Consider the following 144,179-nt stretch of genomic DNA (forward strand, 5'->3'; position numbering starts at 1 on the left):
CTGTAAAAAACTGTAGGTAATTCAGCTTGTAAGAGAATGAAGGAGAAAAATGCAGACATTGTTGATCCAGCCAGGAACTCACACTTCTTTCACTTTCATTGACGGTTCTGTATCTCTCACGTTGTCCAGAAACGGGGGTCCTTTAGTGGTGGCTTAAAGCATGAATTACACTCTCTGACTCTAGGGGTCCAGGAGCAAAAATATTTGCCAGTTTTCCATGGTGTTGCTTTAATAAGTTAATATGTTAGAAATCATGACTTATAGCATTCACTGAGCCACACCTGCTATTGCATAATTTTCTATTGTTTTCTCTCAGTTTATGTGAGATATTCTCAGAATTCTCAGCCTAATTAAAGAATATAAAGTGTAGAGAGTAACTGTACTTAGTGTACTGTAGTGTGTATACTTTGTTAAAATCCTACTCAGTAAGTGCAAGTATGGAACCCAAAATGTTTAAAGGAATAAACTGAACGTGTCTGCATTTTAATATAGTGAAGTATATTAATGTTAAAATAAACATTTAATTCATATAAATAAATAACATAAAATAAATGTAAAATATTCTGTGTCTGTCTCACACAAAGGCAAAAGGGATGTAGTTATATTTTACAGTGATGCAAATTTGGGTGAATGTTTAAAAATACAGTGGATAGGAACTAAAAAGATTGTTTTGTTTTTTTTGAGTCGACAACATAATTTTGTCCTTAATCCAAGTTATATGTTGGAAAAGTACTTTTAAGTCTTTTATGAAACGAGACCTAGTTACAGTACCAAGGTTCAATTACAAATACCTTAATAAAGGCATTTTCCTCCCCGGCCAATGTATCATGCCTTTAATTCTGTAGGTGAATGTAAATAAACATTTGCATAAGCAGCCAAACCTCTTATAAAAGATCCAGAGCCATTGTTGTGCTATGTAAGTTATGTAAGAGTAAAGTAAGGAAGTAAGAAAAGAGAGAGCCACACTGGAAACCTTGGTGTTGGACGATTTTGGAAGTTAGGACACACCCCCTCTTAACTCCGTAGCTTTCCAGAGCAGACATCTGCCTAAAACCACTCCTCTGTTCCCACCCCCTTGTCCCACCCATCGATCCTGGAGCCAGAGCAAGATCCCAAAGGAGACAACAGCCACTTCCTCAGAACACTGAGTCCACATTCCTCACATTCTGTCTGACCTCCATAAACAACATTCCAGTTTGGGAAAAGGCAGTCTATCGCTAGTTCTCCGTGATACCTCTCATTGCTCTGTTTTTCTTTCACTCTCTCTCTCTCTTTAATCTCTCTCCTGCTCTCTCTCCATCTTTCTTTAATCTATCTCTCTCTCTGGTTTTCTCTCTTTCTCTTTCTCCTCTCCCTCGCAGATTCTGATTCAGCATCCACCAGAGAGGTCACTAGTTTACAGCACAGTGGAGACTCAGCTGAGAAACATCCATATTGTAGACTTGTCTGACCACTATACAAACTCTGAGGAGAAAGAGAGCCCTTGAATGGACCAACAAACGGAACAGGGTGCCGTGATTCACAGACTAGTCAACTGTAAGGAATGGAAAACAAAAACCCAAAGCTAAAAGAAAAAAAAACTATTTTAGGACAGTTGCGTGAGAGCAGGTTGCCCAGACAAGAAAGGAAGAGCTAAGCAATGGGCTGAAACGCAGGGGTATATTAGTGGCTGCTGTATCTCGCCTGTTTGCAATCAGCTCTGTTATTCTAGTTATTTCGTGCCCACATGACTTGGCACACAGGCTGTGCAAGTGGTTTGCATGCATATGCACAAACATTGCCATAAACATGTGGCTAGTTTCGGTTTGACAAACCCTACTGGCTACTGCACGGTTCTCAGATTGCGACAACCATAATACAGCCAGATGACCACTTCATTCGAGGCCATTTCTACTAGCAGAAGAATCGGTTTGCAGCAAGGTTATCAGCTCCGCATTTAGAGGTTACAGCCACTCTCTCAGAGTCTGTACATACAGTCATTAGTGGTACTGCTGATAAGATTCAGCTTTTGTAATACACCCATAATACACAGGGTGTGTTAGTGCTTGTGATGGAGCTAGCCTAGAGAGAGAGATACTGAGATGGAAAGAGAGGGAGAAAGAATAATGTGTGTTGTAACTTTGAGCATACATGCCAACTCCTCCCCTTAGTGTGTTATGTGGTAAATTTATCTGTCCCTCTGTGGTTCTAAGTGTTCCAGGTTGAGTAACAGAGAGAGAGAGAGAGAGAGAGAGAGAGAGAGAGGCAGAGAGAGTTGAAATTACCTGCAATTAGAAATCTTCTCTCTCTCTCACACACACACATACAGAATTCACATGGAACTTTTTTCTGAAAAGGTTAGATAGCTCATGAACTTGTGCAGTGCTATATCATCATACAGCTCGTGGTTCAGGTAATGAACCAACAAATCAGTACCTACTATGAAACTACATTGTTCAAATGAAAACTACTAAATGAAAAATTACGTAGCATTTTTACAAATAATGCCTCTACTGTTGCTACTCAGAGCTTGGCACGCTGCTAACTGAACTGCTATATTCCTTCGGGATCAATAAAGTATCTATCTATTTATATATCTATCTATGTTGCTTGCGAGAACTGTTTAACCCTGCGTAACCAGAGTCATATTCGTGTATAATCCTGTAATACTAATCTACCCTGTTAGTCCACATGCTGTTTTCACTTTCAGTGATGGTTCTGAGTCTCCCAGCCTGTCCAGAAATGCATGTGTAAATGAATCTCCTAACTAAAAGGGGGGAAATTCTGGCATAACATTGAATTGTATATAGAATTTTAGAGTATCATAGTATCTGAACAAGGACACACAGTGTCATTAATGCGATGCACCAAAAGCTTTGCATCTAACAGTTAACCGAAAAGTGTGGCATACACAAAGACTGTCATATTTGATGCAGTAGTGTTTCTCTCTAGAAAATGTGTAGTGACTTTCACTAAGAAAATCTACAAAAACTAGTTGGTCCAGGGCTGCCATGCGGTCTCTCGTATTGTGTGAGTGAAATGCAGCAGTGTGGTTTTGTGCAGAGACTGGCTGAGCTAGCTTCTGGGGACAGTGTAAGTGCATTTCCAGACCTGTTCTCCTAAAATAACAGCCCAGGCCTCCGCACTCTCTTATCCCTGAGTTCATCAGGCCTATGTGTGCGTTCTTTTAGGTGGAAAACAGTCGGCATCGTCCAGCGAGGGTGACGACAGGCCCCAGATCAAAAGCTCGCTCTCGGGCTCTCCTCAGGCGTCTGCCCTGACTATTTCCTGCCAGTCTGGTGTTTTACCGCAGCACTCGCCATGCGGGAATAGCCTGTGTTTAATTTGGAATGCTTACCCTCCATTGCCCTGCTGATGGTCCAGCCTATTGTAAACATGCATCGCCATGACAATAGTGCTCCAACCAATCAGGGCAACGATTTCGAAAAAAGTTATAGGGTTGAGTTGCTCATGTGGAAGTATCAGTGCTGTGACTAAAAATGTGGAACATGCAGGCTTGATTTTCTGCAGGGGGTGGGGGGTGGGGGTGTGCAGGGCAGGATGTGTAAAAAAGTGCTGTAAGGTACAAATTAGGTCCTATTTGACAAACACGTGCCACGAGAAGCCCCTGTCCAGCCCTGTAGTTATGCTTGTGAGAGCAGCGGCACAGCTAATTGTAGGATTATATATAGTTATACTTAATGAGAATGGTCAGATCGGAATATGTGGCTATTTCCACAACTATGCCCTGGCCAGCTTTTGTAATCTACCATCTTGTGCTGGTGTCAGAAAGCGTGCTTAAGAAACAGTCCATTCTTACAATTCCAGAATGCACAGCAATAGGGAGTGTACCAACAAGGTAATCCAGTCTGACCATTAATGCACAGCTACTTACACTGCTCAGGACGAGTATCTTATCCACCTTTAGTCTGAGGTTTATATTTCTTCTAAAAAGGTGAAGACAATGACACTGGTAAAAGACAAGGTTCTGGGGAGGTGATTCACTGATTTTATTCACTGCTTTTGTGTAAGTGCAAGTGCTGGTATGATAGAACGTGACTACTGCCATAGAGCGATGATGTGTAATGTTTGCACACTTATCTGTTTGCCTGCATCATGTGATCTTTTCCTTTAGGGGTAGGAAAAACTACAGTAAAACTTTACACAATATAATATTATAAGTATAATAAAATATACTTGACTAAATCTTCATTTAAATTATCTTAAAAGAGCATTAGTCAATTCCCTCTCCTTTTTATTAATATTTTAAAACAGTGAAATATGTAGAACATTAAAACAGTATAATTATATAATAATTACACATTACTTACTTCCAAGTGCTTTGTTGTTGGAGTGACATGAAAAATGGCGGCTAATGTAACCCTAATAACCTGCACGGCGCTAGCGGAGAAGTCAGAAGTCAGTAAAATAAAATAGTAGACAAAATAAAACTAATAAAATATTGCAGATAATAAAAACAGATCAAATACAAATCAAAGTATATAAGTATGGATATTAAGACTAAGAGAAAGTTCATACATTTTATAAGTATGTTTATAAAATCATTTGGTGGTCAATGCTATCAAAGGCAGCACTAAAGTCAAGTAGCACCAGAACTGAAGGCTTGTTGTGGCCAAGATTTGTTCTGATATCATTTACTTCTTTTAACAGGGTCGTCTCTGTGCTGTGGTGTGTCATAAAACCTGATTGGAACATTCCCAATTTGATATTTGAGTTTAGAAAGGTAGTTGATTAAAAACAATGGGAGATTTGAAATTAGTGTAAAATTGCTGGGTGTTAAAATATCCTGGTTTCCTTTACAGTTTTATTACAGCTTGTTTAAAATCAGTACAAAGTTTGCTTTGGATAGAAAGATAAATAATGCTGTTCTATATCAATTTAAATGAGTGTAGATTACAGATTAAAATAGTGTGCACAAACAACCAATAACAGCCAACAGTTCTGAATGTTCCACTAGAAATGACTTGTATTTACCATAAATCCAATAGTAAGTAAATGCAGGATAAGACCAATATCCAATGCTGTGTTAAAGCTCTCATCAGAAGGTTATGTATACCAGTAGGTTAAGTAGTAAATACAACTTCACTTAGTATGCTCAGGGATCTGAAGTCTTTCTGAACAGTACTTATAAATAGTAAAACAAAAGTATATTTACTTAGGTATTTCACATCCCTGCCAATAATAGTAACCTTTTTTTTAAAGCCCTTAATTTTCAAATGTAGAACATTGTCATGCCTGCCCCTGTTCTGTAATGTCTGTCTGTTTGTGCCTTGTCAGTTCAAGCCCCTCCTGTTCATTAGTGTTCCCACCTGTACCTCCTCTGTAGCCACGCCCCCTTGTTAGTCCAGGTGTTTCTTGTGTGTCCCTTGTTAGTCTACAAGTACCCCTTTGTTTTAGCCTTCCTTTGTCTGGTCTTGCGCATGATCATGTGGATGTATGTTCATGGCAGTTTATGGTGTTTTATCTTTGTTTTGTTTTATTGTTGTTTTTGTGTTCTGTTTGATTGTTTTTTTTTTACTATATTATGATTATGAATATGTTGCGCACCAGAGCAGTTCAACAGTATAGATGGTTTGGTAACTTTTAGCAATAACTTATAAATAGTTCTGACCAGAGGGGGATGGGTCCCCCTAGTGAGTCTTGGTTCCTCCCAAGGTTTCTTCCTCCAGCTCTGAGGGAGTTTTTCCTTGACACTGTCACCATCGGCATGCTCACTGGGGGTCTTAGATTTTCTGTCTTTTTATGTTATTTATTTTTCTTTTTTTTCTGACTTTTCCTTGTTTTAATAAAGACCTGCGTTTTCATTCACCTCCACTTCCAAGCTCTACACACCATAACAAAAATAGTACATTTTGACTATATATTGTGTTGATCTAATTTGTTATGTAAACATATGTGTTAACAGAAGTCTGCATTATAAATTCTATGTACTTTGGACGTGCTATGATGCTTCATGGCATTTAAGATAGTGTTCACCCAAGTTTGGCTAAAGCTTGCCTAGCATTCGATGTCAAACCATTAATTTTGACTATGTTTAACAACAAACATTTACTTGAATATTTACATTTTCATAAATTATAGTTACATATAATGGTATTTTTATATAACAGCAAATATTTATATTAATCATTCCGTTGGTGCCCCCACAATGCCTTTCTGAAACACCCCAGCACCTGCCAAAGCCTGTTGGTGTGTCCAGTGTAGAACACTTTTACTCGCAGTGGTTTGTCCACACAACTGGTCATAAGACAGCTGATGTTGCCACTCCAAGCATAACACTGCTGGCTGTATCTGAGTGATCTCTGAGTGTGATCTATGCCTGTTGTGCCTGCAGGGTATCTGCTGTTCACTTCCGTTAGGGACAGAATGGAGCTTTATTCAACTTTGACTGAACACTGGCACAGAGTTTGACCACAATGCACCGTCTAGACTTTAGCAAATTTACCACAAGATGTGCACCATGGTTAGACTCAACAAATATAGGCTCATATCTAGGCTCTACAGTTCTTAGCAGCTGTATTGAAGTTCAGGGTCATGTGTTCCACAGGCCAGATTTAACAGCTGCTGTTCCTGGCAGCTGTGTGCAGAACTGTTCAATACACTCCTTAAGCATATGTAGCTCATCTGTGCCGCATACATATAAAGACATCTAAAGTCTATGGTTTGTATGGAATGGTTAATGTCCAAATTACATGTTTGCTTGAACTGTGAATTACTGACATTGTGCCTAATAATATGGTTATCAAAGCATATGTAGTGCAGCCACACATTATATAAATTACACTCCTCACAGTAACCTATACCAATCTATCATAGAGAGAACATGGAGTAAATGCAGTTTCTTTTGTGTAAATGCAATTACTAGGGTCAGTGCTGTCAGCAACTTTCAAAGCTCTGCTAAACGAGCACATCTCTGATGGTAAAGCTGTCCGAAGCAGTAAATCCTTCCACAAACACACTGGGGCTTCTGCTCTGATGAGCAGGTAAGACCCCATGATCCTATGCTCTACTGAAGGGGCATCTCTGTTTCTAATCCTCCAGCTAGACAAAATTCTCCAACAAAACATGGTATATTCAAGATTTTACATTTCACACTGTTGAAATCACAACTTTTCAATGTTCACCATGATTAAAGAAAGAATCTGTGTTAGTTAAGTTTTATGTTCAATTCCATAATATATTGAGTGAAATTCTTCAGTTGTGTTCAGTATTGCATTACTATGTACTCTGTAACCTATTTTTACAGCTCAGTCAGTGTGGGGCTGTAATATAATATAAACTGGGAATATGTTATCAGTCCACGTTACATTTTGGAAAGCCAATATTCAGAATATTATATTAAAGTTATATTAAAGCATGAGTAGACTGATACATTACTGTGTGTTCAGTTATTTATCTCAGTGTTACTGAGCTCTACTAAAGCCTGAGTAGACTGATAAATCACTCTGCTGATCAGTTCTTTATCTTAGTGTTACTGAGCTCTACTAAAGCATGAGTAGACTGATAAATCACTGTGCTGATCAGTTATTTATCTCAGTGTTACTGAGCTCTACTAAAGCCTGAGTAGACTGATAAATCACTGTGCTGATCAGTTATTTATCTCAATGTTACTGAACTCTACTAAAGCCTGAGTAGACTGATAAATCACTGTGCTGATCAGTTCTTTATCTCAGTGTTACTGAGCTCTACTAAACCATGAGTAGACTGATAAATCACTGTGCTGATCAGTTATTTATCTCAATGTTACTGAACTCTACTAAAGCCTGAGTAGACTGATAAATCACTGTGTGATCAGTTATTTATCTCAGTGTTACTGAGCTCTACTAAAGCATGAGTAGACTGATAAATCACTGTGCTGATCAGTTATTTATCTCAGTGTTACTGAACTCTGCTAAAGCATGAGTAGACTGATAAATCACTGTGCTGATCAGTTATTTATCTCAGTGTTACTGAACTCTACTAAAGCATGAGTAGACTGATAAACCACTGTGCCGATCAGTTATTTATCTCAGTGTTACTGAGCTCTGCTAAAGCCTGAGTAGACTGATAAATCACTGTGCTGATCAGTTATTTATCTCAGTGTTACTAAGCTCTGCTAAAGCCTGAGTAGACTGATAAATCACTGTGTGATCAGTTATTCATCTCAGTGTTACTGAACTCTACTAAAGCCTGAGTAGACTGATAAATCACTGTGCTGATCAGTTATTAATCTCAGTGTTACTGAGCTCTACTAAAGCATGAGTAGACTGATGAATCACTGTGCTGATCAGTTATTTATCTCAGTGTTACTGAGCTCTACTAAAGCCTGAGTAGACTGATAAATCACTGTGCTGATCAGTTATTTATCTCAGTGTTATTGAGCTTTGTTAAAGCATGAGTAGACTGATAAATCACTGTGCTGATCAGTTATTTATCTCAGTGTTACTGAGCTCTACTAAAGCATGAGTAGACTGATAAATCACTGTGCTGATCAGTTATTTATCTCAGTGTTACTGAACTCTACTAAAGCATGAGTAGACTGATAAATCACTGCACTGATCAGTTATTTATCTCAGTGTTACTGAGCTCTACTAAAGCATGAGTAGACTGATAAATCACTGTGCTGATCAGTTATTTATCTCAGTGTTATTGAGCTTTGTTAAAGCATTAGTAGACTGATAAATCACTGTGCTGATCAGTTATTTATCTGTGTTACTGAGCTCTACTAAAGCCTGAGTAGACTGATAAATCAATGTGTGTCTCCTGAGTCATGAGCTTACCATCAGAACTTTACAGGATCTGTGTGTGCTTCTCATGATGTTATGTTACATACATGATTAACTAAAAATCACAAAGCTACTTACTTTATATTATATTTATATTTGAGGTTGAGCTATAGTGAACTTTGCTGAGTTCATAAGATAGATTGCAGTCTTGATCCTGAGAGCGTGGGAGTAACAGTGACTGAACCTGGTCATTCCGTCAAAAAGACTTACTCCCCGACTCAGAAAGTAGTCCTTATGCCAGACCTCTACATCTGCTATGTCTTTATCCACACGTGACACCTTCTTGTTCAGCACCTATTGTCTTGTCTTGCACTTTGTTTACATTTTTGTTTAATTATTATCATGGGTGTTTAAACACAGACCCACCTTCATCAGTCCATCTTGCAGTTATGCTGTGTCCAAACCTTCTCAAACCTTCTTATATTTTCAAACCAGGATGAAGGAGCTGTATGAGAAACTGCAGTTTCACTTATCGACTGTGTGCAAATCTGCTGTGTGGATCTTCTTTCACCTATGTCATGCTTTCCCTTTTCTTCTCAGAGGCGTGTCAGTGTCGGTTCAGTTGACAATGAAACTGAAGGGCACTGTCTGATAAGTCGCTGGTCAGCTGTTTCCCCTTATCGTCTGAGCTTTACAGCTCCTTCTACGTACAAATAAGTATGTGTCTTGGCCTGGTCATGATAGCCTTCAAGGCAGTGCTATTTAAAAAAGTGTAAAGATGGAATGTGTGACACATGGTGCTGTTTTTTAGTTCACAAGACGTTAACTCTTAAGTACCTTGACCTGAACTTAAACAATGACAGTTTTGACCTGTTCTGAAGAGGAGATTATTCATAAAATCTCAACCAATCATTTTAATTAAATTAAAGTAAAGTGAGTTATTTGAGGAATTAGGTGGAAAGGTAGAAAGCCAAGCTACAAAGAAAAGTAGCAGTTTCCTGGTAGGCAAATGGCAGCGCCTGCATGAAGACTTAAGTTCAACAGAAAAAAAAACAGAAGAAGGCTGAAATGTGCAGCGAGAAAATAATGCCGTCTCTAGGAAAGAATGACTGAATCCGGGGCTTGTTAAATGCTGACGAATGACTACTTGTTTCATGACTGAAAAATTTCATGTGCACCCTTGTACCATCTGCAGGTTACTTAGTGTATAGCAGACAAGAGCGTTCATTCTGTCAGATTCTGGAGGTCCCAGTTTATTTATATAATCATTTTTATATACTAAATATATTCACATATAAAAACAGTGTAATAATGTTCTTATTTTCTTGTTTCCATTAAGCTTAACTCAAGTTGAAGGACTGTATATGATTCTGACCTTTTTTTGTAGGTAATGGTAAGAGTCACCATAAAACTTCAGCAAAATACATTGTTTTCATTTATTTATTTATTTGACTTGTTGAGTCTTCATTGACAATTTTCTTTCTTTTGCACAGAGTGGGTTACATTTCCAGAAACCTTTTTTTCAGAAAGCATATTGGCTGTAAAGGTATGTAATGCCTAGCTGGAGAAAAATAAATAGGCAGAACTGCTGAAAGGCAGAAAGTACCATACTAGAGTCTAAATGCTGAAAGCAAGCAGTAACAGCACGACACAGAACTTGTGCACACGTAGCCAGCTTGAACAAATTATTCGATGCTCAAAAACAGTTTTCAAAAGTAATCCGACAGATAAAGATTTTTTTAACAAAATATGTACAAACAAGATGAGCATAACAGATGCAAAATAAGGCCTAGATACTGCATTTGGGAATAGAGATTCATCAATGATTGACATATTACTACTGGGTAAACACTGTAACGTACACACACTTTAAACCTGAGTTATATTCTCTAATTAAATTATCACTAACTTTCTATTACAGGGAAATTAGCTATCTCATTTAGAGTAACTGCTCTTGCCCTGGGATAAATACAATATTTGATTAAAATGAGGTACAGAAACACATGCCGGAAACACTTTAGATCCTTCATGGACGACACAGTAAATTTGGGCAGATGTAAAATAGAAAAGAAAAGAATAATAACATTTTACTCTACATCTCTACAAGAACAGAACGCCCTAACACTGTTTAATAAGTCACTTAAAGCCAATTGAAATACATACCCATTTCATGTAACTCTACTAATTAACATTACTTTCTGTGAGAATATTCATGTAAATACACTTAAAATATCACTGTTTAAAAACAGGAAAGCCAACTCCTAATAGGCCTCATACATAATAAAATAAACAAGAAATGGTCTTCTGAATAAACTGTTTTTCTTTTCTTAACTTTAATTTCACACGGAAGACCTAAAATGTGACAATGGCAATTATTGTTTTTCATATAGAAAACTTAATAAAACATAATTAAATGCAGAAAAATTGCATTTGATGCTGAACTAGAGAACTAATTAAACTGATAATGGAATGTATAGTTTGGACAGGTTGACTTACAGACAGTTTGCCTGCTGGACAATCTGTAAGTCCATAGTCAATTATAGAACTAAGCATCTACATGTATGGCTGACAAACACTCTAAAAATAGTATACATGTATATATATATATAGAGAGAGAGAGAGAAGTGGTATATGCTAGATAATACAACATCAGGAAAGTGAATCTCTTCAAGCAAAGTGTAAAAACAGACAAAGTCACTTTGCAGAAGTTGAATGAGAACTTTCAGACACAACTTCAGGGGCCAGGAACGTATCATGATTGGTAATTTAAAAATAATAAAAACACACATTTGAAATTTTTTCCACCCTCTTGAAATACACTACAAGAGATTTCTGAGCAATTTCAGTGGCATATAGGTTTCGGTGACTAATGATATAATTGCATTTTGTCTGGAAGTGAGATGGGAACACTACTTTTCCAAGGAGCTCCATTTCACTTCTGGAAAATTGAACCGTACAGTTCGGAATAATGACCTCAACCTCAACTTTCTATCAGCCAATAGGGATGTAGTTAACACAGCCACTGCTGAGTCACATCCTGTCTGTGGTTTCGGTAAGGTGAACTTTACAAAATACTTCTTCAGTGCCTTAAGTCAGTCCAGTGGATGTATGTATAAAATATCAGTTGTGTTAGCCACACCACCAAAGCACTGAGGGAATTATGGTACAACGTGCTGCAGACAGATAAAACAAAACAAACAAACAAACAAACAAACAAACAAAGAACAAGTAACAACAACAAAAAAAAACATTACACATTGTACAAAAATAACTAAACCAACCCCTATTTTTTCATACAAATCATTTGAAAATGTATATACCCACTAAAACATATTTTTACTTTTTTTGATTACAGGACAATATTGAATAGGAACTAATTAATTGAGATCATTAAAATCAAATAACTTTTTTGAACTACTCAATTTATTACAAAAAAATAAAATGGGCATTGTGTAGAAAGTACATGATTCATGTCATAAACCCCCAAAATGTTTAATTATTTTCCAATTTAATATAAACAAAATCACAAATATTTACTTTAAAAACATATAAAATCTTTTTTTTTCAAACATTAACTTATGTTCTTGTCCAAAAGTTTTATTTAACGATATGAAATTGAATATCAGTCTAGCTTGGATTGTATGTATTGATCAGTCAATTACTGTCTGAAAATCAACAGACTGACCTTTTTGAAGCTTAAAGAATGTGCATTGCTCTGAAGGACAACCTCAGCATTTTGGCAAATAATAGACAATTCACTTCAACCGTGATTATGCAATAAATTCTGTATGTTCATCCTTTAAGGTGACTGCAGCTTTCAATACGTATCAAAGCTTAAACAAAAGCTAACAGGAACAATGAAAAGATGCATAACCTAGTCTTTGCCGAAGATGGGTAGTTGGGTTGTATAAGGTAAAATATTTTTCTCATATTCCATTCTCATATACTTTTCCAAGTCTCTACTGATGTCTCCTTTTTTTGGGTAAACTGTTTAGACTTGAATTTTGTTTGCCCCACTGGCATTATGGCATGACAATATCTGCATGTATGGAGTGCATCACAAGCAAGTGAGGTAAAGTGCAATTATTTGCCAAAATGATGATGTTTTCTAAAAAACTAGTAGGATGTCTTAGGAGTGACTCAAGGAAGCTCCCATACATGTTCTCTCAACAAGTCCCGGGTGCGAGTCTGCCACTGATAGAATGACAGAACAGGGTCCTCATTTATTTTTCTCATACCCAGTACTGGTTCTTTTTCAGAGCTGGGTTTGTTGTCCGACAGTGCTGCAGTAATTCAGGATCTGCCTCTTTGGGCTCTATGGTGGTCATGGAGATGTTGTTCGCTGGATCCGTTTTCCTGAAGGTTTCCTGGCCCATCTCTCCATTCTTCGGCTTGGCTGCAGCTGTTTGGACATTGTGCTTCCCTGTCTTGTTACGTCTCACCAGGTAGTAAGCTAGCAGACCAGCCAGAAGCAGCAGAATCAGGCTGACGAGGATGGGAATGAGAATAGCCCATAATGTGTTTCGTCTTGAAACAGGGGCTTTGTGGGAGCCAGTGGAGGCTGTGGTGGGGTCCACTCCATGTGGCCAGTCACTGTCCCCTCGTCCTCTGAAGTCTGGATGGCCGGACATACCGGTGTCAGAGCTGGGCGTCAAGGGAGGGGCTTTGAGGACTGTGGCACCATAGACTCCTGCTGGGTCATAGGGAGCTGTCTTGAAGGAGAGAATGCACTCTGCAGGGGGAACTCCATGTGCTTTGAGGAGAAAGCGAGCCTCATCCTGACCCTGACTCTGGCCATGACCTTTGCCTTTTGGAACCCCTGTGGTGTTCAAAACCTCTAGAGCCACACGGCCCTCGTCCAGGTCTCTCTGGGTGAAAGATTCGACAGGCTGGCCTTCTGCAGAGCCTCCTCTCCTCACAAACCTTGCTCCCTTCGGCTGTTGGACCACACTAAAGGTTGGGGATGTTCTGGTTTTGTTGGCGAGTGGTGTCGCATCTAGCAGCTTCCGATCCACCAGTACTGTGGCACCTTGAGGAAGCACTGGATCCTTGGCCACATTTGCTAAAGGCCTTACTGTGATGTTGAGGGCAGAGGACACATTAGCTGCTCTGCTTCGGGCCACGAAAGCAAAACTGTCACTTGGAGAAGTGGACTTGATGAAGCGGACGCTAACCCTCCCTTCCTTGATCTGTTTCTGGGTGAAAGCAGAAGTAGGCTGCCTGTCCACCATCACTGCTGCATACTTGGGGACATTTGTGATCTTGTAAAGTACCTCTTCCTCTCTGTCCCCACCTGTGGACACTTTCAACATGGCCTCTGTTATGGGAGTCTCGTCATCTCCCTGCTTCACCTGGATCTCCTGAACTTTCCTAAGCGTGAGTTTCTTAGCTAGGACGCCAATGTGCAGCGTGTGTGGTTCTGTCTGATGCTTCCCGTCAGAGACCGTGAACTCTATGAAGCCATCTGACAAGCTTCCGTCACTCACAAATGCCACACGACCCATGTTGACCTCCTCTTGCGTAAACCGACTGATCCTGTCTCTGGTGTCCTTGTAGATGACGTGCCCGTTAACAGGGCTCTTTGAGATGGAGAATCTGATCTCATCTGGTGTGCTGTCTTGGTCAATGGTGTTGAGGAACTGCTGGGACAGCACAGTGGTGGAGCCTTGCAGGACCTCTAGCAGCAGGTCCAAACGTTCCAGCTTTGGAGGATTTGAGTCTCTTCTTCTGATGGAGATGAGGAAAATCTCCTCCAGCACTATGGCTCCTGGAGCAGCCTGAGGGGAGCGGCCATGAGGGTTCAGCCGCACACGGAAAGAGAAGCTGTCCGAGGAGGCGCCTGAGTCACTGTGGGAGTATTCCAACTCCCCTTTACTGATATCCTCTTGCAGGAAGTAGGGTGCATCTCGAGCAAGGTCGCCACCACCAAGAGTGAGCCGGCCTTGTACGGGGAATTGCCGTACCTCAAAAACTATGTCCTGCCCTGCTCGCTTCTCTGCTGGCAGACTGGCTAGCAGGTTGGATGCATCCAGAATAGAACTATCGATCACCTTAGACTGCCCCTGAATCACTGACATACCTGAAATACAACCAGAAAGTAACCAGTTAGAAACATCTCATCACCACTCAATAGGTAAGATATAATTTTTACTCAAATCATCTGAATGTAAAACTATATACTGCTGAATGACTCCACAACATCATGTGCGTTGCATCAGTATACAGAACATGAGGTAGTAGATTACAGCAGATGTTTGACAGACTCAGCATGATACCTTTGTTCTTCCACAGCTGCGAAGACACATTGCGGTTGGCGGCGTAGTACGACACGGTGACAGGGAGAGTGTGGTTGAGTCGTGCCGCTGGTGGTGATGAGAGCTCAAGCTCAACAGAGTCTTTCACTACCCAGAAGGGCTCTGAGGGCATCTGGTGCTCATAATACACAGCACCAGCATCCAGCTGATGATACAAATGAGAAAAAACAAACACATAAACAAAAAGATTAAAAGACAAAATGCTCTCATTAACACAGTTGGGTTACAACCGATAACATGCCAAATCAAAAGCCTCTCTTTCATGTTCTGAAAAGATCCAAAATCTACTGTTTGTTTAGTATTTGTCCTGTAAATCAGGCAGCTTATTTTACAGTATCTCTACAGAGCAGGCAGAGACACAGTGAATACAATCATCAGCTGTTTTTATTTATTTATCTATAATTTTTGACCCAATTTGGAATACCAATTACCCAATCCCCATTAATGTCAACTCTCCCTATCAGTAGCAATGCCATCACTAGCACCCCAACACTAGGAGAGTGAGGACTAACGCAGCATGACCTCGGATTCGAACCAAAGATTCTCAGATTGTAAAGGCAGTGCCATAGTCCACTGAGCCATTTTTCACTCCACAGTCCATTTTGACACTCAGAGCAGTGTCTCTATGCCATATGAGCCAGTATAAGGTTTTGGATTGTGACCGTTTCTGATTATTGATTCAAAAATAATAAACAATAACTTTTTTTAAGGTCAGTTTAATAATCAGTTTATGAGTAAGTTAAATATAACTAATGCAATGTTTCATTAGTTTGGACTTTCTTTTTATAGCCAAGTATATGGTGGAACTTCTGTGAGTAGTTTCTAAAGGACAGGACAAAGTCCCAGTGTACATTACTGTTGCAATGGGCTAAGGGACTGTTCTCTGGAATGGGCCTTCACTCTGAGATCATTCTGTCCTAAACTGAACTCCTGCTGCTAAGCTGCTAAGGCGTTTTAGCACAGAGTGGAATCCCAGACATCACACACTGAATCACACTCCAGATATTTTACTGACATCAACCTGAGAGATACATTTTTTAAAACCTCCAGCTACAGTTAAAGTGAATTACTTCACCACTGAGGCAATCCAAAGACCACTCCAAATATTATTAGTTGGAGCACTGCAGACCAGAGGACAAAATAAATGCCCTCCAGAAAAGGCTTGATTTTGAAAGATTTAGTGCTTGGTTCTGCCCACTATGGGACACTGCATGCCATGAAACGTGCAGTGGTGCCCTCTGGTGGCTGTAGGAGGTTTAATAAGTACACTGGTGTTGAGTGTCCTGGAGCTGTAGTGGTTCTGACACATAGAAAAAACCCTGGTGAGGAAAGTCTGTCAGCATCTCTGCCACCTCAGACACCTAGGGGACTTTGCTCCAAGGTGCTGCAGAACTTCTATACCTGCACTATCGAAAGCATCCTCATGGGGAACATCACAGCCTTGTCTGGCAACAGCACGAAGGCACAGAAAAGGCAATGTCTCCAGAAGGTGGTGTGATCAGCTAAGTGGATCATCTGGACCAAGCTCCCTGACCTACAGACTATTTAAAGCAAGCAGTGCTGGACCAAGTCCAGTGAAGGACCTATTCTCTCTGCTTTGACTCTTCCTACAGGTTATTTGGGTTCTTAACCAGGACAATGTGTGTATATGTATGTATATATATATATATATATATGAATTCTGCATTCAATACAATTCTACATACAATATATCATACATCATGATATATTTATAAAGTTTACTAATTATACATTTTAGATTTATTGTATGAATTATTTTTTTAGCTCCTCACTACCACCTGTTTAAATTGCACAGCATTGTGTTGCACACAAAGCTGCCACACTTTGAACCTTCTATATCTTTACCTCTACATATTTTTTTTGTATCCAACATGTCTTGTCTTTCTACCTTGTTTTTCATGTCACCAGACAGTCATCAAATCATTTTCTGCCATATGTGACAAATAAACGATAAATAAATGATTTGGTTTGATTTTGACAAGGGGAATATTTCATTCATAATATTTAAGACTTGAAAATCTTAATCTTAAAATAAAAGCATAGTAATTTTAAATACAGTAAAACAGTGGTAAAGTCACCTCAGTTTGTGTGAATTTGGTGATTTCCTCAAACTGTCCACTCTGGTTGGGCTTGATCAGGCGTCCTAGGCGTGGAGGCCTTAGCAGAGAGTAACTGATTTCGTCTCCATCCTCACTGGTCACTGCTCGGAGGATATCCCGACTGATCACTTGCCTGGAGCCTGCAAGAAGAACGAGTTAGATAACCTTATTCTTTTCTTTATTCATTCTCTATATGTTCTGTGAAACAGATTAAGGCATATTTAGTTTGCTTTAGTAAAGCCATAGTCTCCTTTCCTGCATTAGGGGATAGTCTGTTTGGTTTGACTGTATGAGATAATTAAGCTGTTGCCTGCAGTATCTCTCAAATATCAATTAACTCTCATGCCACAAAGTGAGTGTACTTGCATGGCCAGGGCACAGTGTTGGGTTTATATGTGAGAAAGTAAGTTAGCCACTGAAAAACCCACCTGGGAAGACCAAGAGCTCGCCATGTGCCTCCACAGAGATTGTTAGCTGTCTGGCAATGATGGCAAAGTGGTAGAGAGGAGAGGTGTGGTCTCCATCTGTCACTGTGAAGCTGAAACCACCCGATTCAGATCCTATTGGGAGAAACAGCTTTCATTAGTCAGATACATATGCTTAATAATGCTCTAATGAGTTTCCCTGGAGTTCCCACGTTTTTCTCTGGATGAAATCGTTTGCTGTCAGGTAAGTTCTTTTCACTGTGGTTCAATTAAGAACCAGCAAGAAACTGAGGGTTTGACTAAACCCTAAAATAAAAGTAATACATTAGAAATCATATCACACCAGCCTAGAACTTCCAGTCCAGGTCTCTGGTGTTTCATAGATGTTCCTGAGCATTGTTCACCTTGATATACAGAGAACTACTCAGTGCAAAAGGTTTTATCCACAGGCTTATAATCTCACCATAAACTATTTTAACACCATCTAAGAAAATCTGGGTAAAACCCACAATGCAAATTCCATATTGATCAGTTCAGTAAGTCTAAGAGAACTAGACTTTGCAATAACATATCATAACATGCCATTATAATCCCTGATTTATGAACAGATACAGGCAAGATCAGGATCAAGCAGGGCATGGTTAAAGACCACCTAAGACATTACTGTAGAAGAGCATGCTCAACAGAAGATTCTTGAACTGAGCCGAATCCAAGCTCATGAAGATTTTACAGTCTCAGAGATCTCAGTTTAATATAAAATTGTGTAAATGGCACAACAATTATGTTAATAAAATGTATAAAAAAGTAACTGGCCGTGGTCCTAATACTCTATTGAGTATGTTGCACTATTAACACTCTGAACAAGACCCGTAGCATTCACTCACTCACTATAAACCAGCCTTTATGTGTCCATGCCTTTAAAGATAGTAAGCTGCATCCAAGATATACACATACATAATGCTGGCATGGCTGGCGGGTTAATGGAAGGAACAAACATGCAGACCAAAGTAAGATCAGGTCAGATTATATTGGTAGCTTGGTTAGTTTAGTAGGTTGGATTAGCTTTAGCTCTCTAGCTCATTGTCTTTATTCTAGTTTTCAAAGCAGCTTAAATTGCCTATCTGTATGAAATGTGCTGTAAATAAACTTGCTTTGCCTAGTGCTAGGTAAGTTTGATGTTTTGGCCCCTGTGCTCAACCTATATCTTGCTTGCTGCTAGTGAACAATTCACGTGAATGCTTCTCTAAATCCTATATTACCTTTGACATAGCACAGCTTCAACTTCTACAAGGCTGTTGCCAGAAGTGGCTGTTTATTGCTCGAGGTGTGACCATGTACGTCAGAAAACCAGAGGTCAGAAAATCAAAAGGGAAACCATACAGAGTAAGCTTGAAATGTCCAGTGTCACAGCAGCTTCTCTGAGGAAAGTAATATATTCCTCTTAACCGTTTCAGTACCAACTTTGGTATGTTTACCATGTATGGACTATGTAATAATCGTCAAATAAGGGATGTTTTGGTGTAAAAAACCCTCTCCTTTGTTCTCTACTTTGAGAGTGAGGCTTCTGCCAGCGGTGTCTCCCAAGCTCATGAGTGCAAAGCTTTATAAAAGCAAGAAGGAGATGAGAGGAAAATCTAAAAGGAAATTCACCACAGGAACAAACCACACCAGCCTTGTGATTGGTGAGGGCAACACTTGTGATTAGGAGCGAAAAGGAGAGAAGGTGTGGTGGTGGTCATAAGATCAAGATGAGCCTAATTAGAAAGAAACCACAGATTTAGGTTTCCTGCGGCTTTAAAAGACTTATAAGACATAAAAAATAGAAAAAAATAGATAGATTTCAGTGGCTGTTGTTTGGTTGTGGCTTTATATAAAGATAATATGCTGGTGTGACACATCAGTTACGTTGGAATCTGAACATAAGTGCATTGTGTTTTAGTAACCTAAATAAATGAGCTGTTCCAAATAAACTGCTGCACATGAGGGGCCTTTTGGCATGGTCACGCCCATAACTAATTTCATTGGCCACTGAGGACACTATTTTAGCGATCTTTAGCCGAGCCGTCACGCGCGCACCGGACAGCTTACACAGGCAGAAGGTGTGAAAATAGACGGGGTATAAGATAGCAATGAGCATCGTGACGTGACGCATCTTGTGCAGGGTGTAAGATAGGGCCCTGACAATTTGGAGCTTGAGAGTGCATTTCCAGGATTGGTGATGATGTTAAATGCATTATGTTTTGGCAGTGCAACCTTGATTAGTAAAACTAACACCTTTCCCATTGGCTCCTGGCACCATCTATTTGCATACTGGGCATCTCTGTTGATGACAGGGTGGCTTTATGTTGGCTAAATGCTACAGTGAGCCTTCATGCACTAATACAGGGTTGTGCCATCAACATTTGTGAAGATGGTAATTGTTACAATGTCAATTATTATTATATTTTTGATGTTAACTGGCCTGGTTACTTTGTAATTTAGTGTAATTTAATTGATTTAGGCAAACATACTTTCAGACCAAATTTAGTTGTGTTTTAGTCAAATAGAAGATATTTTTTGAGTGTATGAGGCTATTTCTAAAGCTGTGTCTCTTTATTTTATGAAGGCCATTGACATTTGCAATATGGTACCTTCATGGATGAAAATGACCTCGCCGTTGTTGATCTGAGCTTGGGTGAAAGTTTTAATACTGTCGTCAGGTGACTCTTTCAGAGCAATTATTCCATTAGTTGGCGTCTCTATTGTGTAAACCAGCTCGTCTGGAGGGGTGTCCAGATCTTCTGTGTTCAACAGTCTGCTTGTGATTTCCGATTCTTCGCCAACCAGAACCTATAGGAGAGGGGGGGAAGGGTGCAAACAAGATTAGAAAACAAAACAAAGCAGTGGAAAAGAGATCCCTGAAAGGGTTTGATTGTTTGCTGTGGAGTGTAGCAGCTTGGCGTGTTATCTGAAGATAAAGAGCATTGCAAAGGGAGATTGGTCTCTCAGGCCTTGGCGGGCTCTAATGGACCCGTAATGGCTGCAGAGCTGAATGGAACATTAATTGAAAGAGCCAGAGCAGATCTCCTGAAAGACTTTCTTAAATAGCAGGAGTCAGTAGGGAGAACGGAGAGGCGTGCAGTGAAAGAGTCATATCGATTTATTCGGCCTTACTCCCCTCTGCTGCCTCCATCTACCACTCTCTAGACAAAACCAGAGAGGGCAAGAGAGAGGGGTGGGGGAGAGTTGGGCAGAGAAATTCAGTTCACGAAGCAGTGGCCCAGATAAGCAAGGTCTACAATTCCATTAACTTTTAGGGAAGCTATTTCCAAACGGCGCATGTTTGAGAGCAGAGAGGGTACTTATTTAAACCCCATACCCAAAGTGCAATACCGCATTAAACTACAAAGTATTCACCTTGTCAGTGGCAATGCAAGTTACGTGTAATTCATAGGGGCAGTGTGCATGTGCATTTATATCAGTAATGCCCTCTAGTGCCTATGGGGAGACTTGCATCTCATAACACAGCATATCGCATGTGGAGTTTAAAGCATCCACCACTTGGTGGCAGCATCAGTACATTATTCCCTGCAACTCCAGTCAGCACAATTTCATACCACAATTATCCTCCAAATTGTGTAGGAAATTGATATTTCTTCATAATCAATGTGTAATGCATATAACATTGATCGGATGCTGTGCGGCAAATTTAATTTCGACTCGCAGAGGGAGCAGAGCTGTGTTTGAGAGAGACTTAACAGGCCGTTATTACGGAGAGTCACAATCACTCTCTGATTGGGCTGCTGTGTACCCCGGAGTCTCTCCATTGCACAGCGCAGAGACTCTACATGCTGCTGAGCGTGCCTTGTGTGTGGGTGTGTGTGTGTGCTGTGTGGGCTGTAGTCTGTGGGAGCATATCCTTGAGACCTGGTATCCAGTGAATGTATAAGTGATGGGCTGAGCATTGTAAGGCAGAAGGAGAGGCTGCTGAGTGTTTGGAGGGGAGAGCTGTAATGTATGCCAGCTGGAGCTGGACTGGGCAGGATCTGTGTCACCACCATGTTATTCATCATGTCTGATCATCTGCTGCAGGTCATACAACACTGCAGCTTCCTGCCTTAAATCAACACAGCGTAGAGAGAGGAAGAGAGATAGGGAGAGAGAGAGAGATAGATAGAAAAAGAGAGATAGAGAGGGGGCAGTAAACAAAAAATAGGCTTTAAGACAGAAAGAGAGAGAGTGTGAAGGAGAGCGGCAGAGAGAAAGGTGGAGAGGGGTAGGAAAAGAGAAGATAAAGAAAGAGTGGAAGAAAGAGACAAAAAGGGAAAGAGAGAGAGGGGTAGGGGGCCGGGGGAAAAAAAAGCCGGAGACAGAGTGACAGAGACAGATAGAGACAGAGGTCGGAACACAGAGGGAGCAAGAGGTAAGCAGAGGGAGAGAGAGAGAGAGAGCATACAGTCTGTACGTGTGGAAAAAGACGTATCATTATTTCACATTTTGCGGGATAGTAATGGTGACTCGGATTGGCCAGGCTGCTCTCAGATCCCAGAAGCCGAATTCCTGCTACAGTCATGGTTTTCCAAAAATATGAGTTACCAAGGCGATGCGAGACCACAGGCAACGTCAAAAAAACATGACACACTCGTTTCCAGTTGTGGCAGAAGAGCCGGTCGGTATTTTCCGACCTTGTGTCTGTTCCAGGACCTTTAAGGTCTCTCTAAGACACTCTTTAATTCTACAGAGGCCCTTCTGGCCATGGGGGTCCGTGAGAGCGAACCTAAAGGAGAGATGGAATAGCTTTAAAGCTGTACCTCCAGGCCAGTGTTGCGCTGTAGCTGGGGTGGCTCGTCATTAACTGGCATGACTGTGATGCTGATGGTGATGGGTTGGCTGCGGCGGCTGATCTCGAAAGCTGAGGCGGAGAGAGTGAGGCTGTCCTCTGTGGTCTCTGTGCTGTCGTGATAGTAGTAGATCAGACCTTTCTGCACCTGAGCATGAAAAGAGAGAGCATATACAACTGTTAAGGTGATAATAAGATGTCAGTGTATGATATTGTATCATCACAGTTGGCTTTCCTGAAGTTTGAGAAGTTGTGAGGTTAATAATTCACATTTTATGTAGTTAAAGTTAAGGGTGGCTTAGAATGTAAGACACGGTATTTACTTTCTACTGTGTGTAGAAACTCGTCATATGTAGGCCCTCAAAATGGACATGCGGCTACTTTGGGAAAATATGGAAGTCTATGAAAAGCTAAAAGCTATTGCTGGGCCCACTGGGGAAGGGAGAAGGGCCGGTAAGCTGCCCAACAAGGAAGCTGGGGGACTTCCATGGACCGTGGGGAAGCAAGCGGGTGCTAGGCTCAAAGCTACAGCAACACTATACAGAAACACACAGTATTTTGAATAATTACAAAATAAATGTTCTTGTTAAAGTTCTAAGCTATGCTAGGCTATCCAATGCTATGTGGCTGTAGGCCATATTGGTTACATAAACCAATCTCAAAAAGCAGTGCTTTTTTTTTACAAGCCCACCATAAAAGAAAAAATAATTGTGTTTCATTCTAAGGCAAAACAACAGGGTTGTAAACATGCCACTGAGCATTTTCAGCCCAAAGTCACACACTTATTATTCATACACCAACCTTAGCTTAACTTAAAACACTCAATAAATGCATCCTCTGGCACCTTCAACCAGTGTTCTTTCTCTCGTAAGCAAAGCTTACTGTGATATAATTTGCCATGGTAGTGATATATTATGGTCAAATTACCCCACCTCTAAATCAACACTGTAAAGTTAATGTACAATACAAGAACACTCAAACAAACAGAAAATTTAATCCTGACAAATCTTGTACCCTTGGACAAATTACATATTGACATTGTTATATTTCTAATGAAAAAGTAATGAACACAGTCTGTGTATATAATCAAACATAAGGTGATACTTTTTGTGTAAACAATTACTCTGTCTTTTCTAATAAAGTCAGCACTTAGTAACATACCCTTTGGGAGAAATCTCAGCAGGAAAACAACATGTTTGGTAGCAGCGAAATGTCCTTCAGTTCTTTTAGGTGAATTATTTTGTAGGTTTTAATTCTTCTGAGATGTTCCTGGGTGGCTGTCCTGCATGCACAGATTGTTTAACCCCTTTAAAAGCCTATGGCCTGCCATAGAATAGCTAAAGAATAGCCCCACCAGTTAGTACAGAAGTCCTTGTATTTACTGAATAATACACTTCAGTGTGCAACAAGCCTTGGAGTGTTTTATTAAGGGATTAATGCTTCTATCCACATTTTCTTTGGTATTTAGGTAAGGAGACTGTTAGTGCCATTTTGAAAACGGGTTAGTTTGTGTCTCTTCAGGTACTCCATGGTGGATTTTGAGGTCTCCTGTTTTTATCCTGTTGTAGAAGACATCTTTTTTTCAGCTTTAGCATTTTTTGCAGATGGCTGGTCATTTATATCTAGACTTTACTTGTATTTTGCGGGATTCATTCTTCCCTACACTCAAACAATACTGCCAATGCCACTGATAGCAGTGCAACCCCAAAACATGTTAGATTCGCCCCCATGCTTCACAGTTGGCACAGCATTCTTTTAATTAACTGTAGCTCTCACTTTAGCTTATTGTGGCCAGTTTCTACTTACAGTTGGTGGAATTCTAAGGCCTTCCCAGTCAAGGTCTGAGACAAAGCCGAGCATGTGCCTTTTGCACAGGCCTCATTGATGACTGTGATTTTTTTCTTCTGATCCTGGCTTTTTATTTAAAATCTCTCTTTTAATAAAAGTTACACTACTAAAAGGTACTTTTCTCGTAGGAGAGTAAATCTAGTGTACCTTTAAAATCATTGAACGTTCACAGTTGAGCCTCACAGACTGCTTTATACACTGCTCTATACACCAAAATGAGCTACAACCAATACTTAACAATCACACACACACACATTCACAGTAAATGACTATTTGTGCTACCACATGGCATAAGTGACACGCGTAAGTACTTACACAATTCGTACTGACAAGTACACAGTGCTGTAATTGTGTGTGTGTGTATATATATGTGCTTGCATGTGTATCGTTATTTCTGTGCAACACTCTTCCACAGATGTAAACCCTGAGACAAAGTCCTTGTATACATATGTTCATTGCACTCATTAACTGCTGGTGTGATGGCGTGCTTTCGCCCCAGGCTGCTGTAGAGCGTGAGCCGCACCAGCAGGCTCTAGTACACACTGCTATGTGCAGATTGTAATGGCCTCCAGATGATCACCACCTCATGAATGGAGCGGCTCTGTGTTTTCACTGATTGCAAGGGCTTATCTGGCAAATCGGTGTTACCCAGAAAAAGCAACCTTTTATACATTTACATATTCGATCATTATGTATTTTGAACTCACTGGACAGTTACTTGTGTGTTCTCCAGAGTTTGGAGCACCAGCATTAATTGAGCCCCATAATGCTGGGAGCCTATTTGGTTTTCCACTTTTCAACTCGTGTGTGCCTCTTCTACCGTTCATAAACGCCAAACAACAGCATGAAAAGAACCACGGGTCCCACATAAGTGAGTGGAGAAATTCCCAATGATGTCTGATAATGAGCATGATGCATGCCTCTTTCATTTAGAGGCCATTATACTCTGGTTTCGCTTCTTTCCAAGTGCTAGTCTGCAGCTTTCTCCCTCAATATGGTACTCATTTAGAGTCCTGCTGAAGTACTCTTGTGCTGCATTGCATAATAAAACAAAAAACTCTATAAAGACATAGCAGGAAGGATGCTATGGAGAGTGAAATCGTACCCACAGCTTTGTCTGACGAATACTCTGTCTAGAAATGTTGTAAACTGACTATTGGGTTTTCCACTCGCCTGTTGGTGTGGATTTGTTCGGGCACCTACATGAAAACCAAAGTGGGGGCGTCATCCTAAGCCTAAAAAACTATCCTAACCCTAGAAGTAACCTAAGCAATTACTTGCACCTCAGCATTAAAACACCATAAACTCCTGTTTGTTCAGGATAAACATGGAGAAGCATTTGTTCCATGACAACTCATCTTCTTTTATAGACCAGTCCAGCAGAGCCACCCATCCAATTTAGCAAAGCAGTAACATTCAGTAAGCTTCAGTTCCAGAATTGTCTGATCTGGGTTCAGTTCTCCAGGCTGCATTGATCTTTCTTCACAGTGGGGTCTTTGACAGACTGGTGGTTCTCAGTAAGAACCGTGTGTGTGGATGCTTTATTATAGGAATATATGGGCCAGTTTATTTTGGCTTGGGGCAGCAGGGCAGCTCCGTCAGACTTTCCACCCGTGCTTGAACAAGGAATGAACCGAGGCCAAGCCCCACACTGCAGCCATAAGAACAGCGTCTAACCACCTCCATGAGACTCAGCACCGCTACACTCACATGACACATAGCACTTTTCCACCAGAACCCAGTCATTTCACCCTCACTCTTTCCACAAGCAGACCTTCGGACGCACAGCTAGCGGCTATAGCAAAAGCCTGCTCTGAGAGGACTCAAAGACAGTCGAGATCACGTTGAACAAAGACAAAAAACATGAGAAAAAAAGAAAGAAAGAAAGAAAGAAAGAGGAGAAGAGAAAGCCAGACAGGAGACATTGATTCCTTCTGTCACTTGAACACAGAGAACATCAGTGTTCTGCGGTACAAACAACCAAGTTGATCAAAGTCTGGCTCAATGGCTATTATTCTGTGAATGGTTTGTAATTAAGATGCAGAAAATGCTATTTTATGCCTGGCTGTGCTTAAATGATACAGCTAATACTGGGGAGAGAATGTATTTGTCTCAGAATAACCAAAGTGCCAGGCTGTCTCCTTCTTCTCGTCCTTTTAATTACGCAAACAAAAACCTCCTTGGTCGCTCCCAGTCTCTTTTGTGGTGTGATAGGATTTAGGCTTTTCTTTTTTTTTAGCAGAACAAAACGGTGGCGACACTCGAAAGACAACAGAATAGCAAAGGTGTAATCCACCATTTCCGCTGCTTTCACAGCAGCTCCAGTAGCTAGTAGTCAGTCCCCAAGTGCACATCCACATGGTGACATACAGTTCCAATCAAAATTATTTTAGCTTCGAATTAGGTTTATTAGCAAAATTGACTAAATTAACTTTCAGACAAGCGTCTTCAGTACTTAGTAGAGCAGCCTTTTGCTGTCATGACCTGCTGCAAACGTGATGCATAGCCAGACACCAGCTTCTTGTCACTGTACTGCACTGTAGATAGATGATAACCCTTTGACTTCTGTACAAACTAGTGGGGCTATTCTTTGGTAATAGAAGGTTGGAATAACACTTTAGGCCCACCAGCGGTCTGTGGTCTTTTTTAAGGGAATAAGGCATGAAATGTTAATGATAAATTGCAGATTCAGTTGTCTGACCTTAACCCAATTGAGCATGCTTTTCACAGACTGAAGACAAAACTGAAGGCAAAAAAACCCACAAACAAAGAACAATTGAAGGCAGCTGCTGTAAAGGCCTTGCAAAGCATCCTAAGGAAAGAAACTCAGCATTTGGTGATGTCTATGGGTTCCAGACTTCAGGCACTCACTGACTGAAAGGATCTGCCTCCAAATATTAAACATAGTCAATTATAGTAGATTATAAGTAATAATCCTAGAGTTTAAAACAAAGAAATAGTAAAGTAGTATAATAATAATTAGTTACTTTTGAGTCTGTGAAAATGAAATGACTGTGAAAAATGGATGTAATTTCTATAGATATATTACTACCATTATTTTTGCAACTCCTTCAAGTAAAGCTGAAAGTCAGCACTTTAATAATTGCTTCATTTCAAATCCATTGAGGAGGTATACTAAGGCAAAATTACAAGTAATAACAATATCTATTTGTATTGGTATCTGATTCGCTGTCCAATGAAAAGCATGTATCTCCAAAACTGTAACTTTACAGGAAAAGGTAAAATGTTCTTTTTCCAAAGAATTTATGGCATTTTTATTAATCTATTCATCCATTATTTGCACATTCATTCATTGTTTGCACAGTGTATAGAGCAGCACAGGGTTCAAATGATGGAGAAAATTAAATGTATGTAATCATAAGGTCACTGAAAGCTAATTATTTTCCCCAACAGGAAAATCCTGTTGTATTTATTTGGTTCTTTGTTATTATGATGTAGTGCTGTTTTGTCATTTTGTTTCCTGTAATACATGACAACAAGGTTACCTCTGTACATGCAGTGTTCCTGAGAGTCTGGAAGCTGAAAGAGACACTAAATTAGCCTAATTAGTTAGTGTAGCTTTATAGTGGTTTATAATGCTAAATAAAACCAACATGCATTTAGTCCAGCCACAGCACAGTTGCACAGTTCCTATGCTAGGTTACCAATATTGTGTGCACCGCTTAATCAGGCAATGGTCTGACCAGAGAGAGACCAGAGATAGGACTGTACTCACATCTTCCCAGGTGAAGGAGACAAGTCCGTCCTCTTCCCGGTCCAAGTACCTGAGGTCCCCATGCTGAGGTGCCTCTTCCACGATGAAGTCGATGTTGACAGATCTGTAGAAGGGATGTGTGATGTTGAGCACTTCCTCAGAGAGTGACACGGCTCCGCCTTCCCTCACTGTGAAGTTCATCACCTGGATGGGGATTAGCCTGGGTACAATGTCTACCTGAACCTCGAGGTCCTCCACCGTAGTGAAGCCATTACTGACGTCCAGGACGAACCGGTCTCTACCTTGCCGCGAGGCAGACACGTACAAAACTGTGCCCATGTTTACATCCTCTTGGGTGAAGGAGTGGATGTAGTCCAGCACCGGGGAAGCTGTGCTCTCAGAGTTGTTGGTCATTTTGACCACATGACCGAGACGTGGAGGTTCTTTGATGCTAAAGACCATCTCTGTAGGCACAATATCTGCCTGCTCCACCTGAGGAGGCAATAAGATAGGTTTTAGTGAATGTTAAATCAGCCTGAATTTGTCAGGCTATAAAAATGACCACTGGACAGTGCTGGGAAGTAATAAATGGCATGTACTACTTTCATTTAAGCATATGTATTTCATTACAGTATTTCCATTTTTCCCCACAGAGTTACTTCCACTCTACTGTATTAAATTAAAATATCCTAGGTTGTACTGCTTTCCGAATAAATGTGACATTACTTGTTACTCTGAAGTGCCAAATATACAGACCAGAGGTCACACAGGTTGTTAGGTGGAACTCATATAACACTATAATCATTTAATAATTTCAAAAAAGAATAGAGGATGTCTGCTATTGCTAAAGCAATATTTCACAAAGGATAAAAAAGAGTTGATCCTGCTTTTGTTGGAGTAACTCTACTGTCCAGGGAAGAAGGCTTTCTACTAGATTTTGGAGCATTGCTGTGACAATTGATTGCACTTGGTGACAAGAGCCTTAGTGAGGTCAGGATGTTGGATGAACATCACCCCACCTGATCCCCAACTATTGGGTGGAGCATTGGATCATTTCAGAGAACACAGTTTCACTGCCCCCAGTGTGGGACCTTATGCCCCTCTGCTTCAGAAAGTCCTATTCTATTGGCAGTACTTTTCTACAGAGACTAGACAAGCTGTGTGTATGCATTTGCATGCCTGTGTCAGCAATGGGTGCAATAAAATAGCTAAATGCTAGAAGGACTGTCCACAAACATTTGGACATATAGTGTATATGCCTGACAAGCACATTTTGCATGAACACATGCTTAGTATATCTTGCTGGAATGACTCAGCTTTAACTCACAGTCATAAATTTCAGAGAAAAATTACACAGACATTGTAAATGTGATATTCGATATTCTAAGTTAAACATGTGATGAACTTACGAAATTTTAAGGAAAAAGAAACTTAGATATGGAAGTAAATCTGCCATAGAGAACCCTTTCATTCGCTCAGTAAGCTTGAGAGTAGTTACACTGTGGTTTTGGAAACGTTTATGGCTCAAATGTGAGACAGCCATACAAAATGTTGATTGTTGGAGAGTGTTTCTATGGTTATACTGAAAGATATTGTGACCAAAACACTGTTGAAATGGTGTTTATACACAATCTGTCCAAATGTTTATGGACACCCCTTCTAATGAATGCATTCAGCTACTTTAGGTTGCACCCATTGCTGACACAGGTTGTCTAGCCTGTGTAGAGATGTATTGCCAATCGTATAGAACTCTCTAGAGTAGATAAACATAAACCATTGAGCTGTGGAGCAGTGGAACTGTGTTCTCTGAAATGATGGCTTTGGGATGAGTTGGGGAGTTGGAGATGGGGAGGTGGAAAGGTGATCATCCAACATCCTATCCTCACTAAGGCTCTTGTCACTGAATGCAATGAAATCCTCACAGCAGTGCTCCAAAATCTAGTTGAAAGTCTTCCCTGGACGGTAAAGACAGTTATTCCAACAAAAGCAGGATCAAATATATATTTTTTAATGGTTGATATCAGACAAAAGAATTAATGAGCAGGTATTTTTCCATATAGTGTAGAAGCAGATCACAAACAGTTCACAAAAATTAAACATTAGTACATTTCAGTAACCCCAACACTTTAGTTGGCATGTGCTAGCGTGATGTCTCCTCTGGTAAATTTACCACAATTTATCACCTTATCAGATTAAAAGCAGACACTCCAGCTACTGCTTTCATGTGTGAAACTAATTAACACTGAAAAAGGAAGCTGCATAACATATCAACCACATATTTATGTCAAAATTCTTGCTCTTTTGAAATTTCTGAATTTTGTAAGTCAGTGACATCAAAGGGTGGTGCACTCCATCTCATACCCCACTTTTCCAGTAATGAGCATTTTATACCCAACTGAGTCAAGGGCCATTAAAATAGTTAACACAAGTGGCATTGAAAACGTTAACACTCTTACCCTCAGATGATCTCGGTCGATGACGGAATGCTCCCCTTCATATGCGATGATCTGTTGATTGGAGGCGACCTGAGGTTCAGACAGATATCCTTGCTTGAAGATCTTAATTCTGAAAGTTCCTTCCTCCGACAGGCCTTTTGTGCGCACAGTGAAGGTGAACGAATCTTTGGATCTGAGGCTCTGATCGCTGTGCTCATAAGACACCACTCCTTTCCTTAGATCCTCCTGCGTGAATCGACTGGCCTCAATACCACTGACTATAATCCTGCCATCGCTGGGAGGGGAGGTTACATCATACACAATTTCTGCAGCATTTCTAATGTCCACATTGGATTCTGTGCCCAAAAGACTGGTGTTCAGAGTCTTGGTGCTGCCGTGGTCCATGACAACCATAGTATTATTGACTACATTCAGGTATGGCTCACCTGCCTGCACCTGGAGCAGGGCTGTTGTCTTGTGCACACCGTCAGACACTTGAAGCTGGAAGCGTTCACGATCGGCACCATTATGGACAAAGAGAACTTTCCCATCTCTCAGGTCAGCTTGTGTGAAGCGGTAGAGGGGTTGCGATGGGTCTGAAGATAAGACAATGCTACCTGAGAGAATTCCCATTCGAACATAGACCAGCTGGGTGTCATTAAAGTCAGAGTCGTCATCCCGGAACAGAATATCATCAGTGGTCAGCAAACGCTGCCCATTTCTTACCACGTTAAAGGGTTTATTGATGACCCTCTGAGGTACGTGATCATTTCTGTATTGAATAGCTATGTTAAATATTCCTCTGAGCACCTCCTGTCCTTCTGTGCTGCCCTCAGCTTCTTCAAATACCAGAAAGCTAAACTGGTCGTGGCTGATCTCTGAGCCATCATGTTGGTAGATAAGCCTGTTCAAGAGTAGGTCTTCATTACTGAAAACCCGGATTGCACCCTCAAACCTTGGCACGCCGGGAGGGGAGTCTCTGATGAGATGTCCATGCTTAGGGTCTTCAACAACTCTGTATACAAAGTCTGTAGATGTGGGAGTCTGCACCCAGAGGTATTCTTTATTTAGGATGTTTTCATTACCTTCCAATACCACCAGTTTCTCGTTGGTCAGGGAAGGAGCATTGGAGTCAGCTTTAACTTGGACTGGATAGGTGTACACTCTAGAGTACTGATCTTCTGCAAATACTTTAAACTGAAAATTGTCCTCAGCATCAACAGCCCTGCGGATTGCGGGTCTGTAACTGACATGTCCATTCTCAATATCCTGTTGAGTGAAGTTCTCTCCAACTGACAGAGCCTTATCTTGCAGCATCAAAGCACCAAGTGCTGGATGCTTCCAAATGATGTATTTTATTGATGCTAACTGAATATCCTTTCCCTTCACCACAGCCTCCAACTCTGCTTGCTTGATGACTTTTGGCTCACCTTCTGTAATTACAAGAGGAAGAATCTTGGCTATTCCTACCTGAGCAGGCATGATCTTAATTATAAACACATTGTCCGGAAGCGTAAACTGCCCAAGGTGGGCATTAAAATGAACAGACTCAGTTTCGGTGTCTACCAAATCAGTTGAGACTGTAGTGATATACCTCAGTTTATTCTGCTCCAGATCAGACTGATGGAATACAGACACTCTCTGTGGCACACCGTTATCTCCAATGATTTGCAGTTCTCCAAATCTCAAAGGCTGTGTCACATTGAATATGATATCTCCATTCCTAGGAGTGGCAGACACGGCCAGGTTTTGTATCCCAATGGATGAATTGCCTCCCTGAGTGAGGAGAAGTCCAGTGTTGGTCACGAGGTTCATCTGTGGTTGTGTAACCGCTAGTTTAAAAGTCGTCGACTGGCTGATCTGATCCCCGTCTGAAACCTTCAGGGTGAGTCCAGCGACTGAGCCTCCACTGTGGACATAGTTAATGAGTCCATCCTTAAGCTGTCTGCAGGTGAACTGTCTCAGGCTCCTGCCAGGATGCTGTGCGTTCTCTAGGTAACCGTTAGGATTTGGTTCTGAGGTGACGGTTACAATCAGCTCATCACAGCGGTTATCTGAATCGACTATTTTGATCAGATTAGGGTTCAAGCGGGTGCGTCCGTTTGCTGTGACTGCAATGTCTCCTCCACTAAGCTGTGGGATGTCATTGACAGGGATTATTTCCACTGGAAGCACATACTTCTGAGGAGTGCTCAAACACTCTGGCAGCATGTAACCGTGTGTAACTACCTCTAGCTGAATTTGATCGTTATACCTTTCATTGCCATCATGGAAATACTTAATCTTCTTATTCACCACGTCTAGGAGTGTGAACTTTTTGGTGCGCCTAGTGTTGATGTTCAAATCCACAAGCCCGTACCAAGGATCACTCTGAAGGGTGAAGATGATCTGTGATTGTCGGATCCCTGCAACATTCAAATTAAATGTTGGGTTGAGGTTGGTGATGTCAATAGAAGCTTCTCCACCCTCAGGAACCAGCAGAGGGGTGACATCCAAAAGTTTCGAGACGTTTCGGAAGACCTCTGGCGTGTCCTGAGTTGGGTAACAGTGTCTTTCATTACTGCCACTTACGTACGTGATCCGCAGTGGAGCTGTAGTTGTGATTGGCTCAACATCATAATAGCTGGAATAATCATAATCTTCTCCCTCACATTTCACATTAACATCTTTAGTTATCAAAGCATCCTGTAGGCTTCTGTCTTTTTGGTTCACCTTGATTTCTCCTAAACAGCCGATAAAAGACTCAGATGTGATCTCCTCCTCCATACGATTGAGGTAGCTGTCACGGAACACGTCTTTCATTTTCCCCTGGATGCCTCCTAAGTACAGGTTGCCCAAAAGGTCTAGTTTTTCTGATCCATTCAGAGGGAGAGCGACAGACTCACTGTCCACAGTGACCTCAAAGGTGTTTGGCTCAATCTGCATCTTTATCCTGTGCCACTGATCATCGTCCAACTGTACTTTCAGGTTGTTGAGGACCACCATGCCGCCGCCCAGGTCTACCACACCTTTTAGGTGACCTCCTGTCATGCCCAGAGCAATGAAATCAGACTGGTGACCAGGGTGAAAGAGAAGCAGTGCATCCTCAATCGTAGTTTTCATCAGCAACTCCATGTAGCGTGAGCCAGTGTTGGCCCTGGTCCAGGTTGGGAACGACACAAAAGATTCTGGACTGACAAAGCTAGTGGCCTCCCCGTCTCCTGCTTCAAACTCATTACTGCAGCTTTCTTTGGTGTCATGGCAGACGGTCGCCTCTGAGGACAAAATATCAAACTGCTGGGACTCAAACTTGATGTTGCTCATGCAGCCACGGAGGAAAGGGACAGCAGTGCTGAGGTATTCAACGTCCAGATCTCTCACACCTCCAAGGAAGACGCCCATATCGATATTGAGGTCCTCCCCTCCTTGCACTTCGATGGAGGTTGTGAAAAGGTTGTCCACAGTCATGCTGAGTTTGGTTCCCTTAAGTGTAAGAGAAACCTGGTGTTCCAGAAGATTATTTAGTTGCACACCTGTAGAGGAGGACAAGACTACTTCACCTGATCCCATATCTATCCTTGCCTGTGGAAACAGAAACAATAAAAATTGTAGCATTAAATATTTATGGCTTTAATATTAAAGTCAATGTTTCATTGAATTACATAATGGACAGTTAACCCTCCTGTCATATTGACCTACAGGAAATATATAAAGAGGTAGCCTGAGATGCATTTGAGCCACATGTTATAGCAGTGTAAACACATCCGTCACTCCAAGACACATTCCACAACCAAAACCCCTCCTAGTACAATCAAAACACCAGTAATAATTGCAGCACAACGAGCAAATTTGTATATATTATCCATCACAGCAATCAGACTTTCAGTGTGACTAACTAGAGACTACCAGGCGTAAAGTGCAGACCATGCTCGTTTGGCAAAGGAAGGGGAACTCAAGAAACTGATGATTCCCGACAAGAGCTGATGATTCCAGAAGTCAGACCCCTGCTTTTGCCAGTCAGAGATTGAGCATAAGACCAACTAGACAAGAAGGAGGAGATGGGATGGTGATCATGGGAAGGAGAAGGGAGAGAAGAGGTTTTATGGTGTGTGTAGTAATGGAGAGGAGGCTCAAACTTTTAGTTTTTACATAACTCCATTGCATGTGGGCTAAAATTGTCCAGATACTAGTCACATGAAGTGACCAGGTGTGAATGGGCTCAGAGGTTGAAAAGATAAGCAATATGAGCAGAAGATTAACAGCCCAGGAGGTTCTGGAACACATCTTTGATCAGGATAGTGAAGGAGAGGAGGAAGTGTCTTAAAGTATGAAATCGATTCTAATCATGATGATAAATTGGCAAATGATGAGGGTGAGGGTAGTTGGACCTACAGCCATCAACTTCAAGAGACACAAAAAATGGGGGTAAAAAGAGGAAAAGGTATGCAAAAAAAAGATGAACAAAATAATAAAAATATTTAAATAAAAATAAAGTATGATCTGTAAGTGGAGAATTTTACACAGAATTACACATAATATGGACTAAATTAATATTAAATGAGCTTAAGACAATATCTATGGGAAAACAAATATATGCCCCTCCCCCCTTCTCACTGTTAAACATTTATTTATGAGCTTAAAATGACTGCCTCTGCAGATGATATAAAGAGGAATTCAATGTAAAGAAAAGTGTAGAGGAAATGCCTTTTTAATGGAGAATCTCACAGTACGATGAACAATGAAATTGTTTTGAGAAGCTCCATATTGCAACATAATTCATGCATTTCATCCATGGCAGTATATCTATACAGTCTATACACACTGTGAGACCAACCATTTTCCCTCAGGGCCTGAAAAAAAGAACTCAGGTCAGTAATTCGTTCCAGCTCCAGAAAAGATGTTTTCCATATGTGATGAGCAGAGTAATGAAGCATAGCCTGATTAAATATAAAGCAGCTGAAAATACGTCTGACTCATAAGAACACCATTCAGGTTGACCACAAACCATGGTACTGTGCATCTGAAAAGGGACATGAATATTTGTCGCTTGGAAAGAATTGGTGGCTCAATTTTTTATTAAACCTCCATAAATTTAGCAGTGGTTTGAATTTTTTTATTACTGTGGTTGTCGATATAAAGATATATTTATACAATCCTATGGATAGACAAATATTAGACTTCATGGAATTCAGTGGGTTGAATATTTTATGTACAATTACTGTTAAAGTAATTACATTGACTTTTTGAGTGACTTACATGTTACACATGTAGGTCAATGTTGTGTTAGGAGTCTTGCAACAGATAACACCACTACCTGCCACTGAGTTACAACACCATGTGGGAGACCAGGGTTCGATTCCCAGTCTGGGTGACTATGCTGCGCAACACCAATAAGAGTCCTTGGGCCAGACTCCTAACACTACATTGGCCCACCTCTGTGATATGAATAACCTTGTATGTCGCTCTGGATAAGAGCGTCTGCTAAATGCCATAAATGTAAATGTAAATGTAATGTCTTGCCCAAGTACTTATTGGTTTAGCATGGTGGACTTGCCTGACCAAGGAGTTGAACCTTAGCACTCTACACCAACCACAAATTGTGGTCTTGATAAACAGAGATTTGAGCTTCTTACCTGCAATCTGCCATTGTACAGCTCCAAGGACAGGTAGTCTTCATTACCAGCCGCAAGGAGGAGGAGCCCACTGCGTCTACTCGTCTTGAACTGGAGCGACAGTTGAAAGCTCAACAGGTCCTGCACTGCATCTATCTGACAGTAACTGTCTCCGAAGTATGAAACTGCAAGGAAAAAAAAGAGAGAGAGCAAGCATGAGGCAATGAAGCACTTTTCACTTTCATGGAATTCTGTAATAGAGTCTGACAAACAATTAGCTGTTAATGCATTAGGAAACTGAAGGGGTTCGCCGCAGATGCAGTCGTTGGGTAGACTTCCATGCTGATTCGATCTTACACAGCTGCCGCAAACAAAAGGAAAATTGGAAAGGTTGTACAAACTGCTTCGAGGATTCTCTCTCTAAGCTATTAGTCAGAGCCCCATGGGAGCGCTTGGCCGGCAGCACTGCTGCAGGATTTCCCAGGCTTGGGTTGTGAGATTTCAGACTCAGTGCTAATTCAGCCACCTGCTTAGCACAGAACCCCTCTCTTCTCCCTCCGCCAGTACAACATTCTCAGGAAGTGAATTGTTTCCCATCGCTTCCACAGCTAAACTGGGCAACAGAGCAAACTCTTATAGACAAGGCTTGTTTCCAGGGCCTGAGCCAAGCCATATAGACTAGACGGACATTTCACAACTTCCTGCAAACGGTAGGGACTTGAAGACGCTGCTGTGTAACTTTCTGGAAAGCCCCTACATGTGCCTTCAGCAAGGACCAAAGGGTAAGGGCACAAATGCTTAGGAATAGACTTTTTTTATCAAAGAGAATGGAAAGCTTCACAGTCTCTATTTTTTCTTTTTGTTTTTTAAACTTTCTAAGAATAAACCTCACCAACTAATCAGTAAAACTGGCCGTTTAAGCGTGTATTTCAAGGGATGTTTTAGATGAATATAACCTTATTATAATATTAGCCTTTCTGCATCTACTAGATGGATTCACACACTTATTTCAATGTGAATTACGCTTTATTTTAAACCTACTAGACATCTGGACTGGTTTCACCTTGAGCAACACCTACAATGTTAACCACAAGAGCATTAAGAGTTATTTCTTTTCTTATTGTTTTCATTATTTTTTCATTATTGTCATCTGCTGAACTCTGAAAACTGTGCGCAGCGCTCTTGGTAGTGGGAACAATAAAACTGACTCGAGAGCACAGTACTTAAATAGCGCACATAAATAATGTTAAAGGCAGCATAATACGAACTGAAGCCGACTTTTATCAGCATGCTCAGACTATTGTGATCAAAGCCAACCCATGCACTCTCTTCCTCTGTTTCGCTCGCTCTCGTTCTCTCTCCCATGAACAAAGCCATGAGATAAAATGTTTAAAGTATTACCCAGTCACTGCAAGCAGTTAGCCTGCTTCCTATAGTCAGTCACACAGTTAGAGCTCATGGCTAAGCAGAGAACACTGGATCCCTCTGAAGAATATTCAAATAGATCACGTGCAACAGCGTTCGCTTTGAAGATCATGCCAATGGGCCAGTGCTGTACCATGGTCCCTTTTCAAGCTTGAAAGGCTTATACTGGGTTTTCTTCATGCCTCAACCTTGAACTTATGCTCCCTTTGCAACCCATGTGGTACATCTCTATTTGACATGTCGTTCATTCCTCGCTTCATATGCTTGTTCTTCTCATTGGAATTCTTTGTTGGTGTGAGGTTTCCCTTTCTTTTTTTTGGTGGGGTGGGGGTGGGGGGTTGTGGGAACACTCATTATCCCGTCAGTCTCAGTTATGACTGACCAACCCAACTGCAGTACCAGTCAAAAGTCTGGACATGCTTACGTATAGCACAGCTTTTTTATTTCTGACATTTTCTACAGTTCCGTATAAAAGTGAAGACCTTAAAGAAGCAGTATGTGAGAACTGACTGATTACTTGGGCTCTGTACAATCCACACTTTACACATACATTTCTGGACAAGCTACAGAATCATCTCTGAAAATGGAAGAAGCATGTGGATTGTAGCGGTATAGTGATATTACAGGATAACCAGAGGTCTTGTTCACACTCCACCAGCTGTTAGCAGCATTCTGAGCCTCGGGTAGCAATGATCACAACGCTATTCTCCCTATTACAAGTCAGTGGAGCATGACAATGATTGTGAAGCTGTTATTGTAAAGGTTGAAATACATAATGTATATGCATAATAATAACGTAATGCATAATGTTGCTTTAACTCTATGAAATAATGCATTTAACATTGTGCAGTGACTGAAATGTAAGAGAATATTTTAGATGAAGAAACACTTGCATTCAATCACATATGTTAAAAGAAGTAATGGATTACATTCACTTGAATTGTTGCCATATGACTACACTATATTATATCAACATCATTTCTATTTATGTAGATATGTCATCAGAATTGAATGAAATAATTCAATGCCACCTTTGTTCCAGTCTACAGCCAATGCAACTGTTTCAAATACAAACATTCAGCAACAGAATAACACAGTTGTTTACTGTCACTTTAAAAGGTTGAGATTTATTGTTTAAACGCTACCCAGCCAGCACAGCATTTCTTATTCTGGCCTTGCTAAAAACACAATACAAAAACGGGCACCTATAACAGCAATGCAAACAGGTACAGGGAACACCAGTGTTTAAACAAGCGTAAAGTCTGCTGACATGATTCTGGACACGAAACAGCTCTGAGAATTAGCATTTAAAGTGGAAAAGTCAAGTGAGGAGAGAGGATTCTCCTCAAACATGAAGTCAAGCATCTAATGACATTTTGGTCATCACATTTTGACTACTTCATGCCTGATATTTTATTGGCCATGATTATAGTGGTGGGAATACACAGAGTACTTTCTACTGGCATATTCTGTCCTGTAGCAGTGGTCAGAAGGAGGCCCACCTTACATTAGGGATTGGCCAAAAAGAGTAAGAGAGAGAGAGAGAGAGAGAGAGAGAGAGAGAGATTCCTAAGTTAACTAAAAGAATCACAGTCAGTTTCATTATCCTCATGGCTCTGCTTTTGTTGGGCTAACCACAGTGGAGAGACTAGGGGATAAAATATGAGAGTGACTGAAGCCAAATAATTCTGCCTGCTGTTCTGAGCTTTATACAGCCTCAGCGGCAGAAGCAGCCTGCTGAACTGAGCATGCCCCGAGTGTGAAAGACACAATGGTTACTCTCAGCAGAGCTAGTGTGTGTCAAGCTGGAACACATTAAACCTCTGAGATTATAAATAGGACATGTGGTTAAGGACCTTGGACCTTTGCTGGAGTTCACCGTGTGCCACTCCACATTTTTGTTCGCTGTGTTGAGGTAAGACAATATGGGGAATAAAAATATGATAAACTATGTAAGATGGAACAGCCAAACAATTGTTAGACAATAGATAAACTAAGATCAAACAAAATCGTCTGATTTGCAATCTGCAGTTTGTCACTATGCAGTTACTATACACAGACTTGTTGTTTACAGGCACCCTGTATATTTGATCTGTCTTTGCTCCACCCACACGCCAAGTGGCAACTGTTGAGGGCTGCAACAACTGTACGGAATATTAAATAAAGATTTTATTCAACTTAATGAGAAACTGTTGTGCAGAACATCCATTTTGTATGGGCCTGAATGCAATGGTCCAGCGGAACAAGGCGTTGTCATTATGACCAGAGGATTGCTAGTTCGAATCCCAGTCATACTGCAAGCCATCAGCAGCCAGGGAGAGCATAATTGGCCATGCTCTCTCCAGGTGGGTAGATGGCACTTCCTCCCTACATCACATCACACCAGTGCAATGCTGCTCGACACTGGCGTCAGCTGACCAATGTCTGCTGGGCATCAGCAAAACCTGGAACACTGCACTCTCCTACAAATGCATTGGTTGCTTCAGCGTTAGTTTGGAAAAAGAGGCGGTTTGGAAAAAGACCCTGCATTGGACCCCCCATCCCTCCCCACATAGGCTTCAGACAAGAAAGGTGGATGTGTGGATTGACACTAGCAGGATAACACTACTAGGATATACTGAAGACAATCATGAAAACATTAGATACAACACAGTCCAGCGTGGTAGCTTGGTTAATTAGAGCCTGGTCTAAATTCACTGTGTTGAATTAACTTCACAACAGTTTCTCTAAAACTTCCTTTTGTTTTCTTTTGTGGGCGGAGCATGCATAGGTTGGTCTTGTGATGATGCAGTTGTTTAGTCTTATAATATGTTACAAGTGTATCACGTTCATATCGCCTCCCTTAAAAGAGAAGTATCATTCATCAGCAGTATGGACAGCTTTTCTAAATGTTGTATGCTGTGCTATGCAAAATTAAACAGAAGAAATCAGTGTGAGGTTGCATTGTGTACACATAAATCATAACAGAGTCATAAACATGGGGTCTGTTATTTGCCTGCTGCCTGCAGCTGGCATCAGGTCTGTCCAGGTTTGGTAAGGAAAGCCCGATAGGTTTTGAAGCCAGGCTATTTTAGTCAACTTGTGTTGGCTAACATGTTGGAAAAGAGAGATTATGTAAGACAAATATAATAGCTAACCCAAATAAAAAGCCAGACTTTGTGACTTAACTTAAAATATATATAATTATCATTCATATTATATTATATATATAGGGATTTACCCACTCCCACTCATCTTTGTTGTCTTCTGTTTTCTGTTTGTGTCTTCCTCCAGACACAATATTGGGATCTGTAGTAGGAAGCACTGAGTCTCGAGTGTATGACAATATGTGTCTTTCTGATGGATCAGATGGCACACCACTGAACACTATTATCTTGCTGACCACATCCAGGGAAGCATTGACTAATTGTGTGTCCTTTGGCTCCAGCCAGGCCAGATGGCTATGATCTGATGCTTGGTCCAGCTTGTATTTATAGCATTCAAAGGAAACGGAGTGTCTTTCAGTCTCCTCTATGAACGAATCTTCCCCATTTTACAGCCCAACCCAAACCCGCCTTGCTGCTTTCAGTGGCAGAACACATGTACGGAAGGCGAACAACCACTGATTCAGGAAGCAGACAGACATTTGGAGCTCTTTCAGTTCGCGTGATCTGGCTAAGAGAGTGAGTCAGAGCCCATGAAGAGTCAGGATTGTTTCTAAAGCTTGGGCTTTTCAGCCAGGCTGAAACAATCAACTAACAGCTTGAGTGGAGTCCAGACATTCCCATCCCAATAGCTGAGAGTTCTTCAATGGTTTGAAAAGCATTCAAGATGAATGTAGATTTGTGAAGTATGTTTTGAGAGCACAGTACTGTCTTACTTTTCTTGCATGAACTCATCCAGCTAACTCATACAGAAATGTCATCTTTTGAAAATATATTCTGAATGACTCCACAATTTGGGCCCCATTTGTGTCCCAGTGACATTTACAAATATGTATGTGAAGCATGTTTTAGGTGACTTACAATATTAATACAGTCATTTTTTTCTGTCACAGCCCCTAGAACTATCTTTACCTTTACACTGGCCTTGAAATATAAGTATTAAAGCTTTTCAAATTTTTTTTTTTGCATCAATATATAAGGTCAACACCTTTTTTCATGAGGCATCCATTATAGGTCATGAATACTCTACATTATTGTTGACCCATTCACTCAATCCTATTACCCACACACATATTCCCGTCTATGGAATATTCCACCTATGTCACAAGACACATGTTCAATGTGAAGTTGCGTCATCTGTATCATGGAAAGTAAGAAAAGTAATGGATCTATTCATTCGCCTCCCTGGAATCACTGGCCTCAAGGCCGGAATGCCCCCTGGATAGGGCGCCAGTCCATTGCTGGGTACCATACACACCCCTATTCACTCACACCTAAGGGGCAATTTTGTCCAAGCCAATTCACCTACTGTGTGTTTTGGGAGGTGGGAGGAAACCAGACTACCCGGAGGAAACCCTTGTAGAAGCAGGAAAAAAGCAGCAAACACCTTACAGAGCAAAGATCGAACCTACAACCACAGGCCTCTGTGTGGCACACACTGTCTGTGCTATCATGCTGCCCTCATTGTTTTTGCTTTACTTTCTTTTTTCCAATCCCTGTTCATGTAAACTCCCCCTATCACTACCAATGCCCCACCCCTAAGAGGCTCTAGACTAGCACAAGTCTCCTCTGACACATGTGAAACCACCCACCCCCCGTCTCCGATACAACAGCTAACAGACGGCTGTGCTGACCAACATCTCATTGGGAGTGATGTGAAGAGGAAGTTTCGTCAACCCACCGCTGAGAGAGCATAGCAAACTGTGCTTCTGGACTCCAGCTGCTGATGGCAAGCAACATGACCCAGGATTCAAACCAGCGGATCATGGTGGCAGCACCTTAGTTTGCTGGACCACATTGACCCGATGATGTTGATAAGTCTTCCCTTTCAGTGTTGAGTCTGATTTTGCTGTGAGGACATTATTTTAAAGGCCAGATGAGTAAAGATGAAATTCATGTAGTTTTCAAAAAATACTTTGATGTTATGTTGAAGTTATATTACTTTGACTTTAATGATTAATTAAAAATGTAATCTTTTTGAAACTAAAAAATACTGCATCACTTTTTTACAAACCGGCTATTAACATCTGGCATATGTGCCTACATCTGGCAATCATATGGCAAGTTCTGTTATTTCCAATTAGAACCAATGAAATCTCTCTACAATGTAATAAACTTACCACACTAAGCTCATTAATCCCATCCTTCCAGAGAGCATCATTTGCCAGCGTTTGAGACAGTGTGTGTCTACAGTATCGCCTAAATGCAGTTGGTTCACGTGTCTTTTCATGCAAAGATCACAAGACATGAAGGATTATGACATTTTCACTGAAGAAAACTACGGAAACATGTTTCATTGAGAGTCCTCCATAGCAACAGCCACTGACCACTAAGTTTTCTGAGCAAACCACTTTCTTGTGCAACTGCAGATGCAAAATTATGGACCAATGTCTATAAATAGTGGTTCTGTTGGTGATTTGTTCCCCTGGTTATGTAGTGATGCCATGGCAGAGAGAGAAAGAGACAGAGGCAAGGAGAGAAGGAGCTGGTCATAATTATATGACACATAAGACACTACCACTTAACTGGAGCCACTCTATGTATGGACATGACAGCAGTTGGTGTGCGTGTGTTGCTAAGATGAGATTAGAAGTGTTCCTACGGTCTCAGCTATGAAAGGCATTTGTGTACTGAATGAAGTCCCTTCGCAAAGCTGACTAACAAAAATAACTGCATTTCAGTCACTATGTAATGGTCTAAAGGACACCTACACCTAGAGTTATTAGGCAGTAACTACTGGGAATCGGGGTCTAATATGAGGCTAATATGTAATGTGGGTTTGAGAGTGAGGAACTGAAGTGTGGGCCACCCGCAGGTTCTTACAAGTTATCACCATCATTTTGTTATAGTTTGTCACTGTTAGTGTGCAATTACATTCTTGATTACACAGTGACTCAGTACACAGTACAACTTTAGTTTATTGTCACAAGACAGCTGTGGCCTAAAGGGTAGAGAGGTGAGGTTGGGACCGGAAGGTTGCTGATTCAGCCCCCTGGATGGAAAGAACAGTGCTTTCTCAACAATCATGGCTGAGGTTCCCTTGAGCAAGGCACCTAACCTCAATTGCTCCCTCTGCGCCTAGGTGGTTTCCTACTGCTCTGGGTGTGTGTTCTCATTGCCCTATTCACTAGTGTGAGTGTATGTTCACTGCCACAGATGAATTTCCTTGTACTGCTGTGTGTTTCTAGGTCTAACACATAAAGGCCTATTTTTAACAGAATTTTCCCATTGATTCAAATGATATGATTATATGAAATAACAATGTGTTGTTGTGACTGCCATAGTAATAACTGCAGATTCTAAGTGCTAATGTCAGTCAGCTCAATCAGAAATGCCATGGTGACATATGCTTTAATAAATGTGGGCAGATTCAGATCGCTCGTTTTTGGGGGTGGGGAAGATGCTCAATCTGTGGCTGTTCTCACCCGTAAACCATTAACAGGCTTGAGTAATGGGGCACCCTTTATTAAGAGCAATTAAGAGGTTTTAAAAGCATACAGGGACCGAGCCAGGTTGTGCTCGAGCAGTGAAGTTATTTAAGGCAGCTGGTTGCTTTAGTGTGCACTTTCTGCATGAAGAGGACACAGTAAAGCTCAGTGGAGCTCCGCGCTGGTGTTTTATAGAGCCCTGAGCTCTCTTTTGCTCCCTTCTATGGGACTTGCTTTACTGCTGACCTGGAGTCTCGGCCAGCCAGCATCAAATCAAACTGAAAACCAGCTCAGCATCCCTTAACACTCCTATTCACCAAGATCCTCAGAGGAGCCCGAGCACCAGCAGATGCAGAGCTGAGGAAAAAAAAATATTAATATGAGTCTCACTATAAACCACACAGCATGCCAGACCCCTGCTATCGTTGAGGACAAAAGTACATACACACACACACACACACAAATCTGGGGCACATCTGATACATATCTGTTCCACAATCCCTGTAGACCGTTTCTCCTGGAAAATCCCTTATTTAACATGAGGTCATTTGCTGCATTTGTTGCAGTAATAGCTGATTAGGCAGACTAAGTCATATTTTTTGTGTTGTAACCTAATCTAGTTATAAAAATAAAGGTGCTTCAAAACTCCCTGAATAATTTCCTAGCCTGAACCCAACATTAGAGAATGTGAGACATCTCTTTTGTTCACACTTCCATTAAAAGCTGTATCCTTAAAACTTTAGGACAAGTTTAGTATACAGACTGTTAACACAACACAAGGGTTAAAAATGTATAGTGGAGTTTCAATCTCCAGCCATGCTGCTTTGCCATCAGTAGCCGGAATCAGAAAATGCACAACTGGCCATGCTCTCTCTGAATGGGACCTGGCGTTTTCCTCCAAGCACTTTGGATGCCCGGCAATGCTATATTGGTGAAAGTTCGAAAAGAGGCTGTGGCTGGCTTTGCATGCATCAGAGGAGGCGTGCTAAGTATCCCCCCCCCCCCCTTCTAGTGTCGGAAGCATTGCTAGTGCTTGGGGGAGCTATGAACGGGTGGGTTAATTAGCAGTGTATAGTGCAATTCAAATGGGTACCCAGCATCTACACTAATGATGTATGCTACATTTCTATGCTCACTATATGCCCAGCTGGGAAAAGCATTGACATCATGCCTGGCATATAGTTGCTCTAAAATTGCATTGGTGTTATGGGTTATGGGATTTAAAATTTTTACAGTACTCAAATAATTTCAGCAAGTCATTATGGTATTTAAAGAGTATGCATGCACGCGCACACACAGGAGCACCAACATGCACAACACAGCAAAGCAAAGCAAATTGCCAAAATGTTGTACTGATGAGAGAAACATGGGTGTGCATTTTAACAGGAGCTTAATGATCGCTCCACTTAAAAGAACCCTCTGTTGTCTGCGTTTGGCTCTCATGGAGGACTAGGAATATTACCTCAAAATGAAAAAAGAAAACACCTTTATTCCATAAATGTACCAAATAGTTGGGCTTCATCTTCCACTTAGCGCAGGAATGTATTTGCGCGAGTCGAGCAGTGAATGTGGCCGAGAGTGTCTGCATGGCTGTTTCATCATTAGATTAAACTGAGGGACTCAGGAAGTGGGAGGGGGGTTGAGAGGTGAGAGGTGAGGGGAGCAGGAGACCTCCATCTGGAGAGAAAATCACCTAAAACCTCTCCAGTTTAGCTTCTTTAACCCATTTTCTCCCCCCCCTGCTCTCCATGTGAAACAGCCCAAACCTCACAGGCCTTAATCGAATGCTCAGATGTCATCTAGTTGCTCACGCTCGCCAGCTTCACATTCAGCTCTTGGCAGGCTGCTGAGTTCCATGTTTGCTTTGCAGTAGCTCATGGGCAGAGAATGGGGGAACATGGGGATTGAGGGAAGGTTGTGCACAAGAGAAGGTACAAGGCGGCAGTAGTAGAAGAGGCCGGAGGACAGCTGTAACACTTTTCGGGGTTGTAACTCAGTGGCTTCTTTGCATGATACATTTCAAATTCATATATACGACACACCAGTGTTTGCCATGTTTGCGCTAAGCTAACAGCAATGCTCTGGAACATATTTCTGCCCATTCTAGATTAAACACAAGTCTGTAACTGACATTTGCCTAAACTAAACTCACTACCTTGAATGTGGCAGGTTTTCAGGGCCTGTTCCCAATTGCCTAGTGAGACCTCCACTTATAAATAGGCACTTCTCATACATCTTTTAGTCATGAAATTGGCCCCACCCATTGGAAATCAGAACAGGTTTGGTTGATTCAACTGCAACTTCCTTGTTATGCTGGTGATAAATCTGACATGACTAAACTGGCCTTCAGCTCTAGATGAATTACATTTGTGAAATAATCCAAAAAGTATTGGGACACACCTCTTAATCTTAATGAATGAATTCATGTGTTTCATTCAGTCTCGTTGCCACAGGTGTATAGAATCAAGCACCTAGTCATGCAGTCTGTCTTTACAGAGCTCACTGCCTGCCTTAGCCTGGTACTGTACTAGTATGTCACCATTCCAATAAATGGGTTGGGAAACTTTCTTCCCTCCTAGATATCCTAGAGTGGAAGCGTTTAGAAACCATAGCAACTAAGCTACGAAATGGCAGACCATGTAAGGTAACAGAGCATAACTTGACTGGCCCTCACAGGGCCCTGACCTCAACCCCACCAAAGACTTGCTTATATATATATATATATATATATATATATATATATATATATATATATATATATATATATATATTTAAGTTAACTTAAAGCTATCTATTAAGGCCTACACTGTCTTCCTACATTACAGTATGTGTATGGCATAACTAGCAAACATTTTACTAATTTAATTTAACTAGATTATAACTAGATCCTCACTACCCACAACATATTCCGTGATTTAACATGTCTGTTGATGAGCTGGATCAGGTGTGTTGCTTCAAGAAATTCTTGAAAACCTGGAAAGCTGCTGGTTTGCCAGGAGCAGGGCTTGAAGCGACGATTAAAACCCAATTATTTAGAGCATCCTATCACCTCCATACATATGAGGTCTAACCAATTATATCACATCAGATATAATTATACAATTATACTCTCAAATTTGTGTCTTTGAGTCATGTGAAGCAGATGGACACTGAAGACATCACTCCTGTAGCTCATTTCTGCTTAGCAAAACTGGAGGATTACCATCAGCACTCTACAGTCCTCTACACGCCTTGAAAAAAGGCTTCTTTGATAAAGACAGAGGTTGTATAGAAGCATGACAACATTTGGATTGAAATGTGTGCATGGATAAAAGGTTCTTCTCACTGGTGGAAACCTTATGTTGGTGGTACCAAATAGAAACTTCAGAATGGTTCTTTGTAGCACCAAAAAGGGTTCCACTAATGTTATGAGACAAAGAACCCTTTCTTCTTCAGTACTGCATATACTGAAGTCTACTGTTTATACTGAACTCTCTCCATTCTCTAAACGTCAGGGCCAGTGAGCCTGAAGTATCAGTTCACCTTCATCACACCACTACGGGACACTTGTGAAGTGCAGGCATTATGACCTCACTCTCCGATCAGCATTGTAAGAAGAATCGTACAAGCTGAAGGTTGAACGGCGGTATTGTGGTAAGAGAGAGAGCAAGAGAGAGTGAGCGAGACAGCAAGCAAGTGAGTGCACACGCGTGAGAGCTTTTTATGGACGTCCAGCACAAAGAGCCACTCTGTTGGCCACTCAGAGCTGCGGAAACGTTCAGCCTCCCACATCCGCAAGGCGCGGCCGCTGACCTCACCTTCGTTTTCATTTTTTTGTAACAGGCAGACTGGAGTAACAAGTGTGTGTTTATCCTGGATTGATCTGAGACTAATGGGGTAGAACTGTCACACTTCAGCACAGTATCACTCTTAGAATCTCTCGGTGAAAGTTGCCGATGGCAGATGGTTGAGCTGAGTAGGACTGAGGTCTGTGTGTGCGTGGAGTCTACACTACGTAGAAACGCCAGAGAAAATGAAGGACTGATTTAACTGATTTTTTTTTTAACTAAATCAAATCCCTTATATTTGATATTGGTGTCAGGGTTTAGGGTTAGACAGCAAAAGGTTTGAACACACCTGGTCCAATACTTCCACTATTTTCCAGTGGATATGGAAAATGGGATCTTAAATAGCTGAAAGAATTTGATGCAAACCAAGCACAGTGCAGCCTTCCCTTAACCCTGCTCCTAAATATTGACTGTCCAGTTGTAGATCTGTAAAGGCAACAAGGCCTGGATATCTCTGACAAGCTCGAGGAAGTAAATATTAAACCATGACATTAAATTTTGCATTTGAACTAGAATAGAGTAGAAATGTGGGGCCATGTATTACACTGATCTGATCTCAGTTATGGAGTAACAAAGTGGAGGACAATACTATATCAACTGATGTCTGCAGTAAAATGAGTATTTTCAGTAAACTTGGCTCAGCCAATCAGATTTAAGAACAGAATCTGTTTCACAAGTCTAGTTTCATATAGCTGTAACCCAGATGGAACATATGCATGACCCCATGTCCTGACAAAGCACATAAACAATCATTTGAGTGTGTGTGTGTGTGTTCAGCATGGAGCCAACCTGTGTTTATTCTACCCTAGTCCCCTGCTTAGAATCTGACCCCAATGACCTCTGACCCCTGAGACATACTCCTGCAAATTTGTCCTTTTTTTCCGGATTTTGACAGGATCCTGGAGCTCAGAGGATAGCTATGGTAGGAAGCACTGAATCCTGGATTATTCAGGCAAGGTGAGGAATTCTAGAATTGATTCAACTCAAAGTTCAGGAGCTTTGGAGATTTTGATTACTTGCAGATGTCCTCCTACTTTGTGTGCTCGGTTTCTTCTGCAGCTCTCGAGAACACCAGCTGTGTTGAATACAGTAAATGCAGCTTGTCGGTGTGCAGCTGCATTACATAATCATTCCGTAAACATTCAAGGCCGAGCTTAACGCTGGACAATAGTGACCTTGTGCTGAGCTGTTAGTTCCACTGATGATTATCAGCTATTGTGTTGAAAGACTTCGGTGAGTAACAGATCACACTCATAAATCAGCTAGTGAAAGTCAGAGGTTTAGCCTCTGGCCTGCTGCTGTTTGATAAAACGACCTTCTTTGTGTGCAGGAGGCGGGCTGGTGGCCCCTTTCAGAAGACTTCGCGTGTCGCATGCGTTGTGCGCATGCATGTAACTTAAGCTGTAGCAGGAGCCGGAGTGGCTTTCGAGCACCGTGCACTTCGGTGTGTTTTAACTGAGAGGGACGTTCATTTCTAATTCTTTGCAGCTGAAAGCACAGAACACTAGACTGACCCTGTCTAGCTCTGGTGGCCCCCTTTTTCCTTCATTTTCCATTTTTTGGGGGCTCATAAACGCTTTTCCAGTAGCACTCCTGGCTTTACCAGAAGCCCTCAATCAGTGTTCTGGTCCTACAGAGGCAACTCCACCCTCATGAGCAGCTGCTTACGCCACTGTTTCCACCCAGCTACCGTTTTCAGCCACACCCAGTTCGTGCTCTCTGGCTGCTTCTCATTAGAGATACATTAGGCCTCCACCACTGCTGGCCTCTCTTTCTGTCTCTCTGTCTCCCTCTCTTTAAGAATACAGCGCTGAAAATAAACACCAGGCTCAGGGAAACTGCAGAATTGCTTAAACCTCAGGCTGATTGAGCCACTCATTTAAAGTGGCAGCACTGCAGTGCTCTTTTTTTTTGGGGGGGGGGGGTGGAGGCCGCATCAGTAACAGTAGAGAATGTATATCTGGAGTTATAAGAGCCCACTCATGCCATGGGGGATTAATCAACTAGAAAAGCTACGTCTTCATTCCCATTCAAAATATTTAGAAGCAGCTGATTAGGCTTTTTCTTTCTTGCTATGCTAAGCTTCTGGCGGAGAAGAGAAGCTACCGTGGAAATACGTGATTCGTGAAAACTCCCGATTTGCTCCACATTGCTTATTTGGCCCTAAAATGCACACACTCTCATGCCTTATCAGTCTGTGACATGAGGTGAAATGGAACACTCCGCTAGAGCGTGGCTACATTTTCGGTCTCTGTAGTTTTGGTAGCGCTCCGGATCAAACCCACACTCCGCTGGCACATTCGGGTTAATGGTTTAAACATGCGCTCGGCTGGGGGTCCCCTGGAGATATCCTCCACACAGCCACTCATTTCCAGCTCTCTCCGTTCCTATTTCACTTCTCTTTTTTCCCACCACATTCATATCACCTCTGCACCATATTACAGATGAGAGTGCTGAGACGCAGCAAGAGAGAGCTACACACCCAAACTCCAGAACTATCTTCCTCCATAACATCATTATAGCATCCTAACTTCGTAATTATTTAATCAGATTTTCCCATAGCTACTTAAATGTAGGCAAGCGTCACAACGATCAGGTCTTTCTTATCTCTTATCGTTTCTGTGCTACCTTGTCTGTCATGTGGAATCAACATCCACATAATCTTTTTTACAGAACAGTCAGTATCCTTGACTGACTGGCTCCCATGCAGTGCAGGCAGGGGTAATTCTAGGGAACTGAACTATGGACTGTACTGGATGTTCACTGTGCATCCCACTACAAAACTCTTTAACAGGGACTTCTGTTATCCTCCCAGTTCCTTAGCCACGTTGTAAGCATGCTGTGTCTACACTGCCAACATGCAGACAATAGAAGACGTTATGTCGTTTTGACATAAACAGTAATGTATCTAGCTGCTTTAGACCTTTGCAACCATTGAACCTCTGGGAGTAGGCTAACAGAACAGTAATCAGTGTTTTACATTCTGTAAACATTTTGTTTGAAATCAAACTAAATCAGTCGACTGATTTAATTGAACGAATTGTAATAGAGTAGTTTTAATGAATGGATCACCATCCAAAAAATTATGATTTTATCTCATTTTAGCTAGACACACCAGTTAGAGCAGGATAGCTTCCACTTTAGAAGGAAAAGGTAGTGGCTAATTGTCATGGTCTGTGCTTTATATTATATATAATGTAAGCTTATTTAAATTTGGTAGATTTAATCATGTAGCACTACTAGTATTTCTTGAAACAGCTTGCTAGACCTATGAAAAAATAGGTCACACCATCACATGGGACAAGCAAGCACGGAAGTAGTGTGCGTTTGCAAGTTTTTCACTAACAGATGATAGTGAGTATACATATAAAGTGATTCTGGGATTATTAATGAAATGATCAAGAACCTGGTTATAATTGAACTAGCAGGAAGGTACAAACTGGAAGGTTAACTAAATTAATCTCCAGCATAAGCAAGTAACTCAGGAAGGAGACAACTACAATGCTCAGAAAAGAACAAAACTAGCAATTGAAAGGGTATAAATACAAGACAAGACACAGTAGGTGACAATAATTACAAGGAGGGGCTACAAACTAAACACATGTAAGCAGTATAACTGTGGGCGGAGAAAGGATGACAAGACAGGGTAGGTTTGTGCTACATTTTGAGTGGTTGACTCATTATCTTAGCAACTATTTATTACATGGAGCTGAAAGTACAGCTTCTCTTTTAGAGACTTGGTACAGCTTTAAAACATGGCTGAAACACTGTATAGTGAAGTATGTATTAGGGAGTGCTGGGGACACAATGGAGCCTGACCAGGGAATACCACAAACATGGACTTCCAATTTTCAAAATTAGCAACAAGTTGGGCCTAATTTTACTAAAAGATAAGCACAACATATTAAACCTACAAGCTTGATTGTGTGGTAGATGAAGATGATGCCTAGAAATCCTTTTGAAACTACAGGTGATTAAAATTCCTATTACACATGGATTAGATTTTCTTCAGTGTCACACAGGAATGATCTTTTTGCCGACAAGGATATAGTGATATGTTGTATTGCTGGGCTTAACCAGCATTTTCTGCAGTGATATTATACTTACTGAGCTGATTTACTCAAAGGATTATGTTTGCTTCAGGGGATTTTGGAGCCAAGATGTGCAGTTCTGCAGAATGATAAAGTGGTTCAGGGTTTGAGTCAGCTGTTTGGAAATGATGAACTTTTTTTTACAAATTGTGTTTAAGCAGCTGTGAGGAATTGTAACTGTAAGAAGGCGTACTTAAACCAACAGTGTGACTTTCACTAAATTTTACCTATGTCTGGTATTCTGCTGATCATGTAGGCTTTGGCTTGCCTTAGCCAGTCAAGCTAGTACTCGTGTGCCTTATCACACATGCACATTCACAGCCACACACCTTTCCAGACTGTGACAAAATATTATAGACAGCAGTGCGACTAAATCTGACATGAAAATGCCTGGAGCGAATCTTGAAAATGTCTTGCATGTCCTCTAAATATTTCCTTGTCCGATTATTTCCCCCTACGTTAAAGGCGCCTGGCATCCATCATTGCGCTAACACAGCTGTGCTGTAGTGAAGGGAGAGATTAGTGTGATGATGGCGGTGAGAGCGTCTGAATGATTAGAGAAGTGAAGTATGCACACCCTGTAGATGGTTGTCTCACTATCCACACAAAACATGCATCACTAAACACAGTTTTACATACAAAGGAGGCGAGCCACCATCCTTATTTAGATTAATCTCCTCACTCTCTGGGATCGGTTTGGAGGAAGATGGGCTATTTGCACTCTTCACACTTATAGTATTGACATTCCTGTCAACGTGTGATGGATTCGAGTTTGGCAGCGTACATTACTGGGATAAATAAGGGTGGGCAGCACATAACCATAGCCCAGAGTAGCTGAACGATACTGGGAGGGAGGCTCATTATGATATTTTGGCTTTTGTATAGAGATATTTAAAATAACAGAGTCAGGAATGTAACCACACTTTCCATAAATGGAGGTAATTATCACTCTAGGAATGGAGAGCGGGTGTTTAGGAGGGAGATTACAGCAGTAGTTCAGTATTCTGGTTATGGCTGTATGATATGCACTAAATAATAATATTTGCTCATAGTCAAGGTATCAGTAATATTCTTATGGTTTTGGGCTCTTGCATATCATGGCCACTATCAAAAAAGTGCATTTAAATGTATATCTAAGTAAAATGTTTGACACATTTAGGATCATGTGAACGCCTTCATTCACCTAAAGCTCAGAGGAACCTCTGTGATTGATCAGGATGCTCACAGCCCTCAGTAATGATTGTAGTTGGTTAGCGGCTCATTTGCTAAAAAGTTCACCTCTGCGATATCTGTATTAAGCAGTGAGATGTTGCAATACTGATTAACAACTGCTATATTGTGCAGCCGTAGCTGAGAGGGGATACAGAGTAGAAATGAGAGGGATAGAGAAACACTATTAAGGACATTATGTTAAGAAAACAAGGGTGGATTTAATCTGATAATGGCGCTGGGAGATTTTACATAGATACTACAAGACTGCAGATTCCTAGTTAAACCCACTTGCCTTTTGCCATCATTCATAAGCAATTATGCATGATTTTTTGTTTTTTTATCCTGAGCGTACGGATGATATTGCCTTGGTAACAGGCTTTTAGAATAGTTTGTATCAGGGCAATAAGGGCATGGCAGTAAGTCATTGTAAAAATGCAGGGATGGTTACATGTTAAAGTTGCTGGCCCCACTCTCACACAGAGCATCAGTGAGCTGATTGCAGATGGTCTACAAAAACACCACATTCCCATGGAAGACTCCTTCAGACACAACGTATAATTGTTTTCTCAGCATGGGTAGATTTGTAGTTGTACCACATAGAGCACAAAATGCTACTCAAGGAAAGAACATAAACCTTTGATTTCACACTTAAAAAACATTGGTTCTTCAGGAATTCTTTGAACCCTACAGCCACAGGATCCCAATCCTGATCCAGGAGTACCCCTGGTACTTAGTTTTCCAGCCCCAGCTTCAACTCAGCAAGGGCCTGTTAACAAGCTAGATTGGATGAGGTGAGTTAGAGCAGGGGAACATTTGCAGGACATGAGTACTTTAGTACCACTGAATAAAGACAGTGGATTTATACAGAACCAGGACATGTAAAGGAACGATTCTCAATTAAAAATTAAAGAAAAAAAAAAGAAAATTTTTGTGTTGTTGTTCAGAAAATGGTTCTGAAACTAATGTAGGTTATGGTATCTGTTGTTGTATGCTTCATAAAAATTGGACTGTAATCTCAAGGCAGTTCTTTAATCTTATTGCCTGGCACATTGTAGGCATTGTAAAATACCTGATCAAATGCACACTCATGACCGTCTCAGAACAATTGAATATTTTACATGCATGAAGCACTGAGCATAATAATAATAATAATAATAATAAATGGGACCAGGTATCAGTGTTTACATGGAAAACAGGGTTGGTCTGCTAGCTGACTTGTGTACAGTGAGCATGGCTGCCTTGTTCACACTACTTTTCTTCTTTATTTAATCAGACGTACAACTGGCCTTTTTCAGTGGTCCATTGCTGCTTGGCAATGACAGACAACTGTCAATATACACTAGTAATTGATGTGACCATTATTATTCATTAAAACCCTATTTGATTTTAGACATTTTTGTATGTTACCATGTTCCTGTATTACTAAAGCAAGCCTTACCTCTGACTGAATCACTGTGAAGTACAGCCTCTAGTGCTATATTGCTATTATATAGAATGCATCTTTTTAAGAGTTTATTTTTGAGAGACCCCTGTAGATGCTTTGTAGATGGTCAGCTGGTCTTTAACTAACACTGACCTAAAATAGCTTTACAAGTGCAAGTACAAGTGAACTCTGCAACCCTCCTTTATATCTGGTCACTTCATATGACTAGTATCTAAATTGTTATCTGATTTTAGCCACATGCATTTCCACTTGGTAGTCAGAATTTGTCTTCGGGTAGACTGAATTCCGATCGCTGTTTGGGACTGAATATGCCTGACGTTATCCAGATATAATCCTGATACTCAAGACGCATAAAGTTAGACGCATTTAAGTTAAATGTAACCAATTATTTTACATCTAACCCAAAACCTAAACAAACACAGTAAGAGCCATGGTGTTAAAACCACAGTGTAATCATTTTTTTTAATCCCTGGGAGTTATCTTAACAACCACCAGCGTTAAATCCTAATTCTAATAATAATAAAAATGGACACACAAATAACTAGCATCACCAGCATGCACACCAGACTGTGCTTATTACAAACTATTTCCACAGAATAGCCCCACCAGTTTGTTCCTGTAGTTACTGAATAATACACCTTAGTGAGAATAAGACTTTCTGCATTAAGGGGTTAATATTCTGGTAATTCAGGGTAAATCTGAACATTACATAGAAATCAACACAGATTTGGCATCAGCTTCTGGCTTATGGCACTGTTTCCATATACTCACTGCTACAAAACCAGACTCATATTCCACCATATCTGCTGCTTCATATGCTGAAAGCCAATCCACCATCAACGTCTACATTTCAAATGCTTCTTAAAAAAAAAAAGGGGGGGGGGCAAGAAAGCTGCTTTAATAACATGTATACCACATACTAAACATTCCATCATATCTAGTTTGACACTCAAAAGCATCCTGGGGACGATTATAAAACATGTTTCCTCACAAAGAGCAGAAAACATCTTACTTACTAAACATAATTTACCAACAAACAACACAAGGAACCAATTTGCCAAACTCTCTTTAACGTTATTAAAATTTGCGCTGCACATTCCGATGCATTCCAGTGCATTCTGGAGCCTGCTGAAGGAACAGCGATGCCTTCTGCCTCTAATTTGTGATTTCTAATTTCACGGTTGCTTAATGGGAAGCTTTGAGGTGTGCCTGCTTCAGTGGGGGATGAGATGGAAAAGGACAGGCATTCAGTGAGATCCATTAGCATTCATTAGGAGGAATCAGATCAGCAGCCTCCACCACACTGAGCCTACTTATTAAACAAGCTACTTAGCCTTGTCCTTTATCTAAGCCCAGCCTGAATCTCAGGGAGAACAGACACATAATAGTGAGATTATGATAGATTATCAATTTTCTCGTGGCTGAACACCAGCTCATGATTTCATGAATTCACATTAATGATATAGACACGGCTTACTTCTCAATGTCCCGAGGAACACAGTGTAAATCGTTCAAAATTTAAATTAAAATTGAGTGTTATATTAGACACCCAATAAGGATTGACTGAAAAACTAGAAACATCAGACTGCTTAGAAACCACTGATCTGTCTGACCTGACAGCTGACTGGGCATGACGCTAATATTCAAATGAACAGGGTTGACAGACATTCCTTCGTCCAAGACTCCAGGCCGGCAACGGGACTCACTCAGCTAAACACCAGCTTGATCACACATCAGTTCTAATGTGGAACCTAAGCTGCCCCAAAAGCCCCTGTGAATTCATTCATATTACAATTGTTTAACCCTGCCACTTTTTACACTGACGTTCGTGTAGAATGAGGTTCAATACAAAGCAGCCAATCCGAACAAAGGTCTTTTACACATACTATATGGACAAAAGTATTGGGACACAGCTCATTGGACACACAATCATTGAATTCAGGTGTTTCATTTAGTCAATGTATGAAATGCACCAAGCCATGCAGTCTGCCTTTACACAAAATGAAAGAATGGGTGCTTCTAAAGAGCTCGCTGACAAGTCAGCTGGTGAAATTCCTTCCCTTCTCGATATTCCACCATCAACTGTGAGTGGTATTATTGAAAAGTGGCAGCTTTTAGGAAGCACAGCAACTCATCCATGAAATCATGTAACGGTACAGAGCGGGGTCACCGAGTGCTGAGGTGCAGAGTGCATAAAAGTGGCCAATGCTCTGCTGACTCCAAACCTGCCGCTATAGCTGCAAAGGGGGACCAACTTCATAATAATGCCTTAGGATTTAGAATGGGACGTCAAAAAAGCTTCTGCAGGTGTAATGTGAATGTGTCCCAATTCTTTTCCCCATGTATATCAGTCTTAAATGCACAGTAACAAAACAGCACACACATACCATAAGTACTCTTAAAGGAAACTGGCCCTTTATAACAAGGCTCCTGATGTCTCATCTTATTTATGTAAGGGAAGCACTAGATGTTCTGAAATAAAACCATTAAAGAGTTCCAGCCTGGCACAAAAAGGTTGTAGGGTGGCTGTGTTGTGTATGCTGGGTTGTGTTGTGTCACTAATGAAATTCAAATAGATTTAGCTGAAACCTCTGCACTGAAAGCCTTTTTAGAGGGAAAATAACAACAGAGTGCACACATATACCCTTGCCATGCTGAATTATCATATTTTAGACAGGTTAATAGCAAACCCGTTCTTTTGGCCTTGTATTGGAAAACTTCATAGTGCTTGAACCCAAAGTAAGTGGTAGAAAGCACATTGTTTAAAGCACAGAAGTTTTTCAGCTCCTCTACCTACAGTCAAGCTCATGTGGGCCATTCTCTCAACCACTGCAGAATTGATCACATAAGCTCATGGCCTCATCAAACATAGATTAGAGTGGTTAGCAGGAGCAGATATGAGCATGCACTCTGGGGAGGAAAATAAAGCACTGCTGGGGAAATCAACTTCCTCAAAAAGTTGCAGGTTGATCTCTGAGCAAAGAAGGAGCAGATGCTGCTGGACTGACAAACTATCTGAGCTGATAAGCGGTTCCATATGGAAGGTGATGCTTTTTAGTTTTTAGAGTTTACCAAGATTTTACTGAATTAGCCAAATGCAAAGATGTAGGCTTGTTTTGTTTAGTTTTTTAATATTGTTTCTTGTAAATATTGCAGTGGTATGGAAACAGGATTGACTTTAATATGTCAACATCAAATAACACCTACATGTCAAAATATGGGAGAAACAGAGGTCGCTGATTTCCTCAGTCAGGATCCAATCAATGAACATGTTTGATTTTACACAGCCCAGTATTAAGAACATTAGCATTTTCTACTAACTACTCTAGCATTTTGAACTAGTTATATATATATATATATATATATATATATATATATATATATATATATATATATACATATTTTTTATGGGATGTATCATATATGTAACACATATAAAAAAATAAAAAAATGGAATACTTAATCTGATCTCGTCATAACTTGCTCATTGTGTTTGGGTCTCAGTGTTGACTCTGACTAGCTTCTAATGGCATTGATTACAACACAACCAGCTTATTCAAGACAGAAATAGAAAAGTTAAAAGTACATGATATTCTAAAGCTACACATAAAGAAGATCCCTTCTATGTCTGTTTCTTAGTGGAAAGAATTCATCATTGCTCAAGTCAGCATTTATTCACACCAGATGTGAATCCCCCAGATGGCCCCACAATGGCATTAATTCTCAAATGACAAAGTTTTACAAAAAAAACATGCAAGAGGTAAAAAGAAGTTCAGCTGATCTGCAAAAGTGTCCTGCAGTTTATGTTTCTTCTAAATGATGATTTATGTTGAAGAAATGTAACTGATTTGGATTACGTACAAGTTGTTGTGCAACTCAGAACTCTGCTTTGAGTGCAATAAGCATCCCATTACGCAGTTAAATGGATTCAAGTAGCACATATATTTTCCTATATTCCTGGAGCAATACCATCTGCTTTTATTATCTTGGAAAACATTGGGATATGCAATGTAAGGAGAGATATTTCACGAGATTAATCAGGACAGAGCAGTTGTGAGTATGTGTCACACTTGTATTACCTCAGTCTCCCTCCTGATGGTATTATTTTGAAGTATAGAAATATCAAGGCAAAGTTAACTGGAATGTAGTGTCTCCCCAGAAAAAAATGTTCATACGCTCCTATTTACATTCCATTGAGTGTAATGTAAACTTTTTTTCCCTACACACCAAACAGAAATACACCATGGATGCATGTTAATTAAATATATCTCAGCTTCGTCAGCTTCATATTGTGTGGTTAAAAATATAATTTTTGACAGTCACTTTTCAGTTTTGTATTTAACCCCCTAAACAGCCTTAAATAGAACGCTAGCAGGCCAAAAGTGATCTTACAAATTTCTATTACCAATGAATAGCCCCACCAGTTTTAACAGAAGTCCTTGGAGTTACAGAATAGTGTAATAAGCCTTTCTACGTTAAGGGCTTAAGAGTGTAAAAAACTTAGTTCAAAAACTAGATTTGTATTGAATAAATTGTGGTTGTATTAATTTTGTCATGCATTTTATCAATGGTTATTACAGCTGAAACCATGTTTGTGGTACACTGTAACATTTGCACACATTTCAGTTACTGCAGAATTGAATCAAAAGTGAGTATTAGAAAAGGCTTTAGGTTCTATGAGGACTTCAAGCAGAAGGCCTCTGCTGTAAAAGGTAATATTGTGGTCCGATCCGTCACCGCAGGCTCTTCTTGCTCACACTTCTGCAATGTGAATATGTCAATAAAGCAAGCAGCTTATGAAATAGTTTGCATGTTTTGTCATCAGTTTCGTGTTTGGATTTCATTAGGTCTTCTTCAGCAGTCCTACTAACCACTAAACATCAGCCTGCCAAAGTAGCTTCTCACTTTCACTGATCTGTCATTACGAGAGAGAATTTCTTGGCATTTGTAAATGGATAAAAAAAAAATTGCCATTGATCAGAGTTAATGACAAGTAGGGTTGTGGGAGTGTGTGCTTGAATGTGTGTTAGACCACAGCTTGGTCTACTGGTGCAGCCCCTCCATCAGCCCAACTAACCACAGTCACACTCATGCTAAGCACAGCCACTCATGCTGCATTCTCATTTTAGGAAAGTATGCACTTAAGCGCTTAAGTGCGCATGGACTGAGTCACATACACGCTCACAGCACAATGCAGCTCTATCAAGTTACTATTAGAGCTAATAACAAAGCAATATGTCATATACATCAGGGGTTATATTCTTCAGTCACACTCTATGGAAATCAACAGTTTGACAGATAAAGAAATATATTCATAAATTTGCTTCCTTGTGCTGGTGCTAAACGGCTAATGTAAACATGGGTTTTTTGAGTGAACTGTGTCTTTAAGTGCTTCAGTGTGACTAGTGTGTGGTGCCTTGGACTATGTATAAGAAGCTAATTGAGGCATCCCTCTGTTTCTGTGCATCAATGTGTGAGCATTTGCGAATTGTTTCTTCCCCCTGAGTTCTGTGCGTAGCAGGATGTGTGAAGGGCTATGGAAAGCTTGTAATCTCGTACAGACACACACTAAGTAAAGCCATTAGGCGTGCATTCAAGGCGGTTCACATGAGGATGGGTGTGTGTGTGTGTATTTTTATGCATATGTGTGTTAAAGTAGCCTCCGGCCTGCCTCCCTGGCCTCAGAGGGTGGTCTCTCTGTCTATCTATTAGTCTGTCCCTCCTCAGAGCCGTGTGGCAGCAGAGGGCCTAAATATTCTGCCAAGGCCGCTCGTTTCCCCTGATTAAGTGAATGTTGGAGTCAATTAAGTCATTAAAGCGCTTGTGCTCACAGCAAACACGCTCGCTTAACTGCGCCAGCAGAGCGGGCAGGCTTTGATGAGGGATGTGGAGACGTGAACACACCTCTTAAGTCTCCGCTAGCTGTACCACACAGGCCCGGGAACGAACGTGTGCTGGATTTGAAGACCGAAAACTCAGTCCATCCATCCACCCTCGCTCTGGCTTTGAGGTGGTTCCCGCAAGTCCTGGGAAGAACGTTTCTTTTTTTATTTCTTTACGAGACTTTGGGCGATCCCACCTCCAGACAGGAGGGGTGACCCAACAGGGTGGAAGAGGGAAAACAGTGCCTGGAAAGTCAACAAAACTCAACAAAGGTTATTTTTCATGGGGCTCGCTACTGCAAGAAAGAGGCTTTGTGCCGGCTAATTGCTACAGGTCCAGAGAACGGCACATTCCCTTCTGAAAACACGTGGAAAGTACAACCGGGGAGAGAGTGTGAAGAAATTCTACATCTTAAAAAGGACCAAAAAAAGAAAAGAGCTTTGCCAAACGGAGTAAGACGCACTTGAGTAACAGTTCTTTCCAGAAGCGGGTTCCCCTTTTACTGCCAGATGGTTTGGCTCTGGTTGAAGGGCGTCGGCCGTCTGTGGCGAACAGTGACTCTCACTGCCCATGACAACAACACAAGCCTATAACACATTTTATAACAGCTTTATTTATAGCATGTTCTTCTTTAAACAGCCTATCACATGACCAAACTGTCAGAGATGACTAGCTAAAAAAGCTGTGGTGATACAAAGGAAGCTCTTCTATTTTGGATGCAGAGCATGTTGCTAATGTCCAAAACACAATATTTAGAGTGTGCTGTAGAAAGCGGAATTGCTTAAATGGACTCGTTAAATATTCCTTCGTTTTACTCTCCAGTGAACAAACACCTTTCTAAAAGTCTTCCTTTAGAACCTCTCTCCCTCTCATATGCGGAGATTTTCATTTGAATATCCCTCCTACATATAAAATATGGTTTATGGAGTGGTTTTGAATACCAATGAAAATGAAGGTGCAGTTTTCTCAACAGCTGTAGCTCTGAGTTTAGCTCAGTTTCTTTTATTTATTGCAAGCACATGTCTGGTTACTATTGTAGACTATACTGCCAAAGGGTTATTTATTAATCAGCAATGTACTGTACGTCCCATGGATATTCCCAGTGCAGTGCAATGGGAAGGGCCACAGCCAAGATTACTCGATACATCACGTGTCATGGACTATAACTGACTCCTATTACAAAATGAATGGCATGTTACTACATATGAAGCATTTATGATCAACTTAAAAGAGGGAAATGAAAATTCCAGTGATTTACTGAATAACACATTATACCCCTTTATAAAGAAGGCTCAATCCAGTAAAATAAGATCAGTACCAGAATGGATAAATGGATAAATCTATGCAAAATGTGACTTACCTTAATAATGTCTGCTTAAAAAATCTGCAGCAGCACTAAGAAGAGACTCGCAAGCCTGTGTGCTAAATATGAAGTCATTATTCCAGTCAGATCTGAACTTTAAAATGTTGAACAATGAAATGGGACTGAAATATCACAGGCACTGTTCACTGTTCTGAGGGCGAGTGAGTGGAACATTAGTGTTCAATTACAATTATGAAACTCAGTCAGGAAAAAGCGTGACTGCACGAAGACCATCACTCTCAATACAGAATGATTTCATCATGTGTGCCTGCCACTTTCCACTATTTTGTTACGGGTTCAAGGCGGTTCTACTAGAACATTTGCTCATATTTTACCGGGGAACACTGTCTGAAACCCAGTTCCTCTCTGATCCACAGAAGGCCTGTGGAATTCTAATCAGTTTATACAGATGCCAGGTCTAAATATTCTGCTCCAACTCACAGTGCACAGACGAAGCACTCGAAAAACACTGCGCCAGAGCAGATCACAAAACCAGCTCCATTAAAAAGGGGTAAAAACACATACAATAACGTATTACACACTAAGGTGTATTATTCAGTAACTACAGGGACTTCTGTACAAACTGGTGAAGCTATTCTTTGGTAACAGAAGTTTGCATACGCCATAAATGATGTTCTAATGGCCAATGAATAACCAATGTATCTTACCAATTTCCACCTTGCTTAATGTAAACTGGGCTCCTCTAATCTTGGGTAAACTTTCCATACTCCCCAATCACAAGGCTGATGTGGTTTGTTCCGCCCATAGCTTTAACAAAACAAGGCGTTCCCTCTTTGAGTCAGTAAAAGTTAGCAAGCAAAAAGTTTAAATGAGTTTAAATAAGTGTGCATAACTGAGCCAACACGTTAGCTCATCTACCTTTCTGGCAATAATTCAGTTGCTTAACCAACCAGTCACCTGTCTTGGATACACATCCAGCAGTGAATAAGAAGCTAATTTTAGGCGAATTTTTTTAGTGAGTGGACACTGCCAACTGCATATTGTCACTTTTTTAATTTGCAAGGTATTTCTAGTGGTCCATTCAATGTAAAATGGTATCAGATGTTAAAGAGTGAAGTTCTCAAATTCTGTAGGTAGACACAAGCTTGAGTCCTGAAGGTAAGCTTGCTTCATTCATTGTATCTGCTCCCATGTTTGTTTTTAGTCCTGCTGCATAGCAGGCTGGGAGTCTTGGATGGTGCATGCTCATTAGAACAGACCCTGATAGTTCTTTGATAGGTCTGATGAGTATTCTTAGGTATTTTATCCAATTTCAATTGTTTTAATACACATTCTACTGCATTATTTAATATATTTAATAGCAACCCTTATTTAGTATGGTGCCAATATTTTGAATATGTCAAGCTATGTTACCTGGGTAAGACTCAAGAGACTCAAGAGATTTCATCCACTACCATAGGCCTAAAAAAGCTCATTCTAAATACAACCTGAAATGCTTTATGTGTATTCTTAATCAGATGTTTTCCTCTTGCTCTGTTTCTGTCCTGCAAAACCAACAGATGGAAGGACATATTTGACTCCAGAATTTCTCTGGTATGCAGCTTGGACTGTGTGTGATTGCTAGGAGCCATACCACACCTTTTGTTTGCGGATGCTGTTTTCTACACAAGCTGCTTCAGATTCCCCCAGTTTGATTCAGTGCTTCCTCCAGATGACTCATTGTTGTCCAAATGCTGTGATCTACCAAAGAGTCTCTGGATTACTATGCCTGAAGTAGTTTGACTTTGAGTGTGAATTCTGCTCCTGCTTACATGTTATGCAAGAGCCTAAAACAGCCCAGAGCTTGCGGTTGGTGGTCTTTTCCTAAAAGACCTTTGATTGAACTAGCAGTGGGTTGAAGGAGGAGGTGGGAAACACTTCTTTGTTATGAAGCCCTACAGAAGCAAACTATTTCCACCCTGTTTATGTTTTAGAAAAGGAAATTAATTTACACAAGACCGTTCACCCTCTATAATGAATTATGTAGATAAACATTATTCTCAGCTGTTTCTGGTTGAGTTCGTTGAGGGCAGAGGTGCAGACTGTGTGGAGTTCACCTATAGTGTTTTTTCACTGCCTTGACATGCATTTTAACATTCAGCCTCCCCTCAATTAGTGTTCGTTATGCACAATATGCTGTCTTAATGTGTTCTCACCTTCAGAATATCAGGTGCATGCCTGGTAGAGAAATGGGGCTGATTTAATGTAATGTGGCTAATGAATTCACATTAGGAAATCCAGAGTACAGAGTACATTCAGTTCCGTGGACCAGCGTGCAAACAACTGACCTGATAATATGCTTATCTGCACATGGTATAGTATTGATGAAGTTCAAGCAGCCTGCTGAGCTTTTGCAGTAACATGACTGCTAGATGTAGTTGATGTAAATCTAAGTATTAGGTGATTAATTAGAGGTAGGTATATGGAACATGTAAGCCAGCTGCATACTGGATGACCACAGAGGACCATTGCTGTTAAGCAAATCATTATTTAAAGGAATATGGAAAAAGTACTCTAAGAATTCAGTCATAATGAACTCAAAATACTTAATACTTAAAAATACAAGTACAAATATCTCCTACAAAATCCAGCAACTTTCTTGTGGATTGTGGAACCATCAGCTTATCCTCTTAAATGGCTAGGCGTTGCCAGCAGGTCCAAGTCACTTTTTTGTAAGTTTCCATGTAGTTACTAAATAATATTAATATCAAGGAATTTTAAAGTTGTGTTATGTGAGACTTAGCATTTAGAGGCTCCCCATTACAGTCAGGCAGTGGAATTCACCACCACTAAAGGACGCACTTTTCACATGCATTTTAAACGCATGTAAACACAATGATCACTGAAAATGAAAAAAGCATGTGGACTGAGGTGGTTTGCGCAATATTATGGGATTTTGCATGAATAACACTCTGCTTCTACACGGTTCTATAGTGCTTCTGGCGGGGCAAGGCCAGGGTAGCAACCATAGCAGCGCCACTCTCGCTATTTTAGGTCAGTGGAGCATGAACATGATTTTCATTTTAAAGCTTAATGGGAGTTTCTTGTCATCTTTATGGGGGTTTAAAGAGTTTAGACCTTTACTTTAATATGAGCGTGAAGTCTAAAGGTAGTGTCCCTCAGGTTGTCACAAATGAATGCATGCTCATTACATAATCATATTTAGATTTGATTTTTCAGGGTTGAGTCTGCACATTGTTCTCATGTCAGAAAGAGTCTGGAAAAGGGGATGCTGTTTATTTCCACGGATCAAGACTGTCCACACAGCAGTAAATTCTCATCAAAACCAAACCATAATACAATGTCTCCTGTACTATTTATTAACACAAATATGCTATGTGATAAATTAGTTTAGCTCTGACAGAATTTCATTAGTTTCTTCAATAACCTATGAATCATTAAACAAAGTATAAGGAGGTGGGGAGACCTAGAGGAGCTAACAGGCACTCTGCAGACAATATTAAGACCAGCCCAAAAAAGACCAGCCCTTATCGGGTCTAAACGGTTATTGTCCCACAGGCGTGAGACAGACATGCAGACAGATTTCAGCAACTTGCTCTTCTCAGCATTGCTCTCCAGGCCTGCCATTTCCTCTAGTTTATTTTAAGCCCTCGTGCATTGCCGATGACGACATGCCTATGGCCTCAAACACAAGAGTCACTGTGAGCGCCGGCTCCCACCGCACCCTGCCCAGAGACCCCCCCCATCACTGAATCTACCTTACAGGCTTTTGCAGCAGCCTGTGAGGCACTGCCTTCTCTTTATGGTTAAGCTATATTTATCCAGACTGCTCTTCGCAAATGTATGGGGCTGTCCCTTTCCACTGCTCTATTGTGCCTTTGGGGAACAACTGTGTGAAGAGACTCCTGAAAACTTCCCAAAACACTTTAGCTTGTGATGCAGATTTAACATGGGACAAGAGTTAGGACTGACACACATGCAGGCACGATAACAGCTGCGCTTAACTCCCAGTGGAAAGCGCTGTGATTGCCCTCCACTTTCTCTCCTGCTGCCAAACCAGTTCACGCTTTAGTCACGGGAGAGTGGGGATAGAGTCTCGTTTAGGCTGGTCAAAGAAGCATCTCTAATTGGGATGAAGTAGTAACATTTTTTTGTTTGAGAGGGAAAATGAGAATGGATTCATGACCTGAGGTGACCTCATTTCTACAGTAGAAATGTTAAGCTACATATGCAAGTATCTACACTCATAAACATATAAATACTCAAATGCTATTGCTGCATAGTTCTTGGAAAGCTTTACATCAGTATTGAGATTTAATGTTAAGTGTTTCTTTCACATTTAACACAAAAGACATTCATTGATTCCAACGATTTCATCGAGTTAATCTACACTCTGAATGGGGCAGCGCATCTAACAATAAGGGCAGCATTGTGCATCTATGATAGAGAATGATTTCTATGATTGTACCGTGGGTGACGTGAACGTGTAACGTACTGTAACTCCTCTCGTGCCAGATTCAAACAAATTAAATGGGACAAAGCCAAACCATCTGAATGCATCATTGGCCAGACATCAAGTTTGACTGGGTTATTCAAACTTAAAAAGAACTCAACCACACAGAACTACAGCAGAACACTCTGTTATACTTCTGCCTGAACTGAACTGCAGTCAGGAGGAGGTCTCAGAACTAACAATTCAGTAATTAGGACCAATTGCTATCAGGTGTAGGTCTCAAAACCACAACTACTCTGACTAGGACCAATTGCAGGAGATCTCAACAAATGACTACTAGCTATTCAGAAGCTGGCACACATTGTACCTTAAAAACTTACCTGATCATGCTGTTTTGGACAACAAAATGGGTTTACTTTACCACATTGAAAGCATTTTGAATGCAAATTATCTATTGACTTTTTTCATGCTAACAAAAAGAAAGAACTCTCCATTGAATGTTTCAGAAGTGGTTCTTCTACGGCATCATTTCGATGAAGAACCTCCTTTTGGAGTTTCTATGTAGTGACAGATCAATAACCGATGCCTCTCCATTTAGTTGTATGAAGTTCATTTCAGAATCTGGCTAGAGATCCCCTTACTGTCTCAGATTAAACAGATCTGCAGCCCCGTCTAGATTGTTACCAGGCAACCAGCACAGCTATGTCTCGGGCTGTTCCATGTGATGTTGCTGGCAGGCAGGAGCGCTCTACAACAAATCACGGTGAGGATCAGCATGGTGGGCGATGGCCCAGTTTCTTTATTAGCAGAGGGGAAAGCGTTCCTCTTTTAGGAAAGCCTCATGATGTTCTCTTTTCCCCACTGCTGTCTTCTGATGGTGAGTCAGTGCTGGTTGTCCTCTGAGGGATTCCACCAGCCTCAGACAGTACAGCTGTGTTACCCACCAACACACAAGCTATTGTAGACCTATCATCCTAATCTAATTACAATCACAGTTGGACTGGAGCAGCTCCATAGCACTGAGTGAAACCAAATTATCAACAAACCAAGGCCAAGCAGCTGAGAGTGGTGCACACTTGTATAATCAGATTATACAACAGCAGTGTTTACTCATCTATTTTAGATGATAGAGCTGCCAATCTTCTTTTTCAAAGGAATGTACCATCATCTAAGATGGCACTTCTGGGCCTGTGGTCCTAGCACCTCTCATCAGTTGAAATATGTTGCTGAGCTTTATTACTTTTTTTATATGGCGAAGACACGTGGTTTAGCCACAAGAGGAACTCTGTAAGAGGAACTTTAGCCAAAAGGAGAAGCTCCTAATTAGACACAGCCTATTTAAATATTGGTGATCATCACCATGAATACTTTATTTTGGGCCATAATTGAAAATACATAATAGAAATGCCGATTTTTTCTCAAATACCTTAATTGTCCAGTTGTGCATAAACAAGAGACTTTGTTAGTAATATTGGAAATGTTCACTATCACACAAACCCACACACTCACACACACATATTTCCATCAAGCGAAATCCCTGGTTATTATTATCCTCAGCACCATAAATCTAGAATACACACACAGCATCACTCCTAGTACTCATATATCCTCTTTTAATTAACTCTGTAGCTATATCTAGAGGCCTCTTCCACATGCTCAGTGCTGCCTCCTCCACTACTGATGGCCACAACTGCTCTCCTTAAGTGTCTTCAGCTTTGCTTATGTTCCAGTAGTGGACAGACATGATGACTCTATAACTGTGGTGTCGCATGCTTTGGTCAGCCATACAGCACTTAGATCGAGTGCCAATAACCAACACGAAAACGACACTCTCTATCACGCAATGCTTCTAGCATGGGGAAGGTGAAGGGTAGAACCCGCTTCCCCCCAGGCGAAGCTTTAGCACATCTTTTCTAACTGCCTCAAATGCAAGGCATTGTTCTAGCTCCTGGGACGCTATGAATCCATCAGCTTGGTTATTATCATTCCAATGCCAGAGACAGCAGGGATTGGTCGAGTAATTGGTTGAGTTTATTTGTGAAAGACGACAAAAAAAAGATTAAATAAAGGGTGAAAAACTGTGTATCAGTTCTACACACGTTCAAATGACTGTACTCTTGCGTTCAGTGCGTGAAGGACATGAGTCTTCATCTGGGTCTGGGAAACCTGTCATAAGGGCACGTGTACACTATGATCTTCGACTTCCTAGTAGTTATTCCCACTCTGTTCCTAAAGGGACCGAACATGTCATTATCATCATGGTGGTTTGAAACATGAACACAAATGCAGACCAACCAGGAGGCAGTTCTGCTGAACTGTTCACAATAGAGACGCAGATGAAGATGTCAGGATTCATCGGCAATGCTCAACATAAATGATTCAAAAGATTTTACTTATTGTCTATTTTCTGTATTGAAGAAGATGCACGGCTGATGCCTGCTGTGCACCAGTTATTATTAGACAGCACCAGTTGTTGTACGCACTTTAACAACCGGGCCCATTTGCATCTAAGTCACTTTTCGTCTCCTTCTTCCTGCAGCACTACTGAATAAGGTTGTCATTCTCGCATTCCCGGCTGTGCTGTTGTTGAACTCGACTGTACTAAGCTCTAAAATCAGGCCTGACAGCCGTGTTTAGTCTGAGTAGAAACGTAGTCAGGGAGTGCCACACCCAGTGTCTTTCTCTCGGTCTATTTTCCCTCTCTCTCTCTCTATCTCGCTCTCTCTGACTGCGACCCATCCAGCAGTGTTCCTTAAGGCATGTGGGAAAAGCCAGAGATAAAGAGCTTTTACTGACACGGCTATGGAACATGAGAGACTCCACACATCTGTTTCTGTATTGTTTCCAGTTCAGCAAAGAATCCTCTCTCTCCCTCTTTCTTGTCTCTGTCTCTCTCTCTCTCTCTGATCTCTGTGCGTCACACCCTCAGAAGGAAAACTCTCCACATGACTGTTTCCAATGAGAGCTATTAAAAATGGATGTCCTGGGATAAAGAGTGCTTCACAGTAGTTTTTCACTTTTAAAGTAAACAAACAGGAATGGAGAAAAGAGAACAGGCCCTTTTTTGTTCTTTCCGCCCCTTCATCTCTTTTATGAGCGAGCACTTCGCACACCAGCCACACCCATATCCAAAACCGTTAACAGTACTCTGCCTCTGTTCTGAACAGCAACAGGCCTAAAAAAAATAAGATCAATGGGATGCATTCTCAAAGCTTAGCTGAAGCGTAACTTTATTGAAGTTAATATCTGACCTCAGGGTTGGTGTAGGGGTTAGAACAACACACAGTGACATATGGTCTGGTCCACCTCCACAAAAGTTACAACTATGTGGCTCTTTGTGTGCGCTGTTGGCTGTGCTTGGATTTGAGTCAATGTGTGTGTGTGTGTGTGTGTGTGTGTGTGTGTGTGTATGTGTGTGTCTGGGGGCTTATTTAAAACCTTGGACATAAATATAATCTGATCTGTTTTGACAGTGAGCTAGTTCAGGGTCCAGTGTGAGAAAGACTGCTCCTGCCATGTCGCATCTATATCCAGAAACTACCCCTGAGCACAGGGTAAAACTCTCTCTCTCTCTCTATCTCTCTCTCTCTCTCTCTCTCTCTCTCTCTCTCTTTCTCTGTAGTTGGTCAGCCAAGGCATGTTTGGTGTCTGAAGTTCTAGGTAATGCAAGCTTAACTCCTTAAACAGCCTATCGGCCGCTGGCAGGCAATATGTGTTATTACAAACCTCTATTACCATAGAATAGCCCCACCAGTTTGTACAGAAGTCTGATACTGATCACTGATGTTAAGATAACAATAAAATTCCTGTTCAGCAAATGATTGTTTTTGTATTAATGTCCAGCATAATCACACTTAGCACTAGAATATGGTAACTTGCTCTTACAGCGGTCAACACTGTGACCAGGCACTCAAACACTGCATAAAATACAACTGCATACATAATAAAATGTAGCCCGTGGGGAATAACTACAGCCTCGCGGTGAGTGAAAGGGGTGCAGAGACACATCCAATATGCAAACAGATGATGCCAGAGGTCAACTGGAAAGTTTCAAGAAATGCATATAGGAACACTGTTCAAAGCCCCTAGTGTGCAAGACTGAAAAGCCCTGTAGCGCCTGTCCGAGTGCTTTAGTACACCATGTGCAAACGCTTAATCAACCAGTCATGTTATCTAATACTAAATGTCTCGTTTGAGTAACACAGAGAATCCTGTTGGTACAAAATCAGAGTGAAATCAGTTTTTGCTTGTTCATGCAAAAAAAAATCTCATTTCCTTATTTCAGTGACTCAAAATCCCAAATGAAGGATATGTAGTCCTTCCTCAAACCAGTTTCTCGGCTGTGTAATCTCAAAGTAATCTCAAATAGACATGCCCATGAGGTTTCGGAATCTGTATGACGTACAGTTAACTATAAACACAGACCAAATTAAAGACTGCAATGACTATTCATTTTAGCTCTGTTGTGTAGCGTTGTCCATTTTTAGAGATCAAAGTGCGTCCCACAGCATCAGAAACCATGGAAACAACACTGTCATTGCATTTGACACACCCCTTCACAGTTTGAGGCACCTTCTTGATGTTGTTGGATGGTATAAGCTAAAGATGTATTTAACAGTACAGTAACAGTAATTAAAAAGAGCACAATATATTGCCTTGTTTAAAGTATTGCAATACATAATATATACGTACGTAATATATTAAATTGTAACCCCAGGATCACGATACGATCATATCATCAGGTTCTTGACCATACACAGCCCTAGCAACTACCCTTAAACAGCCTGTGACCCGCCGGCAGGTCAAAGGTGTTATTACAAACTTCTGTTACCAAAGAAAAGCCCCACCAGTTTGTACAGAAGTCCCTGTAGTTACTGAGTAATACACTTTAGTGTGTAATTAGCCTTTCTGCATTAAGGGGTTAGTAGCATTACTAATGCTTGATGAGGAGGTTAATATGTAATGTGTGATTTAGATTTCTCTCTACTGGCAGTGTTTTGCTTTAAAATGATGTATTGGATGCACACATCTGCGGCGTCTCTTGTTTGGATCATTTGAGCATCCATGCTCACCCTCAACTGTGTGTGCCGGCTCCAACTTTCACCGGCAAGAAATGATTCCGTGGTGTTCAATTTTGCACACGCAGCATAAGGGAGCATGTGGTGTGCGATTAGTAAAGATAAATGTTTGGCTGTGCGTGTGACTGGTCCTGGCCTTCTGTTCAGTAGGACTGTGTGTGTAATTTACACATTAACATGCTTCTTTCTCCCTAGCTCCTTTTAGATTCCGCTGAGATGAAGCGACTAATCTGGTCAATTTCCAAATGCAAATATTTTGTTTATAAATCCAATGTGCCGAGAGCTCCACTAACACTATTTAACCTGCCAGCTACAAAGTCAACTCTCTCTCTCTCTCTCTTTCTCCTACCTTCACACGCTCCTTGTATAGCCTCAAAAACTCGCCTGCCGAGGACCTGTTTGTGTGGAGTGTTTCTACGGTGACATAGCGAAGGAGAGGGAAGCAAGAGGAGATGGAGTAGCTGGCCGCAGCACATAGAGATATTTAAAGCAACACTATGTAGCATTCTCACCTTAAAATCAAAGCAGCTTCAGAATCACGTAGACGCTCCACTGAGTGTAACAGGGGTTACTAATGAAGGAGTTGCTACTCCAGGCTCAGAACGCTGCTACAGCACTGTGTAACTTTGATGAAGTGAGCAGGACATATTAGTGTAAAATCCTGTAATGTTACTCCACCGCCTTAGTTTTGTTCTTTCACTTCAGTTTGTCAGAAATGCATGTGTAAAGTGTGCCTTTTAATGATGGAGCAAAGTGCAGATTACACTTCCAAACTGTAGGGGGGTGGGGCTGTGAGCAAGAAATGCCCATTCTCGCATAATGCTGCTTTAATATGTGGTACTGGAATAAATGTACAAGTTACAGGTCGCTTTGTGTCCATGAGATATAGTCATCAGGACTGTAAAATGTGATGTGATATAGAAACATATAGTCATTGTACAAACTAAAACTATATGCAGTATTATATGAAGTGTGCACTCCGCTGAATGCAGCTGCTATAAATCATATAATAACCCATAAAGAAATGTAAATGCCCCAAGCAAAAGAAAACAAGCCAGACCTTAAATGAAACTAAAAAGATTAAGACAAAAATACACAAAAACACAAAAAACAAATGGATACGAACAAAACAGTGAGTGGGAAACTCAGACTACGGCCCACCAGTGGGCCGAAAGTGTTATTACAAACTTCTATTACCAAAGAATAGCCCCACCAGTTTGTACAGACATGCCTGTAGTTACTGTAGAGTAATACACCTTAGTGTGTGATAAGTAGCATTTGATGTGTTAAAGGATTGATTTGTTGCTCTATGTAAAGAGCTGGAGAAGGAACTGCAGGCTGTCTACTAATTAAGTGGATTCGTAGTTCATTACTGTGACATAGTAACTAGCTGCTTGTAAGGAACTATAATTCGGAGGAAGGAAATGCTAACATTACAGCATATTAAATGCTATGTCCATGGCTTAGTTTGTTTATTTCTTACTTTATATATTTTCCAAACTGTTGTATAAAAGCAATAGGACACTCAAGGTCAGGAGTTATCGTGAAACTGGCCTTTGGCTCGTTTCTGCTTCATCACAGCCTGCTTTTTTTCATGATAACATATTAAGAAAATCATCACATCTTATGTGAATACAACTACCCTCATCTTATTATACATGTCCATGTAACCACATAAGAGAAAATACGCTGTTACAGCTATTAAGATTCTTGTGCAAGTATACACATCTGTAATTACACAAACTGTACTGCTGTCTGTATCATGTGGTTACATTGTTATTACGTGCTAATATGTTACAAACTACACAGTTATTAAAGTTATTAATATGAAGTGAAACTTGAGTTTCTCATAGCTGTTTATTCCTCACACCTCTGACTCTTGGTGACTGCTCGTTGATGGAGTATTAAAACCGAGTTATGCTAATGTCCACACGTCTGGCCTGCAGCTTCTGTCTGCCTGCAGACGGACACACCCTCGCTGTCTCTGTTTAATATGGCTACACACACCATGGGTGAGCTGAGTTGAAACTACTGGTCTCTCAGGGCTGATGAAGAGATTTCTCTCTATCGCACACACTTACACACACACACACACACACTTTCTCCGTAGGTGGTGCAGTAAAGAGGTATAAACAGCTGAGAGGAAGTGAGGTCATTGAGAAGCATTCCAGGTGCTTTATGAAGTGTTCTATAGTTCCGCTGACAGCTCAGGAAGGGTGGAAAGCCTCAGACACACAGTTTGAAAATGGAAAGATAAGTCTGCATGTATGTAGTGACTAAACCAGGATTACTGTAGTTATATGTTTTGCTTATCTCTAATGGTCCATCTAGAGTGCATTATTTTAGCACATGTTCTAGCTGCGGTTCTAGAATGTGGCCGCTACACAGCTTCAGCTTAATCGCCATCTGTAAACCAGCAGGCTGTATGTGCATGACTCATTTATGATAACACAGATCGCGGATGTCATTGCATTGCTGCGTTTGATATACACTGTACACTGTAAGCTGCGGGAAAGCTAATCAGCAGATGGATTTGATGAACCTGTAGAATTAAAGTGGACGATTATATTCAAGGTTGAACATTCAAATCCAATGGGTGGCACCTTATTAACCAAGGCAAATCTCACCAGCAGAACCATACTTGCAAAAGGGTTAAGGACCAATTGCGTGACTTAAAGCTTTGCCACATTTGTTCAGTACAGAAGTTCGGGACTTCTGTACAAACTGGTGAGGCTATTATTTGGTAATAGAAGTTTGTAATAACACTTTCGGCCTACCGGCAGGCCCTAAGCTCTTTAAGGGGTTAACTAAAGGTATTGAAGGTGAGGTTATCACTGCAGACACTTGAGCAGTACCAACCCAATGACAGTTTGGTGTGTCTTTTTCAGTATTTCAGTATTTTTTATCCAATGAAAGAACCTCTTTTGATGCCTTCACTTTTAAGAATATAGTAAAGTCATAGTAAAACTGCTATGAAGCATGTTGTGGGTGGGGTGTGGAACAGTCTCTTTTCCAGAGACTACTTAGAACTATTCAGAAACTTTCCTGAGACTAATATGTAAGTTGTGTGGATATAAAAATTAGGAATTTATGTGTGACCCTACATATGGACGATCTTAGTTTAAGGAGTGAATGCATTAGCATGGTCCTTCCAGCTAGACTGTCAGGGTGTACTGACCTTTGGTTAGGATTAAAGCATAGTATATTTTATCTGCTTTCCCCCTCGATGAAATTATATTCAAAAAATGAACTAAATCGGACACTAAGCGGGTCTCATTAAAATGACAGCGGAGACTCCCCTCTCTCCCTCTGCTCCACACTTTCTCTCAGCGCTTTGATCCACTCCCACTCTAATGATCCAAAGCCTGACTTCAGATCTCAATAAAGGCCACTTTAATACCCATTTAACTTCCCTTTTAATTAACACGCAGCGTTCAGAGTGGCTGTGAAGATGGGCGAGGGCGAGGGCGAGGCAGAGACAAAGGCGCTGGAGCAGCTGTGGAGGGCTGAGAGCGACCCGTGCCAGAGCGAAGTGTGTGTACTGATCTGTGCTCCTCAAAGCCTCTCTTCATTCAGCCCGGACGCTTCAGCTCAGAGCTGCTGGCCACGATGGAGTTCCCACCCCGAGCCGCCGGATACCAAACCCCCTACACACACGCGCTCAAACTGCTGGGCGGAAATGCATTTAATGGAGGGGGAGGTACAGAGTGAGAGAGAGAGGGGAATTGCAGCTGAATAGCACTGTGGGACTATTATAAACTAGCTACCTCTTTTCCCCCCTCCCTTTTTCTTCTTCCTACTACCTCTCTCTTTTTCTTGCCATCCCTCCTCATTCTTTTTTCCATTCCATCTCTCTCTCTCTGTATCCCTCTCTCTATCTCTATTTCCTCTCCCCTTTCTCTGTACCCCTCTACCCGTTCCTCTCTACTTCTATCACTCTCACCCCCTTTCTCTCCCTCTCTCTGTCTCGCGCACATTCTTTGTATGTGTCCATCTAGAACACTTCTCTTTCTCTTTCACTCCCTATCTATCTATCTATCTATCTATCTATCTATCTATCTATCTATCTATCTGTCTCATATCTATCTATCTATCTATCTATCTATCTATCTATCTATCTGTCTGTCTGTCTGTCTGTCTGTCTATCTCTCTATCTGTCTATTTATCTATCTCCTTGAATCACACTTTTTATCGCTTTCTCTCTCTGGGCAGAATTTAGAAGTCAAGGCTGAATGAGTCTTTCTTCTGGCACCTTGACTCCACCTCAAACGGCAAAGCATGCACACCTACTTGTCACACACACACACACACACACACACACACACACACACAAACATACTTACAGACAACCTACTTACAGACACCAAAACCTACCTATAGATTTTTGCACAATTTATGTACACCTTGTTTTTAACACCTTACACCCTTCATTCGTAGAACTAGATAACTTACAGTAACTAACAGTTTTACATTAACCCAAAATAACTCATAATTCAAGCCAATAACATTAAACAATAAATCTATACTGATTAATAGTTTAAGCTGGAACACTCTGTAATGCACTACCTACACTCTATGTTAAGTGCATCCCCTTACAGTTTAAGGACCCCCAGGCTTTTCCACTCTTATAACTACGTAATGTACACATCAGCTTCAGAGTTGTTACTGAATAATTAGCTTTAATATTTCTAACAGAAAAAAAAACACACACACACAGAGACTGCTGTCTGTACTCCATTCATACTTCACATGACTCAGCCGCCTCACAGCCACATTTTGAAAGGTCAGAATGTGCAGATGCCAAAGCATTCCGTGCAAAGCAGCGACTCTGCAGCAGAGAGAAGTTTGCAAAGTTCCACACTACAGTTTCAGAAGCAGTCTCAGTGTTGTCCCAGTGGCTCTGAGTAGAGGTCATGTGTGGAGTATGGTCTAGTTGAGCTCTCTTACCTCCGTGGCTAGTCTGGAGGAGGCAGAACAGGGGCAGTAGAGCACACAGAAGCAGTCGCAGCGCCCTCATGTTGTCCATGCAGTTCCCGCTCTCAGCGTCTAGCTCTCCATTCACTGAGCTCGCCTGCGTTTACACAGCCTGCAAGCTGCTCTGGGTGTTCTCATGGAGGGGGCGGATCAGCCAGGCCCCAAAAGTGACACCCTGTACCCCCCCAAAATTGTCCTGAGGACCCACCCACCGCCCCTACTGCACACACCCCTCATACACACACAGCCCTGCCCTGCAACGCCCAAGGAGAAGAAGCTGAGCTACTTTTTCCTTTCTTCTCTGTCTCTCTTTCAAAACAGTCAGTATATCACCCAGACCTTTATAAGAGAAGCAGTATGACATTATTAACTTTTAGCTTTATTGATTCATTTTGCAAGAATTTTTATGATTAGAATAGTTCTGTTAGTTCAAGAGCTTTTTTTAAAAGTTTTAAGTAATCATTTTTATTAGTTGGGAGCACAAGCTCTTCTCCAGTGATCTGCTGAGCTCCTAACAGAGTCCAGACTCATTACTCATATGTGGAACTTGGTGTGCTCTCCCTCAATCCATCTTGGTTTTCTCGCACCTCCCAAAAACACACATGGTAGGTGAATTGTCTACGCTAAAATGCCCCCTAGCTGTGAGTGATTGACTGATTGAATGGCACCAAGATATTCCTTCTTTGTACCCTTCTTTGATGCCTCGTAACCAGATGTAGCCTAGGTTTATACTCATATACCTTTATTTTGATCTCCTATCACTTTTCTCATTAACATCAGACAGGATGTAGTCAATACTGTACCTAATTTTAGGTGAACTCTTCTCACAGTTCCATCCATCAATCTTCTTATCCACAATTTCCTGGTCAGATTAAAGGTGGGTCTACCCTGAATCATTGGGCACAAGGCAGGAATACCCCCTAGACAAGGTGCCAGTCCTTGGCAGGGTAACATGCACAGCCATACCACACACAGCCTTTCACGCATACTCTCACACCTAGAGACAATGAAGCATGGCCAATTCGTCTACTGTGTATACTTTTGGGTGGTGCGAGGAAACCGGAGTACCCGGAGGAAACCCATGCAGACACGGGGAGAACACACCAAGCTCCTCACAGACAGTGACCGGAGCAGGGATTGCTCCCACAACCACAGGCCCATGGAGCCCCATGACGCACGCACTACATATCCTACAGGCCCCTTAGTGGTAATTGCACCAACAGAATGGAAAACCACAAGTCTCCATAGGAGTTACGGTGATGACATGCCCTCACTGGTGAAAGTGAAACTTATCAGTGTGTAGAAGAGCCTGTAGAGAAGTACTGCTAATAGAATCAGACAATCTGGAGCAGATAGACATGACTCTGTCACCATGCCTAATGCCAGGCTGGGACTGAGGGGTATAGGATTGAACTGTGGAGCAGTGGAACTGTGTTTTCTGGAATGATGATGTCCCATCCAATACTTTTGGGATGCGTTGGGGGGTCAGGGATGGGTTGGGGATGAGGTGGGGTTGTGATCATCCAGCACTCCGACCTCACTAAAGGCCTTGTCACTAAATGCGATCAAACCCTCTCAGCAATGCTCCAAATGCTCTTTTTAATACCTTTGATTTCAGAAGAAATAGTAACTGAGCAGGTGACCTAATACTTTTGTCCACAAATGGTAGCTTTTAGAGGCATTAAACTCTTCAGGCGCCTGGTTCCTCAGACAATTTTCAGACAATTTGACTTCTCTATGAAAAAATATGCAGAAATGTTGAAAACTGGTGGAATTTAAAGATGGTCATCCAAAAATGGTCAGATTTGGGCCATGATCTTACATCTATTGGCAGCTGGTTACAGCTCTGGCCAACATAAATGCTGAATACTGCCTGACTAAAACTAAACTAAAGGATCTAAATGTAGGCAGTGCTGGCTGACCTGTGCCTAATGATCTGAGAGGGCTGTTAGGTTCGCACTGTCAGAACGTTCCTCCATGGTGAAATGGTAACACAATAAGAGGATTGGTAAATACATTTGGCTATGTTTTATATCTGTTATACATCACTGCTGAAGCTCTAAGAATAGATCTGAAACTCATTTTCTCTGAACTTCAAGGGACTTTATTGGATCCTTCTCTCTCCCTTAGTTATTTGTGCCTGTCTATGCAATTCTTTCGCTCCATCTCTCTCTAGATCATTCCTTAGTCTTGCAAATAATTCATATTAATTATATATCTTATCTTATATAAAAAAAGTTAAACATGCAGAACAAATCATGGGGATTGTTAAGTAAAATAGTAGACCAAAGAGAAAAGTTCCAGACAGTAACTCTGTACTGCAGCATTAAAGTTCACATCAGTATGAATTTCTAAGTAAGCAAACTCTCCCCCATTCACCACTGCTTCCCCTCCTCCTTCTCTCACTGCTTTCCCGCTTCTTCTCTCAAATTACACAGTCTGGACACTCTTAAAGTTGAAGACCGTCTGCTACTGACTCCTTTCCTGCTGCTGCACTCATACCCTGCAGCTTTAGGTGATTTGCTATACCGGTTAGACTTGGATCTATGCATTCTATTTCTATTAAGTACATCTATCTCCGATTTCACCATGATTTGATTCAATTTGATTCAGTTTGAGTCATTTATTTGTCACAAGTCATTATCATTATTATTTAAAAAATACATGCAATAGAAAAATAAGATAAGCACAGTAGCCAGTGGAGAACCACAAGGGCTTTGGAGACCTTCAGAGAGTTATCATTATTATCCAGTAGAATGTTGCTTGCATTTCACCTCTCCAAGTATTACAGTGATAAAACTGACAGTACCATGGCATCTAGATATGGCTAAGCAATCTCTCCCATTGGTTTAGACTTAATCATCTGAGCTAAAGGCCTAACACAGATTAACCACCAACACAATTATATGAACTGACCAATCATGTAGGATGTATAGTGGGTGGGACTAATTTCCTTAGTATTCTTTAACAAAGTTCTAGATATATCAGTGAGTATAAGTGGAAGTCTAACCAGGTTTCAGGCTGTTCAGTCAGGACACTGTTAAACTTCTACGTACAAAGTAAAGTAAATGTCAATGTATATTACATAGCTTAATCTAGAGCAGCCAAAACTGTACTAGTGCATTGCTGTTGGTTAGGAGAACTTTTTGGCCCAAACCTAGGTCTAACAGAAGGCCTAGGTTTAACAGTCACAGTACACCAGTGACAGTAGTGGTAAATAGATGCTAAAGACATTCAGAAAGTTTTGTTTAGGCTACAAATGAGTGCACACTTTACTGTATATTATTATCAATGAAATATATCAATTGATTACAACACCGCGAAAGCAGGTCTGTTCAGTCACCACCTTGAGGTAATGCAGTATGACGTTCCATATTGATGTTGAGGATTGAAAAGTGGAAAGGCAGTTCTCTGTTTATTAGTTGCTACATGTGTAATAGTAGATTCTACAGATACTGCTCTAAAGCCGAGTGCTTTAGAGGTAACTCCCTGTAATTTTTCGAGTGTAGCATGATTGATTACGCGACTGCTTTTTACATTCCAGTGTTTGTGCAGAACTGAGAAAGCTAGTGCAAGTTTCACATAATGGAGACACAGTGCTCAAATTTCACCACCAGAGCCTCTTCCTCCTTCTGCTGCTTCTGTCCTCTCTCTCTCTCTGCTTTAACACCTACAGCTCTAAATAATCACAGCATGTGCGTGTGTCTGCGTATGTGTGTTTGTGCATGTGTGTGTGTGTGTCAGAGTGTTATTCATCATCATTTTTAGAGCACTGAAGGGGAAAAAAACGTCGTTAACAACTTCCAGATGCTTACAAAGGCTTATTGTCATCCATTCATTTCACCGGTGGCAGTGTGTTTTGTGTGGTCACTCCGGCAGACTCAAATCACCGTGGCTTCAGTGTACAATTCTTCTGAAAAAGGATAACGTCTCCAGTTACGCACATTTACTGTGCGAGGCAAAACAAAGGGAAAGAAAGTAAATTGAATTTCCTTACAAGGTGCTTCGGATTTCAGAGGCTGAAGGCTCTGCACTGACCCAGATATAATTGGGGGGGAAAGGCGCTTGTTCAGGGAACACTGAAAAGACAAGGATCGAAGCTAGAACTCCCATTTATTGTACAACCATAAAACTTTCATACAATACTTACAACAAGAATCATCTAATACACAATTATAATTATGTGACTCTATAACTGGGCTGGCCATTGGGTGGTCAATGCAAATGTAATGCTCCAAAGTCCATAACATTATTTCAAATGTATAAAATGAAATGTAAAATAAGAAAAAAACGATTTCTTTCCTTTTGACACATACGAAAATAAGAACATTGACATTTAATGACTGAAGTGTATTTTAGATACAAAGCACATAATCAGAGTAGTGAAAACACTGGATAATGACATCTCTAAACATCACTTAACAGGTCCTTAATGCACTTCTCTACACATATAAAAGTGGTCTGATGAAGTTAGCTTCCAATTTGCCAGCATCTAATCTAATTTTGTTGCAGTAAACTATGCAGCAGACGTTCTGACATCTGTACAGTAATAAGTAAGCATTAGAAAACAGACAAAAAAAAAGAAAAAAAAAGAAGTGGAGCCAACTTTAGCCTTACCATGTCTTACATGCACTCTTTAATAAACATACTCTGTGTATGTTTCACACAGCTGCAAGGCTTTGCAATTTTGTGGGAGTGAGATTTAGATTAGTTGAAATTTGGGGGGATTTATACAACATTTTTTTTTAAAGATTATTAAAAATTTCTTCAAAACACTGCAAACAACAAAACACAGAGTTCGCTCATACCCCGTATGCTCTCTACTATGAGGTCCTAGTCCTGTGATTTGCTGCTAAACATGAGTGGCATTGCACAGCAATGTTTAACGCAAAAATACAGGCACTGGAAAAGCACTGGAATTTCATCTCAAATGTTCCAGAATATATAATAAAAAAGGTGAATTCACATCAAACCTTTGCCGTGCTGAACAGCATTAACGCTACAATACCCATTTTAATATGATCACATTAATTGTAAATTAACTATATACACATATAGAAGCACAAAAGCAGAACTACATAAAGTGAACTGCATTCATTCAGCACCATGAACTGAAGGTTGATGTGTGATCCGGACCTGAAGTCTTTGTCACTTGCACTTGGACACAAGTGCACTGTTCAGTTTGCGAGAAGTCCTCCATTGGTCTGCTGTTGCTATGGGTACTAGTCAGTGTGTCCTGACCTAATGCACACATAGACCATCTTACCTCACCTTACCAGCTAATAAGCACGCTCTCATTCACTCCTTTAGATGGTAAATCGTATATATTTGGAGCAGCAGCCATAAAAAACTTTGTTACCAGTCAAATTCATCCAGAGATTGTTTTGGAGGGGAACATGGGGTAATTTAAAATTGGCAAGCGTAACATGGAAGCATGAGATTGGAACCAATCTGCCAATGTGGGGGAGATGACAGCCCTATAGCCATCACTTCTGAGGAGCGTTTGAGGCATGATTGAAAGGCTACTCTCTATTGACAAATTGGTGGTTACTAGCAGCTTTGCTTAGTTTGTTTCAATAGGGCGGTCGATAATAATAATAATAATAATAATAATAATAATAGAATATGAGAAAATAAGAGAAATGAGAATGGCATCACTGGGAGAAATACAAAACACATTCATGTCAGTTTCTAATGAGCGCAATTCTTTACATATTTTTGAGCCGACAGTTCAACCAATCATTTTACTGTTTGGCTACATGCTTCCAGGCTTCAAATCATTGAATCATATTACAGGAACTCATTCATTTTGCTCAATCATTTCAAATGATTTGCTCATAGCATCACCCTGTGAAAGACTGTGATAGTGACCAGCCTATGCAGGGACCAAATAGCAGTTTGGTCTCGCTCTGCTGGTGTCTGAGTCAAACTGCTGTGCTCTCATGTCATTCAGGTCTCTAATACGTCAAGAGGCTTTTATTGGCATTTCAGCTCTGCACAAGTACACAGTGAAATGAAATTATGTTTTTTTTCTGGAACAAGGGTGCCACATAGAACAAAACAATACAGTACAGGACAGACTGCAGAAAGTGCAATGTGCAAGACAGTACAATAAATACAATAAATACGACTCTCAATTTTCATTTCAGACAGTTATGTGAAAGAATATTTGGCTCCTAGGGTGACCAGTCAGATATCAGGGGTAGCTAGTGGCTTTGCCACAACTAATAGACGAGACTGCTTTCTCTGAAGACAGAATATCTGTGGTAATGCAACCACAGTACACTGGCTACATACCATTACCATAAATAGTTTTCCCTCTGGAAAGTGAGAACGAACTCTGAAAGAATGAATTCTTGAAATGTACAACTTACAAACACCTTTGACCGAAGAATTTGTTAAAGTAGATATTCCACATGGCAGAAAGTATTTAGCGCTAACATTTATTCATGGAATTCAGCAGCTTTCCCACAGGCTTCTTTCACCGAGTCGCGTACAGCTGAGTACTCTTGAGTTCAGGCACTGTGTGTTTGTGTAGGAGTCTGTGTAATTGCTTCTATGGCCGTGTTTACATTTTTGTATACCAAGTGCTGGCTCTTCTCCATGTAAACTCACAGTTCATAAATGACACACAACATTGCACTGACATTATTACTGATCATATTGTCTTCTTACCAGATGCCTTGAGTATGGAAAGAACATCTGGAAACTGCAAAGTTTCCGCGAGGACCTGAATATAATGTATAACTGGTTGATTATAATGGTTTCCATTGCTGAGAGCAATGTCTAACCTTCAGCCGTCATGTTTACAGCAATGGGAACCATTATATACAACGGTCCAGGGCTGGGTTTTCCTAAAACACCTAGAAAACATCCTAGAATAAAGATGATTCATAAGTGGTTGCACGAGCATCACACTGAACACTCTGTCTATTAGTTTAGATGGTCTGAATGCTGAGGTGCTGTTGGTAAACTGAACCCTGATTGTCAGGTTTGGCGGTCACTGGGAATTCTTGCTTCATGAAATGCTCCCTGGTCCATCTTTTAGGGAGGGTCAGCCAGATCAAGACATTTTTAAATGTCCAACTTAATCACCATTTAACATCAGACAAACTGCAAAAGGCTACCAGCCACTGTATTTTTTTTATGTCCTATGGCTTGTGATATCCATTGCAAGAACCTTTCTAAAAAGAAAACAAATAAAAAACTATAAAACACAGTGTAAACTGGAAGTGGAAGCTAATGATCATATATACGTACATACACATGTTCATCCTGTTGATGATGTTCATGTCTTTGAATGAATTTGACCTTTTTTTCCATTTGTAAGCATGTGGGTTGTATATGTTGGAGGCATAGCCTTGCAAATTAGTGATGCTCTGCTTCGATGAGCACAATAGGAGCCTTTGAACAGGAAAGTAAACAGTGTATTTAACTTTGCTGAATATATTTATCAAAGTAATTACTCTGCTATTACATAATCTAGGCTGAGCCCATGGAAACAGTTCAGATTTATCCTGTCCTTCAGACATCTCACAACGTCTCACAACTAGCCAGTCCAAACTGTGATTACGTGTGCGCGTCTTAACTGGATTAAATTTTTTTAAAAGTTTTTTAATTAGTATTAATTTTTAAAAGTTTTTATTTCATTTAGTAAATTCCAGTGTGACTGAGCAACCTCTTCAACTGAATGGAACAGCTGTACTAGACGATCAGTAAAATATTACTTCTACAATATACAATCACTACCCTGGTGGTCTCAGAGTGGACATGCTCCTGTGTTGTTCCAATAGTGTGTGTGTGTGTGTATGTTCACGCTCGAGTGATCTCACCTCGCACTAAGACTGGGATACTCAGGGATCATCTTGCGAGTCTGCCGAAAGCCAGAAACCTCCCCCTGGGTGGTGATGGTAGGGGTCTTCTGAAAATGGGATACATGTGTCAGATAGGGCTTATACTGCAGAAGTCATGTGATGGTGTACACACTTAAAAATAAGCCTCTGGCACTAAAAAGGGCTCTGTGGTGCAATGCCTCAGAAGAAGCACCTTTGATTCCCCTTTAAGAACTTTTGAATGGACAGTTCTTTAAGTATTCATTTTTTACACAAGAGAATGAAGAACCTCTGTAAAGTTTAAAGAACATCCATACAATAAAAGCTCTAAAACTGTTTTTAAAAAGCTTTGTCATTGAACTTTATGTAGCTTCCAAGACCAATTCAGATATTTTTTAGACTGGCTAGTTGAACTTCTAACAAACAGAGCTGATGCTTCCCAGAAGATATTCAGGATGAACAGATCATACACAGATCATCCAGTCATGTGCAAAAGTTTAATACAAAATGACGGTTCATTTCCTCTGGCAAATCATAAATTGCAGCATGTATGAAGATTGTTTTTGTGTTTAATTTAGCAAACAAATAGAGAACCCGCTCTGTAACATGCAGAAAAGCAGCATATAAAAGATTTGTTTTCTGTAGAGGATTTGCTACCTTATTTTCACTGCAATAAAACATTTAAACAGGGAGGTCCAAACTTTCACACGCTTTCATACTGCCATTAAATGATTTTTCTGGATATAAGATCAGGTCTTATATTAAGTGCTATGTTAAATGGATAAGCTGATAAATACAGACCCTGGAAATGTTATTTCTACATTATACAGCACAAACTGCATTACTTGTCTTTATATGGCTCCACTTGGCTCTCCTATTGCACCCATGTTTATAAACCATGAGGTTGTTATATATATATATATATATATATATATATATATATATATATATATATATTGCACAATATTAATATGTGTAATATTTAAAATAAAATGTATATAATGCTGGAAATTCAGAACTGCTATGAACTTTCCGGTTCCTTGTACTAGTCCACTGTGGATATGCTTTTTTGCCATGGTTAACAGGGTTGTGCCAGCAGTGTCATCTTGTGGCAGATTTCAATTAACATTATGGACTGTTAAATGAATAAGATCCTTAAGGAACCTTTGGAGGCTTTCAGTTGAGGAACCTCTTAAGGCGCTGCAAGGTACCATAGGAGGTTCCTCCACAGTTTCACATTGAGTCTCACATTGTGGAGCATTTCCCCCCTAAATAGAAGCTTCAATTTCATTGTAATGCTCCACTTGCTGCAATAGGGAGAATAGTGGGTGGGGCATTAACTTTCATTTTCTGTGCCAAATGTGAGAAAGCGCATATAAGCATGTCTGTCTGGAAGAGAGGCTCAAAGTACAAAGTACACTTCCTGACTTTAGGGGGAGCCCAGGAGCAGCATTCTCGCATAATGCTGCTTTAAGCACGCAGCCTTCTTCTCCTCTCGGGTCTTGCACCGGCTCCATCAGCAGCAACGGGTTAAAAGACCTCATGCCTGTGAGCAGTGTCAGTGGTGGCTGTCAGAGATGACATAGTGAGAGCGAGAGTGGAAGATACAGCAGCAGTGTTTGCAGCGATCTGCTGGTGACGGGGGTCAGCCAGCTGGTTTAGTCATTAGAGCGCAGACATGACGCGATCTGCCATTCCAAACCAAACATCCACAGATGCAACACGTCAGCCAGCGGCGCGTTCAGAGCAGATAACATATGGGATATGTTTCCCTGCTGTGTCACAGGAATTATCTGTGCATTTAAAGTAATGGGTGGATTACTAAAGAGCCACTTTGCCTTAATGTACATTTTCAGTAATTCAATATGCTCTAACCAATTATTAAGCTACTATTGAAATATTTTATGGTTCGCTGTAATGCCCGTTATGTCGATTACTGGATGTTAACTGAGTAATACCAATCAAAATAGAGGAGTTTTCACACACATTTAACTGAAGTACTTCTTGACTCTGTATTACAGTAAGAAGTCAAAACCAAATGTCTATATTTGCTTTATTCCTCACATTTCGAGGTGCTTAATCTCTGTTTCTACTATAGAGCCTGAGAAGCCTTGACTAAATGCTAATCCGCTTTATACTGAGCAGTAATGATCTGTCCTCTCTCTCTCTCTCTCTCTCTCTCTCTCTCTATCTCTTTCTCTCTTTCTCTTTTTCTGCTTTGTGGCAAATGCAGTAATTCTCTAAAGCAGGCCTGCTGGCTGTAAAGTCCAGGGAGAGTGCTCAGAATCCCTCTGCAGGTATTACACACTCCTCCGGTGAGCAGCAGAAGAGTGTGGGAAGGAGAAATTGACATATTGGATTAGCCCCTTCTCTCTGTGTGTATATGTGTGTGTTTTTGAACCTCCCACTCGATAGAAATGGCGAACGGTGCCAATGCAGCCCAAAGAACGCTTGCATCCCACCTACAATTTGCCTTTGTGTGGCTCTAGACAGTGTGTTATTAAAAAAAAAGAAAAAGAAAAGAAAAAAAAAATGGCTGCCGCTTCACTGAACTTGTTTCATGGTTGTGCTGCACAACAGCACAGCAGCGCAAACGAAGCTGAAAGTCCGAACTCTTTTATTTATTTATTTTTGTTGCCTGTTGGTCTAATCCTGCCGTCTCAAAGGGATGTCTTAATTGGAGACAGGGAGTTGCGAAGAGACTCTGGGAAGCTGTCAGGAGAAGGCAACAATCACCACAAAGATCTAAACACACTTTCACAGGGGAAGAGGAAAGGCATGTCAGTCACGCTCCGCCCGCAGCTCGACCTGTGAAGAGAAAACAGCGTGAGACTGAGACAGGAGGACGCACAAACACACTGTTCTGGGGTTGTGAGAGTGATGCAAAAGCCGGGCATAAGGGGCCATGCTGGGTCAACATCCATTGGCATGCTGCACCTCAAATCACAACAATGTATATCTTGGGCCTGAACCTTTTATTTTAACAATTAAAAAACACTAACTGCCTTTTAAATGACATTAATCATATGAAATGACTTTATTGTTATCATCATGCTTACTATTTTGGATATGATCATACACACTATCATTCTAAATACACACAATATACTGTACAAGATGTGAAGCGAGGTCAACATCTAAAAATATCATTTTTGTTTATTTGAACCTGAAAATAAACAACAGACCCACCAGCACACAGGACCGATTCTGGGCTTGTTTGGAGGAGGGGCTCATCGGATCACTGTACAATAAACACTATAACTTACACTGACTGAGCAGTTTATTAGAAATGTAGTACGCTCATCCATGCAACTATTTAATCAGTCAATCATCTGGCAGCTTTGCAGTACATAACATAAAAATGCAGATATGGGTCAGCAGCTTCAAATATTCAAATGTTAACATTAACCAAAAATACTGATACTAAGTGTAGCATGATAGTTGGTGCCAGATGGGCCTGGTTTGATTATTTCTAAAAAACCTTCTGAATTTTTTGGAAAAACTAGAGACGGATGAGCTACAACAGCAGAAGTGCTTAGGGAGTGTAGAGTAGCATGAACGTATCAAGTATACATTAACCCAGAAGAGAAACTGTTGGAAACACAGTACAGAGGTGAGTGGAAGGCAGTCAGTCAGTAGTGTAAGTTAGAATGTAAAAGATGATCTGCTTTCAAATTCTTGTGCAATTGTGCATTGCAGGGACAAGTGTTATTGGTTTAAATTCACCATATATTATAATGCAATCTTTCTTTTTTTGTGATGTTAAGTAAAACCTAATCCAAATTCAAAAGGGTAACTGATGTAGCTAGATCACTACAGTCAACTAGCTATGGAAATTTAGACAATGTGAAGGTCAGAAACTTGTCATTTACCTTACAATGTATGTTTAAAGGTTTTTTTTAGAATCAGTTTTGTTCTGTTACTCATTTATAGCTTTAGTGAGCTTTCATGATAATCTCAGGCTGTGCAGGCTAAACCATTCTTAGGATAACCTAACAGGATTATAATGATGACCTTAGGCTGTTTCAGCATATATAATCCTTAGGCTTTTATGACTGAGAATGATAATGATGATGTTAGACTGTTATAATATATAATATTAAATATAATATAAAATAATATAATATATAATATTATAATGGCATTTACAGTATACATTAATCTTAGGCTATATTAACTGAGGATTATAATCATGATCTCAGGCTGTTACAGTATATATCATCCTTAAGCTATTATGACTGAGGATTATAATGATGACATCAGACTGTTAAATTATATACAGTATACACTATGCATTATTCTTAGGCTATCATAATTTAAATTAATAATGATGATCTCAGGCTGTTACAGTGTTTATCATCCTTAGGATATTATAAATGAGGATTATAATGATGACCTAAGGCTCTTACAGCATACATTATTCTTAGGCTATCATAACTTAATTTTATAATGGTGATGTCAGGCTGTTACAGTGTATATCATCCTTAGACTAGTATAACTAAGGAATATAATGGTGACCTCAGGTTGTTAAAGTATACATCATTCTAAGGGTCTCATAATTAAGTTTATAATGGTGACCTCAGGCTGTTACAGTATATATCATCCTTAGGCTATTATAACAGAGGATTATAATGATGACCTCAAGCTGTTACTGTATACATTATTCTTAGGCTATCATAACTGATACCGGATTAACATGATGCTGTCAGGTTTTTGCAGTAAATATTATCCGTAGGCTTTATAACTGATGATTACAATGATGACCCTAGGTTGTTACAATGAACATCATCCTTAGGCTATTAAACCTGAGGATGATAATGATGACCTCAGGCTGTTACTCTATACATCATTATTAAGCTCTCATAATTTAAGATTATAATGGTGATCTCAGGCTGTTACAGTGTATATCATCCATAGGCTATTATAACTAAGGATTATAATGGAGACATTGGGCTGTTACAATATATATGATCCTTAGCCTATCAAAACTGGTGATTATAATGATGAACTTAGGTTGCTACAGTATATATCATCTTTAGGCTGTTATAACTGAGGATTATAATAATGACCTCAGGCTGTTACAGTATGTACATTAAACGTTTACAGTAAATGTCATTCTTAGGCTATCAGAACTACTTATAATTTCCCTGAAAAGTTTATAATGATGGCCTCAGGCTTTTGTGGTATATCTATCATACATAGGCAATAATAAATATTATGAAATTAAATGTTGGTCTGAGGATGATATTCAGATAAAAAAAAATCAGGAGTTGCAGGTAGTTACTAGCTATTCAGCAGCCTGATAGCATTGAATGAATATTTAAATCTCTACTTTTCTTTTGTATACAGCCCTTCTGTGACTGTACATATTTCTGATTGTATACCACCACATTTTATATTGCAACTGCATGTATTATTCACACCCCATATATACATGTTTTTACAAAGCAACAAAACATACTATTCACTGTAGACCGTCTATTATGTGTTTAGCATTTCTGCTGACATCAAGAAAGTGGTCCATGTCCATCTGTGTGGTGAACAAACATTCCTACTCTAACTCTGACCTACTTTACTCTACTTCTGTACAGTTATTATTTCTGAGATATGATGTTTTGTTATGACAGAGACAACATAAACCTTTCCCCAATGAATACAGACCTCAACATTAACTTTAGCTTTAACTGAGACATGTAAAATGCTGCGATTTTCTGAGACCAGACAAATAACTGTGACCAGACATAACAGTGAACACCTACTCTAATGACCATTTATTTCAGGAGCAGAAGGTAAGGCAATTAAAGGCCAATTGTGTAACATGCATTGTGCTGAGAAAGAACTTGGTCTTGTTAATTCATAATGGCAAAACTATTATACAACAGCCCATGCATGGATTAAAACAGGAAACCGAATAGAATTTGGAAGCAAATATAAGAGTGAGCTGATCTGTGTACTAGTCATACTTTCACTAAGACTAAGGGTTCAACCAAGGTTTGTGTTTTTATTATACATTGTATACAACTGATCAGGTTAGTTCCGGTTTCACATTGCAGTTTAGCAAGCACACTAAAGAGCCTGGCATGATACATACGTCTCATCATCATTACCACTGTTAAAGGTACAAGTCCCTTGAGGAACTATTAGGGGTTCTTCAATTTAAAACTGAGAAGGAACCTTTTAAGGTGCTTTGAGGAACCTACACTTGATTTTGATTGGTTTGTAGACGGGCATGTGTCTGATGTTGGTGTGTAGCCTTTCTTGGAAAATATGAATGAACAGATTAATTTCATTGCCATCATACTGCTAATAGTACCACAAGCAGCACCAATTTCAAACACAGTACTCCAGGCTAGTTTGAATTCAGGCAACAGTGATATCGACATCAACAGATATAATTGACACCATGTGCTTTCTTTTCCGGTTATTTTTCTTCTTCTATTGTTTGGCGAAGATAGCCTGCCTCAACCTCCTGTAACTGATCAAAAAAATCCAAGCCATCCAAAGATGAGTTTTTTTAATGCCGCAAACCGACCAAATCAGACCTTTTAATCTTTTAATTAGATCAAATTTTGGTCCTTTGGTCTGGAGCATGGTCCTAAGCACCTTTCACACCTGCGATTTGGGTTCAAACCAAACTGAAGGTCTTTAAAGAGCAAAGTTTATTAAGTAAAATCTTCCAAGTAGACAACAGTACTGCAAATTGCACAAAATACTTGAGTCTGCAAAATGCAGACTCTAATCTACATTGTGTTAATAATTCATACCGACAATGCTGAAGCCATTACACGCTATCTGTGCACCTCCAATAAGACTGGAGACATGATCATTTCTAGGAAAGGACTAACATTTAGGACTGTGTGGATGAGCTGACCGTGTTGGGCAAACTTTCTCTAAAATTGACAGGTCAAAGAGGGTCATTTTGAGAATACTGCCCTCTAGTGGGGGAATTTGTGAGAGGCAGTTTGGAACTGACTGATTCACACACATCAATGTGGCCAAAGGCTTGTGATCTTTGAGAATGTCCTTTAGCCACAGTCAGTTTAGGAAAGCCATTTCTATATTGTCTTATACTGCTGTTTGAGAAGTCTACCTACATAATCCTACATACCAGGCTCAAGAGTCTCTCACAGATATGAGAAAAAATAACATCAGTAAAAGGAAAAAAAGTGTGCTTATATAAATCAAGTCATCAGCACTGTTTATGATTGTTTATTCTTGTACAATGCTGATTCATCTGAGTCCCAGCTGGATCCTGGGAAAGCTCAGGCAGGATGCGGTGGGAGGAGAGGATAGGAATGTCCTGCTGAGAGAAGATGGTCAGATCAGAGATCATGCACGCTAAATTAAATCAGCAGTGTGCTCTATTACCGTGTGAATTTTAAAAAGATTATACCCCGGTGTGCAATTGTACACACTGCCTCTTTTCCTCATTAACCTATTTAGCTGCTTTAATATACATGTGTATACAATTTGTAATGTCTCCAGCTGTACTGTTGAGTAGTTTGCAGTGGTGTCAGACCACCTACACCCACACTAGTTACGGAGAATGCTTTGTTTCAACAGCCATTGTCCATTAGATCAGCTCCACTGACCATATAGGAGCACTTTGTAGCTTTATCATTATAGACTGTAGTCCATCTGTTTCTCTGCATACTTTGTTGACCTCTTTTCACCTTGTTCTCCAATGGTCAGGATCCTACAAGACCACCACAGACCAGGTATTATTTGGGTGGTAGGTCATTCTCAGCTGCAGTGACACTGATATGGTGGTCACATGTTAGTGTGTGTTGTGGTCAGACACTGTTTAAACACCTCAGCATCACTGCTGGACTGAAAGTAGTCTACCAATTAGAAATACCCAGCCAACACCCTCCTGTGGGCAGCATCCTGTGACCACTGATGAAGCACTACAGCAGGGGTGGGCAATTCTGGTCAAGCAGGGCCGGATTCCTGCACAGTTTTGTGCTTTTCCTGCTCAAGCACACCTGATTCAACTCACCTGTTAATTACCAGGATTAGTGGGTCTATTAGAGCAGGGAAATCAGCAAACTGTGCTGGACTCCTGGACTAGAGGATGACCAACACGAACTGCACAGCAATAGATGAGGTTCTGTCTCTTCCTTTACATCTATAAGGTGGAACAACTAGGTAGGAGTGTCTAATAGAGTGGACAGTGAGTGGACACTCCAGCAGCACTGCTGTGTCTGATCTACTCATACCAGTGCAACACACACTAACACCCCACCATCATGTCAGTCAGTATCACTGCAGTACTAAGAATGACCAACCACCTAAATAATAGCTGCCCTGTGGTGGTCCTGTGGGGTCCTGACCACTGAGGAACAGGGAGAAATGAACTACCAGAAACAGATGGACTACAGTCTGTAATTATTGAACTACAAAGAGCCTCTATTTGAGAAGTGGAGCTGATATAATTGGCAATGAGTATGGTTTTAATGAAGTGGACAGTCAGTGTGTGTATAATTTTCCCATTACCTCACAGTTTGTCAATCAGCCAAGACAGACATGGCATCTGAAGTGCCATTGGAGGATAATAAAGGAATCGTTATGTAAGCTTACACCTCAGAATTAGCATTATGCAAACAGCATGACTAAATTATTACATTTACATTTATTCATATAGTTGAGATTTGCATGTGTAAACGGTTAAAGTGCAATTTACAATGATACACAGTACCAAAAGAAAAAATGTATGACCTAAATGAAAAGATAAAACACAGGAGCTTCATTATGTTCTGATGTAATTATCCCTAATGGCTATTTCCACCATTAGATCTGCTTTTTGTTAGCAATGCCATTGCTCTTCTCCAACCAAGGCGTCTACACAGAGTGCCAAAGAGCCTGGAGCCCTCATCAGTTTAAGAACATGACTCAGCTTTAGGGGCTACCATAAAACTGCCATCATCACGAGCATACTTTACCCCTGCTCTGTTTTACCTGTGACATCTCTGATGGCCAACCCTGGTCGCACGCATGCAGACATATCCTAGTGTATGAGAAATGGTGTTTACACTGCACCCAGGGAAGTGGCTCTACATAATATATTGTCCCCATGCTCCAGCGTTCTCTAGGCAGGCTTGGCTGCTCTGCTCTGCTCTGCTCTGATTGATCTCTGGCTTTTAGCACTTGAGCAGCAAGCAGAGATTGTCCTGGAGGGTCACTTTGCGCAGACAGTATTGCTGTCTTAAAGAGAGTGGACAGCCTGCAGTTCCTTAGCGGCCACAGAAAAAGTGTTAGCGTCTCCCCTCTTTACACCTCCATGCTCCCTTTATTTCTTCTCTCTCTCTCTCCCCCTTTCTCTCAGACGCTTGACGCTCAAACACATCTTACTGTAATGACCTTCTCTGTGTCCTGGTGATTTCCCAACTGTCCATGTGCCACCAGATCTGCCTCAGGAGGACTGGAGGCCACGCTGGGCCTGTGCTCTGATAGCCTCTGGCCTAGCAAGCGGTGGCAGCATTCTGCCAGCTGCTGCTGGTGCCTGCCAAGCTCAGGCCACGCCAGGCCTGTCCTCATGGACGCTGGCAGGAGAGTGGAGCGGCAGGTATTGCGTGTGTGCGCGTGTTAGCATGTGAGTGTGTATGTACGTGCGTGTGCATGTGCGAGGCTCCAGATGGCCCTCTGCAGAGGTGGCTCATTGCCATCGCGATCAAAGGCCCAGGACGTGATGATGATCTCTCATTACTGGAGTCAGATAGCATTAACAGCCTGATCAAATTAGAGATAGAGAGAGTGAGGGGGAGAGAGAGATAGACAGAGAGAGCGAGATGGATGGATGCCGTCCACTCGTCTCTATCTGCAGGATGACTATTCCAGAAGGACTCATGATGACTGCCCTTGAATGGATTGCTGTACACATGCTGCTAGCAAATCCTTTTTCTGAGACGTTGATTGCAGATGTATACACTCACTGGCCACTTTATTAGCCATAGACACTTATGTTTCTGTTTTGGTCATCCTCCGGCTCCAGGGTCAGTTCTGGTTGTGTGGGCTTGGGCTGATTTAACTCATTAATTAGAAACCAGGTCTGATTGAGCAGGAATCACCAAACTCACCAGATCTGGGCCCTCAGGACCGGAATAGTTCTGATTCTGGATTGCCCCATCCCTGCAGATTCTAGTCTTTCTGTGCTCACTGTAGAAAACATGGACAGCACAATGTCTCTCAAAAGTGAAGCAACCAGAGGTCTAGGACCTCTGATATCTGGCTGCAGTATGATGTGTAGCTCCACCCATCCCCATATGTTCCAATGACAAAACAGCCCATTTTCTATCCATTCTATCTCTAGTGTCCAATTCCAAAACATTTTTATTATCCCCCAGAACTCGTTTTTTAAACAGTTATTTTGCTATAAAGAAAGAAGGCGGGGTTAGACTTAGGAATTAAGTGAAAAGACCGTCTGCAGGACCTTTACATTACATGGAGTACCTGGGTTTTAGTGAAACTGCGCTTTTACTGTTGAAACATCACACTTACTGACCCAGATCCAGGGGAAAATCTGCACTGCTTATGCGCTGCAAGCTCAATGTAGGCAGTCTATAGGGCACGCTTGGTCTGGGAAAAAGAGGCGAGTCTACCAAAGGAGCAGGCATCTGGAATATTTGACAACATGACGGACAATTTTGGCTTTTTCTATAGAACTAAAGTGAATGGAACCACGGCATCCATGTTTTCTTCACTCATTGCACAGTTTTCTAAAAGCATTGTAGTGTTAAGATCCTAACTGGTGGAGAGTGTTCAATGTGAAGCATTGTTGCTTTTGGAAACCCAGCCTTCTTCCAACAAGCACTTCTGAGTTAACACTGGGGTGTTTCTGACCACAGAACTTGCTTGATGATTTTGGGTAGGAAACCGATTGACTGTGTGCGCTGCTGTGTTTAGAATGGTGCAAAACCACAGGATGCCCTGTGTTCAAAAACTGACCAATATTGAGCAGTGGGACAGAGGATGGCTAGCTAACTGTGCAGAACTACAAATGGGCTACACTACGTGCTTGTAGTGGATCTATGAGGCAGGTATACAACACAAGTGGCCAGTCAGTGAATGTATACAGTAGGTGTTTCTAAGAATAGCTAGTTTCTAGAAGTACAAAAAGTATAAAACGTCCTGACAGCAAACCGTGGACAGTGCAGAAGAAGGATTAGGTGTTCTTTCTCATGATGTTTGCTTAAAACTTTCGAGTTTGCAGTCTCTAAGCCCTAGTGTATTAAAGAAGAAGCTGTCCTTAGCAACAGCCAGAGACAACAGCACTGTGTCATAGAATATGACACATGCAACACTGTACAGCGCTGTATTGAGTCAGACAGCTCGGACATCACCTTTACAACATGGTGAAATAACATAAATATGCACTATAAGGAATATTTTTGCTCTCAAAACATAATTTATACTTCATGACATGGATTCATCAAGATGCTACTAACCCTGCCTTTGAGATTCTGGTCTATGCTGATATCATTTTTCAGGTGCACTGTTGTGCAGAGAACATCACAAAGATATCCGACGATATTCCTCCAGTGTCCTATTTCATTCAGAGACGGCAGGGCCACTGAAGAACACTGACCTCATCATCATGTCCATGAAGCCAGTTTGAGACGCCTTTAGCTTTGTAACATTATCATTATCATTATGTTGGAAGTAGCTATTGCAGATAGGTAAGATGTGGCCTTGAAGCAAATAGGCTGTGGGATTTAAACAATGATTGGTTGGCATTAATAGGCATAAAGTGTGCTAAAAAGACACTCCCAACACCATTACACCGCTCCCACTAGTCTGGACTGTTGACACAAGGCAGGCTGGGTCCATTGGTTAACAATGTTAGAACCAAATTCTGTCCCTACCATCTGTGTGCGTCATCAGAAATCAAGATTCATCAGACAAGGCTACAATTTCTCAGTCTCTGTCTAGTTTTGGTGAGCTTGTGGCCACTGCAGCCTCAGCTTTGTGTTCATTGCTGACAGAATTAACACCAGACATGGTCTTCTACTGGTGTTGCCCATCTGCCTCAAGGTTTGATGTGTTGTGTATCCTGATGATGTATCCTTATGATGTTTTTCTGCTCACCACAGTACAGAGTATCTGAGTTATTGCAACCTGTCCGCTCCAACCAGTCTGGCCATGCTCTCATCAACAAGTCGTTTCTATCCTTCCTGAACCTCAGCTGGAAACCAACACATTTCCTCCTAAACAGTGCAAAAACAAGTGAGAGTGGGTGGGGAGCAGGAGACAGATGTTAAAAATTTTTCCTCCTGTAACACAGGGTGTGTTCCCAGTTGCATCTCTGACTGCACTCTCCACTATCCCCTCCTTTCATTCTCTTTGAATTCCAACAGTTAAAACTCACTCCTACTAGAGAGACTGCTCAGTCCCTGGCTGCACTGCATGGATGAGTTTTAGAGGAGAGTGAGGGGAAGAGTTTAAAGCAGCGTTTCCCTACTTGAGTTCTGTAATCCATCTGCACTGCACAGATGGTTTCTCCCTGCACCTGAGTCACATAATTAGCCAATGCTAGCTAATCCTTCTTGAGCTGAAACAGGTGAGTTAGAGGAGCGGATCTCAACCTGGCAGTTGCAGAAAACTATAGACTGTGTAATAGTGGTCAAACGTCAAATAGTCTGTGACAACATAATTTTGAGAATTGTGTTTTTTGACACCAATGACATCACATTATCACTAAAAGCTAAAATTGAGACATCCTGAGCTGCAGAAGAACGCAGCGGTACCTTTTTTAAATGAATCTTGAAAAACTATTAGGAGCTGAGCTGAGCTAGCTTTATGTTTATTTGTTTTTTTATATCAGGAAAATAATAGTTTTATATTTTGTTTGTTTGTTTGTGTGTGTGTGTGTGTGTGTTTTCAAAAAAAAAACAAATAAACATAAAGCTAGCTCAGCTCAGCTGAGTGTCTACTTAGCTTCCCATCAGTGTGACACAACCCTTGTCCAGACTAATTCTAGTGGGGTAGTGGGGTAGACTAATTCTAGTTGTGTAGAAAAGTGTAGTGGGTTTCAGGGGAGAAATGTTGAAGGTTGGTGTAGTGGGTTTCAGGATAGAAATGTATAGAAGGTTGGTGTAGTGGGTTTCAGGATAGAAATGTATAGAAGGTTGGTGTAGTGGGTTTCAGGGGAGAAATGCATAGAAAGTTGATGTTCTGTGTTTCTGACAGAGAAAGAGTGTCTTTTTTATTTCAGAAAGGCTAAGAAGCACTGTGCTGCACAGTATGGTGTTGTTCCTGCACCTATGTCACATTGTTGGCTAATCATTAGGCCTTACTTTAGATGAATTGTGTGTGTTACAGCAGGAAAACTGGAAATGTTTTAGGGAGAGCTTCCTGAATTTCTGCTTTCACTTAAAAATATCCATAGATGGAAGGGGCCTGTTTGCAGCAGAGAGTGAGAGGAAAGCATGAAAGTTTTGTGGAGCCCCATAAAAAAAAAGTTCTCACCTATTCTCTTCTCCTCTAAAGCAGCTGAAAATAGAGCAAACAAGTTGCTAAAGTTTTTAAAAAGAAAAAGCCCCCGCCCCAAGAACATTTCACTGAATTATCATTTAAAGACATATCTTTTATAAACAAAATGAATGTCTTAAAATAAAAAATCACAGGAGCAATTCTGACTGGGTACCAGTCTATAGTCTATAGTGTATTTCAATGAGCTTGTAGGAACTGCAGCTTGTCTAAGAAAGATCACAGAGCTTGACTTTAGTGCCTGTGGTTAATCTGTGTCTGTTGGAAGTTGTTGGGAGTGCATTTAAGTCATAACATCAAGCACTTCAACAGTCCAACAGAAAGAAGTCCAGCTCAGCATCTGTTATCTTGCATCCTTTTCTGTCCAGTTAGTCACTTTTTCTCTCTTCCTGGCTTCCTCCGACATCTTCTTCATTCTCTTTGCAGTCAATACTGGGAATGTCAAACTAGCTTCTTGTTATATCTAGCTGAAGATTCAGAGTTGTTGGCGTGTTAAGCTATGCAGTTCCTGCGAGAGTTCCACACTGCGCAGTAAGCAGTGCTCCGAGCCCGGAGTGGCAGTGACAGGGACACTATTCTCCCTATTACAAGCCAATGGACCATCAAACGTCTCTTGCTAAAATAAAATTGCTACATAATTATGTAATACAAACTATAAATGGACAGATCTACTGTATGCCAACCGCACTAAATAGCAATATGATAATAATACAAATGTTTTATGCCTATTACTACTCTAAAAATTCAGACGTTCTAGAGCCTTAGGAGCTTTGGAACATTTGCAATCCACACACTTCTTCACATTCGTGCCTTATCTTATTCATTGACAAGGACATAAAGATTCAATATCAATGAAAAGCCTTTTCTTAGAACCATACATTGGAGCCTGGAATCATTTTCAAAAAAGTTTTGAGTCTCGAGTCAGAAAGGATGGTATGAAGAATGGTATGATAAATAATCAGGGGTGGAAGGAGACTGCATCTAGGTGTGTTATTCTGGTGTCCCCCTGACAAATCAAAAGCAATATGGTGATAGATAGAGTGGGGGCAAGACCGTTTTTCCATCTCTACCAACATGGGCAATTACGCAATTACACAGCTAGTGAACCTTATATGTGTCGATAAAGACACCTAGTAGTGTCTTCGTCACTGTCACTCCAGTTTGCCACAACCCCCACAAGAGTGGTTTCTCTCTCTCTTTTTCTCCCACATACACAAACACACACGCACATGCATCCACATAAACAGCTTGGAGAGATAGCGCTGGCCTGTTTTGCTATCCTCTAGCTTGGGGATAAGTGGCTAATATTCCCACTGCCAGGGAGCAAGGCCCTTATGAATGGATATTGAAATAGGGGGTCAGAGAGAACACATTTCACTCTTTGATTGAAGGCAAAACAGTTGAATCATGAGCGCCGCCTGCTCTGAATACCAAACAGCGTGAGTTTATGAACAGTGGAAATGCATTCTGTGGAGAGAGAGGCTGCACACTGACATAATCTTTGTTTTTGCCGACTGATGCCAGCAGCACCGTGGGGAGCAGAGGTGCAGCTAAATGAATTTGCTGCACTCACAGAAACTCATATTTGTTATTTGGTTCCTCGATTGTTCTTGCCACAATAATAAAAAGGGTGGTCTAATAGCCTAAAAAAGACATTTGCTGAAATCACCGGTTTAAAACATTGGGACAGCTTAAATACAGCTCAGGTAAGCTCAATTCATTTCCTCATGAATTGAGAACCCATTTTCATTATTTATCTCCTCAACTTCTCTAAAGAAAATAATGAAATGTAAAGCCAGGGTCATCGGTTCCAGTCATGAGAGGCCTGTGTGCCCAGAGTAGTTTGAGATTTCCTTCTCAAACACACCTCATTTGACCCATCTGTTAATTTTCCAGGGTTGGTAGGTGTCTTATAGCAGGGAAATCACTTAACTGGTCTATATAACGACCCCTCTAAACTAGAACTGATGGCCCCTGATGTACAATCGAAACCTTGTTGCTGATATGACCAGTGTAAAGTTGGCAGATATAATAGATAATACATAGATGGAAGATGTAATAATAAATATGCCACTATCAGAGAAGGTCCATCCAAACCAATATAGCATAAAGAGGAATATGTAAACAGTTAGCCGTGACTGGATCCTGTTTGTTTTGTGGGTTCTCTTCCTGCAGAGTGATGTGAATTGCTCTCATTCATTTCTACTTCACTTGATTGTCACCACCTGCTCGTCATGAAATATGTCTCATATGAAGAGAGGCTCGTTCACCAAAGAGCAGAGTATGAGAGTATGGGGAGGAGAAAAATTCTCTTCAGGTCCTGCGAGGGGAGCTGTTGCTTTAATCTCCAAACACACACACACATACACACACACAGAAAGAGAGAGAGAGAGCATACAAGATACAGAAATGTAGAAGTGCAGCAGAGAGACAGCCAGAAAGATGGTGAGAGATACACAGAGGGAGATAGACAGATGAGAGAGAGACAAACTGAGCGTGTGGAAGATGGTGAGAGATAAAGAAAGAAAGACAGACATAGAAATAGAGAGAGATGGAGAGAGAGAGAGAGAGAGAGAGGCAGAAATATGAAGAGAGTTACAGAGAGAGAGAGAGACAGAGAAATATATAGGGAGAGACACATGAAGAGAGAGACAGGGAAATGTGGAGAGAGATATGGAGAGTGAGAGAGAGAGAGAGATTAAAAGAGAAACAGGGAGAGAGAGAAACGGAGAACAATGGTGATAGATACAGAAAGAGAGAGACAGAAAGAGAGACAGAGAAATATAGAGTGAGATATGGAGAGAAAGAGAGAGAGAGAGTAATGTAAAGGGATATAGTGATGAGGAGGGAGAGGGGCAGACCGATAGAGAAAGAGTGCAAAACTGAGGAGGGTCACCAGAAGAAAAGAGAGAGACAGCGAGGAAGAGAGAGAAAGAGAGAGAGAGATTTTGTATGGTTGGCAGCTACTGTGCTGTCTGGCGCTGCCCCTGACTGGGCAGATGAAAACACCTTCACTTGTTTCCAATCAGGCAGTCTGGAGTTAAAGCTTTTAGCTGATGAAGATGGCCTGACGGCTCTATTTCCTGTCCCAAACTCTCCTATGGGATGTTGCTGCCAGCCTTTTTCCCCTGCCCTAAATAATAACAATCCTAATAGCATTTACCTCAGACAGATGTCCTGTTTGTGCAGCTTTATTATAGTCAGCCGCGGCTCATGCAGCAGTGTTTTCAAACGCAGACATGCCCAGTGCTCAGAGTACATCCACTGTTTTCCCTGAATGTAAATTTTGATACAATATTAATGAAGAGGGAACCAGTCTTCATAATCCCTTTACTAATTATTGCTCATTTCTATTACCCTTATATGCTCTTCCATCTTCCTCATCTTGAAATAATGATTGCTCTTCGTGTGGCACAGACACAATATGCATCTGCATTAGACATAGCCCCAGTTCATTATGTCGTCTAAAATTTGGAACGTTAATGCCTTTGGGCCAGAGAGAGCACAGCATCACTGTCACACAAAAAAATCCTATCTCTAAAATGGGGAAGGGGGTATCAAAGGGGGTCTAAACTGCTATGTATTCTGATGGGCTATATTACCACCTGGTACAGAAACTGCACTGCTCTTGAGCAGAAAGCTCTGCAGAAGGTGGTGCCCACAGTCCAGCACATCACCAGGGTTCAGCTTCCAAACCTTCTGGATTAATACACCAGCCGCTGTCTAAGGAAGTCAAGGAGGATTATTAGGGACTCCACCCACCCAAATCACTGCCTGCCTATTCTCACAGCTGCCCAGAGGCAGGAGGTACAGATGCATGAAGACCAGAAAAAGCTGGTTCTGAGACAGTTTCTACCCCCAAGCAATTAGGCTGCTGAACGGCCAGTACTACAGTGTATCAGTCCAGTTCATCACAAAGCTATCTAAACGGTCTTATCACACAAGATATCACACCTCCACCCTATACACACACACACTCACACTGCATGCAGCATTAACGTATTTACTGGAACTGTGACCTCTGCTCAATCTATCTAGTGTCTATATGTAAATAGTAATGTAAACATTTCACAGATTATAACATTAAACCTGTACATTCGAAACATTTTGTGACGATAATGTATGTATAGTGTATGTATATTGTATAGTATGTGTATTATAAATGTACAGTGTATGTATAATGTATATTACCTGTATAGTATATGTATAGTGTATATATAGTGTATAGTATATGTATATAGTATGTAGAGTATATGTCGAGTGTATTTATAGTGTATTGTATATGTACAGCGTAAGTTAATGTGTATATAATCTGTATTTATATTTTGTATATATTAGCATTTTAGTGACTTTTACACCTGTGTTCATATGATGTGACAATAAGCCTGATTTGATTTGATTTAAAAAGTAGATATAAGGTTTATGCGTGACAGCAACTCACAAAGGACTGCAGTAAATGCAGTGCGATCTGAAGGCTGGAAATAAGCGTGCATGTGCAAAAATGAATAGCTAGTATATTTTCTAAGACATTAACCCCTTAATGTTGTGAATTATATAGTAATTACACTGGAAATAATCGATTCACTTTATTATATCAAGTTATTTTCAAGTTATAGAAGTGGAAAATTAAGTCTCCAATGAAGTCGCTCCAGGGCACTAAAGAAAGTAAAAAAGAGAAATGTGATATGCCACATTTTCATGTTATACCTTGTTTATATGCCTTGTAACGTAATGCCTTGCAACTTCATATACTGTCCACACACCCCTTTCCTGGAGGTCCAAGGCTGTGAAATAAGCCTTGGGATCTCCAAAAGCCTCAAAAGTCTCTAAAGTCTGAGAGGGTCCCTGAAAATTCCTAACTTATAACATTATATTTATATAATTAGCAATTAAATATACATTTAAAAGCAGATTAAGACGAATGTGGTTGTTAGTGTTTAGATATAGTCTGCTTTAGCCTCCAAACAGCACATTGAGGTCTTTAATGTTTAGTTAAACTCTCCAAGTTAGACTTTCCAATTGTAGCTTATACTGTATTACTTAAAATTAGATTAACTATTAAACCTCCCTTAAGCCAGTCCAAGGTGTGTGGCCAAGCTACCTTCGCAAATACCTAACAATCCAGTTTAGCATATTTTTGAAAGCGGATAAAACTACAGTTTGAACTGGGGAGATGGAGATGGAGAACTGTGTTTGCTGCTTAGTTTAGCAGGCATCATCTATTTGCATACTGGGTAACCATCTCACCATTGTGTAGTCCTTCCCCCCAGACTACGTCACCCTATGTGGTCAGTTGTGCAGCTGCCTGGCCACACTGCAGGTTACTACATTCTCTGCTGCTGAGTGTGGCTTTATGGTGGCTAAATACTACAGTGTACACTCATCCTGCTCAGATTTGTGCTGTTCCTGCTAAAGCACACCTGTTTCAACTCACCTGTAAATTGGCAGTTTTGTAGGTCTGTTAGAGTAGGGAGATCAGAACACTTTGCAGGATTCTGGCCTCCACCTGCAATCTGGTTGTGAAAACCTCTGTTTGAGTAATATCAGCTTAAACAGTGTAACTACAACTCACTTACTTTGCTTACCTACAAATAACACTTAACCAGTGCATTGTCTGTACTCAGTTCAGGGTGTTCTGTAAACCGAATGTTTTGCAGATGTTGAAACTTTATGTAGCACGTTGATGAGTGAGTTGGCAGCCATTCAACAATGAGGAATAGAGAGCATAGCTAATAACATCATGTGCAATAAACATCATCATCATTATCAACAGCTGTCTTACATGCAGAGCTTTTTAAATCTTTGTTTACAATCAGACCTGGTCAATTATGGACAAGATACTCCTGGGTGGGCATTTAGGAGTAGAACTGTAGGTTGAACAGACCTTTAAACCTTAATGTTCAGCTATGATGGACATGCAGGTGCATGCGGTATCTGCATGCATACAGTATATTTATGTTAATTTAAGCTATTAGAGCTAGTTAACACAACCACAGATAATGATTAGGAAATATTAACTGATGCCAGTGTCCGCTTCAGGCAGAGTAATATGAACACCCTCTGCACTAATATGTTGCATCCAAGACCACACACTCCTAAACATAACACACTGCACTAATGAACACACTTCTAATGAGACACTGCTATTTTCTACATACCATTTAGTGAGGAGGTGTGATATTAATTGTCAAATCTCAAAAAAAAAATTTCTTGTTGTGAAGGCTATTTCACACTACACCAACACAGTCATAATATGAAAATGCCACAGCTGACTAAACACTTTGCATTTTTTACTGTAACAAGTCAGAATCTGTATTAAATACTTAATGAAGCTTTTTGTAATTACAGCAACTCTTTAGCTGAATATACTTATAGCCCTTATAGGAACATGCTTGTCAGTGGGAGCTGCTGTATGAATTCAAAGAATGCTTAAGCTCCTGCTTTCTCGCTTTGGACTTTTTATTTTTCAGTTTTCCCTTTTTTCCCCAATTTGGAATTGCCAATTAACCCATCTATATGTATTTCATTAGTACTAGGAAACCTCCCTACACTAGCAGGGTAAGGACTTACCATGTGTATCCTCTGATGCATGCAAAGCCAGCCCCTGCCTCTTTTTTTTTAAACTGCCACCAATGTGGCATCGCCAGGCAACCAACACACTCAGAGGAAAGCATCGGGTCCCCAGCTACACCACACCATCCCAGCTCCAGACATTTGTGCTGGCCAACATCTGTGGCTTTGAGAGAGCCAAGAGAGAGCACGGCCAATTGTGCTTTCTCAGACTCTGGCAGCTGATGCTGCGTGGCTCAGGATTCAAACTTGCGACCCAGCCCATAGTGGTAGCGCATTGAAGCATTAAAGCCCCCAATCCAGGAGTTTGGAGCCAGTGTAGATCAGTCTACATTTACTTGGCCACACGGTGGTGCAGCAGGTAGTGTGCCACACAGCTCCTGAGGTCTGGGGTTGTGTGTTTGATCCTGGCTCTGGTTTCTGTCTGTGTTCTCGCCCTATGTCTTGATTTCCTCTGGGTGCTCCGGTTTCCTCCCAACTCCCAAAAACATGCATGGTAGTTAAATTACCCATGCTTACAAAAGTTACATCTTGGTGTGTGTGGTACCCAGCAATGGACTGGTGTCATGTCCAAGCATTCCTGTCTTGTGGTCAATGATTTCCAGGCTCATAACCTACCACGACCCTAACCAGGAAGAAGGGCATAATATGATGGATGGATAGATGGATATACTCATGACTTGCTTTCACATTAACCATAGTTCTATATTATCTCACTCTGACCAGTTATTCTGCTGTCAACCAGAGGAGGATTGGTTCCTCTCAAGGTTTCTTCCTCTCGTCTATGGTTTACTCAAAAGAGGCATGGACCTGGATTTATATGAAGCTGTTTTGTGACAACACACCTTTTAATAAATGCTGGTACACCCTCCAACCCCTTTTGTACTTTGGTGCTTTGGCATTTAGCTGGTACGAAAAAAGTGCCGGTAAGGCCAAGAGTACAATGTAGAAGTTTTGATATTCTGGTGAGTAGCAGCCCACATCAAGCACTGCCCACTGCTTTTATTGTATCAGTAAAAACATTTTTTTTTCCCAGAACCAAATACTTATTATCAAAATGAATTATTTGGTGGTGAGACTGTGTTGTTCTTAATATTGAAAATGTAAAATGTAAGACACTCTGCACATATTATATATATACTTTTACCAACCTTCAAACAGCCATAAAATGACAAGAGTCAGCTCTGTTCCAGCCCTTTAAATTACTGTGAGCCTTCACACCAGGACATGCTGGTTTTGTACCAGTACCTGGATTTGTTGTCTCTGCATGGTTTACAAAGACAGAACAGGCCTGTGTGTGAGAGGTGTCAGAGCTCTTTTGTGGAACACGGGCGCATTGAGTAAGCACTGCTCCCTCAAGTCTATTCTCAGCCATTTGGTAGCAGCCATACCTACACGCGCCGAGGGAGAACAGGCGAGATGGAGTGCGCTAACAAATTGTCTGTGTTTGTGATGCGGTGTCACGCTCTTTGCTAAAATTTCCGACGCTGTGTGTGAGGTGTATTTTTTGTGTCAACTCCCAGACTAGGCACTCCTTTTTACAGGACTCTTTCACAGATGTGAGCAGGGTGGTGTTGCGCAGCCTTGCTGGAAAAGCTGTAAGTAAAATCCTGCATTAGAGAGTCACTTTCTGTCACAAAATGACGCAGGCGAGATGAAATCACAGAGATGGGAGCGCAGCACTAAACTGTCAACACACACAGAAACATGCATTAACAGTTATGGGTGCGCGTACACACTCACACACTCACACACACACACACACACTTGCGTACAAAGTCATCCTGTTCTCTGCTGTTGACAGGGTTGTGAGTCACCCTGCAGAGAATAATGTCCGTTCTCGCTCTGAATATGTCAGCCTTGCTATTAGCAGAGAGAGAGAGCAAAAGAGAGAGAGAGAGAGAGAACGAGAGAGAGTTTAGCATAGTGATTTAAAACAACCCGCATGTTCTAATAATTGCTCTTTTGACATACTAACAAGGCCACATACATGACAGGACATCATGGCCATCTTATTAGGACAGTTTTTTCTAGTTCAGTCATTATTATCTAAAACTAAGCCTTTCATATTGTTAATTGTGTAGAAACATACAAAACAGATTTCTTTTTTGATCAATCAAGGGTCACAATGCCTACAACACAAACATAGCCATTATACGTGCAAATATATAAAGTTTTTACACTATAATGTTGATAATGATAAAATAAGAGTAATAAAAAACATTTGGGGGCTATTTTGCCTCACAACACCCTGTATATGCCTGTCCACCATGCATGGATAGTAAAACATGCATTTTTGGACAATAATGTATCATGAAACAATGTTCATTCACTCTGAATAACGCTCACCCATCATTTCCCACTCTCAGTCATCTATCTGCTCATACACACTAAGCCCAATGATCACCAATCGTTACACCTGTTGAATCACATTGAGCAGACAGGCAGCTTGTGGTTAGGTAGTGATATTTTAATAAAATTAGGTGATTCTGAATGTTTGTTTGTGTTTTGTTTTGTTAAATGGCTTCTTCCATTGTTTTTCAGAACTCGCAACTCGGTTGACAGATAATTAGTGTTTTTCTTTGTTTGCCAGACTAGCTTGCTGGGAATGAGGGACACATTAGATTCTATGTTTTTTGTTTGGTTTGAATTGAATGAACACAAGCAAGACAAACAACATGCAGTACTGCACAAACAGTTACATTAGAATAAATACAGTAGTCAGGTTTTGATGCTGATCTTTTCTGCGAACTCGAGCAACTGTATGGATTTGATCAGTTCCACTGGCAATTATTATTTTTTGTATTACAAGTTGACAATATATATATTTTTTGTTATTTACTTATTTACTAATTAAATTTTATGTATAAATTATGGAACTATAAGGCATTACTATAACGCATTAATCATGGGCTTATTTGCATACATTTGAGAACAGGTAGATCCGAAAAGTAAAAATAAATAAAAACCGCAAGAGACAGTAAAAAAAAAAATGTCAGAGCAGCAATACTCCTGCCAGGCAATTGCAAAAGACTTTGCAGTCAGTGATCACCGAATGCTGAGTTTCCTCCCTTGAGTTCCTTTACCAGACCTTTACTTGTTACCTTCAGTTACTGCTTGTTTGTGGGTCTTTCTGCCTTCAGTATTGTCATCAGTAAGTGAAAAGCTGTACAATTGGGTTGAGGTCCGGTGACTGACTCACCATTTAAAAGCTCTTGGGTTGCTTTCGCTGTATGTTTTGGGTCATTATCCTTCAGTACTATAAAAGGCCTTCCTATTAGTTTGGCATTGGTTTAGCATTGGAACTGAATCTGAGCAGAAAGTTTAGTCCCACGCATCTCAGAATTTCCAAGACATTCCATTGGAAGTCGTTCATGTCTACACTAACTAGATTTAACAGATTTCAAGTCATGAGCCTTTCCTTTCTTTCTCTTTAATCTTTTTATCCCATCATTCTGGTGCAAGTTAGTCTTGGTTTAAGTTAATCTTTTGTTCCAGAACTTTTTTTTTCTACCAAAGTCTTATCAGGCCTTTCTGTTCTTAAATGTTACCACAGGTTAGCATCTTGAAGTAATTTACGTCTGTATTTACAGTCCTGATTGTGTCTTAACTATACAACTTTAAACAATGAAACACCTACTATACCTCCCCAAGCTTGTTCCTGACATGACTAGATGCTGTGAAGGGATTTTTCTTCACTGAAGAATCTATTTGATTGCATTATTTCCTATCAGAGTCAAAGGTGCACTGAGGCAAATTTCTTAAAATGTATGGAAGTATGCATCCCTGTCCAAATACTTATAATGTTGTTAATCAACTAACAGCTGAACAATGTTGAGGCTTGCTGCCAATAATTACCAGAATGGGGAGAAAAACCTAGCCTTTCTTTCTTTCTGTACTGGTCAGATTTTAGTTGTCTGTAAAATCTCAGCTTCATATATTTATTAATGTAACATTTATACATTCATAAATATATTAATTCTATCTGCAGCAAAAGCTAGGATGGAGCTCCTGGTGAGTTGTAATTCAAGTTTTTTACAGCCTGAAATCAGAGCACCCATCAGACATCAGAACATCAACTAGGAACAACCCAGCATCATCACATAAGACCCCACACCCACAGTTTTGGAGAGGACAGATGATAATGTAAAAGCTCAGCCGCCATTTTATCATGACGTATCACATGCATGACCCAGCAGGAACTGCTGTGTGGAAACTCGTCAGGTTGACTGGTAGTTACGACACACATGGTAAAGGCTGCGTTGGGTGAGAAACACTGAATTAATCAAAACAACAACACGGCAATGTTGAGACACACAGCTATTAATTATCACAGAGATAAGAAAAAAAAAACGCCTAATGTGACTTCTTTTCCCTACCCACAGAGAGACAGAAAACACAAACAAACACAGGTGCATGCACGCACACACACAAACACACACACACACACACTGTTTGGGTTCGATGGTAAAGAAAAAAAGGGAACCATGGCCGTCAAAGCTCCTTCTATCACCATGTTTAGCTGGGTTTAGCACTACTGTGGCAACATCAATGCAATATTAAACTCAGAAAGGTATCAGTAGTATGAAAGTGCCATTCCCCCGTTTCATCCTGGCAAACACAGAGCCAAATCTTTGATGATCAAAAAAGAACAACAAAACCATAAACTGACGCCTGCATTTTGAACTTTCAGGGCGACTAGTGGAGCTGAGGCAAATTCACCACCAACCCCCCACCCTATTCCACCTCCATTTATTTTATTTGTATTTTGATTCCAAAACTTACCAAGTCAAGAAAATCTCCTCACATCTATGCTAAATGTAATGCAAAATAATTTTCATCCAACTGATTGCATTCTGTTTCCAATCAGAAGATCAAATGTTTCCATTCTGGTGAATAACTATCAGACAATACAAATAACACGAATGAATTGAAACAAAGTGCACCTGAGAAGGAAACATAAAGCACTGGGTTCACAAATTGTTTTAAAAGAAAAACATATTTACGAAATTAGTTTGTCAGGAATTTGTGTGTTGACAGTTTATGACTTACCAGCTAATGGTAACAATGTTTGAATAAGAAAGCTATCTAGCTTAATAATGTTAAATAATTCTATGTTGTCAGTGATTAAAAGATACATTGTTGTACCAGAGTGCCACAACTAAACTTAAACGTAATATTAATGTAAACTTAAAATTTAAAGTCACATATGTATGATATTCACTCAACCACAACTCACTTTGTTTGCATAGGCACAATTTTCCAGCTGTAAAGGCCTGTGGATTTCTATCAAAATGTGAAATATAACTAAACACATAAAACTGAAGAAATGTATTGTATAATTTGTAAATTATAATTTAATAAATAAATAATAAATATATAAATATAAATATAAATAATTTGTTCATTTTAAGAACGACACCCCCTAATTTTAGGCTTCCAGTGCCTAAAATTAGAATCACATTTACACATTTTAAAGTCTCCAAATGTGTTTTTTTAATTTTTTACATTTAATTTAATTTCTTTTTTGTAATTCAGGAAATTAATTTTAAATACTTTTTTATACAGGAGTAGGTTAGTATCTGGGTGTTGTATGTCTCTACTGTGTTTTAGGTCCACACATGCAGAGATCTTCTGTTGCTTGACTTGCTTGAGTAATTCCTTTTACAGGACACAAAGATGATATTTTTGTCTAAATAATTCTAAATAAACTCATTCAAGAATTCATTTATTTCAGGAACAGAAATGTGTAGCATATCTTCTTTAACAAATGCAAAATATGAATTTCTGAAGCAGTTTTGACTCACCATGAGCTCTGAATTGTTAACTGTATAACAAATAAGGCTGAGGCACGTCTAAACAGCAGAAACTCGTTTGAGGACACTCACCTTGCTTGGTGTCATGGTACCGCTTGACCTCTCGCAACAGATTGCTTTAGAATATCATAAGATAGACAAAACAAGACAAATACACTTTTAAAAATAAACCTGCTATAAAGTGATCTTCGAGTGATGCGATACAAGAACCACTGTTGGTTCTCCAAAGAAAGATATTTGTTTACTGCAGATGATTAGAACATGGTTAGAGAGGTTTGGTTTGCTCTTGATTGTTGAAGTGAGTGGTCTCACCACCGTGAGATCCATAGAGCTTTCTAAGGCCTTCAGAAAGAAAATTGTAGATGCAGATGAGAAAGGATTTTAAAAGACAAGAAATGATATTGTGTTGGAATTTGGCCTTCACCCAGGGAGCAAAGAGGGTAAAGGGTCTTGCTCAAGGGCCCAGTGGCAACTTGCTGAGCCCAGGTATCAAACCCACAACCTTGTCAGCAATAGCCTGGGGCTCTAACCACTTAGAAATCACTGTAATATTTTTTAGTTTTGTTTTATGCAATTCCATTATTAAAACCTCTATGTTTAACTGTCTGAATGAATGTATCACCTGAGTAGAACACTTTTCTATTAAAGAAGAGACACACAAGACATCCTGACATCTGTAACCCTTATGCTTTTATATTTTGTATTTAGTTCATCCAGCTTGAACAAATGTGATAAAATAGCTTTATTCCCAACAAGGAAAATAAAGCCTTTAGGTCATTTTGTCTTTGAATAATGGATTTACTCAGTGGAGAAAGTGGGTAGGTATTTTTTCTTTGGGCTATTTTTTCTAAGGCCCATGTTTTTGCTGTGTCACTGGAGCATAACAAGCATCATTTATGAAATAAGGGTCATTATAATGCTCATGTGAGGGTTAGATGGAGCCTTTTACAGGAGGAGCTCTGGCCAGTGTGTTTTAACCCAATCGATCAGACCCTGCAGTGCTGAGATGATGAAAGGGTCTGAGAGTGAAATATACCTCTCTAAAATAGCCTTAATGCTTTTCTGAAGATGGCGCGCACGAGAGAGAGAGAGAGAGAGAGAGAGAGAGAGAGAGAGGACAACAATGAGATTGATTTTGATGAATGTGAGTGGTGTCAGGTATCTTGATAATCATTGCCAACGTAGAAGACAAACATACTGGAGAAGCACAAAGCTGGCGGAGAAGAAGAGTGAATGAATGAACAGAGAGAGTGGGAGAGAAATGAGAATTAATTCCAAGGCTGGGGGTTTAACCATCCATAAAATCTAATCTATGATGCCTTGTTTCCATCTGCATATTGCCAAGGGACAGAGTACAGTCTCTTTCCCTTGAGTTCACCATTTTGTCTGATTCACTGCTTTCGCAAACCATGAAAGATTTGCTGTTTGCCAACAAGTCGTGCATGTTTTAATCACACAAATCTTAACCACCACCTTCATCAACAGCCCCTCCACGAAGATCTTTCTGTCAGTGTGTCCCAGAGCTCAGAGTGAGTTTGTGGAGTGAAAATGAAACCCAGAAAGGAACAGTACATCCTTAACGACTCTGGACATCCTATGGACTATGAAATCTCAGTTCCAAGTAGCCCACTACCTTATAATCCACTATAAGCTGTAATATTACATGGCTTCAGTACACTGATGAAACAAAAAGGTAAATGAAACTTACTGTGAACATAAAACCTTATGATATTAAAATAAAGGCATTAGATAACCAGATATTCTGTTGTTGTGCTTTACTTAATGGGAATGAGAGAAAAGCAGCGTAGCCAGCTAAGCCCAACTCAGGGTGGCCGTTCAGACCAATCAGTTCAGAACTCACAAACAAACAGTAATCAATTATTATTTAAATTGATGTTTAATTTTTTTTTGTTACACTAGCACCCTGTCCAGGGAGGGTATTCCTGGCTTCCACCCGGTGATTCCTGGTAGCCTCCAGACCCAACATGACCTTGATCAAGAAAGTAAAGGATAAGAAGATGGATAGATGGACACTATCGCCCAGTTTAACATCCAAATGACTTTAAAAACAACCACTGACAAGCTTGCTTTACTGCTCCCTGCCTACATCCAGCTTGTCAAACGATTGGGTGCTCACTCAATAATTGACAGATGTCCCTAACATTGAGAATTCCAGAGACAACAATTTAAGTTCATTTTTCATGGCATTTTCATAAAATATGCCTTTATTATAAGAAATAGCAGTGTAATATATATTACATAATGTGTATTTTGCACATTATGACCATTTATATTTTATATTGAGATTTTAAAGTCTCCAAATGTGTTTTTTTTATTTATTTTATTTAATGTAACTTCTTTTTAATAATTTAGGAAATTAATTTTAAATACTTTTTTATACAGGAGTAGGTAAGTAGCTGGGTGTCATATGTCTCTGCTGTGTTTTAGGTCCACTCATGCAGAGCTTACAGTAACTTCACAATGTTCACCCACATTTTTAGGAGCAAAGAACAACTTTAATATTCCTACTGTGTTTGATCTTCTGTTGCTTGACCTTTGTAATACCTAGAGTAATTCCTTTTACAGGACACAAAGATGATATTTTTGTCTAAATGGTTCTAAATAAATTCAAGAATTAATTTATTTCAGGAACAGAAATGTGTAGCATATCTTCTTTAACAAATACGAGTTTCTGAAGCAGTTTTGACTCACCATGAGCTCTGAATTGTATAACAAAAAACTGTATAACAAATAAGGCTGAGGCACGTCTAAACAGCAGAAACTCATTTGAGGATACTCACCCTGCTTGGTGTCATGGTACAGCTTGACCTCTCGCGACAGATTGCTTTAGAATATCATAAGACAGACAAAACAAGACAAATACACTCTTAAAAATAAACCTGCTATAAAGTGATCTTCGAGTGATGTGATACAAGAACCACTGTTGGTTCTCCAAAGAAAGATATCTGTTAATGACAAATTTGAATAAGTCTCTTGCACAGATGGTTCTTTATGAAAGCAAAAGTCGTTCTTAAAAAACAACTTTGTAGAACCTTTTTTTTAACAATGCAGTACAACAAACTCTTAAGCATGGTTAAATCAGAGCACAGTGTGGTTAAAAAAAGATTTTTGGAATTTAGCACAGTCACCAATAAAACATCAAGAAATCTGTACAATCAGATGTGCCTTTTTGGCATCTGTCTACTTCTTTGGTTTCAGCGTCTACTATGTCATTGTGAACAGCAAACAAACCAGACCTAAACATTTTTAATGTATATTGAAAATATATATTTTATTTGACTTTTTTATTTTTTATTTTTATTATTTGTCACCTGCTTTTGTCCAGGTCAAGGGAACGCTCCCTAAATTTAATGTTTTTTTTTTCAGAAACCAAATGTTTGTTGACACCTCTATTTGTAGGAGTATACATTTCTCTCTGGGTAAAAAGAAATGATGGTTTACAGAAGACATACAGGGTCTCATTTTCTGAAGGCTCAATCGGGAAGCTGTTTGATGCTAAAGAAAGAGACTTGTGACACTTGGCTCATTGCTGCAGATTGTGGTAATTAGAACAGTTTTGAAAGATGCTGCAGTGTTCGATAATTATAACTCACTGCTGGATACTGTATGCTTGTCTTAAAATATTTATGTACTCGTAGTCTGGGCGATATGGTGGAAACAGGAATAAATGCATTATATAAGACGTCTGAAGCAAACCCCAGTTGCGGGAGGTTTCCTTAATGTTCCGTGGCGAAAACCATCAAAGAAACATGAGGTGCGTGTGGCTGTCTCTAGGAAGAGCTCAAACGCTTTTGTGTCTCATGCGTCATTGAGATCCATTTACATTGATTCCTTTGGCCAGGTTTGAAGTATTGGCCGCTTTGAAACTGTAGCTAGGCTATTAGAACGCCACAGAGAGAGCTGTTAGTTGCCTCGGCTTTGGCTGTTTCACAGTGCTTAGATGCAATGTGGCATGAAGCAAGCTGAAGTTTGTGTGTAATCATTACAGTGCCCATGTTACTCTTTAAAGCACAGTGTTGTGAAGAGGTTGGGCTCAAATCTGACCTACTGTCACGTTGACAAGCAGGATTTCCCACATCATACTGTCAACACAAGTACCATATTTGGCAGACAGCTTGGCAGGCAGGATTGCTTCATCGTACTGCCAGCTCAGGTCCCACATTTAGCATGCATGGTTTTAGATTGTGCTTTCAGAAATAATTCTTCACATTGGGTGGTAAACAAAGTCCCAACATATATATATATATATATATATATATATATATATATATATATATATATATATATATATATACATATATATATATATATATATATATATATATATATATATATAATATATATATGTGTGTGTGTGTGTGTGTGTGCGCGGATGTTGATACCAATATGTCAACAAGTCTTGCATGTGTGTGTGTGTGTGTGTGTGTGTTTACCACTAAATGTGAAGAATGTCTTTGTCTGTTTACCTGCCTTCATGTTTTTTGCCATGTTCTTTTTTTGTTGATGTTTCGGTTCCTTATTTCCTCCGTTGTCTCTATCCTAGCCCTACAGTGTCATTGGTGTCTCCACTTGTGTGTAGTTTGTTACCCCTTTTGTCCCCTGTGTCATTAGACTCTTTGTTTCAATGTTTCAAAAGTTCATTCAGTTTTTGATTTTGTTTGACCTTCTGAGACCCAGACTTTTGCTTGGTGTGCATTTTTAAGTTCTGCAATTTGGGATTAGTAGGACCTAACTACAAACCGGATTCCAAAAAAGTTGGGACACTAAACAAATTGTGAATAAAAACTGAATGCAATGATGTGGAGATGGCAAATGTCAAAGGAGAAATATGTTGATTCAAAATTCCATGGCGTCAACAAATCCCAAAAAAGTTGGTACAAGTAGCAATACGTGGCTGGAAAAAAGGAAATTGAGCATATAACGAACAGCTGGAAGACCAATTAACACTAATTAGGTCAATTGACAACATGATTGGGTATAAAAAGAGCTTCTCAGAGTGTCAGTGTCTCTCTGAAGCCAAGATGGTAAGAGGATCATCAATTCCACCATTGTTGCGCAGAAAGATAGTGCAGCAATACCAGAATGGTGTTACCCAGCGTAAAATAGCAAAGACTTTTAAGTTATCATCATCAACCGTGCTTAACATCATCAAAAGATTCAGAGAATCTGGAACAATCGTTGTGCGTAAGGGTCAAGGCCCTAAAACTCTACTGGATGCTCGTGATCTCCGGGCCCTTAAACGTCACTGCACCTCAAACAGGAATGCCACTGTCAAGGAAATAACAGAATGGGCTCAGGAAAACAGCCGTTGCCAGCTGAAACTCTACAGTGCAAAGAGGAAGCCATTTCTAAGCAAGCTCCACAAGCTCAGACGTTTGCACTGGGCCAGGGGTCTTTTAAAATGGAGTGTGGCAAAATGGAAGACTGTTCTGTGGTCAGATGAGTCACGATTTGAAGTTCTTTATGGAACACTGGGACGCCATGTCATCTGGACCAGAGAGGACAAGGATAACCCAAGTTGTTATCAATGCTCCGTTCAGAAGCCTGCATCACTGATGGTATGGGGTTGCATGAGTGCTTGTGTCATGGGCAGCTTGCATGTCTGGAAAGGCACCATTAATGCAGAGAACTATGTTCAGGTTCTAGAACAACATATGCTCCCATCTAGACGTCATCTCTTTCAGGGAAGACCCTGCATTTTTCAACAAGATAATGCCAGACCACATTCTGCAGCAATCACAACATCATGGCTACGCAGGAGAAGAATCCGGGTACTGAAATGGCCAGCCTGCAGTCCAGATCTTTCACCTATAGAGAACATTTGGCGCATCATAAAGAGGAAGGTGCGACAAAGAAGGCCCAAGACGATTGAACAGTTAGAGGCCTGTATTAGACCTGAATGGGAGAGCATTCCTATTTCTAAACTTGAGAAACTGGTCTCCTTTGTCCCCAGACGTCTGTTGAGTGTTGTAAGAAGTTGGGGGGATGCCACACAGTGGTAAAAATGGCCTTGTCCCAACTTTTTTGGGATTTGTTGACGCCATGAAATTTTGAATCAACATATTTCTCCTAAAATGTTACATTTACTCAGATTAAACTTTTGATCTGTCATCTATGTTCTATTACGAATAAAATATTGACATTTGCCATCTCCACATCATTGCATTCAGTTTTTATTCACAATTTGTTTAGTGTCCCAACTTTTTTGGAATCCGGTTTGTAGTATAAAACTAAACATAGTCTTTGTACAGGAAGTCGTTTTTGCCAAAAACAATGTCCTCATTTGAGGCCAAAGGGTCAAAGTTTAGAAAAATATTTAGTATCATCATATGAGGACGCAGGGTGTCAAGAGGTAGAATAAAAACTTCAACTTACGCATATATCCTGCTACTGAGCTAGCACATTGTCTTACTGTGTAAGACTTTAGTGAGAGATTTGACCTTTACTGAACTCCGAACACAGCTGTACAAACATGAAATAAAAATATTCTAGTCATTTCAGAAGCTTAATCAATTTAATAACTTTATCAGGGCCATGTATAGTTATGAAATCATGAAGATTTTTAGAATGATTGACATTTCATAACAAAGTTGAATAAAAAATCCATGTACTTTACTTTTTACATTATTTTTTTCATTGTATTACAGCCACAAAGATAACTGCACAAGCACTCTTATGGATTCTAAAATGGCATTTTGCAAGCAGCTGTCTACATTCAGCTCTGTCTTACACTTAGACATTGTGAATCCTTCTGTAAAATATATGAAATTGAAGCTGGCCTCTTTTCATTGGGAGAGCTAGTCTGCTAATTCGACTCTTGAAGGGGAAGAACATATTATAGCCCAGTTACATAATATAGATAATGTAAAGTGTAAATTCATTAAAAAGAGTCTGTAAACAGCAACCAAGAGTGATGTTGAATTATCATCACCTTCATCATCTGATTGCATTTTATAGGCATTGATTTCAACAGTGACAACTTGATCTTTTTATGCAGAGATAATGACGCCACCATCATGTGTACTCCTCAGCATTTGGTCTCTGGATGAATGGGAGTGCTATGCTTTCCTGAGATGATTGTAACATTCATGCTTTTGCATGTCTTCTCCCAAAACCTCTCAGTGACATGGTTTTCAAGTTAACCTATGTTGCTAAAGATCCTAAAACATGTCTCAACCATGTGTCAAAATACACATATCACTTTAAAAATAGGTGGATGGGATCTTGGTTGTAATGAATGCTTATAATCATATAGCTACGTGAAAGGTCACTTATTCTCAGATTAAAAATTAGATGATGCAAAAATTGCCTTCCTGCTCTTGGGCTCCCTCTACAGTCAGGACATGTAATTCATGCCTTGAGCCACCGCTCAAGAAGGACAACCTTACATGCATTTGTGGACAATGCAAAAGATATACAGAACAGTCACTGAAAGTGAAAGAAGCATGTGCACTGATACAGTAGAGTAATATTACAGAATTCCACATGAATATGAATATGGTTATGCAGTGTTACACAGTTCTTGCAAGTGATATTCTGCTCATTTACCCAAAGTTAGCAGTTTGCTGAGCCCAGAGTACCAACAATAGCAATGCTATTCACACTATTACAGTCAGTGGAGCATCACAATTATTTTGTGATTAAAGCTGTTATTTTAGGCTAAACTGCTATATAATGTTGCTCCAAAAGAAAGAAGCTGCTCTAAAAAAACATTGTAAAAGGGAGTTTGTAACCAGACACATTTGCAGCATGATTAGAGTTTTTTGCTTATCAGCTATCAAAAGAAGAATAGCCTCCTTTCCTGGATGGCAGCCCATACTTAATCCTTTTACTCCTGAAGAAGATTTGGATTTAATTTAATGAACAATAAAATCAATTAAGTAGATCAGAACACCCAATCAATAGCATAATTACAGGTAATTTAACGCCTCAGCTGGAATTGATTCTAGTTATTCTGCAGCTGGAATTAATCAAAGCAAAACCATTGCAAAGATGAAGACACAAAATAATTCTTTCACTCTTTTTGTGCAGTCAGTTGCAGACCTGAAATCTACTGAACAATGCTCTACTGTATGCATTGGACCATGGTGCAGTAGGGAGTCCTACCCAATACTAAAATTGCCCTGCAAATGTTTGCAGTGTTGAGGAAACCAACACATGCAGTTAAGGGGTATTCTAGAACTGGTATTACACAATACAGCATTAACATAATCTTAATAGAGATAACATTTAAACTACTGAGGTTTTTTTTTTTTAACCACAGTGGCAGACTGTTTTCTATTCAAGTGCATGAAGCTTTGGCCAAGTGGCTAGCAATAGAGCTCTTGTAGGCCTACACAGTAAAGATCTTGACATGTAAACCCATTAGCAACATAGTGTGGAACTCTAACGAGCAATGTGTCACAAGATTAAATAAGCTGTGTGTGACTTATTTGGGGCACTACAAGGGACGTAAATAAAGATATATATTACAAATCTAAAAACAGGGGGTTTCAGTGCTGTAGAAGTTGGTCTAAAACCTAAAATAGCCTTTTGTTTAAAAAGCTGGACAAGCAACAAAAATGGGTGCAATATAGGTGGGTGACTATTAAAGTTGGGGGGGGGGGGGGGGGCAGAAAGGTAAGGCAAGAAGATTTTTTTTTTTACCCTAAATTATTTTAAACCATGTCACTTTCAGCGTGTCGCTTGCCATTCCCTTTAAGAGCCAGGTGCGGTCAGACTTCGGCAGATTGCTTTTTTAAAGGCGCAAAACTGGGGGTGTACGCGTGTTGGGTACATGCCTGTGTTGACAATTTTATGCCAAGATAGCAATGAACTTCTAACAGTTGACGTCTGTCCAGATTGTTTTCAGTCAGTGGCGCCATTGTGTTTTTCACTGACAGAAATTTACCTGAACACATCTCATTTCAAGACCACCAGGCCCACCAGAGTAGATATATTCGCAAGCACCGCTGCTATTGAAACGACGCAGACGGAAGGCAGGAACATAGACTCTTGGCGGGGCGGGGAAAGCAATGAGCGCAACGTGCCTTGCGCAGTGTGTAAGATAGGGCCCTGTATGTAAGTGAACAAAACTAAGGAGACATTTGATTGTTGGAGTACAATATATATATTAAAAACTTTCGACGATGACGATGAGACAATAGAGCATTTGTTGAAATTTAAATTATTCAATAGCAATTAAATCAAATTGCAAATTAGGTGCAAGTAGAAAAATGTACAAACTGTCAGCTGTTTACAATAAACCAATCAAACAAGAATTTAAATGGCTACTTTAAAAAGAGTAGAATTTATTGAATATTTGTTAGAATAATTGGCAAAAAAATGGTTAATTGCATGCAATGCAAATTATAAAATATGTAAAACACAATGTAGGACCATAATTCAACAGTCTCAAATTCCTGCTGAACTTGTTTTTAACCAAGTAAAATGCGAATGAAAAAGGCTGAGAACTAGGGACAGATGAATATGATTAAAATATCCATGGGCTGTTCTTTAAAGCTGTTTTATTATTTTCCTTTTACGTATTTGTGTGAATTATTGCACACTGAATGTGCAATGTTATCTAAGTATATGAACTGATGTGTCTGTACTCTATATGTAATGTAAATGATAGCAATGTTCTTCTTGTAATATTAAATAAAGTCTATTTTAAAAAGTCCATTGCCTGTGCTTTTCTAAGACAGACACACAATGTCCAGAGTCGGATCTAGATGGGGCGTTGACATTTGGAATCTGCTGCTACTGTCTCTCAACATAAGAACTGCCAGTAAGGCCATTATGAAGCTAGAAATCAGACTAAATCAAAGTTTAGTCAAACCATTAGGTGCATCTAAATCAACTGCTAGGTGCATTTTTATAAAGCAATAAGGCACTGGTGAGCTCAGCAGCAGCAAACAAGCTGGCTGACCACAAGAGCCTTTTTTTAATCATGAAAAAAAAACCTGCTAAACAAATAAAGTACAGCAGGCCAGAAATTAGCGTAGATGTGTCAAGGATGGCCATAAAGAGGAGCAGAGTGGTGCTGTATGTGCACCACAGAGTCTTTCTGTTGTCCTGTATTTGTTTTTTTAAATAACATGAACTCTCCAAGATCACATCCATGTGGTTAAACATCTAATTTAAAAACCACTGGGTCTCCAGTGCTTTTAACCCTTTTCAATAGATTTTGGTGCATGACTGCAAGGCTTTGCCTCCATTCAGTCACAAGAGCATTAGTGAGGTCTGGCATGTTGCGATGTTGCGTCATAAGGCCTTGCTTGCAGTTGACTTTCCAGTTCATCCCAAAGCCGTTTGATAGGGCCGATATAGGGCATATTTAGGGCGTATTTATCTGTGTTTAGTTTCCTAGTTCAGGAAACTAAAGACAGACCATTTGGATAGTGTTGAAAGCACACAATTATTATATAATATTGTATGGTGTAGCATTAAAAAGTTCCCTTTACTGGAATTAACCTTTTAGCAAGAACAGTCCCACCAGTGGGATTTGCCATGGGACTGGAATGTTCGGCTTTGAATGTGATGCAACAACCAGCTTTAGTTCCACTAGTTCATCAAACCTGCTTCCCCAGCAAACACTGTCTAAACACAGCAACACCTGAGTTAACCAACACAGATCTGCCAGTTATACCAGCCACACACTTACTCGTTTAGGATCCACTTGCTTGTTTATATAATTTGAAAGATATTAATAAAGCAAACACTTTGTTATGCACTTATCTCACAGCGTGAAATTAAATTCAACTTTGTCATTATACTAATACAGGCTTGTATCAACATCATTAAGCTCTGATGCAGTACACTAGTGCAAGGACAACAGACAAAACACACAATACATACAATAAATACAAACATATACAAATACAAATATGTGCATATGCAAATGTGTGCCAGAAGGCTGGGTGAGTCAAGTCACTCACAAGTTACTATAGGAGTGTATGTTGAATCTATATTCCACCTTCATTATTTCATCTATCTATAATCTATATTCATTATTTCAGTAAAAAGCTGGAGCATAACTCCAGCCTTGTGAGTGTTGCTTGTCACATAACCTTAGTATAACATTTCAAACATCAAATTCAGAACATGGCAATTCATGCCACTGCAAACAAACACGGCTGCTCTCATGAGGCTGGAGTTATTCTCCATCTTGATGCTGGAATTTTCACTTGTGGAATATATATATTTAATTCTGTGAGATAAGCACACAGCAAGGTGTTCATGTTGTTCATATCTTCAAGAATTATATTCTATAATATTCTTTTTTTCTGAAGCATCTAAATTATATTCTAAAGCTTCGATACAGGAAATACACATTTTGCAGTTGCCATGAGGTGTCACCTCTTCATTAAAACTGGCAAAAGAACTGCTTCTACTCTGCTCATGCCAAAAGAACTCTCTCTGTGCCAACAATCATAGACAGCCAGAACTCTAGGAGACCTGACCATGGAAAACAGCCAATGACCATTATTATTATCCCCCCTTTCCATTCACCAAACCCAGATTCATCCCTTAGACTTCCAGATGGTGATTCATTATCAGTCACTTCAGAAAACATTTCCACGGCTCCAGAGTAGCAGTGTACTTTACACATCTCCAATCGACAACTGGCTGTTTGTAAACCCAATCCATGGGACCCAATCTTGACAAACAGTGCTTTTGCTAATGTTGCTTCCAGAGGCAGGTTCTTTTGAAGTGCTACATATTTTAGCACTCAGCAGTCTCCTTCTGTGAGCTTGTGTGACGTGTGTTCACAGCTAAGCTGTTGTTTTTCCTAGCTATTTGCACTTCACAACAGCATGTGCAACTGAACTGGGCAGAAATTTGACAAACTGACTTGTTAAACTGGTGATATTCTGTGACAGTAAGATAGTGTCATGCTGAAAGTCAATCAGACTTTTAGTATTACCCATTCTACTTCTAGAAATGAGCTTTACCGTACAGGTGGGCTGAGGTTTGAGTGGTTAACTGCAAGTACAGGTATAATACTCACGATGGAACACTGACAAGCATGCATGTTTCAGTTAGTATGAATGGCAATACTTTTAAAGCTCACATTCTACATTTCAGATCCAATGAGCAAAACAGTACAAAGCTAAAGCTATTACTTACTCATCGCATTGTGTGGAGTGGTGGGCTGCCTACCCCCTGGCAGACTAGGGTTTGGTTCCCTGGATGGGCAACAACACCACACTACATCAATAAGAGTCCTTGGGTAAGTACCTAATTCTACTTTAGAGAAAAGAGTAAAATGTAATTAATGAGCTAATGTGAACATGCAGAAAAACACATTTTCTTATCTAATTCTTCATCCTCACTTCTTCTCTGTTTCTTGTCTTCTGTGTGTGTTTCTGAATGTGTATTGATGTATGGGTGCCCTACTGCTATAGCTATCAGTGTTTGGTGCAGTGGCTGTATAGACGGATTGTAGCCCCTCTGTTTCCCTCCTGCAGGCTTTTCTGCTGCTGTTGTGTGTGCTCTTGTGGGTGTGCACCTAAACTTCCACCTATGCACAGCCTCTCCATCTCTCTTTCTCTCTCTCTTTCTTTGGTCCCCCCCCACCACCACCTTACTCTCTCCTTCTCTCTTTAATGTTTTTCCTGTTTTCATCTCTCCCTCTCCCTCACGCTACCCTCTTTTATTTCTCACTCTATACTTCTATTTTTCACTCTGTTCTTCTCTTTCTCCTTCCCTTTCTTTCATCCCCCACACCCCTGTCCTGTCCGCGGCTACTCCGCGACCTGCTGTAACACTGAATGAATCACCTGAAGCATCCAGTCATTAATATGCCAGTAAATCATATGGATTGCTTAGCATTCCGGGGTGATGGCTGGCTTTGAGTCACAGAGCAGAGAGGTCAAGTTGAGTTGAAGGACAATCAGCATCCGCATCAATGTCTGCTGAATAAAATTCACTTCCTGCATAAATAATTGACCTCCATTGATTAGCCTCCCAAATTTCCAACTTTTTACAGTTTAATTGGGAAAACGCAAAGGTTGCTTAACTGACAAATTGACCTGGACATCTGTTGTTTTGATGATGTGGCTCCATCTTGAGCCGCCAGCATTCTCTCGGGCTTGTTTTCATGCCGAGGGTAGTGCGTGAGGGTACATAATTTGACTGTACTGTGTGCGGCCCTAAAACACCAACAGAGTGCTAAATAGAGCTAAAATCACAGAGGAGCTGCTGAGGACAATTTACTCCGTGCCTCTTGGTGGGGCTTTCGAAAAATGATTGGCTGTAGATGTTTTAATTTCATGAAGCGTCTGAATCAACAAGACTTTCTGACTTCACAAACAAATCTGCATGTTCTGCATTTAGTGATTATGGCAAACTAATTACAGCCTACTCTAAACTTCTGTTATTGTGTACATACTAATGTCATTTTAACACAATGTTGTATTTTGCTATGGATTAAAATTACGTCCATGTTTAAGCTTACTGTAAACAACGTACAAAAAAAAAAGTAAAAAAACAGTTGAAAAAATTTTGTGGCAACTTATGCTTAGGCCAGGAATGTTGAGTATTATCCACAAATAGGACAGTGTGGCTGCAGGTTTTCATTTCAGCCAAGCAGAAGCATATGGGGCCAGTTGTTTCAAGACTGGCCAATTGATTAAACAAGTGGAATCAGGTGTGCTGTTGCTTGTCTAGAAAAAAAAACCTGCAGCCACACTGGCCCTTGGAGGATAAGATTGGACACCCTGGGCTTAGATCATTGGTGAACTTGGATTTATTTACTGTGAAACATAGCTTTTTTACTTAACTAGACATTTAATTAGAATAACAGCTCTTGGTAATGCGTTGCCAGTACTGTAGTATACATAGCAGTGGTTGATGTAGCCTGGTGGATAACAGCATTGTCTTCCCCAGGTTTGATTCCCTGGTCTACACCAATAAGAGTCTTTGGACACTACATTTACCTAGCTGTGTAACATGGAGTAACATCAATCCTGACTTTTGCAGACTCAGATACAGATACTGTAGCCTTACCACTACCCACCCTATCAACAACGGCAGTTGTAATAGCATTTTATAGCTTTTTTTTTTTTTTATCTTCTTTTGCACACAGTAGATGATCTCTGATAAGATTTCCTGACAGTCCAGCACTGAGCAAAACAGGTCTGTAAAACTTGCCAACTGTTTATAATAGTGGTTCTCAAACCAGTCCTCAGGGCCCCCCAGATGGTCCATTTGTTTTTCATGAGGTTCGCTTCCAACCCACCTGAACAAAGCAGAAAACTGAATAGCTGGTAAAGGTATGTTGGGAGCTGGGCTAGCGTGAAAATGTGGATAGCTTCGGGCCCTGAGGACTAGTTTGAAAAGCACTAGTTGACATGACCTATTCAATTCCAGTTTTTTTGATATAATCATCACTTAATTATTTAAAATGATTTATAATGAAGAGGGCTCCAAGCTGTTAGACCCCAGAGAAATGCGTTGTCTGTAACCTTGAAATACAGCACTAGCAGAACTGCACTACTCACATTTCTGCAAGCACCGAATCTGAATCCACTGCTGTTTCTCTGAGGAGTAGGTGGTGCATTTGGCAGCTGCACTTTCTCATATGTGGTCGATCTCTGAATCAGCTCAACCTCCAGCCAGGAATAACTGATATCTGTAACCTCAGTCTTTCATGAATATACCACCTGACTCAACTAAGTATCTCTCTCTCTCTCTCTCTCTCTCTCTCTCTTCCTTGCTCGTTTTGTGTCACTGCAGTACAGTTTAAGATAGATTTATTGGCATTCCTGTATTAAATACAATATTAATGCTAATTCAACAATGGGCATTAGTATGATAGTAGTAAAGTAACAGAAACAAATACATTATTATTATCAGTAGTAGTAGTAGTAGTAGTAGTAGCTGTAATTATAAATAGGTGTCTCTCACCTTAACACCCCACCCCCACCCCCACCCCAAAGGTTGCTCTTGCCTTCTTTTCTCTTTTGGCAATTCTGTCAGTTTTGGTCATTCAGCAGTAACCAGCTACAATAAAGAAAGGCTGAAGCCTCAGGGTGATGGGTGGATAGAAGAGGTCGATATAAGTGCTATTGACCTTACAAGTTTTAGTTGCCTCATGGCTATAAGCAGAGTTTATGTAAACTGATAAAGTGTCTCATCACTTTCACAAGTACCTGGGGTCTGAATAAAAGAGCTTGCATGGTCTCTAGGGGGAGTTTCTCTGTTAGCCTCCACATGAAAACATTATTCAGAGGTTTTATCACTGACCAATGTTTGGGCATATTTTAGTATTTATTGGTGTTTCTCTTCTCTCCTCTCCTCTCCTCTCCTCTGGTGACAGACAGCTGTGTGCGTACAGCAGTGCAGGGATGCTGAACGTTGTTCATTCTGCTGTGGCCTGCTGAGACACTGGGAGGGCTCTTGGTGATCAGCTTCACTGACTCAGTGGAAACAACAGAGTGTGTGCATTTGCTGTGAAACTCCTCGATCAATGAAGTAACTGAGCTCATACCGGTTTGATGTCTTAATAAAAACAGCCAATGATAGAGTGCTTACTCAGGTGAATGTGCAAATACATTTGCAGTCCCTACAGGATAACTGGCTATGAAAAGAAATCTTTGTTGTCCTTCAGTTTGATCTTACACTAAAAATATAAAGTGAAACTATTCATTTGTAAAAAAACAAAAAAAAAACAAAAAAAAAAAAACAAAACAAAACAAAAAAAAACACCACTATAATTACAACATTTTGAGCAGTTTCCCCAAAAAAGTGACCATGTTTGGCAGCCCAGAAATTCTTATGAACAACATCTTGTTGACTTAATTGACAACTGTCATATTCTTATTATTATTATTATCATTTTTAAAGCACCTTCAGATTATGGCCTTAGGAACTATTTAGTTTAAACAGCTGGAGCTGTAATAAAACTGTTTTTCCTTTTTTTCAACATTCAATTTCTGCATTTATGTACAACTGTAATTTTGGAGACTTGGACACCCCTACAGCTGTGAAACTAAGCTTCAGAGACATGAGAGATATGATTAAAATATCATATGCAGTCTCTGAAGCTTAGTTTCACAGCTGTAGGGGTGTCCAAGTCTCCAAAATTACAGTTATATATGCCAGTATATCAGTTATATACAGTATAATGCCAATATACAATGATCAGACATATCATTAAAACTAACAGGTGAAGTGAACAAACATTAATAATCTTATCACAATGGCATCTGTCAAGAGATTATGTAGCAAGTGTCAGTTCTTAAAGCAGGAAAGATGGGCAAGCATAAGGATCTGAGTGACTTTGACAAAAACAAAATCAAACATCAAACATCTTCAAAACAGGGGTGTTCTAGGTATGCAGTGGTTAGTACCTACCAAAAGATCTCCAAAAAAGCACAACTGGTAAACTGGCAACAGGGTCATGGGTGCCCAATGCTTATTTATGTGAACCATGGATGCCCCGCTTACCAGCCTTTAGAACTTCAGAAAATAATCTGCTGCTAATGTCTTGGTTTAAACTTAAACCACATTAGGAGGTGGTCAGAGATGGATCTCGTGCGCATTTAACACAAGTGTAAACACTATTCTATTTGAATTCTGTGTCCTGATACAGTCTATTGATGAATGTTTACACAGGAAAGTCGTAATATTGGACTTTATCTGATCATGTTGGGGACCAGATGAGGTTTATGTGCACAATGCAGTCAAATGTATTTTTTTTTTTTTCAGTGGATAATGACTGGACTTTTTATATAAGCTACACACATGCTACATGATTCATATAGCTGTTTTTAGAGAAAAAAATATATTATTTATTATAACTAAGGAGCAGTTATAATAGCAATATCCAAAATAGGTATTAATGATTATGCTATACAGAGTTTTGGAGTGAAACTCTGCAGCCGTGAGTCTTTGTAGAATGTCTTTATATAATTTTTCTTCACTGAAGTTACTTTTCTCTTATATTTTTAGTGTAAGATAAAGAGCATAAATCACCAACACCTTTCATTGCTCACCTTTCTGAGGTGTGCCAGTTATTCTGGAGGGCACTGTATAGTGTGATGCTGTGAACTGCAGCACCTGATATATTCTTTAAAGTTATGCTAATACGATGAGAAACCAACCATGAGGGGAGGCCGGGACATAGCCTGGGGTGGAGAGAGGGAGCGTGGAAAGAGCGAGCAAGCGAGTGAGCGAGAAAGAGAGAGAGAGAGAGAGAGAGAGAGAGATGCAGTGGTGTATAGCTGTAGGTGAGGAGCAGATGTAGGTCCTTTGGCTGTGGCTTTTATACAAGCTGTGTTGAGTTTGTGTGCGTTGAGTTGGTGAATGAGTGCGGTCATGCAGCGTCTCCACAGAAAGAACCTCATCACCATAAACTCTTTCCCTAGTGATTACTCTTTTATGGACAGAGAAGCCTGCTCTAGTTAAATGTATACACCAAGCTTGCATCAGCACCTAACAACTCATAAACACTCAACGATCTCCATATAGTTATGAAAATTAGTCTTACTGTTCTGTTTCAAATCCTAAAGGACAAAAAGGTGAAGTCAAAAGAACTGACTTCATCTTTAACATGTATTGCCTCAAAGATGGATAAGAGATGGCACCCATTTATTAAAAGTATCTGGGAGTACAGATATCCTAATTTTTCATGGTCATTTACACACAACCTTTTAACTGAATTGTAATGTGAGGTAATCAGAGGAAGGCTGCACATGAATATCTGATAACTTGCAGGTGGTTCTTTATGGAACCGTTTACATCTTACAATGATTATGTGCTGGACTCTTGGCTGTGCTTTTGGCTGGTTTACGTCACAATGATGGCTCAAAGGATTCACATACCATAGCAGAGCTTTGTTTACAGAACAAGAAAAAGTCATGTATGTGTCTGTGCTCAAAAATACTCTTTTTTGGCTGCATTTCCCTGAGGATTTTGCAACTATGGCAGAGAAGACATGTTCATTTCCAAACAGAAACAGGGCATAAATGTGTCTAAATCCTATAGCAATGCATTATGTTATACTGGAATGTTAGACTAGGGTTAGGGTTAGGGTTAGGTTAGGGTTAGGGTTAGGGTGTTTGAGTCTATGTGAAAATAAGGCCCAAGGAAGAAATGTTGGAGTCTAGATCAGTCTGTTCACAACTGTAAGAAAAAAACAGTACCTACGAAGAAGACACATGAAGGTTCGCTGGTCACCCCACTGGTTTTGCCCCATTTTCTACCAAATTTGGAAAGACAGTCACACAGGAGGGTGTGAAGACATGTTGAGCCAACACCACCTCTTTCAAACTGCCTCTGATGCAGCATCGCTAGACAATACAATAGCTAACAGATGCCTGTGCTGACCAATATCACAGTAGGAGTGATGTGGAGAGGAAGTGCCATCAGCCCAACCCTGAGAGAGCAATTGTGGCCAATCTCTTGGACTCGGGCTGCAGATGGCAAGCAGCATGAACCAGCGATCCTCAGATCAGCTCTTCAGTCCACTGGACTTCTTGGTGTCCCTTCACTGGTCATTTTCGAAAATAAAATGGCTATATTTGCACTAGAGACATCTCCAACCCTGGTTTTCATAACCGCAGATGTAAAGAAATCTGAGTTCAAATACTGTATTTGTGCAATAAAATGTCATTAGTACATTCCAGCAGCTCTGGTTGAGATTTTAAATGCAATTTGTCATCATAATGATCACATCAATACCAGTATAAATATTAGCCAAGACTAATTTCAAGTATAATGCATGTGATCCCTGCTCATATTATGTGATGCACATGTCTAGGCTTAAACCCAACATCAAGACTTGCACTAGTGTCCTAGAGTGCCAATCCATGCGATGCAGCACTTTTAAATTACTTTCATATTAAAATTACTGTCCATTCTGTCCATCTAGCAAACTATTTATAAACATCATTAGCGAAGTGGGAGCTCATAACATCCATGAAATTGTAGATTCTATAGCAAGAATGTGCCATTAGAGTTCTGCCTTCCCTATTGTACAGTACCTAATTAATCCCATCAGCTAATGAGCTGGTTACAGCAGGTTACATCAGAGAAAAAACATCACACCATCGGTGCATGTTCTTCATTTACAGTGTTTGAGTTGTTAGTGAGGACTTCAGCAGCTACCTCTGTCTGAAACACAGCAGCTCTAATGTTTAGAAGTCTGAACAGGTGAAGGCGCACACACGCTCATACTCACCCCAACTCCAGCCTTGCAGGCCTGTTTAATGAGACACGGTTTCGATCTGCTGGGGATCTACTCCGGGTCATTCCTTGCAGGGTAGACATCTAAATCCATAATTAGATACCTGCCCCTGAGAGGCATGAGGGACGGCATATTGAAACAAACTGAATTTCGACATCTTATTTTAAAACATCTGTCCCACAAGACCAAAAGAAAATAGCTGAAAATGTGCAGATGATTACTTTCCTTAGAACCGTTATAGCCGTGGCGAACTGAGAGCATCAGCACTAAGTTATAGCTGTACATACACATAGTTCAAAATTAAACACACAGATTAGAACACTGTAGGAGACATTAACATAATATGTATTTCAGTATGTATAAGTTTTACATTGACTACAGTAAAGATGTCTAGCAAAGATCTCCAACTGCTGTTTTAATCAACTGACTTTCCGTCAGAAAAGGACGGAGGACTTCCAGGATGTAGGACTTCCCCTTCAACTGTAAAATGTTGTTAGTCTGATTGTCTGTCAGTTTATGTTATGCTGGTAGTTACTGTGTTGGGCCTTCAGTCGATCTTTGGAAGTCCTAACCAATGGGAGATCAAGCGTGGGCCTAGAACAGTAGTCCTGACGCTGATTTTCCTGTTGGAGGTTTAAAAAATGGTAATCCTTTTGTTTTTCAATCAAAATGTAACAATACTTGCTCTATTAAATGAACATAAACTAAAAATGACAGCCAGGTATTGTTTCATTTTTAGAAATCATTAGGCCTTCCATTAAAGCTTTGAGCTCCTTATGGGTAAATCACTGCTTCCTAGAAACACTTTCGCACTCTAGAAATGTTCTTAGATAACAGTTCTGACTCCTAGAAAACAAAAACTCCACTTAAGCTGCTATGTTGAGTAATGTTTGTTTACAAAAATGACCTTTTAAAGGTCTGGATGAGCAGCATGGTATATCATTATTGTTATAGGGGAATTACTCTGCACAAGTAACTCCTTTCTAGTCATATGGAAACTCAGCAGCTGTCTGATCTTTATATAGCACTGCCCTGGGCACCAGAAACCAGCTTCACACACACACATGCAGGCACACCGAGATCTTTCAGTCTTTTCTTGAGTTCCCAGCATGAACTTAGATAGCTGTGTGTATTGTACAGTGGTGTCCAAGGTTAGGTGCTATTGCTGCTTTCAAAAAAATACTTTGATTTTTTGCATTTTCTTTCATTTCTCTGCCCAACACACACTTTTGACCTTTCATGCTGAGTAAGCGGGTAATTACAGCACTGAGGTGGAAATCTCAAAGAGGAAGTGAGGCCGAAGAGAAACATACGAGAGGGGGGAAAAGTACAAAGATGAGAGAGAGATTGGATGGGGTATCTGTCTCTTGTGTTGATAGTCGATTTGTTGAACTTTAAAAAGGACCTTAACACTCATTTTAATTTACAACAATGTTTAATTAAAGAACTAAAATCTTCTAAAAGATTCTTTGGGAAACCAAAAGCAGCCTCAATCCAAACCACTGAATTTTACACACTCCACAGAACCCTTTTTGATTGCTTTTTAAGAAAGTAATACTGCATTATTTACCTCTCTCTCTATGCTTCTATTCAGTATGTGTCTGGCCATTAATATGATCTTGCCATTGTACAAGGACTCGAGTTGGCAATGTCCCAAATATGATCATGGTGGAAAACAAAAACTACACCATGTTCAACAAATCTGCTTAAAGGATTAACCCTAAAGTGCAGACTGTGCCCTAGCAGCAAATCCTGTCTAAATGTAACCTGTGTGGGTAACAGGATCTTGTATGTCCTCTTTTTATCTGATAATGCAGAAGTTGTCTTTTTTTGGTCTCAGAGTCCTAGCAGGCATTACCGCATGTCATTATATTTGTGTAATAGCCACATAATACAAAATAGAGATGCAAATTTTATGATATATATATATATATATATATATATATATATATATATATATATGATATAATGATATATGCCATTATGAGAAACAAAACAGGGTTGTTTAACAAATCTACACACATTGTGGCAGATGTTTAAAAAAAAAAAGCTGTTGCCACTTGCCACGACATAAAAACATAACTATGTGTGCCATTACATCTACTGTTTCAGCACTATTGTTCTAATTATTTTAATATGTAATGAACATGATTTAACAAAATATACATAGGTACATAGATGCCTACATATATATTAAATGTCTTCAGGTCCATTAATGGTTCAACCAAAAAAGCTTCGGGTTGTGTTAACTGGTCAGAAAATGTTCATTCAGATTTAGACATTTCAAGAAAATGCTTTTCAAGAAAAAACCTTTGTAAGACCATGGGACAAGTCTTATAGTATACAGTATAAATAAGATATATTTTACTCTAATATATAATATGTTATTTTTGTACCTAATTATACTGGATGTTCTTCCCATCCATGGCAGTGTTTACTAATATAAAACGTTCGTAATGTGAAAAAGATTTTTGTTGCTGTTTGTAGAAAGAAAAATAATTTATGAAGGAATTCAGCACTACAGTTACTGTCCCCAAGGACACAAAAAAACAATAAAAACAGAATGGTGTTTATGGAAAGTTACCAACCCAAGATTTAATCTAGGAGAAATGGAAAGTCATTATCTAGAAAAGGTCAGTTTAGCACAACATTCCAAAAATATAAGCGGACGTTTTGGAGGGAGAAACTAGTCAAAATGCATCTTAACTGCTGCACAGGTTTTAACAGCAGATACACTTTTAGAATGGAGGGAATAGATAGATTTCTCTGCTAATTACTAAATATGACAAACTGATTCCCAACTTTGCTTAAAGAAACTTCTTTGTTAATGAATGACTTATTTATTCATTTATCATTCTAAAAGAAGACCAGACCATATATTAGGAGCCATTCATGAGGAGATTCGGGTCATTTGAAAGGGTTCACAGATGTTGTCTGCAAACTGAACCGCATTCGGATTTTATTTGTTAGTCACAGCTGTTTAACTTTGTTTAACAGCTGTTTAAATTATGCTTTTTTGCTATTTTCTTTTGTTAAACCAATTAAAACAGTGACATGGATCTTTCCACAACATGAGTTTTAAACTGCTCTCAATTCTTTTTGATGCTATTCTGTCTCTGCAGATGTCCCCACATATAATTTTGCAAAGCAACCCAGTTTTTCCTTTTGCTGACTTTAGCAATTTAAAGACTTTAAAGCATAACATGAGAGTTGAGTGTATGGAGAATCAGCATTATACAACCCATCCAGTCACAGCACACATGTATGCTGGGGGAAGGAGTGAACCCTGGTCTCTAGCCATTTTGGGTTCTCCTAGGGTGTCTGACCAAGGTTAATTTTCTATGTTGGAAAAAGGAGAGCGAGTTTGATTTGTGCTGTACTCAGTCGGATTTGAAACATACCCCCATTCTCCAGAATGTGAAAGCAGTTTACAGTTCAGTGGTGCAAAGTATTCAGGCTATAGTGTCCTCTAGAAACCCAGGCTAGGAAAGTTTAAGCCAGATTAATTCATTCTCTTTCCTTATCCTACTGCCCACACCACTCAACTTTCACACTCTGAACACATTCCTGTCAGCCTTAACATTGAAGCACAAGTTTGTTCGCAGTAAAGCTATTGTTATGGGACATTTCATAGAACTGTCCACAGAAAGAGTGGTTCTTCTAGAACGTCACTGAACTGTTTTTGGTGTTATTTCTGTTAACCGTTTCTTCATGGAAGTGTCCACTGAATCCAAAAGGGCTTCTTCTATGATGTTCATGCACAGTCATTAAATTTTCTATTATCATCTGTGACATAGGCAGCAACAATTAACAGAATCCTGATTGTCAATAATTGTACTTTGCACTGTTGTTTCTGAAAGACGTGCATTTTATATTTTTAAGAAATGTAAAAAAAAACTATACTCAATTTGTTTCTAAGAGAAATCATATACTTTTCACTCCTTACATTTCATTTAGACATTCATAGTACTTCGAACAAATGTAGGCCGGATATCACCTTATCATCATATCATGATTGAGTTGGCAATGTGCATTTTGTCCCAGGCCCCTGCACGCTCCACCCCTCACCTCGCAGTGATTAAGAGATCACCTGCTCCTTGTAGAGGCTCAACTCCCACAGTTATGAAACAGTACACAAGACAAAAGCACATAAAGCACAGTAGGGATGAGAGTGAAGGGAACGAAGATAAACCAAATAAAATGAATATAATAAGTGTTAACACATGTTAAATATGTAGAAGTTGTACATTAGTATTTAGGTTTGATTAGCGTACAACACAGTACAAAATAAAGACAAATTTAATGTGATTTAATATAATAAAACAAAACCCTCTCATACCTAAAGACAATCTGTCATTACTCTCAGATGATTTTGAAAAGATTGAATCTTGCTGGGTCACTATTTGCAAAACTGCAGCTAGATTCCTTTTGGGATTTTTTTTTTCCCATCATGCTTCTGGTGCAAATTCACAAGAAGATAAACTGTTGACCAAAGGAGCAGAAACAGAGGCAGTTTTTTCACCACATCTGCCTCTCTGTGTGCAGTAGTTTGTGCAGAACCCCACATAAACTGTATCCTGTCCTAATAGAGTTAAACTTGCCGACTTCAGGGAGTTTTTTTTATTGCCTCTGTTGTATTTTGCTTGTAAAAAGTGCTAAATAAATAAACCTAAATTGGCTTGACTACACGAATTCAGTGCATTCTTCTAAAATATACCTAAGCTTCATCAGTCCACACACTCGGAGGAAAATCAGCGAGCCCCAATCATACTGATAAAGGGCCACTATTGATTAGAAGCTGTGTGGATTAGAAGCTTTTGTTCCAACCAATCAGTAACATATCTGAATCAACTAAATACAACCTTGGTTGACAATGATTGGTAGTATTTGATAGGAAAACTGGCCTTTATCAGTAAGAACTGGCAGCTGCATTTGACAGAATGGAGTCAGTGAAAGAAGGCATTTATTTTAAGAGCTATTTGTATTAAAAAAATGCAGCTGTATAGAAATATGAAAATGTTATTTTAGCACTTCAGCTTTAACTGTAATTCTTTAAAATATGAAATTAAGTCTCATGTTACCAGTAAATGAAGTGCAAACATGTAAATTCCAATTAAGTGACTGCATGATGAAGATGATAAATTAGGTACAGTAAAATGTAACCCGTGCTTCTACTATAATGCTAGAAGAGGAGTTTAGGATGTCTATTAGGACCAGAATAGGTGCAGGTCCAGATGAAAATATATAACAAGTATAAGCAGTTAAGAGTATGAATAAACAAAACAAACAAACACATGAGACAAATACAATGAGTTACCTTCAAATATCTTCAGGTTCAAGAATTTACTTAGTAGGCACGTTCTCTTCTTTAGCATGTAGCTCATTGGGTAAGTGGCTATTAACATATTACGGTTGTGAGATTTCCTATTCTATATTTATATTCTAATAAATACTGTTATTGAGTTAAACTGTTTTGATTTCACTAATTAATTTACTTTTTTCTTTCCTTTTGTTTCTTTTTAGGTTTAGGATTTCCCCAGCAAGGTAAGTATTGGTAAGTATTTAGGTTTTTCCTTTACTTAGGTTCACTCAATGTTTTCTCTGATGTAGTAGTTAATTACCCTTTTGTATTATAACAAAACAATAACAATTACAGTCTCCTGATTACCTAAATCACAATTCAACAGAATGTATGAATAGTAAATAGGATGTAAATAAAATAGAACAAATAAAGTCAGTATTTCAACTTCAGTTCACTTGTGTTTCAGTTCATTTCAAGTTCCTATAAACTTCCAGAGCGTTAGAAAAAGTTGTTGTCCTCTAGATGTGGGCTTGGCTCGCCATCGAGTTTTCATGCAGGTGCAGACATTTTGCAGGGTTGCATCCAAAATACAAAGAAGATCAAGAAAAAAAAACGGACTGTTCATAAAAACCTAGTCCTAAAACACATGAAACCGTGGCTTGCATTACCACTCGCACATGGCCTCGTGTAACAACTGCTACGCAGCTAAGTCCTAGCTTTAACTTTGCCCCGTCTATTGGACTATTTACACCCAAATATTTATTTATTACACTCACCGGAAAACTCATGGACTAACTCCCAAATGTTAGTTCAGACATATTTCTTCAGATTCACCTCTGGACTTTAGGTGTTAGGAGGAAAAGTTTTACCAACCTCCACTGTCTTTCACTCCAGCGCTTTCTCTCCGTTCGGTTTACAGCTCGTCTCTCGCAGAGAACGGAAGTCACGCCCCCTGAGCACTGATTGGCCGTCTCTGCCGCAGATCAGGCATTTGCAACAGGCTATTTGCTCTGTCTGTTTAGGCTCACTTTAATTACTTTACTTATTAGGAAATATTTCCCTGTCTATTTTAATGATTGTTCAGAGCAGTAATTTCTGTTGGGTTCTTATAAAATAATTTATTACTTTTATTCTTTCAGTTTGTACCTGTTTTTAATGTTCTGGCCATTAAACCTGGGTTACAAAAGGGAGAGTAAGATACAGCCAGTGATGTCTTTTGAGGTCTTTTTTCTTCCCCTGGTTGCTACAGTAGCGGCACGGCCTACAGCACTGAAAAGGAACCCTCTGAGCAATCAGAAATCAAAGCTTTCAATTATGGCAGTAACAATGGCAACATGCGCAGCAATTAGTGGCCTTGAGTACATCGCTAACATACTTAGCCTGCATTGCAATGACCTCTGCTAGGGCTAAGTTGGTTACTGAGAGCCACGCTCTCCTCTCCAGCATCATTAGCGCGTTTGTGTTGACCCCTGTGAGGAAAATTTCAGTCTAATTAAGCCATTTTAATTGTGCCGCCTCCATTGTTCTTCTTGGTTTTAATCCTCGCCGCCTAATCCTCAGACAGCCTGTGTTATTTCCCCTGACGACAGAGTGGCGGGTTTAACAGCATCTCTCGCTCGCCTCCATGTCAGAGTAACTTTTGGGGATTTGATAAGTGATGGCCTCTCCTCGCTAAGTGAGCAAACACTGTGAAAACACTGTCAGTTTTGCAGAAAGCCTTTAAGACAAAGACAACACAGAGGACTCAAGTGGCAGGAGCAATCTCCCTCCTGTGTCTCCCTCTCTTTCTCTCTCTCGCTCACTCTGTCTCTATGTTTCTGTCCCCTTTCTGTCCTGTGTGGCATATGTGATTTGTGAGACAGTGAGATGTGGCAGTGCATGTGTAATTACGTAGATTCCAGCGCTCTTAATTAAAAAGCAGACCGATAAGCTCTCCTCAGTGGCCCTCCACACCGGTCATAATTAAAGCAGCTCTCTGACAGTGAAGTGATTAAAACTGCATGATATGAAACCCGACCTCAATGAAAAGCTGAAGTGGTCACTAGGTACACTAGTTATACTTACAAAATATACCATATACATTTTGGTGTATGTTTGTTTGTTTGTTTTTTAGCACACAAATGTCATGTCTTGAAACAAAGTCTTAGTAAAGTTTAATTTCATTTCCATTATGTAAGATGTAAGATTTTACCTTAACTGAAGTTTTAGAATCATTGATTGCTCCACTGGAGTATAACAAGAAAAACAACATCTTTATCATTGTTATTCCAGGCTTTTCACACTGGCTCCTGCATGTAACTTTGGGAAAGTGGGTAGGAGAACGCTCGGTAGAAATCCCACATGCTTGTCCAGAAATGCATGTTTAATTCATGTCCTTTAGGAGTGGCTCTAAGCGTGAATTATGATACTGTTGACGTCCTGAGCAAGATTTACCAATTCATGTATATTTGCACTTGAGGTAAAGAACAACAGTAAATAAGCTAAATGTACCAAATATATAAAAAGGACTCCCTGAGTATCTCCAAGCTATCAAGCATGATAGGTCAATTATGGAGTTCCGAAAGAACCTGGACAGCAACAGTCTTTATAAACAGTCTTAATAAACAGCCACATACCTTTGTAGCAGCCTAATATGTGTTATTACTGATGGGTTTAATTGGGGGATTATTTTTCACCACCTATTCTATTGTGTCTTTTTTGCTGTATATCTCATTTAGTAAAGCTATATTAAATGTTAAATACTGTAATAAAGAACTTATATATGAAAACTAATTATGTACTACAGGAAACTTCATAGCAAACATAAACAGAAAAAGGATAGCAACAGACCACCAGACAAAGAGACTGAGCAACATGAGGGCTATGTAGCTCGAAAACAATGTTCATTTTACTCAGATTCAGACTTAAAAAAAGAAAAAACACTAAAACACTGCATAAAAACTTTTGAAAATTTTCTGATCAACAAAACAAAGTTTCATAAAACCACATTCTTTTTGTAAGTGTTCATTTTGTGTTTTCTTTACATAACCCCAGTCAGAGCTTTGTTGGAAAGGCATGTGATGGTTTTAAATGGATAAACAGGTTACCTGAATCACTGCTGGTATTCAAAATTGTCTCCGCTCAAGCCCAGTGCTGAGCAAAGCAGAAATGTTCTTATAGATTACCAGTGATTACTATGTAAGTAATGGCTTCTTCCTGAAAGACTAGTCTTTTACCCCATGTTGATACAGTACTCGTTTCACTGTGGATATTGACACACTCTTTCCAGCTTCAGCCAGCATCTTCACAAGGTCTTTGGCTTTTGTTCTTGGGTTGATTTGGGCACATTTCGGTCCAAAGAATTTTCAACTCTGGGACATAGAACCTGTCTCCTTCCTGAGCGCTATGATGGCTAGACATTCCTATCTTGTTTGTACTTGCGTATAATTGTTTGTACAGATGAACGAGGCACCTTCAGGCATCTAGAAATTGCACCCAAGGATAAGCCAGACATGTGAAAGTCCTTAATTCTCTTCCTGATATAATGGCTGATTTCTTTTGACTTTCCCATGATGTTACACAAAAAAGCAGTGTGTTTCAGGTGTGCCTTAAAATACATCCACAGGTGTCTCTCTAATTAACTCAGATGTTGCCAATAAACCTATGAGAAGCTTCCAAGTACATGATGTCATCATATAGGCTACCCCAAATTGTTTAAAGGCATAGTAATCTTAGTGTATTTAAACTTTTGATTTTAAAGAAAGTAATAAAAATTGCCTTAAAAATTCCCTTTCTCATTATTCTGGCATTTAGCAAATAGAAATAATTTTGGTCGTCCTATTTAACCTTAAATTGAAATAGTTTATTCTAAATTCTTGTCAGACAGTAAGAAACAAATGCATATGTGTCTTTTGATAAGGTGTATGTAAACTTCTAGTTTCAGCTGTACCCCCTTACATACCAGACCATGACCGGACTGCATCACCATCACGTCTGCTGAGGAAAAACAAGCAGAAAACCCAAAAGGAAGAAGACAAAACAAAAAGAACTCAAACATGAGTAAGAAAGCACAGAGAACCTAAACATGAATAAGAGACAGCCCAGAGAACCCAAACATGAGTAAGAAAGAGCACAGATAACACATACATGAATAAGACAGAACACAAACATAAGAACAAATGTGGAAATACATAATAAATAAATGTATAAATAAATAAATGTGAAATTGTGGAAATACCAAAGTAAAGACGTGGGAATATGTGACTGATTTTACTGACTGCAGTGATTCATGTCCTAAAGTAACTAGACACCCTTTCTTCTGAATAAATTCAGCTGCTTTACGGCATCTGACACAGCTGCATTATTTCCATATAAACGCACTGACCAATAGAACAGGACTCTCTACAGAAACTTTGTGGCGACAGACCCGGTTTCTAAATCTAGTCTCAGATCATACAGATCTGACGCTAAACTTTAGTATGAGTGAGGCCTTCATTCATCAGGCCTGGCTGTATTCAATCAGCTCAGTCTCATCACTGCAATTTGCTCCATGTGTTGCTAAGGTAACTAAAGGGGCATGGCACTGTACACAGCACTGTGTGTACATACAGTCCTATACAGCCAATGAAGAGACTGACCTCAGTGACCCGAGTCCTCCTCCATTGTGAGGTCATGTCGATGACATCACAGAGCCTATAAAAAGGCAGGTTCCCCCTCACTGGCTCAGTTTGGATTCAGCAGCTTGAGAGACGCTTGATTCCTGCGTTGACACTGACACCATTTAGCTGATTTAGCTGATTTTGTCTAGAACCATCTTATCTAGAACCATAAAGAGGTTCTACATTTGCTTGGAATATACAGGGAACAGTCCTTACAACCTTCTTAACCTTCTGACTTTTATTTCCTCTTTCCATCTACAGGGGAAAATGCAAACCAAAGAAGTCCTGAGGAGTTTGGGCTACGAGGTGGTGGATTTCATTGGTAAAGGGAGTTACGGTGAGGTTAAGCTGGCCACATCTCAAAGGCACTCCAACCATGTGGCCATCAAAATAATGCACCGCAGGCTGGCATCACATATTTTTGTATCTAAACTTCTGCCCCGGGAACTGGCCATTCTGAAAAGAGTAAAGCACCCTCATATTGTTCAGGTGCATGAAATCTTTGAGATGCCAAACGGACAGGTGTTTATTGTGATGGAGGCTGCCGCAATGGATCTTCAACAGAAGATCTGGGAGCTCGGCCGCATTCCCATTGGCCAAGCAAAAATGTGGTTCTCACAGCTGCTCAGCGCTGTGGCCTATCTACATCAGCAGGACATTGTCCATCGTGACCTTAAATGTAAAAACGTTCTGCTGACTGCTAACGACCAAGTCAAATTAACCGACTTTGGTTTAGGCCGTTTTTCAAGGGGCTTTCCTGACTTAAGCAAGACCTATTATTGCACTCCCGAGTATGGTGCACCTGAGGTGCTTTTGGAAAAACCCTATGATCCAAAAAAAAGTGACGTGTGGAGTCTAGGTATTATCTTTTACTCCATGGTCACCGGATCCACACCCTTCAAAGTTAACAGTTTGAAGAGTCTCCTACGTGTCCAGCGAGAACCCTTGGTGTTCCCACGTAGGATCACAGTGGAGGAGCCCTGTCGGGCCTTCATATCTTATATGCTGCAGTACGACCCCTCCACTCGGCCATCTGTGACAGAGGTGGCACAGCACCCTTGGCTGCAGCCGAGGCAGGAACGGTAAGTAAACCACTGTGCAGGTATACATATATGAAGAACATTTTGAATGGGTCACTCAAAGTAAAGAGCTGTTTTGCAAATAGGTAACATACAATATTAGTTCACTAACGATAAGTACACTAACACATTGCTTCTGTACTGTCTCCAGGGTTGTTGGCAGGTTTGTGGTGGTGCCCGTTGAGGATCTGTGTCCAGACGTCAACCCACTTGAAACGTCAGAGGAAGAGTCTCAGTCTTCCTTCTCTTTGAGCAGTAACATAGACAGTATTTCCTCTTCTGCCTCTAAAAATGGGCTGGTGTTCAGCACTCCTCAGTCGACAGAGGAAGAGCCTCCGTCTTCTTCTTTAAGCAGAGACGTAGACGTTCTCTCATCTCATGGTGTCAGATGCGAAACTCTGATGCCTGAGCAGAAAGACAACAGCAGTGGAGCTGGTGCAAGTCTAACTTGCCAAAGGGTAGAGGCTGTGGAGGAGCACTATGGCTGCGTTAGCTGTAGTCCTCTTTGTGCTGCTATTAAAAGGGCAGCTAATGCTTATGTCAAGGCACCAATTCTCAGAGCCTCCCGGTCACTCCGACGGAGGATGAGGAAGTTATTCAGACTTAACTCTGTGGTCCATGACACCACCTCTATTTCCCAGCAGAGTGCTCCTCATTCTGCTTCCCCTTCAGAAGCTCCTGCTTGTTTGTGTTCTGAGCAGAGACTCAAGGATGTGACTGTAGATGTCCCTCTCCATGGGCTAGTGGTGGAGACAACACCTGTTCTCCCACAGCCCACAGTACTGAAAGGAACCAGGAGTCTGAGGTTCCCTAAATTTAAGGTATGTTAGGCAAATGTTGAGCGATCGTCACAGCCTCAGATTTTATACTTTAAATATTTGCTAGAAATGTTTCAGTTGATTCATATATGTCATTTTGTCTCGCCAACAGATCCTGAAAAAGACTATTCATCCATTGTAGACATCTAGCACGGCCCTGGTGATGACATACTACCTTTACACAATTTTTGGTCATTTATACGTTGTTCTGACCAGAGGAGGATGGGTCCCCCTAGTGAGTCTTGGTTCCTCCCAAGGTTTCTTCCTCCAGCTCTGAGGGAGTTTTTCCTTGCCACTGTCGCCTTTGGCTTGCTCACTTGGGGTTCATGTTGTATTTATTTATTTATATTTGTTCTATTTTCCGATTTCTGTAAAGCTGCGTTGCACCATCAGGTTGTAAAAAGCGACATACACATCATTTGGAGTTGTTATGTAAGGGGTAGGAAGGACACTGTCTAAACTGTGTCCATTAAGGGCAGTATAGCTCTGCACTCAGCTGAGGATATTGTTGGGTGGCTGATAGAACACTTTCTCTAGACATTAGGGATTGAGATGCCTCTGTAATGTTGCATGGACCTCGGGAACAGTGCCTCTGGACTGGCAATCCAAGGTTGTGGTCCTCATTAAGAAAGCGAACCAGAGAGTGTGTGGAAACGTTTGAAGCTTCACACCTCGGTTTCCCTCTAGAAAGTTTATGCCAGGGTAGTGCAAAGACGAGACTCAGGAGGAGAAATGCAGATTCTGTCCTGACCATGAAATGTTGGACCAGCTCTTCACTCTCTTTTGGATAGTTGCATGGGAGGCATGGGAGTTCAGCAGTCCTGTCTACATGTTTTGTGGACTTGAAGGCTCATGACCATGTTCTCTGAGACATCTTGTGAGAAGTGCTCTAGGTGCATGGGATGCAAGGGTCGGTGATGCGAGCTGTGCAGTCCTTGTACTCACTGAGTCAGAGCTGTGTCCATATTTTCAGCACTAAGTCAAGCTTGTTAAGTGTTGTCGTTGGTCTTTGTCAGGGCTGTGCCATGTGTCTGCTCCTGTTTGTGATATTCATAGACAGGATAGCAAGGCGTAGCCAGGGGCAGGATGGTCTACAGGGGCCTCCAATGCACACTTGACTAGTTTGTAGCTAAGTGTATAGTGGTTGGTATGAGAATCAGCACCTTCAAGTCTGAGGCCACAGTGGTATCCCACTCACTTTTCACGACCCAGGACTTGTTAGAGGGATTGTATCTTATAGAATCTTATCTTAAGAATTAAATAGGGGTGTGAATCTCTCTGTGTCAGGCGATTTGATTCAATTCTGATTTTTGAGGTCACGATTCAATTCAAAAACAATTTTCGATTCAGGAACCATTTTTCAATTCAAATGGTCTTTAAATTTGATTTAAATTAAGTGATTGACGAAGATGAAATGACACTGTTGTCATGGTGGGTCAGGCCAGACACAGAGGCATGAACACTCGCAGAGATGGGTGCAATGCAAGTACTTTAATAACTCAATAGAAAATCATACAAAGAGCGAACTAAAGCAAACAAAGTAGCAACTAACGGGAATAAAAAGGAAAACAATGTAAAGTCGACAAACTAGAGGGCGAACACAAAGCACAACTTTGTGGGCTCTGGGAGCTGAGCTAGATGAGCAGGGCAGGGAACAGGGGGAACCAGCCGCAGAACCAAAAACGGCTAGGCCGACCAAACCAAATCTGACAACGCAGCGTGGAAAAGGGTCGCCTAGCTGGAGCGAGGGTCGTGGGTATAAGGTGGGAGTGAGCGAGAGCATCTCACTAAACACATGAACATGAAACACGACACTGAACCGACACAATGAACCAAACATGAACCAAACACACATGAACGTAACTGAACCAGAACCGAGTCACTGAATAGATACAAGAACAGAAACATAACAAAAAGTCCTTAAGTGGGCGGCGGCTCTGAATCGCCGCATTCTTACTAGTAGAAAATGGAGCATTTTGCTTTCTTATTTTGAAGTTTACTTTAGTCTGTTTATGTTCAAAATGGAAAATAAAAAATGTAGTTAATTATGTATTTCAGTGTATTGTGGTTATTCGTGTGTGTGTGTGTGTGTGTGTGTGTGTGTTTGTATAGCAAGGATATGTTCTTTGTTTAAACTCTGTCATTGATAAAGTGGAGATATACTTTTTGCATTATATATACAAAATTATTTTATATATATCACATATATCAACATCGTGAACCTAACCATACAGCTGTAGCCTATATGATATGGCTATGTAAAAGTGCTCTGTGGTTTTGCAGAATTCATGTGTCAATGGCATTGGGGCCCAGAAAATATGGTTTCAGAATCAGAATCAGAAATACTTTATTAATACTAGTAGTGAAACTGCAGTTGCCATAGTTGCAGCGGCTTGTGTAAGAATAAACACTCTATAAAGTTTAAAACAAAAACAGAAAAAAAGGTTTATAAATGATATGATTAAATGGTATTTAGAGTATGAATATAGTTTTATGAATAAGTGGCAAAGTGACAATAGCTGTGATAATAAATATGGAACAGACCATATGAAACATTTTGAATTATTGCACCTCTGAGTTATTTCACAGATATTAAAATGAATTGCATTACTATTATTATTGCATATATGAACAGTATAATCAGAGAACTGCACAGATGAACCATAGTGTCACACATTGAGGGAGGAGTTATAGAGTTTGATGAGCACAGGTAAGAATGACCCCCTGTGGCGCTCTGTGGCGCATTTTGGTGGACTGAGTTTTGCACTGAATGTGCTCCTGTGTCTCAACACCGTGTTGTAAAGTGGGTGGGAGCCATCAGTGTTCTTAGCCCAGTGAAGTTTATTATCAGGACGACCTCCCAGATATTTGTAGTTCTCCACAGTGTCCACACTGACCCCACTGACGGACACAAGGGTGCCTTGTCTCTTCTCAGGTCCACCAACAGTTCTTTGGTCTTTGTCACATTGAGATTCAGATGGTTTAGCTCACACCATGTGACAAAGTTCTTCATCCTCACCATATCCTCATCCTTATCACTCCTGTGAACGAGTGTAGAAGAGAGAGAGAGAGAGAGAGAGAGAGAGAGAGAGAGGACAGGTCCCTGCAAGGCTCCAATGTTGCGGACCACTCTGTCCAACACACAGTGATGCAGTCTTTTTTTTAAGGGGCTACACTTGTCTTTGTTGGTT

At 40.3% G+C, this 144,179-nt stretch overlaps 2 protein-coding genes across 2 annotated transcripts in view; one reads left to right on the forward strand and one right to left on the reverse strand.

Annotated features, from left to right (window-relative positions):
- Positions 1–10,170: 10,170 nt before the first annotated feature.
- cspg4 (chondroitin sulfate proteoglycan 4) lies at positions 10,171–76,371 on the reverse strand. Its single transcript, XM_072672411.1, has 10 exons — positions 76,228–76,371; positions 35,994–36,157; positions 30,403–33,942; positions 27,968–28,438; positions 22,355–22,531; positions 20,195–20,393; positions 17,568–17,699; positions 17,119–17,279; positions 14,981–15,164; positions 10,171–14,784 (listed from the first exon to the last, which is right to left on the reverse strand). The coding sequence occupies exons 1-10, from the start codon at positions 76,304–76,306 to the stop codon at positions 12,938–12,940; spliced, it is 6,954 nt and encodes a 2,317-aa protein (XP_072528512.1). The 5' UTR covers positions 76,307–76,371; the 3' UTR covers positions 10,171–12,937.
- Positions 76,372–139,358: 62,987 nt separating this feature from the next.
- The window catches only part of LOC140549655 (ribosomal protein S6 kinase alpha-2-like), a 15,900-nt gene continuing 11,079 nt past the window's right edge, over positions 139,359–144,179 (forward strand). Inside the window, exons 1-2 of the mRNA XM_072673405.1 lie at positions 139,359–140,173; positions 140,322–140,605. Coding sequence (XP_072529506.1) covers positions 139,359–140,173; positions 140,322–140,605 — 1,099 coding nt within the window. The remainder of the gene's footprint in view (positions 140,174–140,321; positions 140,606–144,179) is intronic.

The sequence above is a fragment of the Salminus brasiliensis genome, chromosome 2 (genome assembly GCF_030463535.1).
Source record: "Salminus brasiliensis chromosome 2, fSalBra1.hap2, whole genome shotgun sequence".
Classification (NCBI taxonomy): domain Eukaryota; kingdom Metazoa; phylum Chordata; class Actinopteri; order Characiformes; family Bryconidae; genus Salminus; species Salminus brasiliensis.

Excerpts from the sequence above, each read along its gene's own strand:
- cspg4 (XM_072672411.1), bottom strand. The coding sequence starts at position 76,306 with ATGGACAACATGAGGGCGCTGCGACTGCTTCTGTGTGCTCTACTGCCC. Across the intron at positions 22,532-27,967 it reads TCTCCTTCACCTGGGAAGAT|GTGCAGAAAGGTCTGATCTA; the intron begins GTGAGTACAGTC and ends TTTCATGCTCAG. Across the intron at positions 17,700-20,194 it reads GGTCATTTTCATCCATGAAG|GATCTGAATCGGGTGGTTTC; the intron begins GTACCATATTGC and ends TTCTCCCAATAG.